Below are 144179 nucleotides of genomic sequence, written 5' to 3' on the forward strand. Positions count from 1 at the left end.
ATTGCTTCGAACTATAAAAAATGGAAAAATTTTATAGCTGGAGATTTCATCATATTCTTTTAGTAGTGATAGTTTATAGCTGGAAATACTGATAAACTACATAAAATTTGAGTTGGGGCTTTTGATCAGTGATAGAGCACTTACCAATTGCACATTATACATGAGGTCATGGGTTCCATCCCTAGCACTGAAAAAAAAAAAAAGCAGAAAATTTGAATAACACAATATCACATACAAAATAAGGAATCTATGTAGACACTTACATTTATCAACTGAAGAATAGTTATTCTCTTAAAGCTCCCGGGTATTATTTATGATAATTTATCATATTTTAAGCAACAAAAATCTTCAAACATAAAAAAATTATGTAGAAAATGTTTTGTTTCACAATTTTTATTTCATTATAATTAATTTTACCTTATTTTAAGTCAATTTAAATAATTAAGTAACTTAATCAGATCTAGAATACATTAAGTATTGAAATGGAAAACCTGTCATCATTTTAAAAGTTATAAAAACTTTCTTAAAATGTAAAAAACTTCCTTAAAATGTAAAAATTGCAGAATATATGAAAATACAAATTAATAATCCAAATATAGCAACTAACATATTGATGAGTTAGTTACAAAGAAGCAAAAGAAATGAAGATATATATCTATGTGGGGAATATAACATGTCACCAAAGAAAATACTTTGCCTTAGTTGACTTGCAATTCAGTAGTATAAATAAAATTCCAATCAAAATAAAATTTATGAATATTGGCATACTGATTCTAACATAATTATGAAAGTATTAAAGGTCATGAAAGAGCCAAAACATTTTGAGGAAAAATGTTGGATGGGATTGCCCTAATATATGTAAAATTATGACAAAACTAAACTAGAATGGTATTGTCACAGGAATATCAGTAGCAAATGCCATATAATATATTGGCAAGAGATCAAATAGAAAAAACACAAGAATGGAATGAATGGAAATTTATCAGTAAATCCATACAAACATATGAAGACTCAATATAAGACAGAGGTGAGATCAATGGGGAAAATAATCTACTCAGCAATCGTACTGAGGCAATTGTTTTTCTCATATGGAAAAATGAAATAGGATTTCTATTGCACACACTCCATGTGAAATAAACAGTTCTTTGTGAGAAGTAATATTACAAAGCTTCCAAAAGAAAGAGAAACTAGTTTTTCTTTTGAGATACAGAAGAATTTCTATAAGGAAAAAAAAAAAAAAAAACAACAACAATCAGGAGAATATACAAAAGCAAAAACATTAAGAAAACTGATCAACTAATCATATTAAAATGTCTATTTTTTTACAAACTCAAATTGTGGAAGTGGAAAACCTAGTAACTAAATTAAAGATAAAACTTGCTATATATAATGAACAATAAGCATTTACAATTTTCAAAAGTCAGTTTACAAAAGGCCAAAACAATTGAACAAGGTATGAACACAGGCAGTGCTTAGAAGCAGTTAGAGGTTAATACAAATAAAAACAAATTATCTCCCTTTTCAGAAATCATAAAAAAGCAAATTAAAACCACAGTGACCTACCAGTTAAGACATTTAATTGTCAAAAATTGAATACTAAGAAATAGTCACATCCATTTTTTATAGCAAATTTGTATTCTTTTACAATAATTTTCAAGATAATTTGAAAATTCATCTGCACATGCTGGTAATGTGCTTCATGTAACAATACATACTAGCCATTCTCCTCTTAAATACATGTTTCTTTGATAAAAAATTTATATACTTGCACCAGAAAATAGATGGATATTGATAGCAGCTTATCTTCTAACAACTAAACTAGAAACCACCCAAGTGTAAAACATCAGGGAGTAGATTGAAGTGTTACCATATCATATACTCAGTGATACTCAGTGACTGGAAAGAGTGTTCCATGGAAATGAATGAACTGTGAAGTGTACCAATGTGATTGAACTTCACATGTACAAAAAATAAAATAAAATAAAAAGATACTATAAAACGTATCACAAAAAATTAGTTTTGTATGACATGTGATATAAAAACTTGCAAGATACAAACAACGTAAATATTGGCTCATAATATGCTTATTGAAATTATTTTTATGAAGATAGAGAATGAACATTTAAATACAGTAGGGAATGTATACAAAAATGCTAAACAAAGTGAGAATGAGATAAAATTTGAAAGATAATTACTGGGCAAAACCCCAACAAGCTTGAACATTTCTCAATAGTCACAGGTAGAAAAATAGACACTCATGTTTTGGGGAAGTGTATAAGTATTTTAGATATTATTGCAATATTCTTTAGAATTAAAAAAAAATCTCTTTGATACAATTGTAATGTTAAATCTATACCCTATGGTTACAGTCACTCAAAAGAATAGAGACATGTAATCAATATGCTTATTATGGTATTTGTTAGACTATAAATTGTAAATATTTTCTGTCAATTATTAGGATATAAAATAAGAATTGTGGTGTATGTGTGGAATGAAATACTATGAAGTCATCAAAAATTGATATATTTATTTATGTTCATATCAAGGTATGACCTAGCAATAGTATTAATATTTGAAAGGATACAATATATAAAATTGCTTCAATTCTATTATTTTTAATTTATCATAGGTGCTATTCCTCTTTTATTGCTATTTTAAAAGACTTTATTTAATATATCAAGAGATTAAAAAATATGCTAAATATAATATTTTGAATAATAAAATCGAATTTGAACAATAAAATCACTGTATTAATTTAAACATTTGTTAAACAGTATATTTTAAAAGGACAACCAAATCAATAAAATATGTGAGAATTTACACAAGGGTTTTATGTTGAAGGAATTCTAAAAAAGAATATAATTTTCAATAAATTCCCAAAAAATCTGTTTCTAACATTCTGATTTAACAAAAACCAGTGTGTGTGTGTGTGGGGAGGGTGGGGGGGGGCAAATTATTCAACAATAGGAATTGATTACGTTATTTCTGGTACATATAAGCAAGCGGATAGTATGCATTAAATAAAATACACAAATAAATGCAATTTTATATATAATGTACTAGAATATCTTTATGAGAAATAGAATATGAAAACCACATTAGAAAATTTGCCATAAAGTATTGCAGGCACATTTATACCTTCTTCATGATTTTGCTTTTACAGTGAACTTGTTACTTTTATAGACAAATTAAATAAAGCAGCTTTTATTTAAAAACCCATTCACAACCACCTATGCAAAAACAATATTTAAAATACTTTAAAATAATCCTCAGGTTATAAACAAATATTGTTTTTATAGGGAAAATAACAGAATTACAAAAAATATAAAATAATTTATTCAAAATATTCTGTTTCTACTATAAATTCAGGTTTCTTGTCTCTGAGGCTACAACAAGCCATGCATGCCAGGGTGTAGCTAGGTGTTATGCTTGAAGACACGGTGGTCTGTGCTTACTACTTCTCCACAGGGACCTGATTTCACTTGATCTCCCATTTGGGAGAAGATTCCAGCAGAAATTGAAGGATCCATTTTCATAAGAACCACATGAGACAACAGGCACATTTAGAGACACCTTAGGATCCAGTTAAAAGCATAACAGAACACAGGGGAGAAGACCCTTTTCTCTTCATTGCTAAAAATACCATCTCAACCCTGTAACCTACCAGAGCCACTGTGAATGGAGGACTCCATTGCCAAGTAGATGATGAAAAGAAAAATAATGTGGGTAAGTCACCTTCCAAAGATCCATTGAGAAAGCAAGACAACAAGAGGGAAGCCGACTTTGTGGAAGAGCGTGGCAAAGGCTGCCTGCTGGTTTTTGAGCTCAGAGAGACATGTTTTGTGGCTCATGAGAAAATTTAAAGGAGAAATTGCTGTCATCAAACCCCAGCATAAGCAAATGTGAGCAAATCCAGGAAATATTTATGACTGACCCTTTAGAGCCATAGGAAGAGACTGAAGGCATTTGGATAACATGGATAAGAAGGCAAAGAAATCATGCATTTTGTATATTTTTGAGAAATAAAAATCATGAATTTTAGAGGTGTGGTCCCAAATGTTGACACTTCTGTCTTAAGCAGCTATACTTCTGGAAATGTTAGTTGGTCCTTTGTTATTTGGCTTCATTTTTAGTTCTTCCTGAGAACTGCAGTTCTAAAACTCTGATGTTTGTTACCTCCATTATTTTTAAGTTACATGAAAGGGAAATGAAACTGAGAAGTATTGATGTTTTAAAATGTCTTTTTCCTAAACAGCTTTTAGTGTTGATGAATATTTGGCTTCTCTAACAGTAATCAGGGAATCAATTGCTTACAGTTGGGATATGAATCAACACTTTCAAATGCAGTGGGATGATGTGATACATTATCATATGACATGCTTCTAAATTATATATTAGTCAGCAAATGACTTTCATCATTATAATATACTATAGTTAGGCCTTGCCATACACACGAAATTTGTCCTGTGCATAAGTACCAACCAGTGACAGAGATCATAGTCTCTTCCATGTAAAAATTGTGCTGTCCTAGATGGTAGCTACAGTTACATGTGGCAATTGAACACTATTGAATAGGGACTAGTCATAGTTTAGATGTCCTGTTAGTATAGAATCGACACCATAATGTGAAAATATGATCAAAGAAACAAAGTAGCCAAGCTAAAATATCTTATTAATGGTTTTATATAATGAATTTTTACTAAAACAATAATATATTAGATAAATTGTGCAAAGGAGCATTTTTAAATAAAGTTTACTTGTTTTGTCTTAAATTTTAATTATGACCATTAGACCATTAAAGGTTTCAATTTTTTACTTGTTTTATTTTAGTAGATACTAATATTTTAAGAGCTTGAAATTTAAACAAAGGGAGAAAAAGTTCTTGGTCCATCAAGGTAATTATTTTTCTAGGTTTTACTGTGTTCTAAAAATAGGTACAAAGGACTCTGAGATATAAGATTACCAGTTATGCAAACTGCATGACAGTACCCAGATCTTCAGAATTTTTTCATGACTTTTTAATATAATTTAGTTTAATTTAATTTTATTTTAATTCATTTCATTTTTAATTAACCAGTAATAATTGCATGCAGTTATATTGAATATATGTATACATTGTGAAGTGATAGAATCAGTAATTAGTACATTCATCTCTTCAAATATCTGTCATTTCTTTGTGGTAGGAACATTTAATTACCTCTTTTAGCTATTTTGAAATATACAATACATTATTATTAAAAGTAAACATCACTTTTGTTTGCTATATCTTATATCAATTAATCTTTCAACGTTTTCAAAAAAGTTAAATCAATTGAAGTCACATTGTCTTGAAAAACAAATCTTTTCATAACTTTGATCTTACCAATGCAGAACCATATCTTGAATAAATGTTTTCTATGATTGCTGTTATTTCAGAAAGTTTTTGGTTAAAAAAAAAAGTGAAATTTTAACCCAAGTGTTTATGTGCATTAATGTTAGTGTCTTTAAATTTGAAGCTCAAGATCATTCATCTCTTTCATCCTTTTCAGTATTTATTCAGTGTAGGAGAAAATGAACAGATGCTAAGGGTTAACATTCCTCTTTTCTGTGGATATGGTTTGGCTGGTAATCAGTGTTGAGAGACTCTGGCATGTTCTGCTATACAAGTAAGTGTTGGCTGGGGAAGTATCCTACTATTTAAAACCAGTGTTTGACAGAAGACTTGTGTTTACAGAATGATTGGTGTGGGCATCTAGAAAACTCCATGTTCAGATGTTTGAAGGGTCTACAGGGAGAGGTCTGTGCCAGTTCATCTTTTAACTGTTGGAACTGGCTTTCAGTATGTACACAGTCCATTGGGATCTATTGGCACTTCCATCATATGCTGTCACATGTTGAGACATAAACTAAATCTGCAGCCTGAACTACATGGCCAGAAGAAGCTCTGATATGGCAGCAAGTATGGGTGCCTTAATGATTCCTATCAATTCCTTATTCTGAGGTAAATGTGTGAATGCCAACTTCTATTTAAAAATTTTAACAGTGGTTGTCTTTGAAGGAACAAAATTACCTGAAATTTAAATCTCCTTTTATAATTAAGCCAAAGCACATTACTCCAGGGTTAATGTTTTTTTCTACTTGACAGAAATCTCCATGAAGGAAGGAATTTCTTCTGTTTTCTGCAGTTTCAGTCCTAGTTCTGTAGTAATGCCTAGCAGGTTCCCCATAAATATCTGTGAAATTTAACCTTTATATGATGGTCTTAGAACTGGCTTTTCCTTCCTTGTGTATATTTCTCCATATATCAACTTTATGGAACTGGCTGCCTAAATGAGACCCATATAACTTTCTCAGGTCTTCTTGATATCTCATAATTAAAGAACAATGAGTTATTTTTATTATCATATTTTATCTCAGACCTAATTTTGGCCATATCAGAAGAAATTTTTTTTAAGATTGTCAGTTTTCCATTACTATGATAAAATTCTTGTGTACAATAAGAAAGTGGAATTCATATGTTTTGCAAAAAGAATTGCTTAAAATGGGGGCCAATGTCTGTATTTCATAGATGGCTTTTTGTCTTTTTAGTCATTAGGATGCTGCTCTAAATTTCCGGTGTGCAGGTTTTAATTTGTATTATAAAAGGCAGAACTAATCTTTGGAAAAAGTACTGAAAAAGAGAAACATGTAAGTGAAGTGCTGTGGGTTTAGTTTTGCCTTGCTGTGAACACTGGGGAAGTAACAGAGCCAGAAGATAGGATGACATTTTTCCAGGGAGCCTGTTTAGGAGTCTGGTCATTCTGCATTTGATACTGGGCAGAGTGATGTCAATAATATATGAAACAGTATTTGAACTTTTTCCCTAAAGTCAGAATGACTTGAAATTTTCAATAGTTGGTTGTGGGTATTTCTTTTATACTCTAAAGAGTAATGAGTTTTTTGAAGTACTTTTAAGTATCATATAAAAATTCACAGTTTATTGAAATCAATTCACCAAGCAGTTTCTAGTCCAACAGTATAATGTAGTTGTCCCAAAACCAACAAGTCATGATCATTGTCTTTAAATACAGAGGACCTGTCTTCAGACAGTGACTTAAGGATTCTTAAGCTTTATGATGGTGAAAAGTGATCAATATTCAATAGAAAAGTTACTTTGGATTTTGAATTTTGATTTTTCTTGATATAGCCATAGATGGCATGATGCTCTCTAATGATGCTGGACAGAAGTACAAGTTACTGCTCCCAGATCGCCACTTGATTATGAAAGTAATTGACAGATATTCTACAGTGTACTGTGTGGCTAAGCTATGATGTTTGGTCAACTAGGTAGGCTATATGAATTTTCAAATTATTTCCAACTTATGGTAAATTTATTGAGATGTAGTCCTACAATAAATCAGGGAACATCTGTTATCTCATTTTCATACAAGGAAGTTTACACTCACACACAGACATACACACACACACAAAGATATAGAGGAAATGCTTATCTCCTATAAGAACAAATAGCCATGGGAGCACAGAGGAGGATGTAACAACCTCATTAAGTAGGTTTCACAGATGTGGTAATCTTTAAATTGGCAGTAAAGGTTCAACTCTTATAAAAAGGGTTTTATCTCACTAGGTAACCTGGAGGGCGGAAATGAGCAAACTGCATTGTAGGAATAATAGACACAAAGTAGCAGATAATGAAAAGAAAGATTGATAAGTCTAGTCATATTACTACTGGGTACATTTCCAGGAAGCATGTTGCCATGGAGATCATGTGAAGGACTGAGAGTTGCACAAATTCAAGGGGCACCATTGGACTGAATAAATATTTCATCTCCATTGAACTGAATATATGGTGGCACACGATTGTAATCTCAGCAACTCAGGAAGCTGAGGTAAGAGGATCACAAATTCAAAGCCACCCTCAGCAACTTAGGCCCTAAACAACTTAGTGAGACCCTATTTAAAATTAAAAAAATAAATTAAAAAGGGCTGAAGATGTGGCCCAGTGGTTAAGTGCCCCTGGACTCAATCTCCAGTACCAAACAATCAACCAACAAATAAACAAATACAGGAAATTAGTGCAAACTTTGTTACATACCCTACAGTGAGTTTGTAGAACCACTCACTGGTTCTACAATCATGTAGTGTGAAGATGGGATATTATAAAATTGATAATTTGAGATAATATGTAAACAAAATCCTGGGAAAATGCATATGGAGGAATGGGATAAAAGGAAGACATAAATATTTTAGAATATTGTGATTTAAGACAAAACAATGCCATGTAATATATTACAAAAAATTCTGATTTATTGGTTCCAATATTCCTCTTTTTATCCAAAGTCTTATTTTCTCCCATCACTCCATGTCCCGATAACTGAATTGCATATTCCCTAGCTACCATGTAATAACAGGATGACATTCATCACTTCAAGAGAATATAGCAATTTTAAAAGTGGCAAACATAATCTTGTTACAAGTGGGAACCTGAGGTGTTGCTTATGTGGTCATAGGCGGATGCTAAGTAGGCAACAGTTATCTGGTTGCTTCTCAAATGGGTTGAGTGTTTGGAGTCCTGTGTGGGTATTGGTCTGTTTGCTTTCAGATGAATCATTCTCCTAATGGACTATCAAGTACCTGGATAAATCTATCAATAATGCAGACCATGATTCTTGTACTTTACTGAAATGCCTTCAAACCAATTTGGTAAATTACACCCACTATGAGAGTCCCATGGCATGTCACAAAAGATCAAGCTTTGCGGAAAAATGTCATTTCTTTGAAAGATTTATACTTCCTGTTTAGAGATCAAGTATTTTGAAAGAGAAAGTATTTCATTAATATGTATTTTACCTGTTCAAAGAAATGTATGACATTCAGAAAGTTCAAGAATACCTATAAGAATTGGATAATAAATTGTCTTCACCCATAAGAAAAATTTTGAACATTACTATTAAAAAATGAATATGAATCTGTCATCAGCAGAAAAGTTTATACACAGCTATAGCAGAATTAGAAGGACAAGTGGCATATGTTCCAGAGTAGTAGCCTCTATTATCTGAAGAATTAAAAAAAAAAAAAAAAAAGAATATGGTTTATCTCTATCTTTGAACTATACTATGGAACATATAAAAATAAATTTAATATCAAATTCAGCATCTGTGTTTCTTGGAGATTCAATGTTTGTTTACTTTCCACAAATACACCCACTAAAGATTATTTATTAATCTTTGGTGTTTTCCCACTTCAAAAAACACTTTGAAATATTTGTGAGTTGATGCATGTTTTTAATTAGAAAAGTAATATATGTTCAGGGAAAGAAAAATTGGAGACTGCAGACAAAGAGTAATACATTGAATGTTCAATTTATAGAGGATTTTAATATAAGGCATAATTACTACTTTTAAAATTTGAATTTGAAAAATAACTTGCGTTCCTTTATTAAATCATGTAGTCAGGAATTAAGTGAAACATGGAAAAGAATAATTGGCAAAATGTTGCGTTTCCTAAACTCCTCTGGAGAGAGCCCAAAGCCCCCTCCATGTGGGAAGAGACAGGCCAGGGAATCTCCTAGCTTTGTGAGTACTGTGTCAGCATTGGAAATTTAGACTATACCCATGATACTTCCACTAAAGTTTTATTTTGTTTACTGCAAGTAAATTTTAAGGCAACATTTGTCTTGTTATCCTTATTATCTGAACAAAGATAAATATTATTGTAGGTTTTGTTAGAGATGACAGGGGTAAGTTTGGGGCTCATTTTAAAAGTTTTGACAATATATTTTTAAAAACAGGCATGCATAGCATGTGCTATCTTTTTAAACCCTCCAACTAGAGGAAAATACTGATGATCAAGAGAACTTTTTTCACAATTTCTTGCTGATTTTGGTCTAAAGCCCACATCTGCAAGGAGAGTATAGTTCAGATACAGGATTGATTTAAAATTGTTTTTTTTTATATTTGGTGGAAAAATGTGGTTGTGGAAATCACAAGAAGAAAACAACACTGACCATATGTTTGCTCTCTGATCCACTCTCTTAATTGTATTCCTTGAGAAGCTTAAAAGTTATTTTACTACTATTTTACAAATTTGTTCAACTTAGTTATTTTAACAGTATGTGGAGACAGTTTACACCAATGATTGATTTAACTAAGTTGGAAGTCAGATTAAACTAGGTTAGATAAAACTAAGTAAGATTTAAGTAAGTTAGAAGAATTTAACAAAGTTAAAAAAGTAAGCTTCTTCTCAGCTGGCATCTCATTCCTACTGTGAAACCGTACAGATGCTAACAACAATGCTAATTACTTATTCAATAACTTGTGAAAAAATAATTAATTTTAAAATTATCTATGAAACCATATGGTCTTATAAACCAATATTCTAAAGTTACATTTTCTTTTCTGGGGAGAAAGATCCTTGACACATTGTAATGAAGAGTTAAGAACACAGATTTTATAGCCAGGAATGGAAGTTCTTGAACCCTGGTTCTGCCATACACGACCTGTGTTACCTTTGTCAAGTCACTTAACATCTCAATGCTAAACACTATGTACCTTGTAGTAAATTAAAATTAAGATGCAAAATGATATGTGAAGTACTATGTTTCCATCAATCCAAAAACAATATGCATATGTGGTAGTATACATACTTAAATTTTGTTAGAATGATATACTAACATTTTCTAATGCAAATGTGTAGGAAATGGTGCTGAGGAAATGGTGTGGATGGTTTGCTTTTAGGCCTTTTAATACAGATTGATTTTTACTTATATGTTTACTTTATTTTTACATAAGTAAGTAGATTGAAAATAATGTACATGTTCAAAAATTTCTATTTGCATCATGTTCAGCTTGAGATCTGTGTCATGCTAAAACCCTATGTGTGTATTTTATGTGTAGTGGGAGTTATATTTGAGAATCCAAAACTCTTGAGGTTTTTAATTTTATTTTTTAAAATTTTTCCTTTTCTATTGATTAAAAGATTAAACCTAAAATTACAAATTATTTAGATTCTACAAAGACTGGTAATAGGGATGAACATGAAACAATGGTTTCCTTAAGATGTGGTGACTTGAGGTGAAAATTAAGGATTAGACAAAATTCACAGGGAACTATGTTATACAGAACAGAAATAAGTATTTCAAAGGAAGTAAAACAAGACTGTGATTGTCTTTTCTTAAAAAGGACAAAGGACTCAGTTACCCAGAGATGATGTCCTATGATGATTCAGCAGATATTTCAGACTCACTGTGTCTCTGTTGTATGTCCAGTGATATTATACTTGCAGCTGACAATACAATGGGAACAAGGAAACCAACGAGATCTTTTTAGTATTAGGGTTCTCCAGAGAAACAGAACCAATAGCATTGCAGGCGCGCACGCGCACACACACACCACATACACACACACACACACACACACACCCCTCTTTCTCTCTCTCTCTCCCTCACACAAACATAATGACAGCAAGAGAAAGAGAAACCAATTTGTATAATGGGGTGGAGGTTGGCAAGTCTGAAGTGGGCAGGTAAATTGATTGGAAACTCAGGGAAAAATTAAGACTGAAGTCTCAAGTCCAAAGACAGCCTAGAGGCAGAATGCCTAGTTTCTCTGGGACTTCAGTCATTTTTCATAAGGCCTTCAACTGAATGAGATCCATTCACATTATGAATGACAATTGGCTTTACTCAGAGTCCACTGATTTAAATGTTAGTCATATCTTTAAAGAAAATATACTTTCACATGAACTTCCAGGCTGGTGTTTGATCAGAAATCTGACTACTGTAGACTGGATGACTTGAGACATAAAACTAAACGACAAAAGTATAATAAAAACTAACACTAGATATCTACTTAAAATGAGTTAAAAGATGTTTTAGAAAGAAATTCTGACCCTATTTAGTCTAATTAAAGTAAAACTAGTCAAGAATAACCCTAAGTTAAGGCACCTCTCTTTGACTAACATCTCTTCCAATGTCCTTCCAAACACCCAGCATGGGGTCACCACAATTTGCCTCTCTACTTGTGTGAGATCAACATTTTTACCTTAATTTTTTTTTAATTTTTATTTTTTATTTTTTTTGCGGTACTTGGGACAGAAGCCACAGGTTTGTGCATGATAGGCAAGTACTCTGTCACTGAGGTGTATCTTTGGTTCTTTTTTTTTTTTTTTTTTTTTGAGAAAGGATGTCACTAAGTTGCCAGATTGGCCTCAAACTTGTCATTCTTGTAATTCTCTTATCCCAGCAGACTCTGGGTGGCTGAGATTAGATATGAGTACCACCATGCTTGGCAAGATCAACTTTCCTAAATTCCATATATGAGTAATACCATATGGCATCTGTCTTTCTGTGTCTGCTGAATTTCACTTAACATGATGTCCTCGAGGTTCATCCATGTTGTTACAGGATTTCCTTAAAGTTGAGTAGTATTCTAGTGTGTGTGTGTGTGTGTGTGTGTGTGTGTGTGTATAAAACACGTTCTCTTTAGGCATCATCCACTGATGAACACTTAGGATAATTTCATATTTTGGCTGTTGTGAATAATACTGAAATAAAATAGTGACTGGAGCTAATAATATTTTTTATTCCTGAAAAGTGCTGAGAGAATGGATCTAAAGTGTTCTCACTACAAAAATGCTAACTATGAGCTGGGTGTGGTGGTGCACCCTGTGATCCCAGTGGCCTGGGAAGCTGAGACAGGAGGATTGCTGATTCAACACCAGCCTCAGCAACTTAATGAGGTACTGAGCAACTTGGTGAGACACTGCCTCTAGACTTAAAAACAAACAAACAAAAAAACTAATTATTAAGGCAATGCTTTTGTTAATTAAATAGTTTTAGTCATTAAACAATGCATGTACTTCAAATAACATGTTGTATACAGTAAATGCACACAATCATATCTGTCATTAGATAGATGGACAAATAAAAAATGAATGAATTACATTTCAAAAAATACAACTTCTAGTTACTTGGTTACCTTTTACAGGTACATGATATATACACATTCTATAATCACATATTCTATTCACACTAGATAAAAATCAGAGAAGATGGTATTCATATTTTCCTTAAGAATAAGGTTAACTCAAAATGCATGATCTTAATTTTCTATGATGTCACAGAGACAATTGAAGAATAATGAATACAGATAGTGAAAGCAAATATTTAAAGCAGTTTGCCCTCTGGTCTTCTCCTCTATTGTGTCCATTATTTCCACCCATGGATTCACAGTTTTATCCTCCAGTGCAGCCATCCAGAAATAATGTCTTTCTCCCCTTTAAGAAAACTTGTCCTCAAGCCCTTATTTATACTATAAGGTCAATTGCAGAAAAAAGCTTAGAGGGTTGCATCCCTCTATCATATGAGGGATCATAGTCTCAAGCTAACAGAATGAGTCATTGAAAATAACTCAGTGTTAAAAGAATTAAATGGTGCTGCTTTCCTGTGGTTTTCTTGCAGTTTTCCCAAGAAAATATTTGCATTTTGTATCCATTTTGGCTCAACCAATGAAGCAAAGTATTACTTTCTGCCAGAAGTGAAATAGAATTGAAGTAGAATAATAAGGTAGGATTGTTTCAGTCTATCTATGTTTCTTTGATATGTAGTACTTGATTTTCACCTTTTCTTAAATGGGTCTATAAGTACATAAAATGCAGCAAGTACAATAATTAGTATATAATAAGTGTTTATTTTTTAATAGTATATTTTTATTCATCTTTTTTATTCCTCTCCTCCTCCTCCTCTTTCTTCTTCTCTCTCTCTCTCTCTCTCTCTCTCTCTCTCTCTCTCTCTCTTTATTGTGGTCAAGTGAACTGATAGTAGTCCTTAAGTTTGACTACCAAATTTTGTCACTGCTTAGAATTATTTCAAACGACCACTTAGTAACTTTATATTGGTACTACAGCAGGTCACAATACCAGGATTTAATTAGAATCACTATATTTCTCAGTCCTTCATTGTGACAACAAAATCCCTGAGCAATTTCCATTGGTACCAGAATATATGACCATGGTATCCATTAATATTTTCTAATTCTTGAATATTCAGTGCATTTCATACAACCAGGTCTTTACAGGAATTGTTTGTTTGTAGAATGATTTACCTCCTATGACAAAGCCATCTTGCATCTAATTAAATAATAGCATTAGCAAGATTTCAAAACATAGCTCATTTTATTATTAAACAATCTAATGCTAAAGCCAAAGCATGTTTTCTGTTACAATGAAATAGGACCTCTCACATAACATCTGTATGGATCCCTCTAAAGAATTAAGAACTTTGGCAGTGATAATGGTAAAACCTCTTATTGATAATGGTAATCATGTATTCTACCTTTCTTAAGAAAACTTTTAAACACATGTCTTTTTAAATTTTGAACCAAATTTGTTTCTTTACTGCTTTATTATTCTGATTATTCTCCCTCTGAATCCTAATTTTTAACATCTTCTTAAAATTTACAAAAAAATAAAATGTAAGACTAGTGAAGAAGATAGTAAAATTATAACACTACAGCCTACTCTACTATGTTGTGAAAGTCTTAGTCTTTATAGTAAATAAAACTCTTTTCTTTATTCCAGATTTCCAACTTATTAGTTGGAAATAACTTATTAATTTATGAGTATAATTTGTCAAATATAGCAGTTATTATGAAAACAAAATGCAAAAACTAATGAAAATCCATGGGTTTTATACATATAGGTAAGTACTCAATCATCATACCTATTTCTCAATTTACTTTTTTCTTCACAAAGAAGAACTTGTTTCTATACTGTGAAAACCTTATTCAAGATGATTTACATGCTGTTTTAATTTATTCAAACATTAGTTTTAACGAATTATTTTACAACAATCTAAAATTTACAAAGTAATTTTAAATATGGTAGGAGAGTGTTTTCACATGTTCCAAACTATTTTTTACCTAATGAAACTATGGACAATTTACTAAAACTAAGAAATTTACACTTATATAAACTCTATTATCTAATCTGAAAACTTTATTTAGATGTCACAATTTCCCACTAACATAATATTTCTGTTCAAGGGTATAAATATTTGGAACAGCTTAACATCTTGATTACATATTAATTTTTTTAATGCATATCACAATCTTCTGCCAAGCAAGTTTTCTTCTGCCCCCAACCTAGAATCAGGCCTTTATTTTTATTTTTATAATGTTCATCTTTAGTTTATACCCAAGATTTCTATGTTTTTGATTTGTATTCCATCTTGTGTGGTCTTAGCTAAGCAGCTTGACATTGTGTCACCACACCATTTAAAATTTTCTTTTTATGACTTTACTCACTCATTTGTAAAAAAATTGAACATAATGATACCTCAAAATAAGCCCCTAAATATCTTTTGAGAAAAAAAAAATGTCATGAGTGTCTCTTCCACATCTCTAGTCGAGATGTGAGTCAAGACACTTGCTTTAAAGTGGATTTCTTACAGAGAACATATTAGTGTACCTTACCCAGCTGTATTTTTTTTAATCTTTGCTCCATTTTGTCCTTTTTTTTTTTCAATACTTTCTAAATCCTTTTGATTAATGGAGTCTATTATGGTTTCATTTAATGTTCATTTTTGGCTTATTAACTATCCTTCTTTATTTTATTAATTTTTGATGATTGAGAATTTATACCCTATAACTTTAAAATATCATAGTCTATGTTCAAATAATATTACTTCACATGTGATATAAGTAAGATACTGTTTGTGAATTTTCTCATTCCCTTCTTTTGTGCTATTTTTATCCTAAAATTTACTTCTAACTTTGCTAAAATTTCCTCAACACTTGCCAGTTTTTATTTGAAGAGTCAACTATCCTTTAGATTAAAAATGAGCAAAGGTTCTTTTATATTTACCTCATATTGTTCATCTCTGAAACTATTCCTTTGTATAAGGTCCACATTCCTCTGGTGTCATTTTTCTTCATTCTGAAGAACTCTTTCTGAGTTTTACGTTTTCTCTCTCTTCTTGGTATGAGAAGGACATCATTTTGCTTTCATCTTTGTAAGATATTTTCATCTTTGTAAAATATTTCTGATAAAATTCTAGGTTGTATATATTTCTTTTCTTTTCATTCTATATAGTTATTATTTATTCACTATGGTTTGCAGAGTCTCTGACAAAAACTTCCTGCAGTTATTCTTATTTCCTTAAAATAATGTGCCTTTCTCTTATCTTTGCAGTCAAGTGTTTCTCTTTATTAATAGTTTTTAACATTTTTTAGGTCAAAATCTGCTCTTTTAAATTTTTTTTAATGTTTGTTTTTTGGTTATAACTAAACACAATATCTTTATTTTATTTATTTTTATGTGGTGCTGAGGATAGAACCCAGGGCCTCCCATGTGCTGGGCAAATGCTCTACCACTGAGCCACAATCCCAGGCCTAAAATCTGGTTTGTTTGGTTGTTTGCTTTGTTTCTTCACACCCCCCCCCCCAAAAAAAATGTGACACTTATATCCGTGGATTGTTTATTTTCATTTTCATCAAGTTTGGAGAAATCTGGCTATTGATTCCTTTCTCTCTCCCTAAATCGTCCCCTTTTCTTTTCTTTCTCCTTTTTTTTTTTTTTTTTGTACCGGGGATTGTACCCAGGGACATGTACATTCTAAGCATATACTCTGCTGACCCATTGTTCGTTTAAATATTTGGTTTCTGCTGCCCTTTTTCCTTCTAGGACTCCTATTATAAACATCAATAACTTGACATTTTTCAACAGCACTAAGGTTATGATCACATTTGCTTTTCAGTTTCATATCTTTCTGTACTTCATTTGGGATAGTTTCTGTTACTATATCAAGTTCACCTGATTCTTTATTCAATGTCCAATTTGTTTTTAATGCTGTCCTTTATAAAATTCATTTAAGAAATTGCATTTTAACCTCTCCAGGATCAATTTGGTTCTTTTATGAAGTGCTTTCCCTTCCTTGTCCTTTTAGGTTTTTATTTACATTTATGTCTTCCATCATGTTTTCCATGTTTATAACAGTTATTTTAACATTTTTTTTATCTATAAATTCCTTCATCAATGTTTTTTTTGGGTGTGTTTTTATTGTTTGGCTTTTTTTTTCTTTTCTAGTTTTATTCATATCTTTCTGGTTCTTTACATACCTCTTGATTTATGTTCAAATGTTAGACTATTATGAATTTTAGAATGTTCATTTGTTCCTATATTTTATAGAATTCCTCTAAAAGTTCTGAGATTTGTTCTGGTGCATAGATAAGTACTTTTGGGTAAGTCTCATCCATTCAAACCAAGCATTAAGGTTTGGACAAATTTAATACTAATTATATCCAAGTACCAAGGTGTGAAACAAGGAAGAAGACACTCAATAAAAGACTCTATCAATGAACTTACATTACAAGGTCTGTCTCTAGTGGCCAGTACAATTACAAAATATTTCCAGTCCACATAAACTCTGAGTAGTGACCAGCCTGTTGCTTCTTACTGGCTCTTTCTCTGGTCAATGAGAATCTCCTCTATACCAATATTGATCAATGATTTAAAGGTATCCCTCTTTAGTTCTTCAGTGTTCTTTGTATGTGCACATCCTCCCTTTTCTGTACTCTGTCTCATCCTCAACTCAGCTCGCAGGACTAAAGTTGAAAATGATCTATAGGCAATAAACTGGGGCATTGGGAAGCCTAGCTCCTTTGTTTTCCTTCACTTGGCATTACAGCCTTGTGATGCTTATTTTCCAATGTCTGAAAATGAGTGTTTCACATATTTAATCTTAATTTAAATTGCCAAATGTGTTGTTTATTGGGAAAGAGTAATTCTGAGAATTCTTATCCCGTGCTCATCTAATGATCTAAAAATAGCTGTACTTGCAAAGAGAAATATCATTAGTTGCCCAGATCATGATTTACTCAATGTAATATTTTTTATATGGTCCCTTTAATTTTCTTATTTTAATTCGTTCTAATTAATTATACATGACAGAAGAATGCATTTTGACACACCATACATAAATGGAGTATACTTTCTCATTCTTCTGGTTGTACATGATGTGGAATTACATTGGTCCTGTATTCATATAGGCATATGGGGTAATAATGTCTAATTACCTCTCCCTCCACTCCCCTTTGCCTAATTCAAAGTACCTTGATTCTTTCCTAGCCACCCACACACCTTATTGTGAATTAACATTCACATATCCAGAGATGAAGGGGAAAAGGTTTACTCACATTGCTGGTGGGATTGCAAATTGGTGCAACCATTATGGAAAGCAATTTGTAGATTCCTTAGAAAGAGTGGAATGAAATCACCCATTTGACCCAGCTATCCCACTCCTCGATTTATACCCAAAGGACTTAAAGTCAGCAAACTACAGTGACACAGCCACATCTATGTTTATTAGCAGCTCAATTCACAAATTGCCAATCTATGGAATCAACCTAGATGCCCTTCAACAGATGAATAGATAAAGAAAATATGGTATATATATACACAATGATATATATACACTCAGTCTTAAAGAAGAATAAAATTATGGTGTTTGTAGGTAAATAAATGGAGCTGGAGAAAATCATGCTAAGCAAAATAAGCCAATCCCAACAAATCAATGTACTAATTTAATATTTAGGTGTTTAACTTTTATGTTTACATTGCATATTTTACTGTTATGTTTAAATATAGTAAAAAAAGAACCAACTATTTTTACTATTTTGTAATAGTACTAAATTAACCTTTGCACAGTAAATTATTTTTATAGTTTTTATAATAACTTATAATTTATAAAAATGTTTTATAATATTTTACAATTTATAAAAATTGTCATATCTATTCACTTAGTTCATAAAAAAGAAACTTAAATATGGAAAATTTTGTTATAAACTTAAAGTGCCAGACTGGGATAATTTGTAATCCTAACAAGTAAAACTTTACAATGGCTTAAATGGCTCATGTAAATCTCATAATTAAATAAGTACATACTGTCAGCCTAGATCCTTAAACATCCCAGTTTCAAGCATGAACTTCACCATATGTCTTGTGGTTTTCTGGTGTCATAATCAGTAATCTGCCTCCAACAATTACGTATTTTTATTCAAATGAAAATGTTAGATTATTTAATAGCATTTATCCTGTTCATTACAAACTTCAAAATGTACTATATTGGTTCTATGATATAATTTACTTCATATTTTATTTAATTTTAAAATGTTAAGGGACTTGAAATGAAAACTTACTAATCTGAAAGAAATGTTAGAATCTTAAACACATTGAGGCTATTATAATGATAATTTGTGACTCTTAAACTTGACAGTTACAGTTTCAAAGAATTGACATTATTTATCCAAGACTGTGGACAATATAATTATACTCGGGATCTAGGGAAGGAATAGATCTACCTTGAGGCTTTTTTGTTATATACAGATATTCTAAACACTGCTTTATGGTTCTTACTGGTGCATTATAATTATACTTAAAATAGTGAGATTCATTGTGACATATTTGTATATGCACTTATGATACTTTGATCAATCTCTGGGGAGCGAAATTAACCACATGAGGATATGTGCATGTATGTGCACACCATAGTGAATTACACTGTAATATATAATTATAATACACTAATTTTAAAAAATAAAGGAAGATCAGTGAAGTAGAGAAAGCTGCTTAGGGAAGGGAGGAGGGGAGGGAGATGGGAAGTACTGGGGATGAGATTTAACTCTCTTCTACTGACAACAGGGTCTGTGAGTCTTTATATCCTTTCTCTAATCCGAGGTCCTTAAATGAAAATCTTCACAACTACTCAAGGTTAGCAAATTTTATTGATTTCTCAGTAGAGTCTGCATCTCTTTAGCTTTAGGCAATAATACTATATTCATTTTAATGATATTCCATTGACTCTTGAATGTCTCATATTTTTTCTTCCTCTGAAACTAGGACTCTAGAGTTATGCTAATGAAACTTTCATAAACATATAATCTATTCTTAAAATTTTCTCAGAATCTACCTGTCATTTCTAGCTTTTATTCTTCCCTTCATTTTGAAATCATTTACCCATCATTACTCTTATGGCATATTTTCCTTTTATTATGATTTTGTTAGGATTACTGACAGGTGTTCTGAAATTACACCTATGAATTCATTTGACATTGTAGGATAAATTTTCTGACTTTAGTGTCCTAATTTCATTTAAATGATTGCATGTACTCTTATAATTTCCTTACCCAACTTTTATTTCTTTTTTGTTCTTCTTTGTCTAGTTTTTATAACTGGAAGAAACAGAAGCAAAATTTGTTACATAGTTTTCTGTTTTTCCTCCCTGATTAGCATTACATTCTCTCTTCATCAAGTAGTAAATTTATCCTCCTTTTTTTTTCTAAAGACGGTTTATAGTTCCTTAACACTCACTGCCTTGCTTTCCATTTATTCTGTTATGGTGCCCCTGCAAATAATAACAACATGATTATACAAAATTCTTTTGCCTTAAAGAAAAAAAAATGCTTTAAGAATTCACCCATAGAAAAAAAATTTTTTCCATATAATTGTGATTAAAGACTTTTCAGATGTTTCTTGTCCTTTTGTAGTTAAAATGAGCATAGAATTACTAAGTAAAATAAATAACATCATATCACTCACTATCTTACTATCCAGGGTACTAGAATCTGCTCAGAATTACCATGCAGCCATTTGTATCACTAAACTCAATTTGTAGTTGAAAATCTCTAAGTACTATACTATTAGTGAGAGTGCCAAATTTTCTTCTTGTTCCATGCAGTAGATTTTTTTCCAATGCTGCTGAGATGTATAAAATTGTTTTAACCCTTCTGACTCTTAGGGATTAAACATTAATGTATAAAATATAAGTTGAACTCTCTGAAATGTAGATGCTAACACACAAGAAGGGGAAGGAGGGAAGAATAGAAGTTCATTGGATTAGACAAAAGAAATGAAGGGAAGGGAGTGAGGATGGGAATAGGAAAGACAGTAGGATGAATTGGACATAACTTTTCTATGTTCATATATAAATACATGACCAGTGGTAATGCCATATCATGTCTGGCCACAAGATTGGGAACTTACACTGCATGTGTGTACAATATGTCAAAATACATTCTACTGTCATGGAGAACTAAAAACAACAAATAAAAAATTAAAAAAAAAATGTTAAATTAGTAAAATGCCATTGTAGCAAACCAGCAAGGCAACAGAAATAGATGTTACTAAAAAATAAAAAAAAAAAGTTGTTAAAAATATCGCAATTTAGAAGTATTTATCATTTAAATTTAATAAAAAATTATGTTGTTATTCACATGAAATCATTAGGTATTGGCCATAGGGACATTGAATTATTAATCTGTCCCTGAAAACAGCTTTCTTTCCTATAAACAAGAATAATCTATGATATATAAGTCAAGGAGGGATGATTTTAATAATGATCTTCATAAACATGTTAATATTAGATTATGTACAAATAGTTGATTTTCTGATCTACAAGAAAAATTTCATCATGATTAGAGGCAAAAAATCACATTTTATGCTTGTCACAGAAAGCTGGAGTATCACAGATAATAGTAAACAAATTCTAAAATAAGTACAATATTTGTGAGTTAAGAAAAGAAGATCAGATATTTTATGCATCATTACCCAAATTAGTTTTAACACAAGTACATATATATATATATATATATATATATATATATATATATATTCCATCAAATGGAGATATTTTAGTCATAATTAATAGTCTAAGTATGTTCCAATATTTTTATCAAGTTAAGAACATTACTACATGAAATAAACTTTATAACATGTGTATATACATGCTGTGAGAATTGCAAATGACTCTGTTTTAGAGAACTTACTTGGAATTTTTATTGGAAAACAATACATTTGGAACACCTAGTGTTTGGCACCCTATGGTGAAGTTTTGCTGAGATCTGATAATGCTGTGCATTGACCGCCCTGTGGAGAAGAGCACAGCACAGCCTCTCAGTGTTCTCCAGGCTCACACTGTGGCTCAGAAGGCAGCTACTCCTGCTTCAGCACTTCTGCATGAGCATCGCCAAACACTGGAGAACACCAAGCATAGGACACAGTCCCTGGGTCCCCTGCTTCATTATTTCACAATCGCAAGAGCCCTTTGCTTCTGCAATATTATCTTTATAATATAATTATATATAAATGTCTTTTGTTTCTTGAAGCTTTGATTCAGGTACTGCATCTTATTTGCAGATTGCTGATTGTAATGCTAATGCAAATGGCAAAAACAAATGTGAAATACAAATGTGCTTGTCTTTTGGAGCTTTCATTTTCAAATTTAAGTATTCAATTTTCTTGCAATGTTTCTGGTGTGTCATAGTAAATATAGATTTAACTGTTTTATTTTAAAACTTTTCTCAACATTTATTAAATTCATATTTTACGGTACATATTTCAAAACTTCCATTTGGAGCACAATGTCTACGCAAGTATATACATTTTTAAAGAGAAATAATCAAACCTCTATATTAAAAATAATCATTTCAAGCCTGGTGCAGTGCCTCCCTCCTCTAATCCCAGCAGCTCAGGAGGCTGAGGCAGGAGGATTAAGAGTTCAAAGCCAGCCTCAGCAAAGGCGAGGTGCTAAGCATCTCAGTGAGACCCTGTCTCTAAATAAACTACAAAATAGGGTTTGGGATGTGGCTCAGTGCTTGAGTGCCCCTGAATTCAATCCCTGGTAAAAAAAAAAAAAAAAAAAAAAATATATATATATATATATATATATATATATATATATATATATTTCTTTCAAATGGGTTATGGAGAATTTTTTTCATGTTTATATTTTCATTATTCAACATATTTTTATAATTAATGAATTGTACTTTATTTATACTTATACATTATCTTTAAAAATGATTTCACATATTAGTCTATATTCAAGTTTTTAATATTGGGTCTCATTATCACACCAGTAAGATTTGTGTATAATAACTGTAAGAAGGCAGAAGTAAACACATTTTTAGTTGAAGTACTTTAAAAGGACCACATTAACGTGTCACAACACTATTAAATACTCTACCAGCTAAAACTGTAGATGTTCCAAAGAGCAATGACAGAACCACTAATTTGCTATAGTATTTCTTTCAATATATGAAATATTTTCAAATTTATTTTTAATTAACAAGCCAATAAGGAAAATAGCATGCTATTTCAAAACACTTGCACACTTACTTGACTAATTAGGAAATTGGATTAATGTGAGAATTTTTAGACTTTTTTTTTTGCTTTGAATATATACAATTTTGATGAAACCATTCTCAGTCAATTATCTTAGCCTGTTTATAATTGGTTAAATGTAAGGATCTTTGAATTATTTCATTTCTCAAAAGCAGATTTCTGTTTTACTAAGTGTTCAAAAATAGTTTGATTTCTTCAATAACCTGAGCCAGAGAATGTGCTGTATAAACATTTAAAAATGTCCAGACAATACATTCAGCTGGCAAAGATAGCCCACTCCTCAGAACACATTTAAACTGACATTACAATCTCCTCATTCATTGGGATTAGAATTAATAATGTTCCCTTGTATCTTGTAATTGGCAGAAACCCGTTTACTTCTACTCTGCTCACCCTTTGTTTTAAATGTTCTGTTTACTCCACCATGAACTTCAAGGTGAACCTCAGAGGTTCATTGAGAGGTTTATTCGTTTTGGCAGGAAAAAGGCTGACTCCAAACTTAGCTAGGCTTTAAACTACATTCCTGTACCTTACAAAAAAATCAACATTTTCTTCCCAACTGGCTATTTTCCATTTTTGATATGATAAAAGGCAACACAAGAGTTAGTTAAGAAAGCAGAATTCTTCACACTCTGAGAAACTGGAAAGAAAAAAAGAACTGAAGGAGAAAGTTTTGATTGTGTGTCACATATCAATCCTTCAGTCCAATTTTAAAACATAAATTGAATTTATTTTACTTGAGAATCTGTGGAATTAACTGTAAATATGTTTCAACTAATTCACTTACAATAATAAAGCCACTTTTCTATTGGCATTTGATAAAGGAAGATCAAATGTAATTTCAAATGTCACATATACATGAAGCTTTATGTCACCTTGTGATGCCAGATCTGGGGGCACAGTATGCTTGCACTCATCTTCTGCCTTTATTAGAAAAGTTAAGTGCTGTTCACATTTGAAATCATGGCTATAGATTATCATAATTGATATTATTAATGCAAAAGGACAATAAAATATGAACTTTTTTCCTGAATATTTAAAATACACTAGTTTTAACCTGTCTTGTTTATCCCTTCATTTTCTGTGTATTCTCAGGAAGCATTATGATGTGATAACTTCAGGGGAAAATTTGGAGGCATTAGAAAATACTCGTGAAATTTCCTTAATAAAAACAGAATATTCATTGTAAATTAAAGAACTCAGGTTTCTTAAATTTAGATTATTTAGTCTGTGGGGGAAAAAAAAAAAATATTGCCCTAAATCTTCTACAGCTATTTCTAGATTCTAGAATAGCATTCTGAGTTCTGAAACCATTTACATGTGAAGTATTCTATTAGGGTATTACTGTGAAAATGAAATGTAGCTGATCATTGTAATGCTTTTAAATGCTCTGCCATTCTTAATTCACATCAATCAATTGCAATCATTAATCAAGTTGAAAGCAATGGTTTGGGTGAACACTTAATATTGATTCTAGCTTAAATTTCACTGCAATTATAACTTAATGGTAAGCAGTATGTGTAATATTTAAATATAATCTAGTTTAAACTGTCAATTAAGTGATAGCAGGGGAAAAGGGCAAGACCTAAGACCTGGACAGAAGCTGTAAGGAAACCTTATCTGAAATGGACTAAAAAGGAGCCCAAAGGTCAAAAGAAGAGGAGGAAGTGGATGTTTTTGATAAATGCAAGCATGCTGATGCCACTAACTTGTACTTGAGACAAAACTGGAAAATAAATTTGCAAACAATAGTCCTCTGGTTTTAGAAGGCAGCCTTGATTTTTAACCTTCTAAGACTGTTCTGCTAAAATTCACTATTGTTATCCCAAAAGGGAAGTACAAACATTTATTGCAAAATTCTACGTTTAAAATGAAAACCAGGTCACTTCATTTATCTCATGCTCCAAATGTGTTTTCCAGGTTTTTTCTGAGTCAACCAGTAATTAGCTTTGTGCAAGTCCTTGATTTTACTGATTTTCAGTTTGTTCGTTTGAAAATGAATGTTTCAACCAAATAATCCATAAAGCAGTGTGAACTAGCTTTCCTTGCAAAGCACTATTTTCTGCTGCTCTTGCTTTACTTTACCTGCCAACCTAGAGTTTACAATGAGATGAATCAGTCTTTCCACCCCCAATCTGGAGGTTCATTTGAGCATTAGGATCCCTGATTACAGCAGTTTAATTTGAGAACATGCATCTGTCCAGATCTACTTGAAGAGCTGTGCTCAGGCGGTGGTTCTCAAAATATGGCTTTGACCAGCATCACTGGTATCACATGGAAATTAACTTTAGGTTTCTACAGCACAACAGAGGAGCTATAGCTCATCATAGCCTACTGTATATTTAGTGAAGAACTATAAGAGAGGAACTGGAAAGAAACAATTATAAAGAGATGATAAATGAAGAGAAATGATTTTATTACTCTGATTTGGTCAGCATACATTGCATTTAGACATAGAAATATCATACTGTATCCCATAAATATGTACAATCATTTCATGTTAATTGAAAATAAAAGATAAAATAAATAAAATAGTAAAACATGTAGATGCTCAGTTCTCTGATCCCACCTCTTAAATTATGTCTATCAAATCATGCCTAGAGTCTGAATTTTAATAGACCCTTCAGGCAATTTTGACACAGATTAAAGCTTGAGGATGACTGTTCTGAGGTATGTTATGTATATAGTTCTATAATTAAAGAAAAACAAAAAATATTAAATGAAAAATGGTAAATTAAACAAAGGCTTTATTCTGACCTCTCTCACACATCCCACCAAAGTGACAAAACCAAAATCAACAATAGAACAAAAAGGAAAGAAATCCCTGACAATACCAACATCCTGTGAATTTATTTATGTCTCTTGGCAGTTGCTGTAATAGAGAGTACAGATCAGATCATAATGATGGAGAAATTCAACACATATGAGGAATTAGTTACCATGTACAAGTAAAATAATAATCCTTATTATTATTATTATTTTTTTTGCCTACTCTAAAATTCATACTCCAAAATCATTGTGGTGGATTCAGGGAGAACACATTGCTGATGGGACGTTGATAAAAGACTGAGAAAAAGTTGGTCTGAACCATTACAGATATAAAGCCACAGGAGAATTTTGAAGCAGTTCAGACAATGGTATGATCAGCATACTGGAGTATTTGACAGGTGATCCAAGTAATATTAAGCATCATAGAAAAAGGAGGAAAATATTTCCATGTAGGAAAATACATTTCCAATCTGAAGTATATGTGTGAAAGGTGAAGGTGCATAGGCTACTAATACTACTTATACCTCATAAATACTGTATAATGAATATATCTATGTGTGTTTACATACCCTCAAATTCTAAATATTTAAAGAAATTCAACTGCATAAGGAAGAACTAACAGAATGGTAGAAAAACTTTGCCACCTGCACCTCAAATAGGGTGTTTCCAGGGGATACAAAGAACTCAACACCAAATACAAAAAAAAAAAAGAAAAAAAAAAAAACAACAAATAACCCAGTCCATAAATGTGCAAAGAAACTTAACAGTTTGCAAAAGCCAGTCCAAAAAAGCCAAAAGTCAAATGTGTTCACTGATATGTGGAAGCTAATCCAATTTAAGGGATGGGGGATGGAATTGCAGCAGTTTAGACAAAGGGGAATTAAGGGAAGGGATGGGGCATAGGAAAAGGAAAGACAAAATTGAAATGAATCTGACAAAATTGATGCACATCAACAAGAATGGGGTGTAAAGTAGAATAAGATATATTCTATGCTCTGTATAATTATATCAAAATGTACTGTACAGTCATGTAAAACTAAAAAAGAAACATTTTTTTTTAAAAGAGAAAGGATTAACATAATATAAAAGAAATAAATAAGAATGTATCCCTCCCCCCCCCAAAAAAATGGTTGGTCTCTCACAGAGAAAGTTAATACAGTGAACAAAATTTATAAAACTTTATTTCCTAAGACTATCAATGAACCAAATATAAACAATATGCCAAAAGGAAATAGCATGAGTAAAATAGGAAATGAGTAAGTACCAATCCAAATTTTAGATTTCATTATTAAAGCAAGTAGTCGGTTCTTTACAGGGACCCAAAGAAATATAAAACTTTTTTTTTGTTAATATTCTTTTAGTTGTAGATGTACAAAATACTTTGATCATTTACTTATTTATTTATTTATGTATCTATCTATTTATTTATTTAATTTTATGTGCTACTGAGGATCAAACCCAGTGCCTCACACAGATATAACTTTGAAGTTTCTTATATCAGACGTCAATGATTATTAGCTTGAAATCCACCCCATCATCCCAACCCCTTTCTGACATTGTTGGAAATGACAGCTCAGGTGCCTCCCTTCTTTTACAAGGCCAAATGTTTCAGAGAAAGCTGAAATCGTTATAACTCCAGAGAATAAATCACAATGAGCTTAGTCCAGTTCTTAAACCAAGTACAGTATTAAATCAGCCAGCATTTATTCACTGACTTGGAATAACAATTTTGCCATTCTTTAGGGTCACACATACATGTACATCTATCTTTGGGATCACTTTTTTGTTGTTGTTATTGTGATTTCTTGTGGTAACACAATGTTGTTGTTTTCTGTGAACATTTTTATTTCCATTTAGACAAAGCCTTGTTAGGAGGACTCCAGGGTGGTTAAAAAGCTTTCTAGTGGTTATAGAAAGAGGCTCAGCCAGAAGCTGTGATACTAGGAGATGCACAGTGGCCCCTCAGAGGCCACTGGGTTCTAGAGGTTTCTTATATCATGCTTGAGGGCCAGCTTTTTGAAGAGTTACTCTCCAGTCCCACCTAGCGGTCGGCTAGTTCTTGAAGGTTAGTCAGGTTGTCACTGTTCTTCTTGTTGCGTTTTACTCCTTCATCTAGGAAGTGACTCTCCATGAAGCCAACAGAGATTAGAGTCCCTGTGGACAGAACATGGGGCCTGGAGACACAAAGGGCTTGTTTCAAAGTCTTCCCCAGAGGCTTGGAAGCTTCCTTGGCCTCAGGGTTTATCTCATTCATCTTGAGGTGGAAGAAGATGTAGGCACTTGAGCTGGTTTGCATCTTCAGATATTTGTGTCATCCTATTAGTCATCTTCACCTGGCTCACAGCACAGGCCCCTGGCCTCCAGTGCCACAAGGATTGTTTAGGAAATAGAAGCCCAAAGAGAGGCAGAGCTGGGGGTAGCAGGCAGAGACACAAAATAAAATTCTTCAGGCATTTGATGGTGACTTTCTCCTTGGTGGAATAATTCCAATGGATTTGGGAGATCATGTTTAATCAGCAAGGATAAACTAGCTACAGAAAAATAGTGTTGACTGGCCCTAGAAGCCAGACGTGGACTAGAAGTGTTCCTGCAGATTGCAATTGCAGAGGAGATGGGAGGGACGTAGAAGAGTATAAGAGGGGGAGTCCCAGGTTTGTTTTGTCTGAAAACTGTTGCACCAAGAGACAGATCCAGGGATCTCCAGGTATGCTGCCCTGTATCCTATTCAAATTAGAAATTCAAACATGGTAAGAAGCAATAACTTTGGCCTCAGCAAATACATGTTTTATATTTTGCTTTTAAAGTTGTTGAAATGCCTCTATTATTTGAAGCTTTTAATTCTATCATTAATTTTTTGTTTATTTAATGTTTTATGCTTTTTCACCATTCAAAGACACTCCTCTACTTTTATTATACTCAAGAACTCTGAAAGAAAGTAATATTAAATTATTTTAAGTGATTTGTATGGAAGATTTCCAAATTAGTATATTTTCATTTTCACTATTATGTCCATTCATGTTAGAAAGAAAAATTTCTGCATAGAATTATCAATATTTGCATTTCCCATTTTTATTATTTACTTCTTGTAGCATAGTTTGCATATGAACTTCCTCCAAATTTTCTTGATGAAAAGACATGCTGGTCTTTGAATTTCATTCAACTTAAAAGTTCCAGTATCACACATTTGTAAAGTTATTTCTCTAATATTAGGGAGTGAAGACATCTTTGGAAATGTGTAGAACAACCTGTTACAGTCAGAAAAACACATGTAATTTAGATGAGATGACCTAGACTTGCAGAAGTTAATAGTCCATTTTAAACTGTATATTACTCTTGCCTATGTACAAATCTACTTATGGAAAGAGAGTAGGGGGTAAAGGCCCTAGCTGTTTGTTTGTTTGTTTGTTTTCTCCTCTGCAAAGCCCTTGGACATGAACTGGACATTAGAACTTTGGTTAAGCATGGGGAGAGTTGCAAAATAAAGAAGGTCCATAGCAATAGGGGAATTTGGGAGCCAAATAAGTCAACAGAATAAGAGATTCAGACAAGATAATGATGATGGTTTATTTGGCTTAGGATATGTAAAAATTGATGAAAATATGTTTGGGACATTTTCAGTATCCCCCAAAGTTTTGAACTCTATGAGTATTGCTGGGGTTTGGATATAGTTTGATCTTATCAAAAATCATGTTAAATTTGATTCTCAATTTAACATTGTTGAAATGTGGTGGCTTTCAGAGATAATTAAGTCATGGGGCTCTCTCTTATGAATTCATAAATGTTTTTCTCCAGAGATTGGGTTAGATCTCAATTGGGTCTTGAAGGGCTGGATTAATTACCATGATAACAGATTGTTATAAAGAAAGCCTCCCCTCATTGTCTCTCACATGTGCTTTTTCTTCATGTAGGTAAAACTTCATGGACTGTGACCTAAGTAAACTGTTCCTCTTTATAGGTTACCCAGTCTCAGGTATTTTGCTATAACAATACAAAATATACAAAGAAAGAAATAATGGTGAAATCTCAAAATCAAATTTGATTAAATATCAATGGAATGAACTGATTCTGAACCCTACCTTTTATACACATGTTAGGGGTAGTGTGGGAAGAAAAAGCTTTGGTATAATGCAGCTGAGATTAAGAATATTTGTTTTGGGCTTGAAAATGATTAGATCAGGTTTTGCTACTGAGAACATCAATGCTTAAATTATAGCAAAGTCAGAGAAGGCCGACTGCATACATTAGATAAAAAAGTCCAGAGAAAGATTGACCAACATCATAATATTTTGCTTTTTCAGTAAACTACTTCACAAATCATTCTTATTCAGCTGAACAGATAGTCATAATGCAACTCTGATAAGTGCAAATGTATAAAAAAATATTGATTTTAATTCAATTTTCTCCTAGGGTTAACCTGTATTATAATTTGTTTACTATGCTAATTAACTTTAAATTTCTCCTAAAGACATGACTTAAAATGCTAAAGTACATTGCTAAGAGAAGAACATCTCATTGACTTTGAATAAATTTGTATCAAGTAAGTGAGAAAAAGACAATGCTCAAATATACAAAGTAACTGCTTCAACAAGAACAAAAAGGATTAAACAGATTTAGTCCCAGTGCTTGAATCCTCCCAATTCAATCTCATTAGAATCACTGCATATAATTTGGTCTACAGGAAAGTGGTCTAACTGTGAACATAATATTTTGTTCTTGACTCTTTGTTAATCTAATTCATTTTCTCATGTGACACAATACCCCATGTTCACAAATTTGCTCTTGAATCAAGAAGAAAGAAAAATGTGAATTTTGGAACAGCATGTCTTCTTTCACATCTTGATATTATCCAGTTTCTTCGTAGAGAATCATGGAGGGGGAGCAGACTCACCAGGGAAATTAAAAATATGTGGCAGTACTTTTTAATATAAAAGTTCCATGAAGCCAGGCAAATTGGGATTGGCAGTTATCAGCTTTGGCTCACTGTGGGGCGGATCTGCTGAAATGCTCTGGGTGGTCTTTATGCACTTCCTAGTGGGAAGATTATTTGACTAAAGGCAGAGAAATGGCACTTTAAAGATCTTAAAATTATCAGGAAGATAAGAAAATTAGAGATCATGGATGGAGAAAAGTACTGTGGTTTAGGGTTTGAGGCAGAATGCCCAGGTATTTATTTGGAGAAAAGAGCATCAGAGAGGATCAGGGATGGGAGACTCCTATATTTAAATTTATTCTTGTCTCTTTCTGCAACTCTGAAATCCCCAGACTCCATGTTTATTCCCCAAGCTTATAAAGCACAGAATGCACTTTTCTCTTGCCAGATCTGACTCTTATCCCAGCCATGATGTAAGTGCAGAAATACTAAATAATGCCTCCTAAGAAGGCATATCACCAATATTCAGATTCAATGTATCAACTCGTGGTCCTCCAGAGATAACCTCAGCTGGAAAACCACCAGTCTGCTGCCTGTTGTGTTTATGAACCCATTAAATGAATGTTATTAAACACAGGGAAGACCACAACTATTTCTCCCCTCAATTTTAACCTGTGACTTCTTAATACAGAATGAAGAGAAACGTGTGTCCTGGTACCAGTAAGATAGAAAGAGGAAATAAGAATACTTTTGTTCTGTATTAACGATCAAAGTTCACATTCTCAAATAAAAACCAGAGATCCAGCATTTCAGCCAATTCTAGGCAGGGAGAAATCCACAGATGCTTAAAAATATAAGAATTAAAGAAAATGCATTTTATGGCAGTAGAATTGATTAACAATTTTTGAACAATATTGAACAATTTTGAACAATATTGATTAACTTATAATATTTTCAATCTTTCTGTACATTGGTGTTTAAACTAATATATTACAGGTTTGCATTGAATAAGATCATGACCAGAGTGATATGGTTTAAGAGATATTTTTATTCTTGAGTACCTAATATTAATGGTTTCCTTGCAGTAATACTGGCAGGGTTAAATACGCAACTTTATAACAGAAGATAAAATAGAAGAGAGATGTAAGATAAATGCTAGTAGGCAATGCAGAGACAATTAGGCTGGTGAATGGGAGTCTAAGTTCCACGAGTGAAGGAGCACTTTACAGATCTTACTAGCTTTGGGGAAGTTTTTTAACCTCAGGTCCCTGGTGGGTAAAGTAGGGATACCAAGATTTGGCCTGTCCATCACACAGTGTCATCTAACAATAAGTGGAGATACTAAACATTTAACATTTTCATAAGAAAAATAATATGTAAAGATGCAAGAGAGTGGAAGGTGGAATGTGGAAGGATGTCAGTGTGTAAGTTTTAGTCAGTTTTGCTTCCCATTCGTTAAATTTTATGAATTGATTTTGAGCGAGAAGGAATGGCAAGGCTTGTGTTTAAATGAATCATTCTATTCTTGAGTTATTAATATGTAATATATGGAGTATTGAGACAGTTTGGACAGTTGATCTAGCTACCTGATCTTTCATCCCTAAATGAACACCATCCACCTGATCTCTGAACTAACAGAAAAGGCTTTGGTGATAGCCATGCTATAAACACCCACAACTAATGTCTAAGTAACATCATAGCTGTAAAAATGCAAGGAAATACATGGGACAAATTTTTCTTTTTTTTTCCACACAAATCATCTACTTTAAAATAGTTTACTATTACTTTAAGAAAAGTAATCATTCATATAGTTAATTGAAATACAAATTTGATTATGTACTTTCCTGTATCTTTCCTCCCATTTTATTTCTTGACTTGAGAAGAATTTGCAAGATAGAAAATAGATGTTGTAATCTGAAGTATTTTAGTAAACTCTGCAAAGAAAAAATAGTTTGTTATTAAACAATTTCTATATTTTTATGGCATATTTAAAACTGTTTTCTGAAATTTTGAGATGCATACATAATATATTTAAGACAAACATTATTTGTAATCTTTATTATCTTTATCTTTGGGAATGAGGTCAGATCATATTTGCAGAGATTCCTACCAACTGAAGTGTTTTTATACAATAAAAAATATAAGTATGTCAGTATTATGTATACTTAATACCCATATGTGTATTAAAAAATAGCTAATGTTTATCAGAAATTTTCCAAAGTCAAGAAGATATCTTTGCATTTTTTACCTATTATCTAATTTAACCTTCATAACGACCTCATGAGGGAGGTTCTGTTACTATTTGTATTGTGCACATAAAATAAGTACCATAAGTTTAGGAACAGAAAGATTAAGTAGTTTGCTCAGAATTGCACAGGCTGTAATTGGTAGAGTCAGTATCAAATTCAAATGACACACTTTGAAAGATCTCCATTATCTCTTAGTTAAGAGTGACTGCAATTTTGGAGTCATGAGGATGAAGGTGAGCAGTTTACACAGACTAAAATTTCTCCCACTTCGTAGAACTCCTACAATTGGAAAATGCTTCTCCTCTCTTGATGAGCCAGTCTCTACAAATTTGCTTTCTCACCTTCCCCAAACTACTAATGCCAGAAATTTGTCAATGACAAAAATTCACTCCTGCCATGAACAATGCCACTCTTGGAACAGTGTCTCTTCCCTGAGTTGATCACAGCACTATGATGAGAAATTTACCACCAAAAGTAAAATCAGAGCATTGTATTAAAGTTGGCAAAGGTTGGCTTTTGGCAGAATTGTGAAATGGGTTAAATGTGCCTGTGGCACCTTCCCCTCTCGCAATTGGCCCTCACCTCCTGCCATTTGGCTTCTATATGTACTAGGATGAATAATCAGTTATCGATGATTATCTGTTCAGTGTGCATATCTACTAAACTATTATAATTTCTACATGTGTGGGAGCTATATTTATCTTTTCTGCTAGTATATCCCTAGCCTCCTGATTCGCACTTGATTATGAAACATGTCAGACATTTCTTTAAAAAAATAAATAAAGCATTTTTAAAAAAATATCTTGACCTTTCTCTTGGAGTTTTATCTACTGAAAATAATAAGACAATAAAGAAGAGCTGTTCAATTATCATTTGTTAACTGAATGGAGGTATAAATAAGTAAAGGAAGTGGTTAAGATATGACTCATTCTGTGATTAAGTTTCCAAGAAATTCTCCCAGATTTTTCATCAGAACAAGGGAAGACATGAGATATCTTAATACACTGATTATTTAGAAGAATTGAAAAACTTCCTATTTTGTCTTTCCATCCTTGTAGTTGGCCCCCAGATTCAACCTGCTCTCTGTATAACACCTGCCACTCTCCATCTGACCCTGAGAGGTTGCTGCCTCCATGTGACCAGTTGTGGAATGGTATTATTTCTCTTCCTTCTTCTTTCCTTGCTGTCTTTGTAGAATGAATGCAGTCCTAATCGTTTTAATCAGTTGAGAAACTTTCTGTGTGGAACAGAAAACAACATGAATGTAGAATATGCAGCTTTCATAGTCTTGGGATCTTTTTAATGTTTCTGTCCCTGAACCATATTCTAAACTTTAAATATGAAAGCAGTGATCATATTAATTGCTGATGTTTACTGAGTGTGAGTTGTATATGACATTCACTGGACATTCAACTATTTTTTGTGATTTATCCTCAAAAAGGGCCTGGATTTATCAATGAGTAAGCTGTGACTTAGTATTAATAATAAGGTATTTTGAAGGGTCACTTAGCTCATTAATGGCAAAGATGGATCTGATATCCAGATTGCTGTTATCCACAAACTTTTATTATTGTTGCTCACATGTAAATTCAAGGCAAAATATTGTGGGCTTCTAATCTCAAGTGAAAATGTATTGCTTATAAGGTTATACAGAATGCATGATTCCTAATTTGTGAAAGTTCTTCCTACACATTTTAGCAGCTTTCCCTTGTCTTTTTAATATGCACAGCTGTAGCAAAGAAAATAAATTCTCAAAGAATGAATAAATGCTTGTAGTCCCCTAAGGGCCTACAAGTATTATCTGTTTCATGCTGAGCTGGAATGCCTCTTGAGAATTATTATTTTTTATATGTCCATTCGTCTGTCTGCTCTCCTGAGAAAGACCCATGAAGAAAGAGAACAGAGAAATCCCTATTTTGGTATGACTTATGTGACCTAGACCCTTTTTTCACAGCTTTGTCAGAACCTCCAGTAGCCTCCCATGATGGATAGCCCTTCCTCAGTCCTATACGATGGTACTTTTCTATTATCGACAAAATTCATCAGATGAGGAGAGAAATGCAGGTTTCAGAATGTTTTATCATTAACAAGAAAAACGCTGACTGAGAGCTTTAAGATAAAAGAAGATAATGATAAACTGTTCTCATGCGAAATGTGACCGACACGCTAATGACAGCCCTGTCCTATAATCTCATCACCACTTCACCATCATGGGCTCTCTTTGCCAGGACAAAATATTCATCCTCCAGCCTCTGTGGGTTGCTGTTTTGTTCAAAACTTCTACTTCTCTCAGAACATTGTTCTTTTCTAAGGAGTCAGTTACCCCAGGATGCTATGCTCCTTCTCCTTCATGCTCAGGACAACCCTCAGATCACAGCTGTCTGACACAGATGGCAGATGGGCTTCAAGGTGACACTAATTCTCTGGTACTCTTTGTCCTCCACAGCTGTTCCATGGGGTCCTACGAAGCAAGTCTCTAGTGAAGTCCACTCTCTTTTTTCTTACTTATTCAGCTCCTGACTGTCCTCTTGTTCTTCTAAAAGCATTTTCTAAAACAAACAAACAAAAAAAATTTTGAAAAACAACCCCACTTTCTCTTTCTTGGAAACCAACTTGTGACATCAGAAATGACCCCAATCCTAGTTTTTTATTACTTCTTTCCTCACTTTTCTTTTGTCAAGTAGGGAAGATAAAAGGAATGGGTGAATCATAAATAAAAGAGCATTGGACCCTGGATAAAGTGCCAGGAAACACACAAGGTCCAGAAGGAAATATCTCTTTTGCTGTGTTGACCTAATTTCCACAGTAGTCCTGTTCTGCAAATGCAGCCAAGGCTTCATTCACTTATTCAGCATCAGCCTCACTATTATGTTGATATGGTGTTGATTCTTATTCCTAACTTTATCACAGGATGTCATGTAACTTGTTGCTGGTAAACTTCTCTGTCTGCTAGGCCTATGAACCTACATGACTCTGATCTTTGCCCATTTAATCAAATTCTATCAAAAACCTGCCTTTGCACAAATTGGTCCTTTATAATTGTAACACAGCAGGTCTGAAAACCTTGCAGCTAAGACTACTTTCCTTAAACATTGGCTTCCTATGTGCATATTTAGATGCCAAGTATTTAGTAGCTGCTTTGTTTTACTCATTGTGCTTGCTGCAGGTTGCATGGAGATGAATCAGATAGAATAAAACTAGATCCTTCTATTAAATACATAATTAAACTTGAGAAAAAGATGGTCTGGAAAATACATGAAAGGAAACATATAATGAGCAATCAACATTTTAGAGTTTAGGGAATGGACATTTGTTCTTCTTTAGTCAGACTGTTTGAGTTTAGATACTGACACCAACACAATAATTGTAATGTGGGCAAGTTATGCAACCTTTCTCTGCTTTCATTTATAAAATGCAGGTAATAAAACCATTAGGATTGTTGTAAGAATTGCAAAGATATTTAAAACAGTGCTTAGTACTGAATAAGCATTCAGCTATTGTTAGCCATTGGTAATATCCAGCATTTGTGAATCTCTTTAGAAATTACAACATTTAACCATGAAACAATCCTATGTGGAGGATAATGTTATCATATTTGACAATGATAAAAATCTTTGATGGAAATTGTATGATAAAATGGAAAGTTGAAATTCAAACCTATATCTGTTTGTACTATTGCCTTCAAGGGAAAAAATGAGCTTATAGAAAAATATATTCTAAAAGATAGGACATTACCTATATAGTGCCTGTGGAAAATGAGAAGGAGCTCTGAACCCTACCTGAGAAACTCCCAGAGAAAAATGATAGTTATATCATGAGTTTCAAACACGAAAGATTGGCTGTGTCTCCTCTGCTCTTTTGAATGAGAAAGTAGGGCTAGTATACATTAAAAAAGAAAGAAAGAAAGAAAACTTGAAGGATGAAAGAAAAAGGATCTTCAGGGAACACTGTAATTGGCTCATTGCTTTAGTTTGGGAAAGTATAAGGAATTGAGCTAGAATAGTAGACTTCATATGCTAGATGAAGGATGGGAAACATTCAGGGATATTTTGGCAAAGTACTGAATAATCATATTGATTATCAGAGATTAGACCAACAGCTGTTTGCCAAATGTGTTAGAAGAGGGTGAGACCAGATTGAGGGATGTAGGGCTTTTTGAACTTCAAGTAAGAGTTGATGAACACAAGGGAAGAAATCATGAGTACTTTCTAGGCCACAGTCAGAAAGAATTTTTGTTTGAATCTAGAAGATGTTGTAGAAAGAGAATAAATACCAAGGGAGTTCTGTGAAAGCTGCTGGAAATGATATTTTTGTATATATTTACTTAGAATTTCTCACATTAAAATTAGGTGAATTTTCTACTTCTGATGATTATTACAACTGTAATAAATAATAGTCTGTTAATTATGAAAATATACTTGCAAAACTCCCAAGTATGCGAAGCAAAATTAACTGACAGTGTAAGCCACTCTACTTTCAAATCTATCCCTTACCAAGCAACATCTCCAAAAAATTGAGAGTAGTCCCAGTAAACTAAAAGTTAAGGACAGTTTTGCTCAAGAACAAACAGACATTCACCTTATTGTCAGGGATTAATGGAACCCCATGACAGGAAAGCTGCTTTTATATAAGAGGAACAAGAAATCCACTTTGGTGCCTCCTGTTACTCCCTTGTCCCATTGTAATTATGAATGCCCAACAACCTTAGTTTTTGGTAGAACTATCACGTGTCCTGTTCCTTCAGATCTGCAGGTTTTTATCTATAAACATATTTATGTACAGAAGTGACTACTCTCTGCAGATGACCTGGAGGAGCACAAATTCTAAAGCAGACCCATTTATGTTTTAACTATTATGATTGATTCTTTATATAATGTAATATATAACATTAGGATTCATTTTGACATAATTATAAAAGCATGGAATATAATTTGTTCTAGTTCAGTCCCCAGTACTTCCTCTTTCCATCCCTTCCTCCCTCCCCTGTTCCCTTCCCTCAACTCTGCTGCTCTTTCTGCTTCTATTTATAGCTGTTTGCTATCTATTTATAGTTTTGTTTTTTTGTTTTCTTTAATTAGTGTTTCATAGATATACATGATAGTGAGATTCACTGTGGCATATTCATACATGTAAATAGGAAAGTTAAGCTTTAGGAGTCTTGTTAAGAAAGTCAGTTCCTGAGCTGACATGTTGGAATGTCAGGCCTCCATTTTCTTTTAGTAGGTACATGGTTTCTGATCTAATTCTTTGGCCTTTGATCTACTTGGAGTTGAGTTGTATTTAGGATGAGAGATGGATGTTAAATTTTATTCTTCTACCTATGGATTTCCAGTTTTCCCAGCATCATTTGTTTAAAAGGCTATGTTTTCTCCAGTACATGTTTTGGTGCCTTTTTCTAGTATGAGGTAACTGTATTTATGTGGGTTTGTTTCTGTGTCTTCTATCCTATTCCATTGGACCTTATGCCTATTTTGGTTCCAGTACCATGCTGGTTTTGTTACTATAGCTCTGTAGTCTTGGGAGATACCAGATTGCTCTGGTAGGCAACTTTGGCTCAAGGACTTTTTAAAATTTTTTCTGAACAATCCTTAGACTGTCTGACAAACCTGGACACTTCCATACAACCTTTCCTCATTTTCTTCTTTATTTAACATCAAATTTGCATTACAATCTGATGGTCTCTCTGAGGTTTCTGCTTTTCTCAGTATTCCTATTGAGATTTTAAGAGCAACTCTCCATTGTTCATGTGGACCTTTCTTTCTCAAAGGAAACTCTGAAGAAGCTTGGTGGAATCAACTAAAACCCCAAACTTTGCAGTTGATCTCTGGGCACTACATGTTGTCACTGTATGATCCATTCTAAATATTGAGTGCCTTCAGTTATCACCTTTGTACATAATTGTGTCTTGAGATAGAAACCATCAAACCTGAAGGAACAGAATACTTCATAGTCACAAACTTCTCAGTTTGAAGTTGCCCACACATATGCATTCCCAGTTACAATGGAAAAAAGGAGTAACAGCTGGAACCAAAGTTGGTCTTCTGGGTTGCACAAATATCACACCCTCTTACCCTCTTCCCATTGTGTAAAAGCAGTCTTACTTCCTGCTGATTGGGATCAATTACCCCATGGCAATATGGTAAAAGTCTAGATGCCCTTGGGCAAAAAGTACCTTAATTTTAGTTTATTCAGACTCTAGCTTCTCTGATAAAAGTTTGCCCCATTTGGGAGATCAGACTTTCTACTTCTGTAAAAATTAGAATTGTGAAGAAAAGGCTCATGATACACCTCAATGAGTCTTGGGAGTGATGTTCAATGGAGGTAATCCCGCTTCCATAGTCATGGACCCTGGACTTAACCTGTTTTTCTTTTGGCATAACACCATACAGAAGTCTCTGATTTAATAGATTTCATCCTAACAGATTGGACCCAATCCTTTCACGGTGTTTCCACTGAACTGGTCTTTCAGCTGCACATTTAGAAGGTTCTAAAATTTTTGAGTGGGGCTTTTATTGAATAATATAATACCTGATATGACCAGTGAACTACTTTGTTTGGTGCCTTATGCTATACCTCCTTTGCTAACAAGCGAAATTTGCAATCAGATGTTGTGCTAGGTCACATTCAATGTCTGTAGATCACACATTCTGTAAATATTGGATACCCCCCAAAATATATTTATGAGAACAAGTTCCTGGATCACTGACCAGAGTGAAAATGATCTGACATACACAACTTTCTACAAATTGACCATTTGATCTTCTCAAGACATAGAGAGGATTGAACTCAAGTGCACTTTACCACTGAGCCACGTCCCCAACCTTTTTTATTTTATTTTATTTTTTTAAATTTTGAGACAGGGTCTTGTAAGTTATTTAGATTCTCACTAAATTGCTGAGGCTACTTTTGAACCTGTTATCCTCTTGCCTCAGCCTCCTGAGCCGGGATTACAGGCATGAGCCACTATGTCTGGTGTTTTGTCCATTTTGATGAAGCTCAATATCAACTAGCTGACAGCATTTTGTCTACCTGTTTGTTCAGTGGTTCTCCCACAATGGTGGTTTCTGGTTGCACCATATGAGATATAAACACTTCACTCTTTATTCCTACTCTGATGTAGCTCTCTGCATATCCACACCCTGGACGCTTATGACAGGATGGCAGGACCAAGGCGTCAAAGGATGACAGGGTTCTTTCTAAAAACTCATTTACTTTTAGGAGGAAGCTGTTATTTATATTGTGACAAGAAAATAAGTATTTGAAAATCTGTGTCTGTGGTCAAATACCGGGGATTTTGAAAGGACATTGTAGGAATGGAATTACATTTAAGCATAAATCATATGTGATATGGGACCTTTATAAGAAAATGAATAAAAAGTAACAAATATATAATTAGATAAAAATATGATGATCATTTACTTAGACTAAGAAAAGAAATCTCAACAAACTACTAGGCCTGTGGAGATCTGAATCATTTTCTCCTCCACTGGGAATTTTTAAGGAAATTTGCCAAACTCCTTGCATAAGAAAAAATGTTGAGGGCAGAGAAATATGAGAAATCTCTGCACTCTCCACTCAATTTCTCTGTGAACTTAAAACTGCTCTAAAAATAAAGTCTACTAAAAATATATATTTTCTGATTTTTACCTGGCCGCTCTCCCAGCTAGGACACTCTATAATTCTCCTGAGTCTCCCAGGACTCACCGGCCCATGGAGGCCTGTGAAGGCACCCCAAGGCTTGGTATTCATCAGCTTCACAGCATCTAGCCCTGAGCTGGGGACACAAGCTTACTCAGCATCATTCAACAGAGTGAGCACTCTCCTGGAAAGAAGTGATTTCTCATCCATTGTCTTCTAAGTGGTATTGCCCTAGGGATTTTCCTTCATTTTTGGATATTTCTTTTCACTTTACTTTGCTTTATCCAGTCTCCAACTTTGGAAGTCGTCAAGGTTTGGGCCTAGTCCTATTTCCCTTCTTAATCTATCATATCTCATTAGACACTTACATTGACATTTACGTTTCTTTTATCTCTTATACACAGATGACTTACAAATTTATATTTCCAGACCAGATGCCTTTTCTGATTGGAATATATAAATAGCCAGTAGATATCTTTACTGGAATGACACAAAGTCACACCCAAATCAATATATTCAAACTGAATTCATAATGTTTCACACCTCAAATATAGTAACTTATAACATTGCCAATTTTAGAAAATTTAACTTCCACTTTCAGTTAATCACTTCATTTATAAATTTTGTAGTCGTCTAAAATTTTGTAGTCGTCTTTGAATTTCTCTCATTCTCATCATATTTATCTAAAATAAAGTTTTCCAGTATTATCTCTTAAACATCTCTCAAATATGTCCATTTCTATCTAACTTTCCCATCAATAGTTTAATCCAGGATGCTGCCATGTAAATTCTGGGCCCACAAAATAGCCTTCTAATTAGTGTACCTTTATCTATTCTTGCCCTGTTCTTATCAAATCAACATATAGAGGCCATAATGATCTTTTTAAAAATGCAAATCTGATTAAATCAGATCCTTGCTTAAGCCTAATCGATGTTTTCCCCTTACTCATAAGATAGAAAATAAATTATTCATCAAGGGCTTGCAAAGCTGTAGACAGTCTGGTCCTACGGCTCAAGTCTTATCTCACTATGGGCTTTCTTTAACTCAGTCTACTCATCCTCTGCAGTGGTCCTGGACACACAAGATCTGTCTTTCTGCCACATATTTTGTAAGTGCAAGAATAGTTTCTACTATTTTCAGGCAACTTCTAATCATCGTTAATATGTCAGCTCAATTGTCCTGTATGAGGAAGTTTTCCCAGACCTGCTTTTTACATGTCTTTAACTATCCTCATAACAATGACAGTTTTTTATATTTCTATGGGTGTTTTTTTTTTTCTTTTGCACTACAAGGCAGACTTTATGGTACTGAGGACAATTTTAATTTTTCTCACCATTGAGTCACCAATCTCTGGCACAGTCCTTGGTACCAAATACTCCATGCACATTTATTAATAAATGAATGACATTAGTTATGATACTGTTACCAGTGATTTTTCTGTATAAGAACGATATATTTACAAAAATTGTGAGTTACTGTCTTGGTAAATATTTTCAAAAAAATCTTACCCTAAAGTCAGTTTATCCAACTTTTAAAAGGGTCATTTTCTCTAGTAAATTGGAGTTTCTAAAATATATTTGTATTTGTAATTCAGAGAGTATCCTGCATGAGCTGTTACCTACTAATTTTCTTAATGGTAGTATTTGATCATAAATGTTGGTTGTCGCTGGGTCATCTAGTTAAGTTTCTTAATGTATTTACTATACACATATCAAGTTGATTGGAGATGATTTGCTGATCTGTTTTACTGAGGTAAATAGATGTCTAGTGTTCCAAAAAATGCAACTGAATTGATTTGGCAGACGGCTGGAAGAATACTTAACACATGTTCTCCCACCCAAGGGTATCCAATTCAAAGCCATAGCATCAGCCAAATTAAATTCTCTGTGAAAAGCACAGGGGTAGCTGGCTCCATATTGGCTATATTTGTGTAAAATGCAAGACTTATAGGTAGCTGAAAAGCAAGAAAAGAAGTCAATAATAAAAGATCATGGACTTGGTGTGTGCAACTGCAGATGTCCATAATATTCCAAGGACCTCAATTGTGATAGCTAATCATTCCTTATAATAATCCAAAGCTTTTGATTCTCCCTAATGCAACAAACAGGGAAGCTGATATTCAGGGATTAGCTGATGTTCAGAGACTGTTTCTTAAGAATGTGATATTCAGGGAATATTGGTGATACCCAACACCTACACTTTATCTTGGACTCAAATGTTACTTTATAAAATGTTTTTCATAATCTTGGGGATTGACCCCTGTGGCACTATTGTTTTTCATTTTGAGAAAATGTTTACTCAGTTGCCCAAGCTGACTACAAATATGTGATCTTCCTGTCTCAGCCCACGGAGTAGCTGTAATTGCTGTTGTGAGCCACTGAGCTTAGCTTTGAAAGACTTCTCTTGATACCAATACTTTCAGCAAGTGCTACTCTAGTGGCACATACTATCCTACAAACTTTTCATCAAAACTAGCCATTTTTCCCCATTATATCCCATTGTAATTGCTTTATTATTCGTCTGCATATCCCAGTACGTTTGAATGTAAATTCTAAATGGTCTTCGATTATGTGTTCGCTGTTTACCATTATATTCTCAACAGGAACAGATTGGCCTTAAAATGTTACTGAACATATGAATGTCCAAGATTATGTAACCTGAAAGAATTTGGTTGAAGGGAATAACAATTTTGGAACTCTAAAACATTCTATTAATTTTATTTTATATTATAACAAAATTACATATAAGAGGAAGTGAGGGGAAAGGGAAAAAAACAAGGGGGAGAAATAAATTACAGTAGATGGGGTAGAGAGAGAAGATGGGAAGGGAAGGGAGGGGAGGGGGGGAAGTAGAGGATAGGAAAGGCAACAGAATACAACAGACACTGGTATGGCAATATGTAAAACAGTGGATGTGTAACCGATGTGATTCTACAATCTGTATACGGGGTAAAAATGGGAGTTCATAACTCACTTGAATCAAATGTATGAAATATGATATGTCAAGAACTATGTAATGTTTTGAACAACCAATAATAAACATTAAAAAATAAATAAATAAAAATAAATAAAATATTTTTTAGAAAAAAAGAAAAGAAAAATGTCACTTGTCACACCAGGCACTAACATTATCTTTGTATTGAATGTAGGACCCACCACTTACATGCATCCCGACCTGAAGGGTAAAACCATCACTTTCAGTTCCTATTTTGTGAAGTTCCTATGAACTAGTTGGAATTCAGTTTTGCTGGGGCCATTACATTATCAATTATAAACACACGGGTTTTTTTTGTGATGCAAATTGGTATTTGGAAAACCACTTTATGTTATTCTGTGGTATCTATATATCAGTCTGTCTCTCTATTCTTTCAAGCAATTAGCTATTCATTGACTATAACTGAAAAAAACTAATATAAAACAATTACTTGGAGCCACACTAATAGTGAAAATTCATGGAAAAGACAAAGATAAAATTTATAAAAATAAATAAATAAAATTTATTAATTTTTAATATAGTTTTTATTTTTTTTATTATTATTCAGCTATGGTGAGGCCAAACGATTTGTCATTAAAAGAATTTTTTTCTCCTTGTTCTCAAAAGAAAGTGGCATAAGATCACCATGGTAAGTTAGAAGGTAGGAGAGGTGAGGAGGAAAGGTGGACAAGAGGCTCTATTTTATTTGTTTTGCTTTATTTATTTATTTATTTATTTTGGGGGGCAATGCAAAGCATACTAGACCAGTTTAGGATGGCTAGTTTAAGAAATTTTTGTCACAATATGGGCGTAGATATCTCTGGCTCTGTAGTATCTGGTCCTTGGATGATTAGGGCAGAAATATAGTGACCCTAGCTTTAATGTCACTGAAGTTTACCAGGAGCACTGAGTGTCCAGTACAGGTGGTGGTTAAGGTTTGTGGTGACAGTTGGCAGGTGTGCATATGAAACATGCACTTGCAGGCAAGACCTTTACTGTCTCTAGAAAATTGCTAGACCTGCCAGTGGTTGTCTCTCCAGAGTCTGTAAGTTTCCAAATGACAAAACATCAAAATCAAAAGATAGATTTAGTCTACCATGTCAAAACTTAAGAGGGAAAAAAAACATTGCTGAAATTAAGTACTGCACATGGAAAGCTCAAGTTGCCACTAATCACAAATTCAGGGATATACAGTGGTCTTAGAGATCATCCCTGTAACTGTATTTTGAGTTTCATATGTACCTTCATATGAAAACTATTTCCCCTTTTTCTCTGGATTTATAATATATTCTAATATATTGCAACACCAAGTTGCACCAGTTTATTATATTTTGGCTGAAGCTTGAATCTAGGAAACTTAAGATTAACTTGTGACAAGTAAAGAAATGATAGGCGGAGGTCAGGATTCAGAAAGCTGGTATTAGGTGCAATTCTAAGGAAGTATGGCATTTACTCTAAAAGACAAGTGCTCGTCAGATTCCTTGCCAAGACAGTTGCTGACAGAACAGTCCATAACAAAAAGATGTTTTGTATTAGAGAACAAGTTGTTAGTAAGTATTTACAGCTGACTTCGTTGGCCTTTTCTCATGACTTGTGTTCTCACTAAAAATATTATTGTCATTAAGCAAACATTTTCATAGTTCTCATGATATGAGATCTGACTGAGCTCCTGGAAAGATTTAAGCAGTTTCTCTCTTTTGTCAGGGAAAACTTCTCTCTTCTTTCCCTTTAGGTGAGATGTTGGTGTATACATGCATGCATACATTTGTGTGTATTGATGTATGAGGCAAACAATTAACCCCGTTTGTATATTTAAGCTATTGCTTGAAATTCAGAGGGAAATGTGTCAAATGATTTTTTCACCATTTCTCCTATTTTAAAATTACATTCCAGGCAGAAATTAGTAGGGAAGAATTTTAGGCTGATGCAGTATGAAATGCTTAAACATTCAACACAATGAAGTCCACAATGGAAAGTCTGACAAACCTTTTACATTAGTGGCACTGTGAGGTGCTACTGAAATTACCAAAACAGGCAGCAAATGCTATAATAAAAGCACAGTTTCTGGAAATTGTGGAGAGAAAGCCTGTCGCTGCTTTTAGAGAATTATTTTTCTAATTGTGTATTCCTAACTCGAGGGAGAACCTCATGGTTACAACTTGTTCCTCTATTGTAGTCTATCCATTTATTTTTCAAATAGCCCTGCTAGGTTAGCATTATGTTTAAGGCTTGGTTGGAGTGGGGTAGTTTTTGTTGTGAAGGAAAAAAAGTAACATAAAGAGCCCCTTTCATCAATTTAGATGGCATGTCTTTGAGTTAGATGGCAGACGATGAAGGTGTGATTTGTTTTCAGAGATAGTGGACTAAAAAGCAAATCAAAGAATGACTTCCTAGGATGAGAAAAGAGGAAAAAGAAACATGAACATTTTTGGTATTTTTGTTCTATATAAGCAAGGAAATTTCTGAAAGCAATGAAATAACAAAGGTACAATTCCATGCACAGTCAATATCTTTAAGATGAAAATAAAGGCACACATCGCCAGCCAAAACTTGCTTTCAAAAGCGTTGTTATCATATCAAAGGTCAGGAGATAGCTATTCATGATCTAATGCATTTTACATGCATTTATTCATTCATTTACTTAAGTATTTGTTGAGAGATTACTATGAGCCATGTCCTCTTGTGAGGTACACATCAGTGAACTCACATAGAACTCAGGCTCCAGTGGCAGGCATTTAAAGATATCAATCTCCTTTAATAATTACTTAATATAATGGTTAATTTGAATCACCAACTTGATTGGATTAGGATATACCAATGATTAGGAGGCTTCTGGGTGTGTTTAGGAATGATTGGCATATAGAACAGCCAACTGAAATGGAGATCTCCCTAAGCGTGAGCAGCACTGTCCAGTAGGATGATGACTTGGATGAAATAAAAATTGGAAGAATAAGCAAGCAGCAGCAGATGCAAGCTGAATCTTCTTGAAGCCGTTCTTAATGGTTGCTTCAATCATCTGAGGATATCAGACACTCACTTCTTTACTCTTCCAAAGTGGACTCTGCCAGTGTTTCTCCAGGGAGTTCCCAGAAGCCTTCAATCTTGGTCTAGGGTAGAACTGATGACCCCTCTTGTTTTGAGGCTTCAGCCTCTTGGACTGGAGCTGGCTCCTCCAGCTCTCCAGCCTGCAGATAACCACTGTGGACTATGCAGTTTTTGGTTGAGTAAGCCAATCTAATAAATCTCCTTTTTATAATTACACTTCCTGTTGATTCTGTTCCTCTAGTGAACCCTGACTAATACACTTAATAATCATCTCTAGAATTGAAATATTTTATAAAAATGTTGAGATTTACTTCTTTGCTGTGTCCCTTGATTGGACTCAGTTGGGATGTTAATTTGAGAGAAGAGCCACAGATAGGACCTGTGGATTTGCACAACTAGGAAGATGCAGGGATTTTTATTTAGTAACTTCAGACATCATAGATGCATGTAACTTAAGAATCAAAGTTGCGTTATAAGCAAAAATTGTATGTTAAGTAATGTCTGGTCCAATCAAAACTGTTTTTTTCCCCCCTCTTGGTCAGATCTGCTATTCTCTGCCTTCAGTTTTCATGAATCTCTTTCCTACAGTGTGATGGTCCTCAAACATTATTGTCCTTTGAAATCAATAGTGAAGATTTAGAAACCATAGAGTCTTGGGTTTAACAGGCCCTTATGGACAGAATTTGATTTGCTGGTCTGGGGTGTGACCTGTCCTGAGGAATTATAGGAGGAATGATAATCCTCCCCTAGCAATTCTCTTAGCCCATGTTGAAATATAACTTGAAGAAACAATACTTCTTAAAATGTGATCATTGAGGCCTCAGCATCACCTAGGAATTTATCAGAAATGCAAATCCCCAGGCCTTATCCAGAAGTATGGAATCAGAAAATATGGAGATTGGGCCTAAACTCTGTGTGTTATCAAACATTCTTAGTGATTCTGAGACATGTAAATGTTTGAGAAACACTGGGATGAGAAAGGAAATTTATTGTTTTCTGTCCAACTCTCCTGATTTCTTTACTCACTCTTCATAAAATGGTTATTCAGGCAAAAAACCATAATATTTGATAGATTTAGCTAAAGCAGATAATCAGTGTTCTGTTCTTACTGGTATTGATTTACTGGATGGGGAGGATAGATTTTCTGTAGAAATCAAATTTACGTTTTTCCGGTGATCTCCTACCAGCACAAACACGTGACTTGGACTTTCAGTTGGTTCAGTTGCTATTCCCTCACAGGCAGGAATAAATATCTGGGTGATGGAACTACAGAAAATGCACCTGACTCAGTGCCAGCTTTATGTTTGGCTTTTAGGTGATTCCAACTTTTGCCAGACACACTGACCACCTGTGAAATATTTGATCAATCTGCTGATCCAGCTGCAACTTTTTGGGGCTGTAAATTCCAGCCCTCCTACGGGATAATAGAGGGTGTTTGGCAGCATGACAGACTGATAGGGGCCAAATGAGAAGAAGGGAGTAGACTCAGGTTTGGGCAGCACATATAACTTATCTGTCTCTTTTGTCTCTACAAAGAACATGTGTTAGTACCCTGTAACATCAGTGGAATAGCCTTGGTTCATATGAAACATGTTGCTGGAGTCATCAACTCACATTCAACATCTTAGGTTAATGCACCATGATTATTTTCCATTTTGTACTTTCTAGAAACTGGAATCTGGCCATTTTGTACTTTCTAGAAACTGGAATCTGGCCATGTCTGAGGTGTTTTTTTTGTTGTTGTTGTTGTTTGTTTGTTTTTGTTTTTTAGTTTTTTAGGTTTTTTTTTTTTTTTTTTTTTTTTTGCCTGTTTTGTTTGTTTTTCCTTTACTACAGAGATTGAACCCAGTCATATCCCTAGCCTGCCCCCCGCCCTTTTTATTTTGCAATCATCCTGCCTCTGCCTCGGGAGCTGTGGGGATTATAGGCATGTGGCAATGTGCCCAGCATATCTGTGAGTATTGACAATACCTTCTTTTGTTACACAATTGGTCTTAGGCCTTCTATTTGTCTCACAGCTTGTAGGATTAAACATGGGACAAGAGGAAGCTTATGAAAATTTTCTAATATCAGTTAAGAAAATAGTCACTCCTGAAAAAAAAAAAAAAGAATTATATTGGAGTTAAGAATAACAGGTATTAACAAATCCATGAATTCTATAAGAGGTCTAATTGTCAGAAACATCAGACGATATAAAAACAGAGTTATCAGCCCGTCCAGAGATTTTTCACAGGATCCAGTGATTCTGTTAATTTTGTCCCAACCCTCAACTCTCTCCTATCTCACTATCACTTCAAGATCCAGTGGCTTAGACCAGCTCTCTCTGAGGCCAAGTTATCTTTACCTTGTCATAAATGCTTTTATCTATCACCTTAAAACAGTATCTAAAACTGTAACAATTCTGAATAAAGTCAGAATTCTGAGCTGAAAATTGAAATCTTGTCCTATCTTAGCCACTAACATGAGTTGAGTTATAAAACTTTGTTTAAGACATAATATTTTTATAACTCAGATCCCTTCGTGGTAAAATAGAAGCAGTAAATTCAGAGAACCACTATAAGGATAAAATTAGATCTAGATAATTAAAATATTTAAAAAGTAATAAAACATCTTTAAGATGTTGCTTGTAACAGTTTTAAATAATATTTACTAAGCTTGAAAGATAAAGTCCTCATTACTTAAATGCTGAGAGATGGTAAAAGAAATAGATTTTTTAAAATTTTGGTTTAGGATAGTGTCCAAAGAAATTCACATGAAACAAAAAGTGAACAAGAAAAAATATATTTGGATAACAAGAGGTAGTACTTAAATACTATACGATTATTTATTAATTCAATAAAAATTTGTATGTTGAGTTCCTACTTTGTGCCAGGCATCTGTAGAAATTGCCAATCCATGGCAAAACAGGTTTTTCACATTTTTTCATCCATTACTGAAGACACAACTGAAAAAATCTAACTATAGATTTCTTAGCACAGCATATGAGGATTTTTTCAATCCTGGGCCTACCTTTTTTTTTTTTTTTTTTTTTTCCAGATGTCATGCACAGCAGGAGGGTACCACACTCAAGTCATAGTAAACTGATTCTTTACTTTCTATTTAGAAGGCTGAATCCCTTCAGGGTTTTTGATAATTAGCATAAGAACTAGCCATACTTTCCCTCCAAAGAGATGTCAGTCTCAGTTTTAAGCTCTAGGAAAAAAAAAAAAAAAAAAAAAAAAAAAAAAAAAATATATATATATATATATATATATATATATATATATATATATATATATATATATATTTGTCTGAGATGCAGGCTAAGCTTGAGGATCCTCAGAGCAACTCTGTGAACCCTGCAAATCAACAAGAGAAGCAATCACAGGCCATGCTCACACACCTCAAATGCAACCTTCCCCTTCCAGCTTTTTTAGGCAGAGTTGGCCCTTCTATTAGTCCCTAATGGGTTATCACTTTGACAGCAAATGTGACGTTGTTTAGTATTAACTGTATTACTCTCCTCTTTTCACCATAAACTCAAAGGCAGTGTTCTCATGCAAACAATCTCTATCCTAAAGGCTTATTGCTATCTTTAGTACAGATTAGGTCTGAAAAAAATCTGTGAGAAATCAAAGAAAACAGAATGGAAGGGAAAAAATGAATAAACAAAAAAAAAAAAAAAAAAAGAAGACTGAATTTATAACCAAATACTCCCTTATAGTTCATGTTATGAATTTTCTAACAGTCATCCAGGTGTTCCAAATGATGGGGCCACAAAAATAAAATGTGTTTAGATAAACAAATCTTTCTTCAGATAAATAAAGAAAACACATTGAAGTGGCACACTAAGTTTGAGGTCAGCACTGTGAGCGCTTTGGGCTTTTAGCCAGAGAAGAACAAGGGACTTGGGAGCAGTTCTTTTGGCCTCCAGGTGTGTTTATGCCCATTAAGATTATTGCATTGACACTACCCAGGAGAGATCACTAAACCAAGAGCTATTTTCAAATCTGGTGCTAAGAATACCTAAGAGAAAACTGTGGGCACTGATCCTGAAAGATGACGGATGGAAAAATGCCTGTAGATACTTCAAGTTTCCTGATTCAGAACAAAAGAGAGCCTGTTTAGGGACCCAAGTATCACTTGGAGGTTGCCCCTCCAAAAGGGTTTGTTTATATCAAAGAATTTGAGTTGCTGAGATATTTGAGGCTCTTTCCTAGCATGATTATCATCCTAGTATCACATTGAGATAAAACTGAAAACTGAGTTGTCTTTAGAAAACCCGCATTGTAATTTCTGTCTTGTGGTCTTGATTTTGTTGTTGTCTTCAAAAGAACTTTAGTCCAAAGCTTTCTGTTGGTCTGTTGGAATTTGTGCTAACGTACACCTACTGAAAAGGGCAAAGATTTATTGTTCTTAAGAAGATCTCTTACTACTAAGAAAAACTTGCCAATAGCATGTGGATATAAAAGCAAATTATTTATATTGTAGATTTAAACATAGTCATTTTTAAAACAAATTTTATTGAGAAATTGCTTTATCATAGTCACTGTTTTGTACTTTTCGTCTGTGGATGTAAAAAGATAGACATGGGACCTGTTGCTATGAAATTTATATACTAGTGGGGAGAATAAATAGATAATTATAAAACAAAATGTCAGGTGACTTATTAGGCAGCTTTTGATAGGAGAGGCAGAAAAAGCTCTGGAAAAAATTAAAAGGCAAAGGGAGCTTTTCAACTGAATAAACTAAATTGAATAATGAGAGCATGCTAAATATGCAAAAACCTGGGAGTGTGTGCTTCAAGTAGAGAGTATTGAGTACAAAGTTCCTGAGGCAGGAGTAAGTTCTGCCTGTTTACATAAAAAAAAAAGTAACCAGGGAGGAATGTAAAGAAAAGCATAGCAGAAGTCAACCAACTAGGGCCTTTCCAGATGGAGATAGCAATTCAGAATCTATTTTATATCAATGCAGAGGTTTTGGAGGCTTTTTAGCTAACACTGGTATGAAATACTGGGGGACAATAAGTTTGACTTTTACTGAAATTAAGAGTGAAAATAAAATGAAAATTAAGTGTTGCTAAGAAAAAATGGTGTAAAGGGATTTTGGATTATGACTTGAAAAAAGTGTGAGGGTTTAGTAGGTGAATTGAAAGGAGAAATGAGGAAGCAAAGCCATAAAGTGGCAATGTGATTGTCAAGATGTCTAATATGAGTGCGAGATATCGTCCAGAAATACCTGAAAAAACATGGGTTTAGGTAATAATAAAACTACTTACAAATATTGAGTCCTTGAAAGGCACCAGGCATTGGGTACATTGACTTTTAACTTAGATTGATTGCTAACCCACTGTATTTCCTGAGTACTTTCATGTTCTCCTTCCCTAATGATTTTAAATCTCCTTGAGCACATCACATTTTTATCACATCCTTCCCCCCTCCTCATAACTGCATGTGATATTAATAAGATGGAAGCAACCAGATGTAAAATTCCACTTCCTTCCGCCATCATGTCTCCTGACCTCCCTGCACCTGCCTGTGCATGTTCTAATTGAAGGCTAACTTCCCAGTTCTACTCTACATCCCACCTTCTTTTATTTCTCAAGGACTTTTTCCAGGAATTATCCCTTTTCAAAACTCAGTGTCAATGATTGCTTCCATATTATATTGCGTCCTTCATTTCAAAGGCATAAAGTAATCTTTTTAATAAAACAAATACAAAACCATAAAACTACCTACACCACTTATTGCCTTCTGGGTGACATTTCATTTCTCTGCTTTCTTTATTGGGAAAATTTAGGGACATTGTCTTCAGTATCTAAAATTCTATTTGCTCTTGGAACCATACCAATCAAACTTTGCTTACTACTCTTTGGAAACAATGCAGGGTCTCTCATGAGTTCTTTATGACAACAAAAGAGCCAATAATCAATTCTCTTATTCAACCATTTGGTAACATTGAACAATCAGTATCCTCTCCTTTGAATCTTTTGCCCAATTTGCTTAGAAAACTACACCCTTGCCTAGCTTTCCTCCAACTTCATTACTGCTTTTAACTCTGAAGTTGGATCTTCATCATTTCCCAAGCTTTCAGGATGTTCTAATAACACCTGTACCTCTTGTCCAAATCTATACTCATTTTCTATGTAATATTTTTAATCTGTGATTTAATACACACACACACACACACACACACACACACACACACACACACACACACTTTCCAAATACTTATATTAAGCCCTCTTTCCTATCCTGAAATCCACCTGCCTTCTCAACATTTCAGGAATCCTAAGAGATTGTCACCATTTCTTTTGGTTATAAAAAAGGTATCCCAAGTATATTCCTATTTTTTACTTGTTCTTTTTAGTTATACATGACTGTACAATACATTTTTTAACATAATTTTACTAGCATAGATATATCTTCTCCTAATTTGGACTCCAGTACCACTGTTTCCCCCTCCCTTTCCCCACCCCCTTGCTCCCTTCTCTCTATTGCTCTTTCTGCCATTTACCCATACATTTGTTTAAATTGATTTTTTCAAAATCTACATATTAGTGAGATTCACTGTGGTATATTCATTTATATGTACATAGGAAAGTTTTATCCGATTCATTCCACTGTCATTACTTTTCCATCCCTGCTCACTTCCCTTTATTCCCCTTTGTCTAATCTACTGAAATTCTATCTTCCCCCCTTATTGTGGGTTAGCTTCCACATAACAGAGAAAATATTCGAACTTTTTTTTTTTTGTGGGGGAGAATCAGCTGATTTCACTTAGCATCATAATATGCAGATTCATCCATTTACTAGCAAGTATGATAGCATCATTCTTCTTTATAGCTGAGCAATACTACCTTTTTTTTTTTAAAATCAATTCATCTGTTGAAGGGTACCCAGATTGACTCCATTGCTTAGCTTTTGTGAATTGTGCTGCTATAAACATTGATGTTGCTGCATCATTTTAGTAAGCTGATATTAAATATTTTGGTTATGTACCAAGGAATTAACTGGGTCAAATGGTAGTTCCATTTCAGTTTTTTGAGGAATCACCCATACTGCAATTCAGAGTGATTGCACCAATTTGAAGTTTCAACAACAATATATAAGTGTACCCTTATCCCCAAAGTCTCACAAACATTTATTGTTGCTTGCATTCTTGAAAATTGCCATTCTGACCACAGTGAGATGAAATCTCAGTGTAATTTTAATTTGCATTTCTCTAATTGATAGAGATATTGAACATTTTTCATATATTTGTTGACCATTTGTATTTCTTCTTTTTTGAAATATTTATACCTTTAATCCAATCCTATCTCATGCCCAAGATTCCACATGTAAGAAAATTACCATAACCTTTATGTATTACTTTGCTAAATGTACTTAGATGTCATTTGCTTTAATCATGCTCTTTCACAGTTGTGTAGTACAGTTTTCCAGAGGCAGTATGGAAAATATAACAACATTACATTTTAGAGTTAATAGAATTTGTGTTTATATGTTGTATTTTTTAAATGTTTCAACTTTGATAGAAAATGGAAGTTTGACATTTTCTCAAAGGTAAAACAGAGTTACCATATGACAAAGCAATTCTCTTTTCAGTTTTATATCCAAGAGAAATGATAACATATGCAACCACAAAAACATGTTCACATATGTTCATAGCAGCTTATTCTTGATAGACAAAATGTTAAAACAATCCAAATGTTCATCAACTGATGAAAGAAAACACAAAATATGATAGATCCTTATAATGAAATATTATTCTGTATCAAAAACAATTAAACTAAACATGAATGAATGAACCTTGAAACAACTTATAGAAGTCCATGACAAAAGACTACAGACTGTAAGATTTAATTGTATAAAATATTCAGTTATCCAGTGTAGTTAAACCTGTAGGAAGGAAAGTAGATTAGTTACTGCCTGAGGTTGGGTGGGAGGCAGAAAGGCTGACTGGTAGTACCCATAGGTTTGTTTTTGGGGGTGATAAAAATATAGGTTGACACCAAATTAAAAAATACAAAATCTGAAAGTTTTTGAATGATTACTTGATACCACAAGTGGGAAATCCCACAGCTAACATTATGTGATTCAAAATGCAGTCTCAGTGAAAATATTATATGATAGTATCATCAGAATATGTATATAAGATGAATATGAAATAAATGAATTTTGTGTTTAGACTTGGATCCCATCTATAAGGTATCTTATTTTGTACATGCAAATATTCCCAAACCTTAAAATATTTGAAGTCTCAATTATTTCTGTTCCCAAGAACTTTAGATAAATAATCCTCACTGGGATTTTAAAATTAGGCATAACAATTGCACTAATCTGAATATTTAAAAGTCACTAATTACCATTCAATAAATAGGTAACTTTTATGAAAAATGAACTAAATCTTAGTAAATGTTCTATTTTTACCCAGTTTTAGTTTCTAATATGATAGATATTTACATAAACAAATATCTTTGGAGCTCCTGATAATTTTTAAGAGTTTTATTTTTAAACATTCAAAATCCCCTGCCTTAATATAAACAAGACAGTCTTAATTGGTCTTGATATTCTTATTCTCCAATGGTCTCCTCCCTCAATACATTATTAAAAGGAACAATCTTTAAAAATCTAGCACAGATTATCATTCCAGTTAAAAATCTGTTGGAAACCATTAGTTGTAGATCTCACAGTACTGATCATGGCCTATAAAGTTCTACATCATGTTGTTCCTTCTACTTTCTGAAACTTATTTTTAGCCTTAGTTATGTTCTCCCATGCATTTTTAGTGTCATGAATACATCAAATCTCACAATAAGATCAGAGAGTCCTGAGTCTGCTCTGTTTGTAGACAAAGCAGTTAAAAATTATCAATTAAATTATTTCAACCTACTCAGCATTCCCTAAAAAATGACTGATAGAAGCTGATATAAGAGTTGTGTAAGAAATACTCCAGTTCATATGAACCCAACATGGGATTATTTTGAGAGCTGATGTTCTTGAATGACACTCAGAGTTGCCTGGAAGGATTAAGCTGTGGTTGCCTACAGTGGTAACTTACCTGATAGCATACCCTCTGTTGGTTTATTTCTTACTGTGATCTCATTTCCCTCTCTTGCTTAAAATTTTTTCCTGGTACTGCTTCATAAATGTACTCTTTACATTCAAATTTTTGTCTCTTATACCTACCAGACTTAAAAATTGTGTTGATTGTATTAATTTATATTAATGGCTAGATTTTCTCTTTCACACACAAAACCATGAAAGCTACAAAGATAAGGAACTAGTTCATCTCCCTGTGCTCACAGTAACTAGACAGAAACCTTGAATAAAATTGGCACGCAACGAATATTTGTAAGAACAAGTGCTTGTCAGTTTTATTCCTTATAATAATCCGGTGATTATCTATCACAGATGATGAAAGCAAGATTTCAAAAAGTTAATTAAATTGCCCATAATATGTACAAGCTTCTACAACATATGCCTGACATAGAAGTCCATACTTTTTATAAAATTCAAAGCTTATATCTAAGATCTAAGATAATGGTCAGTATACAAGTATCAGCTTCAAGGGATCTTACAGTGAACATCTCAGTATTAGATTCCTCCTTATTAAATTAGGGGTTAATTAAGGTAAAGGTTCTAAGATTAGACAAATGTAGAGACAAAATAAGAACATTTAGTGCAGATTCTTCTGAATACCTGAGATACTCACTTTAAAATTGGGTTTTTATATTTGTTTAACTGGTTCTCATTCACATGAATGATTAACAGGATCACTTATATCAGAAATGAACCTTTACACATTTTGATTTCCTGCTTTTCCTGGTTAAAAGTCAAATCAGCTTTTGTTGATTCAAGCTACCTGCCTGCTCTAGGCAACAGCACTCAAAATTCAGAGTAAATTGATATCTCCTAGATCTTACCATTCTTTCTTCAAAATCCAGGAAAGGTACCTAGAAACTTGCACAGAACAGTGAGTACCATTCTTGAAATTAGGCCAGTTAATGAAATTACCCAAATATAGCAGTCTTTGATCTTTTTGCTATTCAGTAATCAAACACACCTCAACAGCCTTCTAAAATATAAGAAGAACAAAAGAAAAAAAAATATGGGTGCCTAATATTTTTTTTTGTTTAGTTTATGTTCAATGTTTCCTCTTTAGTTTCCTTTTAATATCTCCTCTTTAGTTTCTTCAATTATTATTTTGTTTTATTATTCTGTACATAATTCTTTAACTTATATACTGGTTTGGCAGATGGAACAAAATTGAGGCATTAGAAACATTTCAAAGTAAATTATTTTATTAATTGTAACTATGCCTATAGATGAGGAAATAGCCAATTGATGCCAGCTTTCCTAGTGCTTAACTTAATTAATAAATTTTTGTGCTCTTTAACAAATTTTTCTAAAATAGGCCAAAGCTACAGTTTTCCTGTCACAGGTTTGTGGGGGATGACAGTGTATAGGGGGTGGGGGAACTTATCACCGAACTTTAAAATAAGGCAGGGTTCTGCTGTTCAACAAGATAACACTAGGAACTAGCAGAGGAGGGATAGAGGGTGAATTGGATGAAGAGACAGCAAACAAAGCACTTACATGATTCCAAACTTTTGCCAGATGACTGCTGTTGCAATGTTTATAGATTCCAGAACTTTGCCAAAATTATCAAAGACTGACTAAAAGAACACTTTTACAGAAAATCAAAAGCAAAGGAATTTGTTATAAAAATTGATATGACTTCTGCTCTACTAATAAAGCTTGAGAATATATATATATATATATATATATATATATATATATATACATGTCTCACACTGATATATCCATATTTATTTTGAAACAGAAAATCCTTGAATTTACCAAAGGAATCTACAAACTCGGACACTTATCCAGTTGTTACTTTATACTATGCAAATTTATATTTCCCCTATAATTGTGAATGTATGGCAGGAAAAAAAAAAGATAAGCAGGTCGGATAGCATCTGATTCTACATGGGCACATAAGACTAGCAATGATCATGTTAGATTGCAGGAAATGTTTCCAAGTCTCTCCTTATATGAAAATGCCCTGGGTTTCATGGAAGAATGCAAGTGTGGGACAAAGGAGGGGTTTGTTACCTCTTTTCTTCCCCCAAAGAGCTTCCTGACTGGAAAGGACTTGGCTGATGCTACAAATGTTGAATTTTATGTAGAATAAACTTATGGCCTGAGGAGGTTATCACAGATTCAGTCTTTTGTCTCTATTTCACTTCCTTGGAGAGAAAATGGGTATCATTTTGTCACTTTTGATAGTTGGCCTCCTCACTGGTAGTGACATCATGCTGCATATCCCAGCCAAAACCTCAATTGTGAACTCAGCAGAAACATCTAGTTTGAGCTAAAACCAAGGCTACTATGGACAAAAGAACATAAAAGCAAAGTATATGTATCTCAGAGCACCACCTGGTAGTAAATTTGCTTTTGTATGTAATTTCACCAATGACATTGGTTGTGAGAGAAAATGTTCTTTTTCTATCCCTGTCTTTCTTTCTCCTTATGTTATTGCTCTAGTGTGTTTTAAAACGAAAAGAATATTGAAAAATGTAGCAATGAACTGTTTATTTACAAGTTGGTGAATTTATTGTCTGGTACCCTTACATAAATTCAATAAAAAACTTTGGACATGAAATATTACTAGTAGTAATGATGTTTCTACTTTGAATTCCAAATTCTTATAACCAAAAGCAATAGTATGAATAAGATCTGCACTATTAATTCAGTCTAACCAGTGCATACCTAGGCTTACAGCTTACTGTCTTTGATTACAGCCCAGTAAAAACAAGATTGGGAGGAAAGAGATGCTTCCTTTCCTTTTTCTTTTCCTCTAAAAGAATTATTGTACTAAAACAAGCTCGGAGAGAATGTCCACTTTTTAGCTTGAGGGTTTTGGCTTGAAAACCTTTCATTAGTTGGGACAAATAAGATTTTATTGAGCCACTAGGGAGGAAGAGGAACTCGAAGCCAGACGAGAATGTCAGATGGTAAGAGGCTATGCATTATAATTTAGCAACACAAATGAGCATGATCTGACTGGCTCAGAAAGGAAAAGAAAGGTGAAACTAGGTAATTACAATTACAACCACAGTCTCTAGTATTGAGAATTTTCTTCTTTTTAATACCATAAATGACCCTTTTTATCTCATCTCATATTTTCATATATTTGGAAAAATAGATAATTTTTTTTGTTCTTTTGAGTGCAAGTAAGGCTCATCAATACTTACCATTATAACAATCTCATTCTGATGATAACTTATCATGTTGAAATACAGTAAAATAATACATGCAGGAGGTATGTAATCAGAATTGTATTTTCCTGCTATGAACAAGTAAAGAGCTATGTTTGACAAAGTTAAGTCATTGGACCTGAAGGTTTTTTTTTTTTTTTTTTTTTTTTTTTTTTAAATAAGTTAAATAAAAGCACAGAAAAGTGCAGAAAATTCTGGTTTTATTTTTGTGAATAGTCAAATATATGACAGGTGTTGTTGTTGTGTGTGTTTATTTACATCTTTGTTCATCCACTTCTCTTCTTCCATTTTCTCTGTGGAGCTTTCTCTACCTTCCCAGACTTCTACATTTCTTCAGCTCAATAATTAAACTTTTATTATGAAAATTCACTTTTGTCATGAATAATCAGTAGATACAGAATTGCTCTTCAATTAATTGGGTAAATTTCTATTTCTAAGGAATTTCTTAGTGGTCCTGATATGATAATCTGTTTCTTAAACTGATGAGAAGAAATGATTAACTTGGTTTTCTTTGACATTCAAAGATACACAGAGCTACCTTTCTTTTGGAAATATAAAATAGTGTTTACAAACTATTTCCTGTCAAAGAAGACCTGTTACTATCAAAATGATCTCATGAACCTGAAATGACCAAATAATGAATAGAAAAGTTTTCTGTGCCTGGAAATTAGTGAAAGTCTTGCCTCTAATGTGAAGAATGCATTGTACCTCCAGCCCAAAGGTCATTTGTGAACCATGATTTTCAATGGAGGCTGCGTGATGCAGATGAATTTCATAACAAGCAACAGCAGTAATTATAGCTCTCAATTCACTTAATATGATATATAAACACAAGAGCTGACACCATCTGAAAAGTTCCTGGGACTCTCTCTTCTCTAGATGAAAGGTGTTGTCTAAACCCTTTAGAGTGCTTGGTTATAATTACTGAGGTTGTGTGCTGGGGAGATAATTGCATGCCTTCTTGCCTGATCTGCGCATAACAAGAAAACGCTATCCTGAAATCCAGCTAAGCCACTCATCTGCTCAAATCAGAGTATGACCAAAGGTAAGGACTTGAAGACAAAAGACAAAAACCTTGACATGGTGCCACCACCCTGGCAGCATATTTTTACTGAAGACAAGACCTAAAAACATATTTCAGTTTCTGTAACGGTTGAATTTGCCTGAAGCTGCTATCCAGTTGAATTCAGAACACTTGTCAAAAGCTTGAGAATTTTTATAAGATGAGATCACCAGAAGGAAGAAATGTAGAAAGAAAAGTGTACTGATCAACTCTGTCCAGGGGCTGCAAGAGTAAATCCTACTACTATTGATCTGTTTGGGATTGGAAAATGAGCTACATAATGGGTTGGACATCTGTTCTCTGTGAAACTGTACAGAATGTCCTTGAGATCATGCATTAAATGCAGAATTAAGGAGTTTCACTTATAGAAATACATTTTTTATTATCACTTTTATTCTTAATACCTTATAGCGTCTCTTCTCTAACATCTAATCATGTGCCATGGGAAAACTTCTTGCCAGAAGAGACTAAAAACAGAATGTACTCAGCAGGATAGGGGAATGATTCAGGGTGGTAGACAGTGTGGGTTCTTAAGCTGTGATTTGTTCTCTTCATTCCACCTTCTTTACCTTTTGGGTTGTGCCCATTAAAGGACTGGCTTTTCTCACTGGCAGTTAAATGTGGAAAAAAGATTCTTTGTTTGTTGTTCTGCTTTGTTTGAACTGCAGCAGTGTGTACGTCTAGACCCTGCCAAGTCTCTATGCGAGGGTTGGGTGTATACTGAAAACAGGTTGAAAGTGGGTGTGTGCAGGAGGGGGTGGAAGCTGATAGGTGAGCCTGCGTGTGTTCCAGGCCAACATCGGGTTTCGCAAGCTCCCACACTGGTAATGAGTTTGTTCTCTGAGAGAAGTCTGGGCCTCTGTGTGGATAAAACAAACATTTTAAATTGAAACTCGTAAAAGAATAAAAGAGTGAAAACATTTTTTGCTTACTCTTTCTCAAGGGTAGAAGGAAGGCTTTGGTGTCTGGCAGGTGCAGCTTATGAGTAATCTGGACAGCAGCCAGAAGTCTTTGTAGAAACACCAAGAAGTCCACACCTGTTGATCGAAAACACTGCCCTCTAACATGACAAATGAAGATTGTGTAAAATGCCATCTCTATTTTCCCATTTCCTGGGATTTTCATTCAATGAAGATTAATACTAAGTATGTAGACTGTAGTTTGGATGTACCCCAAAGTTCACACACTGGAAACTTAATCCCTGATGCAGCAGTGCTGAGAGATCATAACTCTCAGGGGTGGTTAGGTCATTAGGACTCTCTGCCCACTTGCATGGATTCATGTCATTACTGCAGTAGTAGCTTTACTCCAAAAATTGACATCGATCCTCATTCTCACTCTTGGTCTCTTGTGCCATTGCTTTAATGCCTTCTGCCATGGCAGGCTGCTCACTGAGGCAACCCCTAGATCTTGGATCTAGCCTTCAGAAGCATGAACCAAATAGATTTCTATTCATTATAAACCACTCAGTTTATAGTATTCTATGATAGTCACACAAAAAGGACTAAGAAAACACAATTCCAAATACTGAAATCTTCCAGTTTTGTAGAGTATCCCAAATTTCATTTCACTAAAATTATATATTTTTTTTCTGGAATGGAAAGACTCACTTTAAATTACTTTATTCCTACTGTTGTTTAAGAATGCCTCTAAATGTTCTTTAGTGTGGTGTTGAAGGCTTGAACTTGGAGCCTTAGTGCATGGTAGGCAAGCACTCTACCACTGACCCACATCCCCAGCCCCATTAGGTGAATTTTAATCATTTGCTTCCTAGACATAAATCAGTTTGCTGAGTATAACTTTCTGCAGATAAAAGTTTTATAAAATTTAATAAAAGTGGAAGCCATCTAATATCTCATGTTCCTAGAAGGTGAATGAAATAAGGATTCAGAGGAGACTTTCTGGAAGAATTTCTCACTACTCAATCAATGGAATAAAATAAGAAGCCCTAGGGAATAGTTGCCTGGATAAAAATGTAGAAACTTTCTGATAGAAGGTAGCAAGAATAAAAGAGGGAAAAATCTGTACCCTGAAGATTCAGAATAGTCTGCTGATAACAACCTTTGTTGGTAACTTGTTTAAGTTCTATTCAAACTATTGCTCTATATGAAAATGAATCTCATATTCCCATTAAATTATATTTATTATTTCTTTAACTGAATTGCTATAAATATAAAACTCTTATGTATGAAGGTTACCTATGTACAAAGGTTGAGATGAAAAAGAACACAATCAAATAATCTCTCACATCTTTTAAAATATTGGTATGTGAATTTTGTTCCCTTCCCTGACCCATGGAAAATATTCTAGGTCTTAGAGCTTATGTGGTTTTTCTGGGTAAGAACACTATGGCTGGGGGCATCTTTGCCCTTTCTTTTTGTCTCCAGGCTGTTATGGCCCTGACCCTTATATCTGTCTACATCACAAATTTTCTTCATATTAACACCAAAACATGAACTCCTAATTTAACCAAAGTGAGAGACCTCTGGCTTCCTTACTATATAAATAAAATTCCTAAAGAATGAATGATGCAGAAATGATGAACCTTGACTACATATTTCTACTTATGAATACGAAAATAGAAGAATGTGAAAAAATTCTTTCTGTACTGAAGTATTAATTATCCTCTTCCTTCTTGTTGCCCTTATATCCCACACATAACTCCTGGCTCTAAACACTTGAAAATAAGATTCAGAATAAATGCAAGTGATTTAATGTGCCCAACAGGAGGATGATACATGAACTTTGTTTCCTCCATCCCCAGTGGGAAAAAAATGGAATAAGCCATTATTTTATATAAAACATTTCTAAGAAAGCAACTATAGGCATTAAAACCAAGATTATCTATCTTCTATAATTAAATCAATCTCTCTCTCTCTCTCTTTGTTTTTCCCTAGATCTTCCCCAGATGATTCTTTAGGTCCCATGAGCACATTTTACATATCATCCTGCACAATAGCTTCAAGGTGAGGAGAGGTGATAAATTAGAAGCCTTTAATGCATGAGGTTTTGTTGCATGTGTGTGTGTGTATATATACATATGATTTATATATATTTATATATATATATATATATATATATATATATATATATATATATATTAATTTAGAGATGTTGTTTTACCCAAAACATGTTTATATCATTTGACCTATGACCTTAACCAGATACCTATATGATATTTACTTTGTAGTGCACAGAGTTTCTACCAGGGTTTTTTGTTTTGTTTTGTTTTTTTCTGTCTTCAAGTATCTAATCCCCAGTCATCCATTTCACATGTACATACCCCTCTATCCCAACTGAGCATGTACCTCTTACTTAAATGGCATTTTCAGTGATTTGTCCTACTAATTCTAGGATACTTTGGGCTTCACATGGAAGAAATGGATTGTTTAGTGCCAAGAACAGATTCTAGTTTGAATTTGTTTTTGTCTTGTGAGATTCTGTGACTCCATTTACACGCATGTATCCTTGGATCTATGGTAACACTTTTTTTATAAACATATATAAAATGGATGTTCCAGGAAAAAAAAAAGGGGGGGGGAGGGGAAGAACTTAGGATTTAAAGACACCAAAAATCACCCCCCCCACTTTAAAAAAAAAATTCTTTGTTTTCTTTGCTCTGAGAGTAGACAAATAAAGGCTGATTTCGGGAGCCACCGAAAGAATAATTTTCTGCTAATAACCAAAATTATAATTGATTTTCAGTAGTACAAGGGGAAAAGGAAAGATTTAAACTTTCCTAATAAAGGAGCATTGCCATCTCTCTGCACAGGCCAGGTTGCTCCACTTTCAGTATCCTCTCGGCATTTTCTTTGTGACTTGATGGAGATTAGGTGACCTAACTCCACCTGCTGGATGACTAAAAATTCATTGCTTTGACTTAGAAAGGCAAGCTGACATCATGAAATTGACAGTGAATAAAAACCAGGATAATCTGAGCTTTGACACTTTCTGCCTTCACAGTCAGTTTTTAAAGAATGACATTTAGGATTTTTGGACTGAAGCCACATTGATTGCAAAAGGAGAATATATTAAACTAATGATTTCTAATGACCTCACATTTTTAATTCCTTATGACACTGATTTAATTTGAATTAAAAAACTAGGCCTTGGGCTCTTTATTCATATTTACCAGAGTAGTGCATTTAACACTATATTCTTATTGGGTTTATTGCTGAAGAATATTCACAAACTGCCATCATTTCTGTTAGGTCTCATCCTGGTTTTGCCACTTATTCGAAAGTGATCTTTCCTTAATATCCATTGGCCCAAAGAAAGAAGTTAATGCTTCCCCTCAGGGGATTTATACAATTTAAAAGAAGTTTTTAGCAATACCAGGACCTCTTTTTTTGGTGATTAAGGATATTTGGGGTTTTAGGTACTGAAGGATTGACAGTCCTTCTCACTGATTCAGACTTTTTAAAAAATATTAATTAATGTCAGCAATATGAGAGTAATGTTGGGAACAATCACAACTCAGGAAAAAGGAGATATTTTCAGCAAGAGACAAAAAAGTAGTAAAGAAAAAAGCCTGTTTGTTATTTCAAGATGTTATAATTCCTTCCTTGTGAAAATCCTGTGAAATCTCCTGCCTCACTGTGGTAACTCAAGTCACACAAATCTAGGTGTGCATGCGAGTGTGTGTGCGTACACACACACACACACTCACATACACAGAGCATCCTTCAATTTTATATTAGATCTTTAGGCTTCTATTTAAGTTTAATTTGAATGCTCTTCTTCTCAGTGTGCACAGTACTCTCATGTGAACACTGAAAACTTAGCAGACAGAGTTAGGTATAACTTCTTATCTTGGTATCAGTAATATTGTTTGTATCCTTTACCCTGTCTAAGATCAGATGAAGACCAAAATCACATAGATCTTATTTACTAAGTAAAGAAAATGTGAAAGACTAATGATCAAAGATAAGAAAGAATACTTGTTTATACAGGTTCATCCTGTTTGATAGATGAGAGACCAAAGAATAAAATTATTAACTTGAAGTTGATTCCTTCTTATGGCCCCAGTTCTTATGAATTGAGTCCAAGAGGCTTCTTTAATTCAGTTCAATTAGCATTATGACCTCTCATGATCTTATTATTTCTTGTTCCTCCGATCTATCTCTTAATTTGTCTTAATGATCTACTCTTTTTTGCTCTACTTCTGATTCAACTTACTCTTCTCTTAATGCATTATTTAATTTCTAATATTTTCAATTTCCTGTAGACCCCATTTTCTGAGGGCAATATAACCTGGGATCAATTATGTTAAGTGACAAACATTAAATATTTGTTTTCATTCACTTAAATGAAAAAAGTCACAGTATTATTTGCATACATAGGAAAAGCAAGTTATTATTAAAAAACAGGGAAACTGTGGATAATGCTTTTGTCATGTACCATTCATGGCTTTACAAATAGTCTGTACCCTCTTATAACTGGGGGAAATAGTTCCCATTTTTGAAAAGGGAAATGAAAAGTTATAAGACCCTCAAGATTAGAGTAAATCATTTCATAATTCAAAATAAATTATTTTATAAGTGCTCAAGGAACCCTCCTTTTCTTTGCCTGTAACTTCAAGTAAGTGAACATCCTTAACTCTAAAGTTTGAATAAGAAAGAATGTGACAGAAAGGATTTCAAAGGTCATTGGCAAGTTAAAAAGTTCCTGAATGAAAGTTACATTCACACACACAGACACATATAGATATGCACATATCTATAACTAGATACTAAAATTGTTAATTATTTAATTTTAAAAGTTAGTTATATTATCATTTAAAAAAGTTAATAATGAAAATAGTGGTTAGAACATGGGCTAACAAAGGATGACGGACATTGTAACCTAAAAGTAAATATCTCAACAGTTTGGGAATCTGATAATATATTCAACCTCTACTAACATCTGGAATAGGTTTTCAAGATTTGCATTAGTGAAACCACTAATAGATCCTGACAGAGTTTTCCTGGCTTTATTTCTAAGCATTTATTGAAACACAGTTAAAATAGAATCCATGTGCTCCCAGTTTATCATTGTTACATTCTATAAAACATGGGTTTATGTAAGTCATAAAGATACAGTCTCATTGCTGCTTTCAGAATGTGTTCTCTAATCCAATTCTTACCCTTTCTTATAAAGGCAAAAGCATATCAACCCTACAGTTCCATTTTGATATCTGTCTAAAATATCCTGTGTCCATATTCAAATCACATTTTTCTGTGGAAACAAACCAAGATATCATGGTTTTTTTCATATTTGAAAAGATGCCTACAATTTTTCTGATTATGAAAGTAAAAAGTATTCCATTTTAAAAGATCAAAAATACTTTAAAGTGTATTGGTATGAGCATGTTGTCATCCAGACTTTTTCTTTACATAGATGTAATATATAATTCCTTTCAACACAAAAATTAGATTATTTTTATATAAATGCATAGTATGAATTTTTTTCTGAATATGGTATCTAGACATAACCCTATGGTATTTGCTTTGCTTAAATTCAGTCATTTTGAAAGGTTACATACTATTCCCCATACAAATAGATAATGAATTTTTTTAACCTGTTCATTTTTGGTTGATTTCATTATATTTCCAATATAAACTGGCCTGTGGTAAAAATTACTTATGCACATCTTTGTACCATTAATTGATTATTTTATGCATAAAATCTTCATAGGGAAATTGTTGAAATAGGTGATTTAAGCATTTCTAAAGATTTTGATTAATACTGTTGTCTTCCAGAATATTTGTTTCAACATTTTTTTCAACCAGCAACTGTGTAATGTCTATTTTCCTACTCTCTTACCAATAAAATATTAATCTCCAAAAATACCCTACCTAATTCTTCTTCCTGATGTTAATATATGTGCTTATCTAATAGTGGGGGTTAACTACTAAAGAATAAGTATTCCCAGGCACAGTGATGCACACCTGTAATCCTAGTTACTTGGTAGGCTGAGGCAGCAGGATCACAAATTTGAGGTCAGCCTCAGCAAATTAGTGAGACCCTTTCTCAAAATCAGAATCAAATTCAAAAGGGCTGGGGCTATAGCTCAGTGTTAAAGCACCGCTGGATTTAATCCTCAGTGCCTATATATATATATATATATATATATATATATATATATATTGTACTGGGGTTTGAAGTCATAGGCACTTAACCACTGAGCAACATCACCATTCCTTTCTTGTATTTTATTTAGGGAGAGGTCTCACTGAGTTTCTTACAGCCTTGCTAAGTTGCTAAGGCTGGCTTTGAATTCCCAATCATGCTGCCTGAGTCTCCCAAGCCAGTGGGATTACAAAAGTGTGCCACCATCCCTGGCCTCAGTGCCCAAATAAATAAATAAATGTATAAGTGTTTGCCTTTTAGATTTTTCACTCTATCCAGAATATTACTTGTCATAAGGAGAAAGTGACATTCATTCTGTATTGAAAAGGCTCAAATAAAAAAGCTTCATCTCATACTTTTCTAAACACTTCATGTTTGAACACATATGAAGAAAACCGTGATAATAGGAATGGAGTCGTAATTTTAGCCTTGTTGTATAATTGATGGATAATTGCATTTTTTTTTCCATAGCACTAAACTTGCTGGAGGAGTTGGAATGGTCTGCCAAGTTTAAGGTCCTACAGTGTGTTAGAGTCTGTAAACAAGTCTGGATGGCGCCTGGCAAAATGCCAGAGGGAGTGGTTTGTGAAGTAACAAAAGGGAGCCATTAAGTGTGGAGATTCCTTATTGGTTGACTGCTGTATCTAGTTTATGTTAATTAGATAAGCTGTGTGGAATGTATAAATACCCCTCCTGTCCTACAATAAAGGGCTTCCACTCCTGCTGTATCAATGTACACAAGTTGTTGGTCATCCCCCAGTTATTTTGCTGCAGCTGGACTGCGGCAGATGGTGGCCCGTAAGGGGAGCCCCGGGACACTTGGGGGTAAGTGACGGAAAAAAAGCTGCCCATCCCTAGATAGGATGGGAGCAAATCTGCTCGTCCCTAGACAGATAGGGCAAGAGGAAAAATGGCCATTTCGAGAAAATGGAGAGGATTGATGCAGTATGTTTGTGTCTTGTTTTGTCTTGAAATGTTGTATTGTCTTTGTGATGAACATATGGAAGGGGTGAGAAGCAAATTACTAAGGAAAGAAGGCACCCCAGTGGAACCAAGAACAGTTAGGGCATGTGTTAATAGAAGCCCAGGAACTCTAGTCAGAAAGAAGAAAAAAGTTCAGAGGAGGAAGGATTATCAGGAAAAAAGTTGCAACAAAAGGCTATTATTGAATACTTTTCATTACCGGAGGGTGCGTGAATTGGAATTGGGGCAGCGGCTGCCATGTGCGCAAGCCGATCATGGCGCAGCAAGGTTTTTCCAAGTAGTGGCAGCGGGCTCTTTCCCGCCCCCCGCCCGGGAGCGGGAGGCCACTGCGAGAGCCCAAATCCAGGCATAGTCTCACAGGCTCTTACTCCCTGTGCCCGGAAGCAGTTTGAGTCTGGGACTCTCCCCAGGGCCATCTGGGGCTGCCGGGATGCTACAGCTGGCAAAAGATGCTACAGGTGTCCCTGAAGTTTGATCATTTCCAATGTCAATAACTACAATGGTTCTCCCACACCTGGAAGCTATTGAGTAATGAGCACTATTAATGCTTATTTCAAATGTAAAAAACCTTGAGATAATGTACTAAATTGTTCAGAAGGTTGTTTTCTTAGTAGAATGCTACAGGATTTTCTTTAGCCATCCGGAGTTCCTGCCTTCATCCCAATGCCAGTAAAGATCAAGGTGGAAGAATTTCCCGTGTTGCTGAGAACCGGGCAAGACTTCAGATCAAGCTAGCTGCCTGCAGAACTTACCTGGACTGTGATTTAAGCTAGCTGCCTGCAGAACTTACCTGGACTGTGATTTACCTGGACTGTGAGTTAATCTATTGAGACACTGCTTTACCTGGACTGAGACAACAAACTGTAATCTACAACAAAGTGTAACTCCGTATCTTTGCTAACAGTGTCATTGCTGGTATAATTTTTCCAAGGGCTTCTTGCATGGAGCCATCAATTGGCTTGGTATTGTGGCATTTTGTATCCTCCTCTTCTGCTTGTAGCAGATTATTCATGATGTTTGTGTAAAAACCACTATGATCGTTATGTTATTTAAATTAAACAAAAGGGGGAAATGTTAGAGTCTGTAAACAAGTCTGGATGGCGCCTGGCAAAATGCCAGAGGGAGTGGTTTGTGAAGTAACAAAAGGGAGCCATTAAGTGTGGAGATTCCTTATTGGTTGACTGCTGTATCTAGTTTATGTTAATTAGATAAGCTGTGTGGAATGTATACATACCCCTCCTGTCCTACAATAAAGGGCTTCCACTCCTGCTGTATCAATCTACACAAGTTGTTCATCACCCCCCCACCCCCCCCACCCCCTGGACTGTGGCAACAGTGTAACTTGATTTGATTATGATGAGAAAGAGAATGGCTAATTGTTCTAGTCAGGTTTTCTGCTGTTGTGACTAAAAAACCTGACCCGAACAATTGTAGAGGAGGAAAAGTTTATTTGGGGGCTTCCAGTTTCAGGTCTCTGTTGATAGACAGCAGGGCCCATTCTTTGGGGCTTGAGGTGAGGCAAGACATCATGGTGAATGAGTATGGCAGAGGGAAGCAGCTCATATAATTATCAGGGAGCAGAGTGAGGGTCTCTACTTTCCAGATTAAAAATAAGATACACCATAGCCATGCCCCCAATGAACCACTTCCTTCATCTACTCCAAAACTACCTCCACCACTCAGTCAATACCATAAGGGATTAATTCACTGATTAGATTAAGGCTATAACTCAATAATTTCTCTGAACCTTCTTGCACTGTATCACACATGAGTTTTGGAGGGATACCACATCTAAACTCTGACACTAATTGTCTGCCTGAGCTAGGTAACCAGTAATAATTCAAGTCAAAATGCAGTTTAAATGGAATGGTAAATTATCCCTGTGTATGTGTGTGCATGTGTGTGTGTGTGTTTGTGTGTATGTGTGTGTGTGTGTGTGTGTGGGTGTGTGTGTGTGAGAGAGAGATTAGAAAGACTGATTCATTCAGATATTTTTCTTTGTATTTCTTTTGATAAAAGCTTCCAATATCAACAATTTCCTTAAGCTCCTTTTGACTCAATCTCCCTGCCCATTTTTCTTATCACTTCTCACAGAGTTTTTCTTGCACCCAGCAGTGTTCTTCCTCTTCTCTGCCTGTGGACTGGCCTTGCCTTTCCATGTTTTATACAGCTTCCCTGTGCTTAAGGGACCCACCATCTGCACTGTTTGGTGCTCCACTTGTCAGTCCCCATGGAGGCTTCCCTCTCCTTTGTCAGGCTAGTGCTTCTAGTTCCCTGTTAGAATTCTTTTATTTTTTGGAAACTGGCTTAATTGAATGCAAATTCCAATGCAACCTCATCTCTCCTCACTCTAGCCTTTCCAGTGGTTTCTGAACATGGTCCAGTCACTTGAGGTGAAATGCATTTACCTTTTGTGCACATTCTCCCCTTGTGATGAATTCTTTTCTTTTCGATGCTAATTCCTTTTCACTCTTTTCTTTTATAAAAATGTTTTCTTTAATCTCATCCTTTTGTCTTTGATAACATTTTTTTTGGTAGGTTGGGGGGGCTTTTCCCTCTCATCCTACTTTCATATTCTTAGTCTTTTTAGTTTGCTTTCATGGTCTTTTCCATTGAAGTTCTTCTGTTCTATCTTGGTCTATAGTTTCCTGAGATAATCTGTCATGGTTTTAATGATAACATAAATATGGCATAGTCCTCAATTAAACTACCACTTATGGGACTAAAATGTTTCCCATTATCAACATATTTACCAAAGCAGAATCATATACAACTAAGGACCTGAAAACCTTTTGAGGAATTGGTAATTTCTTGTAATATCTATTCATGCCACAGTAAATGTTGGAAAATATAAAATACTCAAAGAGTGCTAAGAGATAAGATCAAGGCAAAGATCAGTTTGAAGCCTAGTTAAATGATCGCAGAATCCTTAAGTCAGGGCTCAGAATTATATTTAATGTTATTTAGTGCATTTTATGATCAGTGTTGGAAATTTCTATACCAGCCCAAATAATAATAATTTAAAGTATGATTAAGCAACAAGGATGACAAAATCATATTATCCTACTAGGTTTTCATCATATCCTATATAGAGTGAAATCTATCTCAATGTGCATTTGCATTTTGGCCCTAGTCCTACTCACTGATATCATACTTCCCTTTATTTTTATTTATTTATTTATTTTGGTACTGGGGATTGAACTCAGGAAGACTCAATCACTGAGCCACATTTCCAGCCCAGTTTTGTATTTTATTAGAGACAGGGTCTCACAGAGTTGCTTAGTGCATCACTATTGCTGGGGCTGGCTTCAAACTCACAATTCTCCTGTCTCAGCCTCCTGAGCCACTGGGATTACAGGCGGGTACTACCATGCCTGGCTCATACTTCCTTTTAATAGATTTTGTTTAAGCAGTTTTTGAAAGCATGTTTAGGCTCCTCACAAAGTTGGGCAGCTGTTATCAATCCCTAAACTTGCATGGAATCCCCCATAATCAACTTTTCTTACCATAGTTAAGCATTTATCATAATTTATGAGCTTATGTTCAAACACAATTTTTACCCAGAGTCTGTAGCTTACATTATGAAGCTTCACTCTTAATGTTGTATAGTTTATGGGCTTGCACAAATTTATCTCCACCATTTCAGTTTCATACAAAGTAGCTTCACTGCCCTAAATATCTTCTGTTCCAACAAATCATACCTTTTCTTCCCCTTAACCTGATGATGATCATTGATCTTTTTACTACCCCATAATTTACCTTCTCCAGAAGGTCATTTAGTTGGACTCATGCAGTATGTATTTTTTTTTTTATATTGACTTCTTCCTATTAGTAACAGATATCTCAATTTCATCTATGTCTTTTCCTGAATCAATCTTTTCCTCTTAGCAATAATTAGCAATCAATTTTCTGGATGGACTACAGTATATTTATCTACTCACCTACTGGTGGAAATATTGGTTGATTCCAAGTTTTGGCAATTGACAATTATAAAAACTGTTTTAAATATCTGTGTGCAGGTTTTTGTGAAGACATAAGTTTCCAATTTCCTTGGGTAAGTGCCGTAGGGCATGATTACTGGATTGCATGAAAACAGTACATTAATTTGTGTGAGAAACTACTAAACTATCTTTCAAAGTATATGTATAGTTTATCATTTCCACCAGCAATGAATGATAGCTCTTGTTGTTCCCTATTAGTCTCAGCTTTTGGTGTTGTCAGTGGTCTGGATAATGACCATTCAAACAAGTATGTAGTAGTATCTTCTGGTTTTAATTTACAATTATCTGATGATGTGCTGTAAAGCGTCTTTTCATACACTTATTTGCTTATTTCGCTTATTGTCCAAAGCATCTAGCAAATGCTTTTCCTGTATCCATTGATAGGATCGTGTCATTTTTTTTTTAGTCTATTAATTTGATGGATTAAATTAAATAATTTTATTTCCTTACTTACTGAGGGGTCTTTCAGGTTCTTTGGTCTATTTTTAATCGCATTGTTTTTCTTTTATTGTCGGGTTTATCAGTTCTTTCTTGTTTGCTTTGGACAACATTTTTTTTTTTTTAAATCATATGTATTTTACAAATATTTTCTCCCAGACTCTGGTTTATTTTTTCATCCTCTTTTCAGTGTCTTTCACAAGACAGAAATTTTTGTTTATTTACTGGCATTGGGGATTAGGCCCAGGGGTGTTTACCACTGATCTATATCCTCAGATGTGTTTTTATTTTTGTATTTTGAGACAGGGTCTCATTAAGCTGCTTTGGGTCTTGCTAAGTTACTATAGCTGCCCTTGATCTGGTTATCCTCCAGTCTTGGCCTCCTGCGTTACTGGAATTACAGGCATGTGCCTTGGTGAGAAATTTGTATTTTTATTCAAGTCCAGCTTATCAGTACTTTCTGTCTTCAGTCTTTCATAGTGTTGTATCTAAAAAGCCATTCCCTAATTCAAGTTCATGTAGAAATTCTGTTGTGTTATATTATAGAAATTTAAGGCCACCATTCCCCTTTGTATTGCTTTTGTTCCTTTGTCAATGATGGTTGACTCTATTTATGTGAATCTGAATGTAATCACATTGGCTTTGTAGTAAGTCTTAAAGTGGGGTAGTTTCAATACTCTAATTTTAGCTTTCTTTAATATTGTGTAGATTATTTTAGGTCTTTTATCTCAGTATATAAACTTTAGAAACTGTTTGTTGATATCCACAGAGTAACTTGCTGGAGATGTTTTTAGGATTGCCTTGAAATTACAGATTTGGGACTAACTGACCTCTTGATAGTATTGAGTCTTTCTTTCTACCCATGAGCAGAGAATATATTTCATGTATTTATTTATTCTCTAATTTCTTTCATTAGAGTTTTATAGTTTTCTTCATAATAATTCTATACATGTTTTCCTAGGTTTATGTCTAAGTATTTCATCTTGGGGTTACTAATACATGTGGTATTCATTGTATTTTAATTTCATATTATTTTTTATTGCATATATATGAAAGCAATTGACTATCAAATATTAGTCAATTTTATCAATTAATTAAAATAACCTTATTATAATCATTTAGTTCCAAGAATCTTTGCATCAATTATTTTGGATTTTCTACAAAGATAATAATGGCATTTTCAGACAAAGTCAGCTACATTTTTTTCCTATCAATCTGTATACTTTTCATTTTTCTTTCTTTTCTTATTGCATTAGCCAGGTCTATCAGTACAAAATTGAAGAACAGTGATAAGAGAGAATGTTCTTGCCTTTCTACTGACCTCAGTGGAAAAATTCAAGATTTTATCACAATTAAGTATCATGTCAGTTGTAAATTTTTGTATATGTTCTCTGTCAAATTGAATAAATCCTCCTCTATTCCTAGGTTATTATGAGTTGATAACTAATTATGAGTGTTGGTTTTTTTCAGATGCTCTGTGTCTGTTTACTTGATTATGTGAGTTTTCTTCTTTGGCTTATTAGTTTGTTGATTCTAAATAATTGATTTTTCAAATATTTGATAAGCCTTGGATACCTGGGGCATGTTCCCACTTGTTTATGATATATAATTCTCTTACATTTTTTCAGGCTTTCTTTTATTTATTTTATCAATGTTTTGTAAATTTCATCATATAGATATTGTGCATGTTTTGTTAGACTTATATTTTAGGAGTACATATACATGGCATTGCAATTTTGAAGTAGGTTTGACTTTTAGAAATGCAGTTAGTATTTATGTTCATTTTTTAAAAATTTTAATCGGTTAACATTTTATTCAGTATTCTTTGCATCATTGTATATGAGTGTAAGTTTGTAGTTTTATTGTCTTGAAATACCTTAGTCTGTTTTTGTATTGGTGTAAAGCCAACGTCATAGAATGAGTTAGGAAGTATTCCTTCTGTTTCTCACTTCTGAAATAGATTGCAGAGAATTGGAGTGATTTCTTAGATGTCAGGTGGAGTTAATCCACAATGTGATCTTAGCAATGTGCTTTGTGTTTTGAAAGCTTGTTTATTGTTGCTTCAATTTCTTTAATAGAATGAGACTATTAAGTCTGTAATAATTCTTGCTTGAATTTTCATAGATTATGCATTTCAAGAAGTTGTTCCATTTTATTTAGACTCTAAAATTTGTGAGCACAATTGTTCATAGTATTTCTTGATGTGTTTTTAATGTTCTTAGGATCTGTGGTGATGATTTTATTCCATTATTGATATTAATGATCTGTGTCCTTTTATTTCAGCTTGTCAATTTTATCATTTTTTTTCAAGGAAGCAGTTATTGAATACATTGATTTTCTCTACTTCTTAAAGTTCAGTGATTTCTCCTCTAATATTATTATGTATTATTTTCTTCTTCCTTTAGATTAGTTTGCTGTCTTTCATCTAACATCCTAAACTTAGAAGATTAACTTTATATCTTTCTCTTTTGTTTTTTTTAAAGAGAGAGAGAGAGAGAGAGAGAGAGAGAGAGAGAGAGAGAGAGAGAGGGAGAGAGAGAGAATTTTTAATACTTATTTTTTAGTTTTTGGCAGACACAACATCTTTGTTTGTATGTGGTGCTGAGGATCGAACCCAGGCTGCACGCATGCCAGACGAGCACGCCACCACTTGAGCCACATCCCCAGCCCTATATCTTTCTCTTTTTCTAGTGCCTACATTAAATGCCCTAAATTTCTCTTCAAATAATGATTTTATTGCATCCAACAAATATTTTTGCTATGTTTTTTCTTATTTAATTAAAAGTATTTCAATTTTGCCTGAGATTTCTTCTTTAGCCTATATATTATTTTGAAGTGTATTGTTTAATATGCATTTGGGATTTTTCATATATATATATATTTCATATATATATATATATATATATTTCTATTATTGATTTCTGAATAAATTATGTTTTGGTCTGAGAACTGTCATTATATGATTACTACTTTTTTTAAAAGTTTTTTGTTTCTTAGGTGCTGAAACAAGTTTTTCCTTGTAATCTTCCATGTGCACTTGATAAGAATATATATTCTGCTCTTTTATGAAGTAGTCTATGGAAGTCTATTATATCTAGTTAATGAATGGTGTGGTTAAATTCAACTATGTCCTTACTGATTTTCTGTCTAGTGGAACTGTCTATTTCTGATAGAGTGATATTAGCATGTCTATACAGGAATGGACTAATGTATTTCTCTTTTCAATTCTATGCATTCTTGGTTCCTGTAATTGATGTGGTGCTTTTAGGCACATACATATTAATATCTTCTTGGAGAGTTGATCTCTTTATTATTATGTTATCTCCCACTTTAACCTGGACAGATTTCCTAGGTCAGAGGTCTACTTTGTTTGAAATTAGTATAGCTATTTCAACTTTTTATGATTAATGTTAGTATGGTATATATTTTTCTACCAATTTACTTGTTATCTAAGTGTATCTTTATTTAAGGTTATCTCGCAAACAATAGTTCCTTAGGTCTGGCTTTTTATTCACTCTAATATTCTTTGTCTTAATTGGTGTATTTAGGCTATTGATATTCAAGTGTATTATTGATGTAGTTGAATTAACATCCATCATATTTGTTCCATTTCTTTGTTCTTTTTTCTTATTTTTGTCTTCTACTCTTCTTATTTTTGTAGTTTTACTTAACCAATTATTATGAATCTTTTTTCCTCCTTTCTTAGTGTATCAATTTTATAATTTTTTAAACATTTGTAGTACTTGCCATAGAATGTGTTACGGTTCAGATCTGGACTGTCCCCCAGAGTCTCATGTATGCAGAGAGAGGGCTTTTCAAGAGTGATTCCATTATGAGAGCTCTGACCTCACCAGATGTCAAATGGATTAATCCACTGATAGCTAGATGTAGTACTGGGAGGTAGGGCCTAGTTGAAGAATGTTTTTCACTGTAGTTGGGGAAGGGAATCTCCCCACTCTGTCTTCTTCCTGGCTTATATGAGCTAAGCAACTTTCATCTACCAAGGACTTTTGCCATAGTGTTTCTACAAAGAAATTGGCTGCCCATGTACTGAGAAACTGTGAAGCCAAATAAATCTTTTCTCTTCTAAGTTGTTCTTGTGAGTTATTTTGGTCATAATGATGAATATCTGACTAACACAGTTTACAATATATACTTACAAATAATCCATATTCAATTTAATAACACTATAAATTTCACAGATATCTGTATCTTATAACAAAATAATCTTAATATCTCTCTTCCATCACTTATATAATTCCTGTCAATCATTTCATATGTATGCATAATCAAATATATTGTTGCTGTTACTATTTTGATCATTCTTATTTGGAATTCAGCTTTATCATACTATATATACAAGTATCCTTCCCTTGATTATTGTTGTTTTCTATTCATATTAATAAGTTGAGAATAAGAAAAATAAAAGTTTTTGTAATAAACTTCACTATTCCTTCTCAATGTTCCTCCTTTATTTATATAGATCAAAGTTTTAGACCTACATCATTTTCCCTCTTCAAAGTAACTTACTTTAACATTTTATCCAAGAAAGAAGTGCTTGCAGCAAATTCTTCCAACTTTTAATTTTTTTTCTGAGAAAGGCTTTATTTCTTTTTTGTTTTGAAAGATTATTTCATAGATTATAGAATTGTAGGTTAGTGATTTATTTTCTCAATATGTTACATAAATCATTTCACCCTTACTTGAATGGTTTATGAGAAAGTAGACTTAATTCTTATCTTTTTATCTTAATACATAGTGTTAGTTTTGAAGAGGCACTGTTGACATTTTTCAGGATTTTTTCCTGTAAGCATTTAAAAATTTATTTACTTATTTAACTAATGTGTAAAAACATTAAAAATATACATATTTGTACGATATCATGTGATATTTGATACTTATATACCATGTATAATGTTTAAATCAGATTAAACACCTTTCTTTTCATTTATTATTTTTATATTGAAAACTTTCAAAATTTTTTTTGCTCACTTTCAAAACTGTTTGTTGCTATTATTTATAGTCATCATACTGTGAAAAGCACATGAGAATTATTGCTTCTAACAAACTTAGTATACATTGATCACCCTTTCCTTATCCATCCTCACTCAAATTCTACCTTGTCTCATGTAACTGACATTTTTTTCAGACTCTATAAGATCAATGATTTTAAATTGTACATAGGTGTGCAATTATGTGCTACTTATATTTCTTTGCTGCTTTATTTCACTTAGCATAATGACCTCCAGTTTAATTCATTTCATTGTGAATGTCAGGATTCCATTCTTTTTATGACTGAATAGTATTCTATTTTGTATATTTACCATATATTCTTTATCCATTCATCAATTGATGGGCATTTAGATTGTTTCCATTTCTTGGCTTTTGTGAGTAACAACGTTCTGTTATCTACCAGTTTAGTAATTCTTTAAAATTATATATTTTTAAATATTTCTTATTAGGGTTGAATCAATGAGGAATGCTGATTTTAATCTTTCTAATGCAGGGTTTTGGTTTAGGTAAATTTTGTGTCTTCAAGTGGTTTACATGATATTGGTTTTCTGCATTACAAAAATAGAGACATAATTTAGTCCCCTTGATTAGTTGGTATTCAAGTTGTATAACAAATGTAGTATTAATACTTTTAAGCTGATTTTCTTTCATTCCTTTGGAGACAAGACATGTGAGTCTTAGAGAATATTATTAGAATGACTGAACAAATGTATTTGTAAAATCATAGTAAAAGATTTCACAGAAAGATATAGTTACCAATACCTTATTATATCACTCAATACCATAATTTCCAAGCACATAAACAAGTACATGAACACACTTAAAAATATGTTTTAATATATAAAAAGTATTGACATATTTTCCATTTCATTAGGTTTAGCAAAGTCATATTGAGGCTTATAGGTCATCCTATTTTTTTATAATTTCTACTATAGTTTGCATTTTTATTTGTATTATTGTTTTATAAAGATAAAATTTTGTAACAGATGAAGTTGTAATATTTATGAAAGTTTGAAGTATTCATATACTGTGGAATGACTAAGACTAGGTAATTAGCATGCAATTTACTTCACACATTTATCACATTTGTGAAGAGAACACTACATCACTCTCTTAATGATTTTCTAGAATATATATTATTACATGTAGTCATTATGTTATACAATAAATCTCTTGAATTTATTCCTTCTCTCTGAGATTTTGTAACCTTTGACAAATATTTCCCTGAAGTGTCTCCCTCCGACACACAATATCCCTTGCCCATCACCATTCTACTCTCTGCCTGTATGAGATATATATGTATATCTAGCATTCAAATGTGACGAAATCATATGGTATTTATCTTTCTGTGCCTTATATATGTCACTCAACAAAAACTTCCCAAGGTGGTTATATATTGTTGCAAATGACTATTTCCTTTATAATGGCTGAATAGTTCTGAATAGTAATCTTTTGTGTATATATACCCATTATCTTTATTCATTCATCCACTGATAGATACTAAGACTGATTCAATATCTTGACTGTAGTGAATAATGTTGCAATGACCATGGGGGTGCAAAAAGTTCTTCAACCTACTGATCTCATTTCCATTGAACATATACCCAGAAGTGGGATTGCTGTATTATATGGTCATAAAAGAAATAATCAAGATAGTAAATATATAATCTATGGAGTGGGAGAAATATTTGCAAACTATAAATATATTGAAGAGTTAATAATATAAAATATATAAGGAAGTTAAGCAACTTAATTGCAGGAGAACAAACACTAATTAAAAATGGTAAAATGGCCAAAATAAGCATTTCTCAAGAGAAGGTACAGAAATGGTCATTAAATATATGCAAAATACAATTAACAGACCTTTTACATTATCTGAGAAATGTAAAATAAAAATCACAATAAGCTATGATTCACACTTATTTAAATGGTTATTATCAAAGAGACTAAAGATAATTAGCACTGCCAAGGATTTAGAGATAAACAAACTATTGCACACTGTTGGTGAGAATGCCTATTTGTACAGTCACTGTGGGAAACATCATGGAGGTTCCCCAAAATTAAAATGAGAAATTTTTTATGGACCAGCTATCAGAATACTGGGTTATCCTACTTATCCTTATAAAATTCCACCTATTTATGTGAATGTACAATTACAGGCAAGACTGCACCAAAAAAGGTAGTAAGGACAAAGATTTATCAGGAGGATATAAATATAAATAGGTAAAAGTTTCAGAAATCAATATACAGGTTTGAATTAGTATGCAATCACAAAATTGGTTCTGTAAAATTGAAACCAGAATTTCACAGAACAATATCTTGTCCTATGGGCCTGTATTTTCTTTGTTATTAACTCTCCTCAACTTGATATGGTTTATTATAATTCATTGTTTTTATATATTGGTTTCAGGACACTGGGAATAAATAAAATATTCCACAAGAGAGTATATCACTCCTATATGTACAGAAAGTAATATTAAAATAGTATATCCTTCAACTTATAAAATTATTTTATGTATTCAATTCATTATGTATAAGAAGGATACTCTAAGAAACAAGCCTAAAAACTTGGAAAAACAATGTAAATCTTGGTAAGAAACAATTTCTTGCAGTCTTGTAATTGATATTAGCTGAAGCTACTCAGTGAATCTTGTTATTAATAATTATTAGTTCTTCACCAATTGAACATTCCCTTAAACTTGGGCCCCACATTGAGCTTGGGTTTTATTAACTCAGGGTTCAATTATGTATGAGTACTCCCAGAGGAATGCCATGCAAAATGCTTCAGTGTTTCTATTTACATGAGAGATTGCTGGTAAAGAATTATGCAGAGGAGAAAGATGTCTGCATATGCTTTTGGTTCACAGAAAGTCAGAAAGCACTGCCATACAAAATATACTCTTGGCAATACTTATTTTTTTCTGGCCTGCCTGAATTATAAACAAAACATAGCAAAGACTGAAAGACCAAGGATGATGCGAGTGTGAACCATCAACAGAATTCAACTAAGCAGCTTCTTTAAAGATAACTTCAATTGTGAAAGTAAAGTTCATGACTAGTGTCGCCAGACTATCAGATAAAATTATAGAATGCCCAGTTAAATTTTAATTTCAGATAAGCAAATATATATGTTATATATATTTTATGGAGATATAAGTATATACTTTCATATATACACACATATATGTATGTATATAGTATGTTATATAGTATACACACATCTTTTTTTTCAGATGTTTATTAATGCAATAATTAATGCACCAAAAAGAAAATCTATAGGGAAGAAAAGAAACTATAATGAAAACATAATAATCCAAGTACAATAATACAAAAAAATTCCTTAACCTATTATCCAACATACAAACAACTACTATACTATTATACCATTCTTAGGGTTCCAGGGATTGAAACAAGGGGTACTTGCCATGGAGCCATATCCCCAGGCCTTTTTATTTTCTTACTTTGAGACATTGTTTTGCCAAGTTGCTTAGGGCTTTATTAAGTTGCTGAGGCTGTCCTTAAACCTGAAATTCTCCTGCCTCAGCTACCTGTGTCATTGGGATTACAGGTATGTGCCACTGTGCTTGACCCACTCTAAATTTTTTATAAGTTTATTCCTTTTTAATGTAGTTTTTGAATATGTAGTTATTCTTAAACAATATGTGGTTGAGTTTAGGATCATAAATGTTATTATATATGCATATGTTCTCTAGCTTACTTTATTTTCTAAGCTCTTTCCATGGTGTGGTCTACTTGTCTAATTCACATATCTACAATAAAATAATATATTCTTATAGGTAAATAAACTATAAAGTGTTTAATCATATGCTGTTGATAAATATTATATTAACCCTTGTTTTTATTGTTGTTATAAATAATGCTGTCCTGAAATTTCCTTTGTATGTCTCTAGTTGTACATTCGAAAAATTCTCTCTTTGAATACTGTGTTTAGATTTATACAACATGGGATTACTCAAAATAATACAAAATTTTTTATAAACCTATTATACCAGTGTAGTTCCCTTGAGCTGTGTCTTAATTCCTCCTCTTCTCAATATTCATATTAACAATTAATATTTACAAATTAATTTTTGCCAATCCTAATGGGTATAAAATGCTATAATATTGTGTATTATTTGAATTTTTTATTTTATTAAAATATTTTTAGTTATAGTTGGACACATACTTTTATTTTATTTATTTATTTTTTGTGGTGCTGAGGATCAAACCCAGTGCTCACACATGACAGGCAGGTACTCTACCACTGAACCACAACCCCAGCACCTGCATTTCTCTTAATACTAATAAACTAGAATAACTTTTTCTATGCTAAATGACTATTGAAATTTCTCTCCTTTGAGTTTTTTTTCTGTTGGAGTATTCATATTTCATGCATTGATTTACAAATCTCATTTTAAATTTGGACAAAAGAGTCTTTCACATTTATTTTTATTGCCAAGATTTTTCAACTTTATAAAATGTCTTTATAGTGATAAAAATGTCTTCTTTTTTTGTCTGCTTCCATCTATTTTGAATGTATTCATTTATACTTTTGCTTACATCTTAAGTTGAATACTTAGCCCATTCGTGTTTTGTTTTACTATTTTTTAAATATTTTTTGTGATTATCACTTTTGATATTTAATCTGCTTTAATATTTGTGGATTCATATCCTTCATTTGGCTTTAACAAAGTATTGCATGAATGTTACTTCTCTTTTATTTTCTTTATTATCACCTTATGGTAAATTACTTAAATACATATTATCCCTTTTCTCATTCTATCATTCATAATCACATGTGCACATATACACTTTTTATTTGTAAATATTCTTAGTCCTCTCTTCTGTTGTTTGGGAATTCTATTTCTTTCAGATGGAATGTAATCCTTAATAGTAGAAAAAATTGTGCTAAACCTTATATAATCCCAGATGCATTTTTTCAATTTCAATGGTTATATAATTTCTGATAATTGAATTTGTTACTATCTAGTGCTTGTCTGGTTGTTGTTTCCAGATATGGATATTAATCATTGACTTTAGGGAAAAACCTCTTTTCTGATATCAACCAAATGTTAATTATTTATTTATTTTTGGAACTTGGAAAATTTTCTTTCTTGTATGCCCAATAACCTTTAAAAAGTAGTTGTTTTGTGGCTCATCTATGTTATTCTAACACAAAATATTTATTTACCTGCACCTTTAAAGTAGAAATATATTGTTACTTATTATTCTTGTACCTGACTCCTGTGACTCCCATGATTATGTTACCTTCTTTAGTTGAGTTTTCATGGAATTAATGCAGCATATTGACGGCCGTTTTTTTCTAATGTTAACAGTGAAAAGCAGCATATCATGTTAAACCAAATGAAGGAAGTTGAAAATGTCTTTATGACATACTTTAACTAGGAGTCTTAGAGTCTATCTGACAGGATAACACAATGGATATTCCTTGATATTTCAGGAGAATTTGGAAAGAAACTGAAGTTCCTGAAACAGGAAAACCTTATGTAGAGAAATAGTGATTTCAAGGTCTTGCTACCTATCGGCCTATATATGCTAGAAAACATAGGTAACATCATTATTCAGATCTAAAAGAATTTGAGAATTTTTTTCTTCACTAAACTAATAAATACACTATTTCTACATGCTCACAAAACACTGTTGCCTCACATTTTACAATTTTAAGATACTCAGTTTATGACCTTAAAGCTATTTGTTTTCTATTGTAAACAGTCTAAAAAGAACATGATTAAAATTATGGCTACAACTCTAGTATCCACTTCTAGAACTGGATTTTTAAAAGGGGGACATAGAAAGTCCTTACAGTTTTTTTTTTTTTTTTGTATGTATGTATAGATTTTTCTTCTTATCCAAAAAGGGTAAATCTGAATAAGCCACTTTCTACATTAACTGCTGTCTTATCTTGTCTGTAGAATGTAGAGTCTTTTACATTTCTTTCTTTGCTTACCAGATTCTGTTGTATTTTCTTCTTAGAGTTTTATTCTACTGATATGAATTGTTTTTTGCACTTTCCTCAATGTAAAATTTTCCTATTATAACAGTTTGATTTGAATTTCCAGGTCTTTTATGATTCTCGTAATATAAAACTTTAGGAACAGTTTCTTTAGCCCAAAAAGTTGTGCTTCACAGCCTAGAATTTCTACTCATACAAGGACATGAGGGGAAGAATGAGTCTATGCTAGTGGAAATAGCATACTGGCAGTCAAAGCTTGGCCACTACACTGCAGTTTAGTCCTAGTAGATGAAGTTATCCTTTTTCCACTTCATAGGACTACCATAATTGTCTTTCCTTTTAACTATGTATAACTGAGAGAATTATGTTAGAATAAGACAAATTGTGATGAGAGTGCTGGTGATACTGACAATGAACAAGATGCAAGCAATTACAGAGAATTACTTTGTGTAGAAGTGACATGGAGATGGTATCCCCTTACCCAGATACAGATAAGTCAGTCTGGCAAGGAGATACTTGGTTGGGGCACTGATAACATTGGTAATGATAGCAACTTTTTCCATAGATCATATTTTATAAAACTCCAAACCATTATATAAAGACCCACTAAGAGGATGTGAGGCAAGACTTATGAGGAAAAGACAATAGCTGTTTAATAAATGCTATTCCCCTTATATAGATATATAAATTTTTATCTCTTTCGCACATTCCTAACATCTTGAACCATCAATGCCTTCAATATTGGAGTTAAATTTGAAAATATCTCTGTTTAAAAATAGTAGTTACAGTAAACTAGTTAATATAGTTTATAACTTATTTTATTTGTCTGTATTTGTAAAATAGAATTGTGTCAGTGAATAATGTTTCAATAACATAAATTTAAAAATATAAATTCACTCAAATTTAGATGAAGGATAACTATAAAACCTACAAAATTTTATTGGAAATGAAAATAAGCTCATTTATACTCACAGGATCAATATAAATGTGATAGAATAGCACACATATGTTGAAAAAGCTGTGGAGTCTTCATTGCCTCTGTAGTTGTTGTTGCAGTAAGAATTTTTTAAAGTTACTATCCTGAGATAAAAAGTACCAAAATATATATAAGCTTAAATTGGATAATTATATAAAATTATTAACAACTACTTATCATTCATAGCTCTGGGATCTGCATTACAAAATTAGGACCTATATAAAAACTAACTAGGTACCTCTTCAATGTGAAGATATTATACTGATGATATCACTTAATGTTTGGATTAGTGACTGAATAAATGCCAGATACATCACCTCCAGTGTCATTCTAAGCTCCTGTGGAACAGGAGTCTGTGCTCTAAATAAACATTTCTTCTTGCTCCTTTAAAATCTTAACATTTTAAAAAAGTGATATTTTTTGAAGTTTATTAAGCTAAATAATAGCTTTTCAAATAGTGGTTTTCTATGTCATTCTAAAAATAGAACTAAGCACCTTCCAATTTTATTTCTTCATTTGTAAATGTCTAACAAAATTAATTGGGGCACATTTTCTTTTTGTGGACATGATAAAAAGCATTGCAAAATGTCTAAATTTCACCAACTTTTTTTTTTAAAGTGTCAGATTCAAATATTAATTTCTAGATTTAAAGTATATTAAAAATCTCTGTGTTTGCATCTTGTGTATTTCCAATGGATACAAATATACTTATTATCAATGTTAATGGTGTAATGGATATATACATACACATATGTATACACACACACACACACACACACACACACACACACTTCGCTGACTTTCATGTATTTAATTTTAAGTTAGTTCTGAAATTGGTAAAACAGAGAAAAGACTCTAAGGGCTTGTAGCATCATCAATGGTCTAAAATTAGAAAACACCTAATTACAGGTTTAGTCAGCATCACATCTTATGAATTGTGAACTATATTTCAAACATATGCATATCCCATGACAGATGAATCTTTATATATTATCTGGAGAAATCAGGTTCCATATTAGATGCTAAAATTAGGGATACTTTGGTAATAATACTATTTTTCATATATACAGTACTTTCTGCTACATTGTTCATTTCACATAGCTATCCTGTACCTTGTTTCAAACTTGAGGTGTGTGCAAGAGCTTTGAAGAAGACAGAAGAGAAGAATAAATCTCAGATAAAACACATTATTTGCCCAAGTGGTTGATAATAATCTAGATATTCTTTGTTTCTATGTCTTTGTCATCATCCAGATATTACCTGGTAAACAGATTGATCAGAATACTTCTGCAAATTTCCAATTTATTTTGCCTCTGTAAACTTTAAATATCGAACAAAAAAAATTAAAGATGCAACCCAATTTTTAAATAAGGTGAAAACAAAACCCTGATATAAAATATCAATTTGACTCACCTCTGAAGAGCTGTTTTATTATCACAGATATTTATCTCCTCCACCACTGACACACATATTCCTTTCCATTTACTTATTCTACTTTAATTAAAGAAGAAACTCATTGTTTCAAGCTCAAAATGGGCGATTCACTCATCATCTCCTTGCCTCTTCTCTCTCATTTTAGTGTTGTAGTATACATGCTCATGTGTTCAATATGTATGTTTTCCATCACAATAGATTCCATTCCTTATCTTGCATAAGCACCTATTGCTGGATTCTAATTCCAGTGTTACTTCTATCTGGCTTCAAATCGAGTCCACTTTTCCTTCTATCCTTCCATGTCTTCTCTGAACTGAGCTTATTTGTTTATTGCAAAAACATACTGAGACTAATTACAGAACACTTAATGTCATATCAAACTTAGCACGAATGTTTTTGGAACATAACAAAGAAAAATTCATTTGTAAGCATCATTATCTTTCTTTCCCTGTTTTTTGGAAATCTATAAAGATGCTGATTCTTGTGAAGACTACAGAGAATATGCTTGGTCTCTTTCAGAGACTGGCAGAGGCGTGGTTCAACCATTCATTCTCTACAGTTTTGCCTTTTGTTATCCTTTGCTAACCAGTACAATTATTTTGATTGCTAAGTGAATATGTTTTTTCTAAATGCCTAATGATCTCTGCTTAAATTTAACTAAGACGTGTATGTTACTACTTTACTTTTTTGCTTGACCAGGTTTGGGGATTCAATAAGGGAAAAGTGAGTAAATGATCAAATGACCTTTAAGTGGAAAAGTACCTTAAAAAACAACTGTGTCACTTCTCTAGATCTCTCTGTGACTCTTATTTTTTTTTCCCCTTCTCTTTGTAGAGTAAGAAAATTTATAATACAAACTAAGAACAGCTCACATATGAAAATAATAACTGGCAAAAGTCATAAGGATAGTTTGGTCCTTCATTTTTACACATGCAATCACTAATGACTATCGTGGGTACACACACATCCTAGACATTATGAACTGGGAAGAAAAATCAGGTCCTTTGTTTGAAAGATGTCAAAATTTTTCTCACTATGCCACATATATTATTATGTTCTATAGTTTGGTTGTGAATTTTTCCCTGAAAGCTCCTTTATTAATGAAGAAATATTCAGGGTTGCAATGATTAGGTTAGGAGAGCTATAAACTAATTAGTTCACCCTAGTTTGAATGGGCTAATTTTGTGGTAACTTTAAACAAATGGGGCATGGCTGGAGAAGGTGGGTCACTGGGGGCATGCCCTGGAAAGGGTGACTTTCTCTAGGGCCATTCTTCTCTCTCTCTCCTTCCTGGTCAGCCACAAAAAAGCAATTATCCTCCACCATGCCTTCGGCCATGATGTTTTGCCTGACTCTGGGCCCATAGCAATGGACTCAGCTTACCATGGACGAAAGCTCTAAAACCAAGAGGTCAAAATAATCTTTTCCTCCTCTAAGTTATACTTTTCATCTATTTTGGTCATAGACACAAAGTGGTGACTAACACAGATATATATCTTGTGTTAGAGAAATATATGCATATAATCAAGAGAGGTAAAAGACAAAGTATTATTGATAACATTCTGTATCTTTCACTTAACATATACTATTTATAGATGTTTGTTGTGCACTTTCTACAGATAAAGCATACACTTAGAATGTAATATTTTTATTTAGGTAAACAACTTTCTCAAGGATAGTAAAGCTAATTTCATGATAATTTCGTACACTCCTGACAGATACACAATTGATGTTGGAATTTGGATGATTTAGAAAATAATCAATTTTATTATTGCATTAGGTTGGGTATCCAGTGTACATAAGTAATAGAAGAAAAACTTGCAGAAGTAAAAAAGATATAAAGGATGATGAGATAGAGTTCATGTGAAATATAAGTGCCCATACCTCATTCTTTAAATTACAAAGCTGGTATCACTTTTTATTCCAATGAATGGTTAAATACTCAAAACATAGTTGAGAATTCAGAAAAAAAGAAAAATGAAGAATATTTCTAGGCAAAATATATGGCCTAAAAATCTGGGGGCTATAATTCATGTCTTTATTTATAGAAAACTATATACAGTTATTCAATGATAAATTCCTTTATAAGGTAAACTTTAATGAGTTGATAAAACTTTGGTTGCTTAGATTATAAATTAGTCAAGAAGAGGTTGGTAGAGGTATTCACAGTGGGAAAGTGATACCCAAATTCTTGACAGGAAATTTAAAATCAAACAAATAAATATTGTAAAATAAACATAACTAGATATCCAGAACAAATTCAATTTTGTTTTTCTTAATACAATGATGAAGAGCTTATACACATCTTCTTAGAACCCAAATGCTGCATATCATTTAGATAGGTAATATAACTTTCTGTCACTTTAAACATGCCACTTTTTAGTTGATACATTCATGCTTCATCTTAGAGTTTGTGACACTCCCTCTAAGACAGTATTCCAGTCATTAAAATGTTACAGTGTGGTGGAAGCAGTGTGTCCAGAGTCAGGTCTGATTTTGTCCCTTTAGTAGCAGTGTCAACATTAATACTTTTCAGTAATTATTGTGCCAGTATTCCTCATCCACAAAGTACAGTTTTAAAATTATGTACCAAATAGGCATGTTTTGTTAATCAGATTGTACGATGAGACAATAAACATTCTGCTTGCTGTGTAACAAATGGGAGTCCTTTTCTGATTGTAATTTTGTTGTTGTTGTTGTTTCAGGGATTGAACTCAAGAGCACTTAACCACTGAGTAATACCCCCAGCCCTATTTTGTATTTTATTTAGAGACAGAATCTCACTGAGTTGCTTAGGGCCTCACTTCAGCCAAGGGGGGCTTTGAACTCTCGATCCTCCTGCCTTAGCCTCCTGAGCTGCTAGGATGACAGGTATGAGTCACTGTGCCCATCTAATTTAAAGTTCTAGTTCAGTCAATTTAAATTGAAAACATTATTTTCCAAATTCATGACAATTTTTAAAAATAATATACTCCATAAAATTTTATTCATTATCATTATCATAAATGGAACTTATAGCGGATTTTAATACATTTATGTCAAAAGAAATCATGAAATGTGTAGCATTATTTAATATTGTACTAAATTACCCCAGATTAATAAGAACGTTTAAAATTTGTGTGTGTATCCGTGTATATGTGGGTGCATTTGTAGAGAAAATCTGTGTATGTATCTTATTTATTTATTTTTTAAGGTTCTTTATTCTCTTCCCTAGATGTCAGTAGTCACTATTTGGTTAGTAGTGTCTTTAATAGTTTTTTTCACATTTCTACTTTGTTTCTCCTAATATTTTTAGAGTTAAAATACTAAATTGATTGAAAGTGCAAAGTTTTCTTGTGTGTGCACTTGCATGTAGGAAATGAGGCAATGTGTTCATTGTTATTTTTCTTTTTCTTTGAACTTTTAACAAGTATTTTGGCTCTTCAGATACTTTTACTTTTTAATCTTGGTTTCTGTTCTCTATGCTAGATACAATAATTAGATAAGTTATTTTTATGTAGGTGAGGATTAAGTATCAGTATAATTTAAAAAGGAATCCAATCTTCATCTCTGGTTAATTCTATTCAAATTCCAGTTGAATTCACTAATTGCATTATAAAAATTAACAAATTAATTTGATTTGACTGATGTTATCAATTAAATATATCTGACTTGGTACATTCAATTAGTTTTCAGAACTTTCTATTTTCTTCAGATTTTCGTCCACTACATCCAAGTGAAAAATACTTTTAGAAGAAAACAAAATTTTATTCTTAGGAAAATCTTCAAACAAAAAATAGATTCATTTTTGCTTTGAGTCTTGAGAGATCAAAAAGTTAATTACATTTCTTTTAGGAATGTTTTCTGACAGCTTTCTCTAAATGTCTTTGGAAGTCTTGTTGCCACCTACTGGCAGCCTCCAATATAGCAGTCATGTTTTGCATCTCTACTCTGGATAAGCCTAACACAAACGTGGTTGTCAGTATTTTTGAAAATATACTCTAATTCTTTATTCAATATTTATGGAATGGTGATACTGAGGAGGGTTTGGTTTTACTTTTTTTAAAACGTGTAAAATGGAGCCTCTGACCACTTCCCATTCATTTTGGCTTTGTAGAAATAGCCTTTATTTTTCATCTTTCTGCGAAGAACTTCTCTTAATGCTATATCACAAAACAACCTTGTTTATTGATAAGAAAGTCCCTTTTATTTATGCATTGATGAAGTGAAAGTTAGATGACCAAAATTATAATAACCTGACCATTTTAGATTTAGAATATTAGAAAGTATCCTGAAATAGGGTTTAGTAGAGTTTAGTTCTATTTATAACTTGAAAGCATCTACAATGGGTAAAATAAAACAAACAATCAAATGCTAAAAGAACTTTTAGACCAAAGAAAGCACTTACCTCCAAAATGAAGAGTCATAGTGTCTAGTCTTTGGAGTCATAAAATAAGTCCTTGGCCTACTTTTAACATAATGGCTGTAAAACTTAGATCATTCTGAAAATATCTAAATTCAGTGGGGTTGCAAGAGGAGTTTGATGTAAATTTTCATTTTCTAGTTGGAAAACAAATATATTTACTGGCAACCTTAATGATTATGGACTATGAAACATTGTTCATTTCCAAGGTATCTTATTAAATGTAATTAATGGTTTTAAAAGTTTTCTTCCTTTTCCCAAAAATCTCAACTTAGAATGAGCAAAATTAAGTTACAAAATTGCACTTAGGAAATCAATGAAAGCATTGGAGGACAACCCTCAGAGAGGTAAACTTAACCTTTTTTTTTTTTTCTCCCCAGAGCTACTTGAAATAAAATAAATAAAAGAAAAATGCATATAACATTCAGCTTTCACCTACAGGTATTAAGAGAGATGACTTTTGTAAAGTAATTTAAACATATTTTTTCTTATTATTTGCTTATATGTTAATACAGTGGCTACTTTATTAAAACAGGTTGCTCTAGTATTCCCTTCTAATGAAATAATTCTATTTCTGAAGGTAAGTTAAGGTATGTTAAATATTGCCTAAAAACAATTTCTGATTTTTTAGATTGGATATGTTAGTGACTTCTTTTTTGAAGCATTTTTTGCCTTTTACTTAGCTACCATGACTCTTCCCTTACTAACTCATCTCAATCTTAATTTCTGGCTCTTCTTCTTCCCATTTTCCAAATTTGCAGCTCCCTGGAATTTTCTTAAAACGTTATCACTTTTTCTTTGTTTGCTACCTCTATGAATGTATTATTTCTCATGGACATGAGTACCTCACACATACTAATAACTTCTCAATTTTTTTCCCCCAAAACTGTTCCCTGGAGCTCAAGCCTATTTATTAACATGATCGATTAAACATCCTACAGATTTATTTATTTATTTATTTGCTTTTACAACATGTGTTCTATTATATTAGATTGGTATTGTTATTCATTTTTTCTAATTAAAAAAAACAAATATTTTCTTATATGAATTTCCTGGACATGTAAGTTAGATTTTTCTCTAGGGTAATAACCCAGCATTAATATCATTGTGACAAAATGACAGATTTATCAAACTTCAATATGACCAATAACAAACTTGATTTTTCTCTTCAAGTTGATTTTCCACTGATCTCCGTTTTATTAGGAAACATCACCAGTACTTATCTTCTCATGCGAAATACATTTAAATCAACCTTGGTTTCTGCCTTTTTCATGTAACTAATAACAGTGGTTTATTTAAGTATAGTTCTAACTTAAAATCTATCTCCAGTCCAACCACTGTTACTGTCTTCTTCAATCTCATCTTTTCCTTTTTCTAGCAAATTCTTCACTCAGTATCCAGAAAAAATCCTCTCAAAAAATCAAACAAACAAACAAACAAACAAAAAACAGGTTAGATCATGTTACTGCCCTCCTCATTTACTTTCAATGGCCACGTCTGATAATGCACAGAAAATCCATAATCTTTGCCACCACTTCCATGACTCCCTATGAAATGGTCCTTGGTTATACCTCCAATTTCATCTCCTACTTTTATTACCATTCTGTTGCACACAGAGCAAGAATATTTCTAGCTTAAAGCCTTTCCTTGCACTTGTTGCCCTTGTGCCTTGAAAGTTTCTTTCCCAAATATTTGAATGACTTTCTCAGTTTATTCCAGTGTCTGCTCCAGAGACTCCCTCTTAGACCACCACACATAACATGACACCTTCATTTACTCTCTATTCTCTTTACCATGACTAACTCTGTCAGATTCCGTATTATTTGTTTCCTTCTTTCTATCTTCCTAAATATGAATGTGCTGAGGTCTCTATCTATAGTGCTTATTATCATTGCCCTAAACATGAACCTAGAACCCATTAGGTAATCAATAGATATTAGCTGAAAGAATGAATCAATGACTGAATAAATCCTAAGTATAAATGCATTTCTAGGTAGAAGCTTACTAAAGATTAAGTGATCCTAAACACACACACACACACACACACACACATATATATATATATATACATATATATATATATATATATATGTATATATATAATCAATTTGTCTCTAAAACTTAATTGTAACATTTCTCTGAGGTTTCACTAATATAATTATCATTACTTTATAATTCTATGAAATTTTATATGAATAAGCAAACATTAGTCTCTTGGTTTTTCCCAGCTTTTATAATTATTATATTCCGTAAAAGTATAATCATCTCACTTTTCTTGTTCTGACACTGTGGAATTTAAAATCATGATGCATTGATGACTACTTTTAAGGTTCAAATAATATCCAGAGTAATATCCAGAGTATACAAAGAACTCAAAAAATTAAACAATAAGAAAACAAATAACCCAATCAACAAATGGGCCAAGGGCCTGAACAGACACTTCTCAGAGGAGGACATACAATCAATCAACAAGTACATGAAAAAATGCTCACCATCTCTAGCAGTCAGAGAAATGCAAATCAAAACCACCCTAAGATATCATCTCACTCCAGTAAGATTGGCAGTCATTATGAAGTCAAACAACAACAAGTGCTGGCTAGGATGTGGGGAAAAGGGTACTCTTATACATTGCTGGTGGGACTGCAAATTGGTGTGGCCAATTTGGAAAGCAGTATGGAGATTCATGGGAAAGCTGGGAATGGAACCACCATTTGATCCAGCTATTGCCCTTCTCGGACTATTCCCTGAAGACCTTAAAAGAGCATACTACAGGGATACTGCCACATCGATGTTCATAGCAGCACAATTCACAATAGCTAGAGTGTGGAACCAACCTAGATGACCTTCAATAGATGAATGGATAAAAAAAAAATGTGGCATTTATACACATTGGAGTGTTATGCAGCACTAAAAAATGACAAAATCATGGAATTTGCAGGGAAATGTATGGTATTAGAGCAGATTATGCTAAGTGAAGCTAGCCAATCCCTAAAAAACAAATGCCAAGTGTCTTCTTTGATATAATGAGAGCAACTAAGAACAGAGCAGGGAGGAAGAGCAGGAGGAAAAGACTAACATTAAACAGAGACATGAGGTGGGAGGGAAACGGAGAAAAAAGGGAAATTACATGGAAATGGAAGGAGACCCTCATTGTTATACAAAATTACATATAAGAGGTTGTGAGGGGAATGGGAAAAAAAACAAGGAGAGAAATGAATTGTAGTAGATGGGGTAGAGAGAGAAGATGGAGGGGAGGGGAGTAGGGATAATAGAGGATAGGAAAGGTAGCAGAATACAACAGTCACTAATATGACATCATGTAAAAATGTGGATGTGTAACCGATGTGATTCTGCAACCTGTAATTGGGGTAAAATGGGAGTTCAAAACCCACTTGAATCTAATGTATGAAATATGATATGTCAAGAGTTTTGTAATGTTTTGAACAACCAATAAAAAAAATAAATAAAATATACAAAGAACTTTTTTACAACTCAACAATAAGAAAATGAACAACCCAGTCAAAAAATGGACAGAATAGCTGAATAGCCACCTTGCCAAGGAAGATATATGTATTGCAAATAAATATATGAAAAGATGCTCCACATCAAATGTCATTACAGAATTGAAAATTTAAATAATAATAAGATACTACTATATACCTATTAGATGCCAGAACCCAGAACCCTGACAACACCAAACACTGGCTAGACTGTGGAGCAATAGAAACTCTCACTCATTGCAGCTACAAATGCAAAAATGGTACAGTCATTTTGGAATCCAGTTTGAAAGACTCTTAGAAAATTAAGCATATTCTTTCCACATGGTCCAACAATCACAGGTCTTGGGTATTTGCCCAAACTGAAAACTTAATATCCACACAAAAATCTATACAAGGACATTTGTAGGAACTTTATTCATCATTGCCAAAACCTGGAAGCCATCAAAATAGTCTTCAGTATGGGAAGGGATGAATAAACTGGTACATCCACACCATGGATACTATTCAACACTAAAAAATGATCTATCAAGTCATCAAAAGGCATAGAACCAGATTTACATGCATATTATTAAGTGAAGGAAGCTGATCAGAAAGACTACATATTGTACAATTCCATCTATATGACATCTTGAAAAAGCAAAAATTATGGAGATGACAAAAAGTTCAGTGGCACCATGGGTTCAAAAGGGGGATGGATGAATATATAAAGCCCAAAGGACTATTCTGTATGAATACTCTAATGGTAGATACACATCATTATGTACTTGTCACAATGTATAAAATGTACAATACAAGAGTGAACCCCAATGGACTTTGGGTGATAAGGAAGTGTCAATGTAAGTTCATCAATCTTTAACAAACGTTCCACTCTGGTGTTGATATGGATAGTGGGGAAGAGAAGGGAGATATGTGGAGGGGGACAAGGGAGATACGGGAATTCTCTGTACTTTCTGCTCAATTTTGGTGTGAGGCTAAGATTGCTCTAAATAAAATAAAGTCTATGTTAAAAAAATTCTCTTTTTTACAAAGATCTCATTGTGGTAAGATTTTCTGATTAATTTTTACCTTTGATCATTCTTGAGGTGTCTGTTTTTAACATTTATGTATTAATTTGCTAGGGCTCCATAAGAAAAATACAACAAATTGAGTGACTTAAACAATAGAAATTTACCTTTTTACAATTCTGGATGTGACAAGTGCAAGATCAAGATGTCAGCTGTTTTGCTTCTTCTGAGGCCTCTCTCCACAGCTTGCAGAAGGCTGCCTTCATGCTGTGTCCTAGTATGGTCTTTCCTCTATGTGCAACTGTTCCTGTTGTCTTGCCATGTGTCCAAATTCCCTCTTAGAAGGACACCAATCCGATTGGATTAGGGTCCACCCTAGAGTTTCAGCTTCATTTACTTACATCTTTATCTATCTGCAATCACAGATTCTGAGGTACTTACATCAGCATATAATTTTGTGGGAATACAATCATCTCATAATGCTGTATAACACAAATTCCATTAGTACCATGTATGATTTTGTTTTTGTACCAGAGTTTCTTCTGTGTTCTAGAATGCAAAGATTCTTATCAGAGAAATTGTCCTGGGTTAAATTTATACTGAGTGGTAAATACTTGCAGAGTTCATGGATTCATAAATAGATGAGACTACCTTAGACATAGAAAATGGCAGTTGGTCTCAGTGGGTCATAGGAAGGAGGACAGAGGTGACATACTTGGAGCTCTGAAATAGCCTTTTCCTAAATTTTTATTTTTATCATGGGTAAGTTTATGCACTTGATAAAGATAATCCCTGGAAGATTAAGGAATATGTGTCTAATTTCCAAATTTAGTATTCAATGTTTCAAAAAAGTGAACGAATAAATAGATAACTTTAGTATATGCAACATTTTTTTAGATCTCTTTCATATTTGAAATATCTATCTATATGCAGATATAAATTAATATTAAAAATAGCATAATAGACATAAGTGTCTGTATTTTTTAGATTTAAAAAATTTGAAATTTATCCAGGTAAAATGAATTGACCCTAATTGTATAACCAAAAACATTCCAGGGTCCTGATTACAATTCAGTTCTCTCATGATACTTAAGGTTGTATTTCATCCAAATCATTTCTTTGCTTTCTATAGCTTAAGTTTTCTGCTGTTGAGTATCAGTGATAGACATAATTTTGAACTGACCTTGACCCCCTGGTGCCATGTTATGTTTTAATTGTGTTACTTGGCAAAAAAAAAAAAAAATTACAGAGGGAATTAAGTTTAACAATGAATAGATTCTGAAATTCTTAAAGTATCCTGGATTATTCAGGTGGACCCAATGTAATTATGAGCTGAAAATCAAAGATTCTTGCTAAGGACAGGAGAGGATGCTAGAGAAGGATGGGCATGAGAAGAGGTGGATGCACTGTGGCTTGAAATCAGAGGAGGATTGTGAGAAGCAGTGTGGGAAGTTTGGAAGGCAACTTCTGGACACAGGAAAGTCAAAGGGAGATCTTAGGCCTTCAACCACAGTCATTGGATTCTAACAACTGCATCATTCGGGCTAGAAGCAGATTCTTTACCAGATTCTACACAGTTCCCTCAACAGATGCATTGATTTCTGCTTTGTGGGAAGCTGAGGAGAGAATCAAATTAAGCCATGAGCTAACAAATCTGTGTGTACTAATTTGCTGTTTGTGACCTTGTATTACAGCAGCAATAGAAAATTGACAACCTGAATTCCATGTCCAGTGTAATTACTCTATAACTTTTAAGTAAATACATTTTCAAAGTGGGCAAGGAATCAAGTACCTCTATTTGTCTCTGAAACTTCATCCAGATAGGTAAATGTTCATGAAATCTGTTAGTTATTTTTTGATTAATCATCCACTCATTCATTGATTTATTCAATGAATATTTATTGATGTTTAGAACATGTAAAGACTATTAGCTGCTGGCGATATGGCACAAGTTGAGAAATACATTGCTTCTGCCCATATATTTTAGTGTTTTTTCACAAGAGGAATATAGAAATTAAATTTAAAAATTTACATAATATGGATAGAGAGTTATAAATGGTACCCAATGTCTCATTTCTCTTTGTATATATGTCCCTAAGCAATGTGATGTTTCTGCTGCTTCCAACAAATGTAGAGTCTGTCTACTAACAGTAGTAGAGTCTGAGCTGGTCTTATAGATTGCTTTGTCTAATAGAATGAGACAGGAGTTTAGTGAGTACATTCTGGGTCTCTATTAGGGTTCTCTAGTGGACCAGAATCAACACAAGTATGGTTATAAAAAGTGGACTTATTAGGTTGGCTCATGGGACCCAAAGCTGGGTAGTCCAAATTGGCTGTCTGCAGGCTGAAGAGAGGGAAGAACCAGTAGCTGCACACTAAGAGGCAGAAGCCCCAGAACAAGAGTGATCAATGGTGCTATCTTAGTCTGAGACTGAAAGCTTCTAGAGAATGACTTTCAGAGTCCACTTTGGAAGAGTGAAGAAGCAAGAGTCTGATATCCTCATACAATCACATCAGCAATCAAGAACCTGTTCAAGAAGAATCAAGCTTGCATCTGCTGCTGCTTCCTTGTTCTTCCAGCTTTTATTCCATCCAAGCCATCATCCTGTTGGACAGTTCTGCCCACACTTAGGGAGGGTCTCCATTTCAGTTGGCCCACATGTCAATCATTCCTAGACACACCTACATTGACACACTCATAAGCCTATCAATCATCCGCATCTGTTAATCCAATCAAGTCCACAATTCAAATTAACCACTACAGGGTCCTAATTTGAAAACGTTTCAGTTTCTGTCTTCGTCACTTGTAATACACTACTGAGTTTTGTCATCATGTATGAAAGTTCATCTGATGAATGAGAAGTTACAAGTCAGCACCAACTTCCAGATATGTGATTAAAACCATTTTCATTGTTATAGTTAAGTGATACAAGGAGAGACCAGCACAGGAAATACCTGGCTGACTCACAGGATGTGAGCACTGATGAGTTGTTTAATTGTTCGAAGCCAATGAATCTGGGAAGAATTTATGCACATCATGGGTAAATGATATTACAATCAGAAAATTACAACAAGGTTATTTGTTGCAAAGAAGTACTAAACCTTATTTAAGATGATCTAAGAGATAGTAAAGTTAAACTCTAAAGAATGAGCAAGGATTTGCAAGGTGAAGGGTGTATATGTTGAAGAGGAATTATAAGATTGTATATCATTCAAATTAGAATAAATAGCATGATCTGGGGATGGATGTTGCACATTTATTTAAGAAACTAAGAAAAGTTGAACAAGGCCTTTATGACTGAGGATCAAGAGCCAAGGAGGACTATGGTGAGCAATAAAACCAATGAAGATCTCATGCCTCAAACATTTACTTGTGATGGGAGTCTTATTTACTACTATGAGAAAGATATAAGTTAAATGATATTAAATTATTTCCCTAAAGAAGTGTTATAGCAACATAGTCAGGGAGAAGGATAGATATGTTTTAACATAAAGTTGTACAAACCTGGGTAAAACAAATAATTTACCATAACTTCTAAGGGCTTTAATATTATAAAATAAAGAAATAATTTCTCACACTGCTCATAGACCATCCTGTCTGTCTTTAATCCAGTTCACCACGGGCTAGCTACAGATGAAAATTCTCTTATGGTAGAAACAGTCCTCAGAAAAGCAAAAGAAGCAAATATTTTTACTGTGTGTGTGTGTGTGTATACATACTACCTATATTATAATAGTCATATATATTATATATATATAATTTTATATATAAATACATTTAAAATATTCATATTTTTATATATACATATATGTGCCTATATGTGAATATGTATTTTTTGTTTGTATTATTTGGTGTAGCCAAAAAGTTGTTAACCAGGCAGAAACAACAGAGGTTTATGGAAGTGCTGTATTTTAGAGTCACTTAGTTCTAAGAATCTGATTCATTACTTAGTTGAAATCTTCTATTTTGTGGGTGAGGAAGCATCTCTTGGAAGGGCAGCTGCATAGGGTTTCCATGCCACAAAATGATGACACTCACAGTGAATTCCAGATCTCTCAAGTTCTAACTCTGTGCCTTTCAGGTGCTTTTGTTAGTTATATGGCTGCCTCAAACCTGAGGTGCTTTTCATCTGGGAATTTTCACTATCTTAAAATCAGACTTATTTTTATTAGCCTTGCATCCAACAGTACCATTAGGACAAAAGTCACTCTTATGCCCAATTTTTGGCATGTAGTTAACAGTAAATAGGATGGTGAACAATGAATTTTATCCTTATGTTCCTGTCTCTTTTCAAGTCTCCTCCCCAGCCTAATTAAGGAGGATTTTGGAAATCCCATGATTCCACGATATATGAATTCAATTGCTAAAGATTTCTTTGCTAATGTTCAATGTAATGAAACACCTTTCTTAAGTGTTGTAAATACTAAAGGAAAATTTTATAATTAGCTGAAAGAAAAAAGATACACATACATTTTCAAGGAATAAATTTTTCACAGTGGCCTCTGGAGAATACTGAAATAAAAAATGTAGTTGTCAACATGACATGGAGTAGGTACCCCTTAACTACCACTGTGGACATCTAGTCATTTTCCTGGCCTGTTTTCTTTAATGGAAGACCTGACTAGGGAAGTGTGAATGCTACATTGCAACTATGATAACTATGTTGGCATCAGAATCACTTTCTTTTTTCTTGCTCTAAAAATGGGCATTTATTGCCCTCTTCAATTCTTGCATTTTAGAGAGATTTTACTTCCTAAAGGGATCATTTGAAGGAAAATGCTTTTTTTTTTTTTTTTTGTCTATTTCAGACAAAGCTGTTAAAAGTGGGTTTTTTTTTTTTCAGATTCTGTTCATGCAAAACTTAATGCATGAAAAGATAAGGGAATCAAGATAAGGAAGAATGTCAGCAGAAAATGATCTCTTTCTACATTTACCTGTGCTTGCTGACTGCCAGTAAGGATCTCTATTGTACCTTTCTTTTGTCTACCTTGTTATGCCTAACATTCCAATGCAAAGGAAATGGGATGAAGGATAGCCTAGCTTGATGCCTTTTCAAAATTGCAAAGTCCTGAAAGTCATTCCATTTAGACAGATAAATGTAGACAATACCCAGCTTTCAGGGAAATTGATGCACATGGCTCCGAATGCAAAAATGTACATTGAGCAACCAAGAAAAGAATGTGGTATTTCACACTTGAAGCTTTCATGTGGCCTTGGAGCTCTGTGTAAGGTTCTGAATTTATTATCAAATATATCCCTTCAAAATCAACTCAAAGAGCTGCTGAAGGATAATTTAGGGAGGGGAGGGAAAAAAAGTGAAAACACAGTTGTTTAGAGTTAAAACAATACTTCATTTTCAAATAAAATACTTTATAGCAAATTACAGATTGAGAAGGAAAATGATTATATTGTGTGATTGAGCTTCTGAATCCACAGTGCTTTTGTGATGAGATGGGGCATCTGCATAAAATGTAAATGAAGGCTGGAGGTGTATGTAATCACATGGTTTTCTATTTGGGGGTATTTTATGTATAACTGTGCCAGTGTGTGATGTGCCCATATATGTGTATTTCAGAGAGCATCGCGTTATTGTCTCTATAACGTCTTATCAACCTATGTGAGTCCAATTGTACTAACATTTTGCTCACCTTTCAACTTCTTTAATGCTGCTCCCTGGTTTAAAACAACATAAATTTGGCTTCCTCATCAAGAAGCTCATTTAGCTGCAGCTTGATTGCAAGTAATTTGCCCTAAGTAGCTCCATCTTTTAATTGTCTATGCCTTTTTCCAATCTATAAACTGTAACTTCAGGCAGCCCATTTTTGTCTTACTATTTCCTCTGTAGAAAAGCATATCTAATAATTCCCATATCCCGTGGCTTTAGGCATACTTCACTACATGAACAGAAGGAATAGGATTTTCATGCAGCTTTAATTGATTTAAAAAATAAATCCAAAAAATTTTGGTATCTGGAAAGAGGTAAATCAAATATGATACACAGAAGTTAATGCATCTTTTGTTATTGTAAGAAGAAGAGATAAGAAAAATGGAAAATATTTCTATAGCTATTAATGACAATTGTAAAAAGTTCTGGTTGATATCAAAGTGGTCATACAAGTGATGATTCCCCCCCACCACCACCAGGTTTTTTTTTTTCTCCCATACCCCTTTGGATATTCTTTAAATTCTTTTTTTTTTTTTTACAACTAAGAAAAGTTATTCTGGTCCTTCTGAACTGACATCATTTACTCTACTAGAGATGTAAAACGTAACAACATTATATCAAGATTTGCTCAAGTCTATAGATAAAACATTCTTTTTACAAAAATCTCATTGAAATATACGATACTCTTTCCAAATATTTTATTCCTTGAAACTAATCTCTTTGAACTAATGTATACTATAAATATGTTAGTTAGAAGAGCAGTATATTTAGATATAACATATTCCAAACAAGTAAACTATGTGTCTTTGTGATCTATAGTTTTAATTATTCCAAAGTTAACTGATAAAATGTATACTATCCTTTCTATTTGCCCCAAAATATGAAGAGGAGTTGGTGCCTTTTAGTATCCTTTCTGTGTTTGTGGCAAGTAACATAGACTTCATTCATCTCCTTTTATTACTGAAACAAGTGGGGATTTTTAAACTGATTCTTGCTTTAGAGTACAGTAATGGAAATTTTAAAGGCCTGAAACTACAAAATTTTGAAAAAAGTATAATGAACAGGAGATCTGTCACTAGTATGAATCTGATTCTGAAAGATAAAGAATTCAGTGGTTAACACTGTAACATTTTATTATAAATCTAAAGTTAGGTAGTTGAATAACCATTAAATTAACTATTTCCTACCACATTATGAAAATAAAAAATGTGATATGGAAAGAAATATCTCCAGAACGTCTGTTTCACAACTCAGAACAATCCTTAAAGATTAGCCACATTCCAGTAAGGCACACTACACTTTACATTAAACCTTTTTTTTTTCCTGACAAGTAGGCCAAATATCTTGGGATTTTCATTTTCCTAAGAACCTTTCAGAACTATTTTCTTAACTGTTTTAGACTTCCAAGAAACGGCATTCCTTGTTAAATCAGTCTTATTGTTGTTAGAGTTTGAAGAAAAAAAGAAGTAAACAATTTTTTTTTCTCAATTAATTGAAGTGATTACTGATTTCTAAACTATTTTAATTCAACATCAGATTCTGAGATATTATCCTTCAATGTAAAAAAGGTCTTTTTCTATAAACACATGGTTAGTCTACCTTATAAAAGCTTTATTCTTTCTTCATAAAGTTGAGCATCCTAAATACAAAATACTATGGAAGGATATGGGATCTATAAAGGTATTCCACTTAATATATTCAAGGTTGTGTTAATCCATTGAATGACAGTTATTCAGGAGATCTAGAACTCTCTTATGTAATGATATTAAATAACAATCTGAGAGCCCTTTCTCACAGTGATAGGAATGTTTCCTTCTGTCTTAGGAGATTTGGGGTCTTGGAGTCCCAGTGGCTAAAAATAAATATTGTTTTCTAACATGCTCCACAGCATAAAATGGAAAATCATAATAATCCTATTAAGGTTTCATGGAGATACCATCTTTTAAAAACTAATACTAGAATTCTAATTCATTAATTTCTCATTCAACAAACATTTGCTGAGCACCTACTATCTACCAGGCACAAGGGAAACAGAGATAAGCACAACATGTAGGATTTGAAGATTCATGAAACAAATATTTTTAAGGGAAAACTGAAACCAATTAGTGATGGTGTAATTGGAGTTTTGGGTAGTTGCAATCAAATCCCTATCAAAAATTCAGTAGAAACCCATCTTCTTAAGAGAACATTTATGTTAAGATCTGAAGTAGAAGGAAGACTCAGATAAATAAGATTGTTTCAGGCAAAGATAGAAAGTACACACACTGCAGTTTTATGCTGTTCTAACATTTATAGAATCAGAGAAGCCATTATCCAGGCCACCATGCTTCATTTATATGCTGTGAACCCTTTCATTTTTCTTTGTTAACTTTTAAATTTTCCCATTAATTACCTCTGTTCTTTTTTTTTTTCTTTTTGTTCTTCTCTTATCCCGTTATATGCATTCAGGAGTACACCTATCACAAAATAAAACCCACAAAACTTATGTTCAGTGGATAAATGTGTAAATGAGAAATAAACAGATTTACTAGACACTGTAATCAAGAAATCATGCAGCTAATTTGTTACCAGCGTACAAGAATCACCACCACTTTAAAAAATACAAGCTATTTTAATTAAATGATTCCATGTATAGAATAGAAATTTGCAACTGATCTCAAATTTTCACTGTTACTCATGTAGATCATCTTTCAAATGTACTACACAGGTGGAAATGCTTGTAAAATCAATTCATGGGAGTGCTGAAGCATTTTACTGGTATAGCTCACTATACAGTTATTTTTGGATAGACATCAGATTTGGGGAAATATTGTCTGTCTATTCAAACAACTTAGATAATAGGTGGTGAACATTGTAGATCTTGTTTCTTATCAACTCTGCCCCAAATTAAAATACCAAGAATTCAATAATATTTTCCTCTGAGTCATGTATTTTTCCATTAATTTAAGAGGCTTTTCAATTTTATTTTATTTATTTTACTTCTGCAGCTCAAGGTATGCAGTGAAAAAAATTCTTTAAATCTGCACTTGATTATTAGTCTCACTTACTCTGTGCAACAGCAAGGATCCTGTTTTCTTGGAAATATTTGAGACAGTCTCATGGTGAGCCATAAAGTTATTAATGTTGCTTGATATTTGCTTTGACAGCTGCTCTGTACTCTCTTTAATCATCTTCATCATGGTCTGTAGCTCTTTTTTCCCTCCATTTCACTTTTGCCTCTGCTGCTTAGAGAGGATGATGCCCACAGAAAACCTGATAGATCCCCGTCCCTCATATTGGCCTTGATTTTTTTTTCTGAAATATAAGCTTAACTTTGTGTCTCCTTTCATTTATTCATTAATTATATATTCAACATCTAGCATATGCAAAGCCCTGGAAGTAGGACTCAGGGTATTACGTTAAGTAACAAACACATTTTTTGCTTTTGATAAATGCATATTAAAATAAGCCTAGAGAGACTCATGAAAGGACTGCAGACTAATAGCACAGAAGTACAGAGTGTGTGATTTTGGAGACACAGAAGTGTGGATTTCAATCTCGATATCAATACTTTACCAGCTATGGGATTCTGTATGTGCTGATAAGCTACTTGGTCACTATCCCCAACTATACACAAACTCCATTTTTTCTCATTTGCAAAGTGGAAATAAAAGTATACTTTCTTTATGGGAATCAATAAATATAAGGTATAGATCATAGTGATGCTCTATTAAAAGGTAGTGGTGATTATGATAAAATGAGTGTTAATAATAATAATGGCTCTAATAAAATTACTTACAATAATAAGGGAAGGCACAAGCTAAATGAAGATTTAGTAATCAGAAAAAGAAATTGGTGGAACCACGGAAAATGTGCCTTGAGAAAAAAATGACACGAATTTTCAAAGATGGATAATTTGAATATCAATATGCTGACATGCTTGCATGGAACATATATGTGGGTAAGATTTGTGGTTCTGTTGAAGGCAATGTGGATATTCTTTATGACGAAATTGCAAGGAGGGTGTAGGAGATTGTTAAGCTTTGGATCTGATGTGCCCCAAAATCTTGTGTGTTGAAGGCTTGGTCTCCAATGCATCAATGTTTAGAGGTGGGACTTTTGGGAAGTGTTTCAGTCAGCTTTGCACCATAATGACCAAAACACCCAACAAAAACAACTTAGAGAAAATAAAGTTTATTTTGGTATACCACTTCAGAGGTTCAGTCCATGGTCAGCTGATTCCATAGCTCTGAGCTTATGTTGGGGCAGAACATCATAGTGAAAGGCCATAGTGGAGGGAAACTGTTCAGTTTCTGATAGCCAGGAAGCAGAGGGATGACCTATTCTTCCAGCCCAACCCTAGCTGCCTATAGTCATTACCCCTTACACTAAGCCGTACTTTCAAATTATTAATCCATCTAATGAATTAATCCACAGATTAGGTTTCACCTCTCATAAACTGATCATTTCACCTCTAGATATTCCTGCATTGACTCACACATGAGTTTCTGGGGGACACCCAATATTTAAACCATAACAGAAAGTGACTGTATCATGAGGGCTTTGACCTTATCAAAGGATTAATCCATTGATAGCTGAATGAACTACTGGCATGTGGTGAAAGTTGTAGGTGGTGGGGCATAGCAGGAGAAAGTAGTTTAGTGCGGGTAGGCCCTGAAAGGGTATTTCTTGTCCTCAGCCCTTGTCTCTCTGTCCCTCTACATTCTAGATGCCACAAACAGAGTTTTTCCTTCCACCATGCCCTTCTACCTTGCTATTTATTCTCGCCTCAGGACCAAAAACAATGGAGTTAGCCAACTATGGATTGAAATCTCTGAGACTGTTATCCAAAATAAATATTTCCTCCTTTAAGTTATTTTTCTGAGCCATTTGTTAAAGCCAGAAATAACTGACTAACACAGACATTGTGGGAAGTAACTCTGGTTTGTAACTAACTGGACAGGCTGGAAAGAAACTGCTTACTTTCATGAATAACTTCCAAATAAATGCCACAGATGATCAAAATAACATACATTGCCTCACTTAATCCTTATATCAGTTCTATTAGGTAGAAAGCCCCACCCCTTCATCATTTTATAGATTAGAAAACTGAGACTCAGAGAGGTTGTCTCTTATCCAGTTACTAGTTAGAAATGAGTGGAACAAGAATATAAATAGATTTGCTTCCAACAGACTATGTATTTCATAAGAAGAAGAACCACTTTTGCTTATCTCACATTATATTCTGGTTCACAATGCAGTCCCTGGCACCTACCAGGTTAGAGAATGAATTTCTTTACTTTCATGCTTGTTCAACAATCCATGCTGGTTTGCTGATTTTGGTAGGGATGTAAACTTTATGACAAGTTAAAGTCTCTGTGCTTTGTATGTTAAGTAGTATAATCTTTGAGTGGGGAACTAGGAACCCAACTGTGTTGTTCAGAATAGATTTGAAAGGAGAGAAGCCGGCTGGGAAAAGTAAAATAGAAGATTTCTTTGTATGTGTAGAAAATAGAAAATGAAACTTTGCAGTACGCAGATATTAAGAGATGAGAAGAGTTGAGTAGATCAGGCCTATAGGTGAGAGATATTTCTTTAAACTTTGATCACTGAGAGTGTAATGTAACAGCATTGTTAAAATAGGATCTACTATTGATTACAAGAACAACAACAAAAAACAATGCAGGCAGAAAATGAAGGGAAGAGTTATTGTGGGATTGAATGAACATAATTTGGTATTTTAATCTATTGACTTTGAAAAAGCTGGAAAAATATCCATATATTCAGGAAAAAGTTGGAAATGGAGCCTTGGCACACAAGAGTATGGTAAGGATAAAAACTGAAGTTGCATTAAGAAGTGATGTTTGTATAATAAAAATTATAACATTTCTAAGGGAATTTGCTTCTTTACTCTTCAGGCTAATTATTTGTTTCTTTAGATTTTTTATATCTCAAAAAATGTGTAATTATATGAAAAAAAATTGGCTGAAATTTACTTTTTGGTTAAAAATAAGATGTAAAATTCAAGTATGCTTATGAATTGCAAAAGGATTTCATTTACTCACAAGCACTAAAAATCAAAAGACTGAATCTCTTATTTAAGCAAATATTTAGCTCTGGAAATAATAGTTGAAACAAGCTAATAAATGAACTTTTCAATTGCCCTTGCCTGCTGTGAACCCTAGATTGATTCAGTCTTAAGACTTGACACACAAACAAGGGTGGGGATGTTGAATGCACTTTGATTTTGCATTATGAAAATGAAGCTAGTCTTTATCCTAGATTAGAATAGAAGGCTTCACCTTTTTTGTCATTACTGGAATTTTCTTTTTCAATTAAAAATTTGCAAGTTTTAAAAGAAGGATTCCTCCTTGCCAGCTAGAGACCTTGCTCCTTCACAGTGTTGCTGGTAAAGGGAATAAACATCTCAACTGAGAAACAGAATTTGCCTCTCAGGGAACAGATGTGTTGCTGTTTGCATAGCTTCCAGGGGTTCTGCCAACCAGTGGGCCTTATTATGGAAAATAACACTGGAAGCTCTTTACAACCCTGTTCCTGGGGGCAGGCTCAGAGCCACTGCACCACTTACAACGGGATTTTACTGTGGGTAGTTATATTTTAGGAACCATAATTATCCTGGAAACTTAATAGAATCTTCTAAACTGAGCAGTGTTCAAACAGAATTAAGGGAGAACTTTAGATCTAATTGAGATTTCTAGAGATAATTTTCAGGTATTGAAATGAATAATTACAAACCAAACATATCATTGCTCTCTCTGTTATAATACTGGCAGACACATAAAGAAATTTTTATGATATTATATGTTTCAGAAATGGATATGGAGAAACATTATTATTTTTTCATAGAAGATTAATGTGGAAGGATAATATTTTTTAGTGATTATAACCCCAACTCCTATGTTTTTACCATTAAGTGCTTATTTAGGAATCATGGGGTTTTTAATATTTTTTCTTGTTTTTAATGAATTACATAAGGATCAAATAGGAAAAAAAAAAACCTGATATCTAATATGAAGTTCCTGGAGACAGTTTAGAAAACACAACTAAAAATTATTCACAGGAAATCAGAGATCACCAGGACTTAATCAGTCTCTTCAATGTAATGCCTTTGGCAAATAACTTCAAAGCACAAACATAGGGTAATCCTGAACAGGTTCTGCTTTATTGGTCCAACATGTGTGAGACTTTGCAGTTCTCAGTGATAACATTATGCATTATCTTGCCTAGTGTTTTCTTAATTAATTTTCATTGTGCTGCTCAGTAGCTAATTAATCTGAATAAAAGGTAAGCTGCCCAGGGTTTATTTTAACTTTGACAGGTGACTGACAAGGCTTGGCATACAAGTCAGCTATCTCACTTTGTTGAGCAAGTCGGAATGACTTTGGTTCCTGCACATTGTCCAGAGCTCCTTATTCTCTTTTAGAGATACCTCATCATAAGGGAATAATGGTGGATCTGCCCTGATGGCTTATTCATTTTTCAGCCTTTTGAATACTGGTGCTCTTCATGTCCATTAGGGATTGACATTGAAAAATTGTTCAGTGATTAATAGTTTCATGTCTATAAATGGTATATAAGAACATGGAAACACTCCTTTTTTTCATTATTCTCTGCTTCCAATGCATTCTAGTAAATTAACTAAATTTTATGGTCTGGATTTATTCACTGATAAAAATGCATGGAAAAACACTTTGTGCACTCTAATCAATACACAATTTGTTAGTACAAATAGTAAAATCACTTCTACTGCTGTGGGCCAAGAATATGACCACTCTTTGCCCTTAAAATCCCCCTAGTATTCACTGGGTGAAAGATAGTGAATCTGTACTTAATTAGAGCCCTCTGTTTTCTTTACTCAGTCCTCTCCCCTACAGTTGTCCCCATAAAGGAGATAATCCACAGGTAGAGCTGCTTGGTGTTTCAGATTTGGTTAGCATTCTGTCAGTGCAGTCACTAGAAAAGCAATTATAGGGCAAGCATGACAACTGCTGCCCACCTAGAATTTTCAACTAAAGAGGACAAATTTATGCCATGCTCATTTGTTAGATTAATATCATCAGAAAGAGGGAAAAAATGAGAAAGAAAATAAATCAAAAATAGTTTTAGAAAAAAACATAAAGGATACCTGAAAGAAGTATTGAAAAAAGGGACAACTCCCCACTTAGATTTTATTATTATTTTTAAGAAATATTTTTAAGAAATATTGTTTTTTCTCTTCCATCTAACTTTGAGAACTCTAGACAGAATCATAGTTCACATGAGAGATTCTAGAAGTAAAGACATAGATCAAACTTATCTCTACAAGAGTTAAGCTTTTGCATAATTTTCATTTGTGATAAGAAACAAGCTCCAACTCAAGTACTTTTTACTAAATACAAGTGTTTGGAGTGATGTGATAGCACCATTCTGTTTTATTAGTTGCTAAGAAATACTATGCCCTGCAAACACAATTTTTCCACAATCCCCTTTCTGAAATTATCTTTCAACAGTGCTATTTGTCCATTCCCAACAATTCATTGCAGTTTATAAAATGATAAGTAATATACTAAAGGGTCTGTACAATTATCAACACCTTCAACATGATATGATTTATACAACACATCCCACTGGATTTCTCATTATCTCTAAATGTCACTTTAATGCCAGAGCTGTATCCTTTTTTCTCACCCTGAAACCTAAAATAGTAGGAAATGTAAAAAACAGAATAATAATGTTGTGCATGGTTAACAATTCACCATTAAATTGGGTTGTGGCCTGTGAAAGCCAACCTATAGTTTCCTACATGGTTTGATTCAATGATTTTATTAGTTTAGTTAAATTTTCATGAATCCAGCTTGTTACATCTTCAAATTTAGAATCCTAATTGATTCAGCACACTGAGAACATGCTAATTTCAGAATTAAACTTATATTCCCTAAAGTCACAGAGAAAGATGTACAAATTGCCAAGATCTCATTGTACAATGAAAACTCAGACCATAGATTATAGTACTTTACCAGTGTGACAATGCCTTTCCCTGATAGCAGATCTCTTAAGAAAGCAAATTACATTCAGAAATTTGAATGATGAGCACAGTGGAAATCCACAGACCTTTAATATCTTTAGGTATGAATTTTGGTCTTGAAGAAACATTGTTTAAGACACACCCTGCCTCCAGGACCAGGAAAGCATAATGCCTTATTTTCTTGATATGTGAATATATTCAATCAAGTTACAGTGTGTTTTGCAGATTTGGAAACATTTTTAAATAATTTTTAAGAAATTTTACTAGTCTTTATTACACAGCATTGTATATTAAATAAATGTTTGTTTTAGAGGTGTGTCTTAATATGCTTATTTCCTAGTTTATTATAGATATACATCTATATGGTGAATCATACACAAAATGCAAATCATAAATCATATTTTCAATAAGCATATAAATGTATCTCTATCTTTTTTTGTAAAAACTATGAAAAAAAAAGTCTGTGAGACTCAAAAACCAGAGATAGACCTAGTTTTGTTAATGACCATGGTTTCAAAGTAATTTTCAATAGTTGGCTCCCAGAAGGTGCTGAATTGAAATTTATTGAATAAATAATTATCAATGTTGATTTTATTAGTTGGATACTAAAGACACAATGTTCTTCATTGCTCATTAATACATAAAGTACAATCATGTTCAAATAAATAAAGAGAAGCAGACCCTTTCATAATAGTAGTCTGATGTGAATGTCATGCTCGTTTTTACATGTGTCATAATTGCTTCAAAGTATTTGACATCTGTTATTGAAAAAGATAATTATCCTAAATAGTAGAGAATAGAAACAGTACCAGATTTGGTATTGATTTTAATTCACTCCTCTGAAATTATTCTCTGTGGTAGTTACATCTTTATTAATGTAAATTCATTACATTTATTTGGACCATCTAAATTTAAGCCTTTTGAATGTAGGAATGATGCTTTTGTTTTTAATTTTTGAGTTTGTCACAGTTGCAAATGTATTACTAGGGTACAAGCTATTTGCAAATGTAGCTTCTTATTTGACTGAATTTGTTCTTTTTAGATGGCAATTTGTTTATGGGTTGTAAAATACATTTATTTTGTGATATTAAAGTGGCCCAATGAACCTATTTCTGTATCCTATTTTAGGGAAACTTACCTTCAGTAGTAATATGGATTAGAAAATTGGACTTCTTGTACATACAGGGAAGAAAACTTATGTTTAAAGGACTTTTAGGAAGTTTTAATATAATTTTATATAAAGATTGTCTAACATTTCATTTGTGATATGTAGTCAGAAATATAACTAGTAATCTAAAAAATTATAAGTAAATTTCTTAGACTTCTTTCAACATATTATTCTCTAAAGGCAAGAAACTATGTGCATTATATTTGTTGTTCTAAATTTATTGTATAATTTTTCTATGATGGTTGCATGTACAATTATAGACAATTGATTTGCCCATTATTTTCATAACCTGCTTGTTTCAGGTTAGTCCTCAGACAAATATGTCGTGACCATTATTAGCTTAATCTTCCTTCTGATTTGAGTCAAAGTATCTGTGAAAATCTTCAGAAATGAATACTTTAATGAAGAAGTAAACAAATCATAAAAGTATACCTATATGTATTTCACATTATAATTAATGCTTGGGATAAAACCATCTAAAAATTTAACAAGTTCTGATTATGGTTTGTCTCAAGAGAATAATTCTCTATCAGTTCACATAAAAGAACATTAAAGGATTAGATCATAACCCTAAATAATAATGATCAATTTTAGAAGAATACATTAAATTAATGTGGAAATTACTGATTAAGAAGTAGATAGTAATATTTTAACTGCTTTTGATTCTTGTATATAGAGATGTTATAGTTTCAATCTTTTCTTTCTCCTTCTTTCTCTTCCTTCTCCTTTTTGTCATTCCTTTTTATCTTTCTTTTTCCAAATTCTATATCAATACTACACAGGCATGAAATTGCACAATTAAAAGACTGCATGATGAAGTTATACATGAACTAATGATATTTCTTCTAAATCTGTGTAGTAGATTGTATATTTTTATTTTGAAGTAAATAAAATATGTGTGCTAGAAAAATAATGGTCACTATACATTAGGCAAGTTTTTACAAATTCCACTAATAATGTCAATGTCATAACTTCAGCTTTATGTTAATGAGCTAACTTCACTCTTTCAGGGTCTATACAAATAATTTGCTTCCATATCTCAAAAATATACATAATTTTTTTTTTGTAGTATGAGCAACTGAACTATTGTGATATTAATGGAAAAAGGAAACCTAAGTTCAATGAGGATACCAAGCATTGCCTTTGTTTATAATGATATTAGTAAATATTTAGGACTTATATGTGCATTGTACATATAGTATCATATTAACTTTCAGAGAACTCTGTGCTGTAATTTCTACTTTATATAATGTCATTTTTATAGAACACTAATAAAAGTGCCTCACAGTTATTAAATTCCCTGGAGTATATTAAGTAATGGATATGTTTGCTATTAATTTTTATAATAAAAATATTAACCTATTATTAAGAATAGTAGCATTACCTTGTGAATTTGGCTGATAAGGAAGATTAATAGGTTGATAATTGAAGTCCTTTGATTTAAGACATTAAGAGGAAATACTATTTGCCGCAGTCTGGCTGCAGCAAAATAACCCGGGGGGGGGGGGGTGACGAACAACTTGTATAGATTGATACAGCAGGAGTAGGAACTGTTTATTGTAGGACAACAGAGGTATTTATACATTCTACACAGCTTATCTTAATTAACATAAACTAGATACAGCAGTCAACCAATAAGAATTCTCCACACTTAATGGCTCTCTGGCTCCACCTCATAAACCACTCCCTCTGGCATTTTGCCAGGCGTCATCCAGACTTGTTTACAGACTCTAACATTTTTCAGGTGCCATCCTGACTTGTTTACAGACTCTAACAACTATTGATCAGTCTCTGTAAAGATAATTTTCCACTTGTTAGATATACCAATCTTGAAGTGAATGAACTTTTTAAGAAATACATACAAACTTAAGAAACAAGTAATGTGAATATTAAGCTACTTTCTTATGAAGAATATTTAGAAGTAAGCACATAGGATTTGGTTTCAATTAATACAGAAAAACAGGCCTGGGATAAGACTTTTGTCAAGAATGCATAGATTTTCTCTGCTTATTTAAATTTACAAGAAATAACACAAGGATTTTGAGTAGGAGTAATTTTCCAAAATTCTGAGTTCTACAAATTTCTTTCATAGATATGCATATTCTTAGTCTCCAAATGGGATAAGTAATAGCCATTCATCTTAAAATTTTGCTATTTTTTTAAACTTTCATTTAAGCACTTTCAAAAAGCAGAAAAGATGTCTGTCACTTTATTACATATAATTCTTAGAAAATGATGGTAGAATTTCTATCTATTCCTTTAGCATGTATGTTTTATATAAACTTTATTAGTATAATATCAGAGGACCAAAATAAATTCATAATAAGTACAATGATCATTTCTAATTGACAATCCCTACTTATTAAAGCAATTCAGTTACATTAGATTAATCAAGCATTCAATGAGCATTTCTTTTATGTGTGCGTTTATAAAAACAATGAACACATACATTTTTCCCTAAGTCTCAGCCTAATTGATAGTCTTTGGGATGAAGGAGGGTTTATGGTAAAAAGGAAGAACAACAACAGAACAATATACTGACCCTCCCATCATGTAACCCTTGGGAAAACATATGGACCAACTGTCCCCTGTAAAAGTTGCTGGCTTTCCTATAAGATTAGACATAATTGGCTACCTTATTTGCATAGTTCAGTTCAATATATAAATGGGGTTCTTTTGTCAAAAGACTCTGGGAAATTTCATTATGGCAGCTACCAACTAGAGGCTTCCAAGTGTGGTGCCTTGGAAAACTTCCCCAGCAGATGTTCCGGGAGCCAAGCCTAAGGTTAGATATGCTCTTGCTAACCCACTACCTCCTTATAGGATGGTTTCATTGTCTTTTGTCTTAGTTTGATAAAAGCATAGATCACACCAGCCGTTTTTTGTTGTTGTTGTTTTTTTGGGGTTTTTTGGCTTTTTGTTTATCTGTGGCACTACCTATAAAAATTTTGATATAAAAATTTAAAAAAAACTGTCAGTGGCCTTCTATTTTACTTTTTTAAAATAAGTACTCACTATAAATAGAGATCTAAGAATAACTGAAGTATTTATTTTTACTTTAGCATTCTTTCATCTCATAAGTAGTAAAGCATAGTATGCTCTCCTGAGTACAGGAAATAAATTTGGGATGCAAAAAAGAATTTCAGGTACACTTCACACAGCTTACTTTCTGTCTTGTTAGTAGAAACACTAATGGATAAAATAAAATTAAAAAAATATTTTCCAATTTTTCTTACACTTAAAAATGTGTATGACTTCCTTAACACATCATTCATTATAATCACCTGATTACATCATAACAGTAAAATGTTGATTTTTTTATAAATGCTGGCAGCCAACATTTTTCATAGCTATTAAGGAGACTGAGAAAAGATCAATTCCTTACCTAGTAATTGTGATTGCATATTTGTACCTCTGCATACATAGTTAGAGACATTCCAGTTACCTACATTCAGCTGGAGGTAAGCTGAAATGTTTACTCAGGAATGGCCACAATATTCATAGGAAGTAAATCCACTTAATAATAAATATAATTGAGTTGCTATTGATCATCTGTAATACACTAAATAAGGAAACCTCCGGGTTTGGCTAAGTAAAAGAAATCAGCATTTAGTTACTGTTCTGTTTTCTAATTTCACCTAGAATTTACAATAGAAAGCTTAATGGCTTGTGAAGTTATAAAGTATACTTCATAAATTTATATATGAGAATTTAAGTCAATATAACTGTATCTGGATGATATGCACATAAATTTATAATTAATAAATATATTATTTATTGTAAATTAAGGCTATGGATCTCATTTCATTTCTGAAGCAAATTATGTTTCTATTAAAGTGTTAAAAAATGTCTTGAAAAGCACTAATAAACTGCAGATAAATTCTTCCATATTAAAAGCTTTTAAGATTATTGTGACCAATCATCCCAAGATCTATTTGAAGTTGTATAATATAAATATATAATTTCTGGCTAGGAGAAACAAATATGAATAAAAAATTCTATTATCAATGTGATTTGATACATGATACCAGCTGACACTTGATCAAACAGAAAGACTCCTGTATTTAAATCTAGTATGTGTTGTCAGTGGTGTTCAGACACTATGAGGAATAAATTTTCTGTAAACAACGTTTCCCTTTCTGGTTCTGGGAATATGCATGTTGCATGGTTGTGCACACACACACACACACAAAAAACAAAAACAAAAACAAAAACAAAACTTATACAATAGTGGAATCCTATAAACTCTAAGCTATTTTCTAGCCTCTTGTTTCACAAACTGAGTGTAAACTCTCTCTTCACCCATTATAAGAACAATAAGATTTTTGTAAAGTAGTTTCCTTAAGTATCTGACCCTTTCCTTTTATCTTCATCAGGTTCTGAGCTATGGACAGTTTATATTGTAATTTCTATTACTAATGAAACATTGTAATGGAAATGAAAGAAGAAAATGACTACCCCTTTCAGATGGATTTTCTGAATCTTGAGGAAGAGGATAGGATGAGGATGACCTGCAAAAGAACTTACTTGGATAAGGTGACACTGTCCTGGAGAATACAATTAAATATAATGTCAATGAAGAATGACTATGGAAATACTGTGCTGCTGAAATCAATAATCGCATAAATAACCACATCCACAAACACAGCAAAAGCTTCCCCCATTTTGAGCCTAAACATTTATGATCTATTGCATTTATGATATATTTTGAGATGTAATTACTTTTCACTTTAAAAATATTGTTTTTCAAAATAGAAAACAAATGTCTTCTTGTTTAGAAAACATTATAGGAATGAATTATGAAAATAACTCACTGTGCTTTAAAATGAATATATTTATTCTATGTTAGTATTAAATTTCCTTGCCTATCTGTTAACATTTTTACATCTCACAGGCAGAGCACTTTATGTTTTGTAGCTGTTTTCTCCAATTATTTGCAATGTTAACTATTTACAAAATAAAGATATGACTACTTTTATGTTTGGGTTTATGGTTTAGTCAGATGTACTAAAATGTATTTATTTTTTAAAAGTACTTTGATTTATGGATTTAAAAATTCTAGTAGAATTTAAAATGTATCCATAATTTTATATATTTTTAATGTTTTGAAAAATAAAAAATGATATACACAGAAAAACGTATACATAGGCACCCATGATTTCCTTTCAAAAACATTCTGACTATAAGGATTATATAGAGGGTTAATAATTCTTTTAAAGAATCAGAATCTGAAGAGGAGAATTATGTAGAAGTTATTGTGGCATCCTGCAGTTTTCTCTGCTGTTCCACAAGTGAATGTACTTCAGTTGTTGAGATACTCTCTCATGAAGCAATCTCCCATTAAGACAATAAAAATGGAAGCTTCTGAAGTCTTTTGTTATTCTAGGAAATGAGTATGTATCCTAGGTTTTTCAATCATATATTGCACCCCAAAGCTGAATCCAGAGACCAAAGAGTTCCCTTTAAGTCACAGGTAACAGTAATGCTTCATATATAATCAGTTTCACCTTACAGGTGACAAGTGTCTAGGGGCAGCTTCATTTGCCAATGGGAGTGACAGTAGCAGGGTGAGCTGCAGTAACTCTCCCCAGGTGCACCAGTAATGATTCCTCAGCAAATAATTCTATGTAATTTGGGAACAGCTCCTAGCTGCATAGCTCCAAAGCCTACTTTTGTAGTCTTTTAAGAAATTTAGTGGATTTCTCACTACCATTTTATTAAAGAGCATATTTTTTGCAACTGGATTGCTTTTATTTGCTTTCAAATGAAAACATCTATTTAAAAATTGCTTCTAGAAGTGATTAAAAACAAGAAAATATATTAAGAGCAGAAGGATCAAAGTCAAAAAGATGGGCCCTCTGAGGTGTGGTGTCTCAAAACTGCACAACAAATAAATAGAAACAAAATCTATTGAATCTGAAGTGGGATTGTGCTTAATTTGGAGCAAAAATCTGAAAAGGGACCAAACTGATCAAAGCAAAATCACTATAGGTAACAGAGAAAACAGGCTCATATTTTAAGTTATTATGAGCCCAGGAGAGTGAAAGCCCAGAATCAGTATAAACATCTAAAAATGTAAGAATTGGTTTTAAAAACACAACATTAATGGCACTAGGAAACAAAGCTGAGGATAGTGAAGCACTTTCCCAAATTTCTCGCCTATCAGAGAGAAAGAAGAGATCATAAACCGATGATTATGTTCACATTCCTTGCTGGAATAAACTTGGACAAAATCTAAAGCTGAAATTTTATGTAAAGCTTTCTTATAAAAGCTCATAAGATTGGTTTTTACCTCTTGTAGTGGAACACTGTCTCACTAAGAGAAAAGAACGCATGAGATCCAATGAAAATATAAAATAGGATAAAAACATTGAATACAACAAAGCTTTATAAAAATTTTCATGATACTTACAGTTGTAATCCGTAAAGGAATGTGAACATTTTTATATTGGTGTGTTGAGAGCCACAGCCGAAGGGGCCCCAGCAAACTTCCAGCTGCCAGCAAACTTCCAGCTGCCAGCTAATGATTGGCTCACAGTGGCCCCAGCAAACTTCTAGCTGCCAACTGATTGGCTCCTCTGCGGTGATGCTCATTGGGCTGTTTCCCCGCCCTTTCAGACCACGGAGCTGCTCATTGGGGGACTTTTTTTGGCTCTGCCCATGCGACCCAGCCAATCAGCCTCAAGAGCAGGAGGAGTGGGGGAGGTTGAGAGGCTTGTGGGAAGCAGGTGGTGGCAGTTGGGCTCTGAAGGTTTTTCCTGAGGAGCTGTGTTTTGGTGTGTGTGTTCTAAAAATAAAGTTTGTTTCTTTTGACAAGTGGCTCCTGAATTGTGCCCAACCAGACTGCAGCATTAGTGTACCAAACATATTAGTGGTATATTTTAAAAGGAAGTGTACAAAGAAAATATCAATTAAAAAAAAAAAAAAACCAACAACAGGAATTTGAAAAACAACTTTCTCTAACTACAGTGCAGCTGACATGAGACTAATATGGGTGGGATCTCAGGCTCTTTTCCTTTCCACTTTTGGTGACCTAGCAGAGAGCTATCAGCTGCAGCAAGGATACTTATTTGGAAAAAAGTCTTTCTCTGATATCTGTCTTTCTGGCATGCTGGGTTGCTACCCTTACTCCAGAGCCTTTGTAAGAAGACTTTGATCCTTGAGACACAAAGTCACCAGCAGCATTTCTTGGCCTTAGAACTCTTGATTTATTCTTTGTTACTTAAGAGACGTACATATCCCAAAGTCTTTTTTAGGCTAAGTCACAAATGTATTGTTTGTGGGGCTATAATTTGATATTGGAGGCCTCTAATCAGATATCTAGGAGAATAGAAACTTACTTAATAGTGTATTCAACATAGTTTTGCTTAGCTTATACTATAAAATAAGTTTACAGGACTGTGTGGTATGCTGCTTCTGGGTCTGTATGATTTTTTTTCTCCAAAATATGGTATATTGTGTGTGTCACAAGTGTCAAATATTTAGGATTGCCTTCTTTATGACAGTAGCAAAAGTAGAAGACACTAAACTAGAAAGAAGGATGGAAGGAGGGAAGAAGGAAGGAAAGAAAAAAAGATCAAAGTCCTTCTTTTGGGGTAGTGGGGAGTCAAAATATAAAATTACTAAGAAAGAGATTTTGGAGAATCAAAAGAGAAAATTATTGCAGAAATGTAATTTTACATGAGTTTCTACAAAATGAAACATCAAGCTTGTATGGTTTCAGAGCTAAATTTTACTACACTTTAGAGAAGAGCTAAAGTAGGTATTCTTAAAAATATCCAGAGCATAGAGAAAATGAGAAAACAATAACATTAATTTTTTATGAGACAACTGTATTTTGATATGAAAAATTAATAAGTTTTCTTAAAAAACTATGACTTTTAGTTTATCCACTTCTTTAAAAGTCCCATATTTCTGCTAATGGGCAGAATCACAGTCTTTGGGACAGGCATCCCCTGTGTTTCTCCTTTGCTAGCAGAGCAATTAAACATTTTTCCTTTAAAAAAACAATGAATATCATTATAGAGTCTAAAATAATACATTAAAACCATAAACAAATATACATTTAAAAATAATTCATCATGATCATCTGAGATTCATTCAGAAAAACATGGGTGGTTTGATATTAAGAAATTTGTCTAGATTAAATGTATTAATCAAGTGAAAGAAAAAAGGATATGCTTTATGTAGGGATGCTGAAAAGTTGTGGAGAAATTTCACCTAAATTAGTTATGAGGAAAGTTGAAAAAACAATAGAATCAATGGACAATTATTAATATCAACAATGTGCATAGATTCTATAAAGCCAAGAATGTACTTGGTGGGTAAAATATAGAGGTTTTCTAGCTACACTCATTAACAAAGTAAGGATGTCCACTCTTACCATGCCTACATCATTCAGTCATGTGCCACATAAAGCCACTTCAGTCAATGACATACGACTGAGCACATACAATGGTGGTTCCTTTAGGGGGCATCAAATAGTCACATAGTCATCTTCATTTATGTAAGCATGCCATGATGTTTGGAAAAGGATAAAATTGCCTGATGATGCATTTCTTGGAACATATTTCATTGTTAAGTGAAGCATGATTCACTTGTTAGTGCTAAAAGGTAACATAAATAAGCAAGAGCCACCTAAAAGAAGAACAAGAACTAGACAAGAGGGTTAACCGTCTCTTTTGTAATTGTATAAATATAAAATACCAAAAGTTTAAACTCTACCTGAAGACAATTAACATAATATAGAGTTAATATAAAAATATAACAGCATTTTATATATTTTATGTAATAATAACTAAATTCACATAATTATATATTAAACCTAAATTCTCTAAGTATCCATATAATTAAAAAATAAAAAAGATGCCCTCTGTATTACAGAGCCTAATTAATATCCATACGCATGTGTGCATATTATATAGAGACAGAAAGAGAGGTAGAGAGAGAGTCATAAACATAAAAATGTATATAACCTATCTATGCAATAGTTTAAACACTTTTGAATGACAAAAAGTAGAGTTTAATAAATTTCTGGGCTTACATCTTCGTGGATAGAAAGGCTCAATGTCACTCCTCCCTAAGTTAATTTGCAAAATAACCATGTGCTTAATAAAATTACTGAGAAAATACAACCTTGATGATAAAGACCTACCATATAAAATAATAAAAGCTTGCAATTAAAATAGTGTGGTTTTACTTGAAGAATATACATATAAAATGGACAGAATAGATCCATATCATTTTAGAAATGTAATATGCAAAATTAAGGCAAGCATCATAGAAAAAGAAGTCCAATCAGGTTAAATCAAGTAGAAAATTCAGCAAAGAGATACATATCAGCTACACACACAGAAAAATAAGAGTTTTATACAGAATTCAGCCCTGCAAAATTAAAAAAAAAACAGATAACATTACATTCATAAAGGTTAAAATTTCATGTACTTTAAAAACTAAATTTCTTAAGGACCTAGGACTTATACAAAGATATATCTATCTATCTACATATATATATATATATATATATATATATATATATATATATATATATATACATTTTTTTTTTTTTTTTTTTTGACAGATGAAATTCATGTAAGAAGTAAAAAGTGCCATAGTGGTCTCCCCTTTTCTGCAGGGCAAGGCTTCTATATGAGTCCCCAGTGGCAGCATGAAGCAATAAAATTGCAGATAATACTGAAAAGTATCTATATCTATGTCTGTATCTATTTCGTCTATATCCATAAACTATGCTTTTTCCTACCCAAGCACACACATGATAAGCTTATAAATTTAAGTACAATATGAGATCAACAATAATTAGAATAAAACAGAATCATTATAACAACATATTGTAACATAAACAGTTAGGTAAAAGAGTAAAGATAAATAACACCATTTGGGGGCCAAAGTTTACCCTCAGTAACTGAAATCATACATAGTAAATCCACAGCTGAGGTGGAGTTACTGTATTAGGCTTACAATTTTCTTAGCTGGGAAAACAGTATCATTGCTACAATCAAATGTGATATTCTATATAAATCTAAAACAACACTAATTAAAATCCTTATTTTAAACCAACATTCTTCTTTAAGATCATATGGAAGGAAAAATGGTGGCAAACCATAAAATCTATGTGAAGAAATAGAGTGGTAAATGGTTATTGTCCTTCTCAGCTAACAGAACATAGATCTAAGACCAGTGAACTGTGCAAATGACTGAACAATCCAGAAAGAGATCTCCTAAGATAAGATTTTAATATACAGCAATTGTGATATTTCTATTTGGTGGAAAAAAATATAGTTTATTTAGAAGTAAAATAATACAGGCTATTCATTTGAAAGACTGTAAAATTGGAGCATCATTTAAACCATTTGCAAAATCAGTTCCAGATGCATTACAATAGAAAACAAAAATCAGTGATGCATTCTTTATGGGAAAGAATGAAAAAAAAAACACAAAAGACTTAAAAGAGCAAGAATATATTGGACCATGTAGACCAAAAAGCCTTTGTGTTGCAAACCATGCCATACAAAATCAATAAAAGTCAAGATTAAAAAAATAAACTTTTCAAACAAAATAATAGATAATAATGCTTTATCTGTAATATAAAATTATGACTTGTACTCTATAAATGCATAAGTCAATGTAAAATCAGTTAAAACATATTAACATTGAATACAGAAGAGCATATGGCCAAAAGCATAAAAGATGCATAAATAAACCAGGATTAAGGAAATGGAATTGAAAGCAATAATCAATTACACTTAATTTTTCCTTATAGTTTAGAAAAAGTTTAAAATGCAAGTCATTGATGTAGGTGAAAGTTTACTATCATATACATTTGATGGAAACTAAAATTTTACATCATTTTTGAAAGCCATTCTCACCATACCAAAAAGCAGTGCTTATTCCAACACAAGAATTGCACTCCTGAAAATCTATCTTTAGAAATAAATATCCCAGTTGGAACTGATATATGTTGAAGGATAGTCCCCTCTGATGGTAAATTCCCAAGACAATAACTGAAATAAAATTAATGATATACAATAGAGAAATGGTTAAATCTGTTGGATTATGTGCTCAACATGGAAAAATACACATCTATTAACAAGAAGAAGTTAAAAGTATGCAAATTATATGAAGACTGTATGGGGGTCATATTTTGTAAGACCTTATAAAGTTAAATGCAGAAAGATTGTGCAACTTCATTTTGAAAAATAAAGCAACTATTACTAAAATCTATGTATTATAGTGTTTTTATTTCTAAATATTATGAACATAGAGAAATCTAAAGAAAGATATCTATTAATTTGTTAACTTGGGCTATACTGGGAAATTGAAAGTGGGATCAGACAGGTGAAATTGTTAAATTATTCATAATGTAATATAGTAATTTTGAGGGTAATGCTAAAATTTAGATGGAGTGCCAATCAAAAATTTTATGTTAATCAAAAATTTAAATAATTGAAGTTGTTTCCATGAAATAAAATGTTAAATGGTCTATTTTATTTTACTACCATTTTAAATGTGAAGTTTTACACTATTCTGTGATAGTTAGATATTGGTTAATATATGATAATGTATATTACATGAAACAAAAATGATTAAGCAAAATATCTAATCAGTAGATTTTGAAGAATCCATTTTTCATAAGAAAATGGAAGTCTAGTGAATGCAAAACAGAAATAAAAAATGATTACAATAAAATCTTCATAATTGCTTGTAGTACCCTGGGAAATCTTTTTATCTAAGTAAAATGATTTAACAAAATGTGTTATAACCCATGAAAGTATTTTGAAGACAATTTTTTTATTGTTTTTTGTTTGAATAAAATAATTTCGCCAAGATTTTCCTATTCATTATATAACTATGATATTCATTAAAAGTATAATTATTCTGAAAGATGTGTGAAGTATAATTTACAGATCTAGATTTTGCTCAGTTTCATATGTTTCTGGTTTTGCATAATGCCTCCTGTATCTTTCCCTTTTTTTTTTTAATTTCTTCATTATATAAAGGAATTTCTTACTTAGAATCTAGAAACAATGACATGTTTTAATATTACTTACTTTGAAATATACTGGCACAACAAACTTGGTTCCTATTTTTTTTGTCTCAGTATAGAATCTGTTATTACTATCATAAAATCAAATTATATATTCATTTTCTGAGATAAAATCTTCAATTTCTTCCACTCAGGTAAATAACTAAGAATCACATCAATATCATAAAACCATATTTCGTCTTACAGCAATTTTTCTTACTTCATAATATTGGAGATTTTAAAGCTATACATGTTGTAGAATTTGTAGGTTAAAATTGTAAAGGTATTCAGCTAAAATGCAAAGAATCCTCACATTCTTTAAGGTGATGTCAATAGGAACAGACCTGAATATTATCTTAATTGATTTCAGTGCTTTGTGTGTTAATTGAACATCTAAGAAACAAAAGCCCAGGCTCATTTTCTCACCAACTACATTTCCCAAGGTTCCAGAAACTTTAAGGAAAAAGGTTTATCAGGAAGTTGTATTATGCTACTATAAAGCCATGTAGCTAAACAACAGACGCTGAAGACAGCCATGGGAGTTTTGTTCACATTTTGTAGGTGACAGGAAAAAACAACAACAACAACAACAAAAACCCACTTCTTTTTCTTTCCTTTTTTTTTTTTTTTTTTTTGTACTAGGGATTAAACCCCTATGCTTTACCACTAAGTTACATCCTCAGTCATTTTTATTTTTCGTTTTGAAACAGGCTTTCCTTAAGTTGCTGAGATGGCCTCAAAGTACTAATCTTACTGTCTCATCCTCCTAAGTCATTGGGATTACAGGTGTGTATCTCTGTGCTGGGAAAATACTGTTATTTTAATAACTGTGTTAGAATTTCTCAAAGGCAGGGAACCATTTTGTATTCTAAATCAATTTATGTACACCAACAAGTTTAGACTGTGATATATGGAAATTGAAGGAAAACCAAAGAGAGAGCTTCTCTATATAATTAGTCAATAGAAATCAATTTACAATAGCTAAACTGTGGAACCAAACTAGATATCCTTCAATAGATGAAAGGATAAAAAAAATATGACATATATACACAATGGAATATTACTCAACAATAAAAGAGAATAAAATCATGGCATTTGCAGGTAAATGCATAAAGTTAGAGAAGATAATACTAGGTGAAGTTAGCCAATCCATAAAAACCAAATGCTGAATGTTTTCTTTCATATAAAGGGACTGATTCATAGTGGGATAGGGAGAGGGAGCACAGGAGAAATAGACGAACTCTAGATAGGGCAGAGGGGTTGGAGGGGAAAGAAGGGGGCATGGGGTAATTAATGATGGTGGAATGTGATGATCATTATCCAAAGTACAGGTATGAAGACACAAATTGGTCTGAATATACTATGTATACAACCAGAGATATGAAAAAATTGTGATCTATGTATGTAATAAGAATTGTAATGGATTCTGCTGTCATATATAAATAAAAAATTACATAAAAATAAATGTAAGATTTCATGTAATAGCTTCAACTTTTTGCATAAATTAATTTTTAAAATACCAGAAAATAAAAAAGAAAGAAATGTGTGGAAATATGGAGAACAGAAAATAGAGAAGTGAATGGAGAATAATAGAATTGCTAGGAAATCACACATAGCAGGAGGCCACTGCTTTGGAAAAAGTCAACCAGTGGAAAATTCCAAGTGGTGGAAAAATCAAGAGACATGTTTAAAGATATGTTAATAAAAATAACATTTTACATTCAAGCATCACAATTGTTAGCTGTATGAAATCTGCTTTAACATTTTGTGTTTCAGTTTATCCATGTGGGGAAAAAAATGGAGAATTTTTATCTGACTCATGGGTTTGTTGTGATAATTTAATGAACTAAAATATATAATAAGGCCAATGTCTAGGGAATGATGTACACACAGGTTTTTGCTTGTTTCTTTCAGTCTTTTGGTGTTGCTACATGTGAAATCCTTGCATTGCACTCAAACTTTCAGTAAAATTTGTCATGGATATAAAAGAATAGTGTTTTTAGCTGGAGTCGGGTGACAATCCAGGAAAAAGAGCTGCATAACTGGGATATTTGGCTTTATGCCAGAGATAACTGTGGAACTGCAAAATGAACAGTAACATTCATCATTCAGAAAAATTCAGGGATGGAGCTGATCTTGTGACTACAAGCTCCTTTTAATTCAACCATATTGGAGGAAGTCTTTTGATTAACCTCCATATGCAAAATGGGAATACATGCCAATTTGTGTGAAATCTCAAAGGGTGTTTAAAAGTAACATTTACACAATTTCTTTAAAATTATTAATTCATTTAATTCAATAAAAATTAAAAATTCACTGTGTTCAGGTCCTAGTTAGAAACTGGGCATCGAAATCTTTAATTTTTATCTTCATTGCTTTCGAAATTATTGAGAAAGAAATGTAGGAAAAATTATAATATTTGCTAAAAAATTACAATAACCTATGATATATTTTTAAGATAAAGGAATTTAATAAGCAACATAATTCCATCTATCACATGGGATATCAGAAATAAAACATCCACATATTTACATTAAATCAACTATATTGTATGATTTTTAATCATGTTTTACTGAAAAATATTTAGCATAAATTAAAAATAGAAAAAATACTAGTCATGATAAATAGAACTAAAAGCTGTTTATTTGATAATTTTTAAAATGTAAACATCCAAAAACACTAGTTAATATTCACATCCAATAAAACAGAGAGTGGGATTTTGTGATTTTTAAAATAGGAATGTAGTGGTAGATATACTACTGATTTAGAAAATAATTAAATTCTGTAAACAAATTATAACAAAAATAAGAAAGCAAAAATTTTGAAATTTTCAAATCACCTGAACAGCAAATACTTCAATATATTAAAATTGTTCAAAGAAATTAAATTGATATTATAAAATATTTTCTTGCTAGATTAATAATAGGGCAATTTTAAAGTTTATGTTTCACTGAACCATCAAGGGGAAGATCAATTTCATGTTAAAAATTTGTCACCAAGAGTTAATAAGGGGGTCTTGATTCATTTTATATGGCCTATATGTTCTCAGTATCTAAACTAGATAGTTTATGAAATAAAAATAAAGCCATTCCTGCTTACAACCATAAATAAAAAATTCATGAAAAAATATCATCAAATCATATACACCAATATGGCCAAAATAATAAAAATTTAAAAATATCTTGGATTTATTCAAGAATTTGTGTGTGTTCATGTATTAAATGATGTATAGGGATTATGTTTTTAATTTTGGAGTAAGGAAATACATATTTAACTAAGATACAAAAAAGAAAAGGCATTCATGTTTTCATAAAATTAAGCTTTTAGCTAAAAATTTAAAATGTCTCAAGTCACATTAATAGATTAGAAGAAAAAAATCAGTCTTGGGAAAAATACTTTTAAAAGATATAACAGAAAGAAAAATTTCTAGATGTTTAACAAATTGCATATGCTGGAAGATAATAGAACATCGGACAGAAATCACAAATAGTGAGTTTAAAAATAGTCAATAGAAATTTTAAATAGTTAAAACAAATATTTAATCAATGATAATTAAATAATGGAAATGAGATAACCCACTATTTAGACACACATTCAATTTTATTTTTGATTAAAAATACTGGTTACTGGAGTAGGAACCTATGACTCTAGCACAGTTAAAACTAAAGTGGCTCAGCATCCTTGGAGAAATATTTGTCAATATAACTAACACTAAAAATGAATACATACTAAGAATAACAATTGTAATTTTCAGAATGTTTCCTAAAGAATTTCATGCACATGACCTTGTGTGAGCATATATTCATTAATGTAGTTGTTTGCAATGTTATATTATTGGAGATGCCATCAATGTGCATCTGCATTAGAGAAAGATTAACATAAACAGTGGCATGTGTATTACGTGTGGATTTTTTAAAATTAGGTAAATATTATGTTATCAACGATGGACCTCTAAGACACTGGGTTGAGGGCATTAAGAAAGGAGCAGTCAATATAAATACAATGAAACATTTAGTGTAACACTACTCTCCCCAAAATCTTTTAAAAAAAATTGTATACATGATATATTGTCAGCAATATACAATGTATTTTGGGCTTGTCAAAATTTCTAAATGCAGGAAAAAATCCTAGAATAATGACCAAAAAAGTGTGATCTGTGACAACTACTCCTAAAGTATAGCGGTCATACTTAGGTACAAAGTATTTCAGCTTTTGCAGAAGAATATGTCTTTCATATTTCATTTGTATAATTAAAACAAAAACTTTAGATCCACTTTGCACTCCTGTGTGGATACATGCACATGGGTGCTTGTGCACACCTTCATCATTTCTATGCATTTTCATGCTCATTAAATCATCATGGTATAGCATATGTACCAAACTAATATACATATTTATTTAACAAATGTTTATAGAATGCATACTGCATGCCAGACACTATGCTTGGCACTGGAGATGTATCAAACTATTTATAAAAAAAGAACATTTGCCCTCATGTACCTTAATATTTCATATAAATGTGTGTGTGTGAAGGGAACCTGGAATAGGTTGAATGTACTAATTGAAACTTTAGTCAGAGGTCAAATTTGGTCTATTGCTAATGAGCAAAATATTAAAGCCAGTATTTTCACTCCCTTCAGTTTCAGATTGTTATTTGAATGTGAAATGAACAGGACTTGTTATACCTGGGTCTGGAAGTTTGGCTTGTATCACTGTTTCCACTCAAGACCACTCATTTTTGCGACTGCAATATTACAAAATAACAGGGAATTGTTCTTCAGAGATCTTCCACCTCTTGAAGACATAAATTATCTCAGCTCATCTGTTTTCTACTTAAAGGCAGATATATAACATACACATCTGTGTATGTAGAAAAATGGATACATATACATACACTCTCACATTTATGTATGTTTAGAAAATAAACAGACTGATAGGAATGTTTTCTGATTATTATTTTTAAGCCTTTCAAATTTTCAAAATAAGCTAGAAGAAATGAGAGAAAATATTGTAATAATAAAGATATCTTCATTAAGTTACGGAATGTTTTAATGCAGCATATCTTTTCAACTGTGAATTTTAGAGATTCTAATATACCCATTTGTGGACTAAGATTCCCTGGAACAGTCATTGATTTGAATATTCTGCTTCAGAATGTAGCCAATGTACAAGATACTCAGAATTCTTGCACATTCTGAGTTCCCCATTTATTATTTTCTCAAATAATTCTGGTTATAGGGTACAATTGAAAACCTAAACACCGATTAGAACACAAAGACATAAAATTAATAGGTAAAACTGTGAGGTTTTAAAAAAATAGAAATTCTAAATACAAATGTAGTGATCCAGGGGGAAAAGAAGTAGAAGGGGTCAGAACTGCTGTGTGAGAGGTGTTGAAGGATTGCCTATGCTTTCTGCCCATTCAGAATTATCCCATGGTCAAATGTGGTGCAGTCTGACACACACCATTGTAATACGCTTCACAGAAATACTACAGGTTTATAGTGCTCTTGTAACAATAGTTCCAAGATCACTACTTTGTGGGGAAGGACAATGTTAACAGTTCCCAATATCAACAATACATCGCCTATGAGCGAATTTTTGTTGTTATTAAGACATTTATAGTTAGTCTCTATGTCTAGAAATGTTGGATTCAATTATTGTTTAAAATATAGTCAGTAGTTTCATAAAAGGCATACAGTTTCTGGTGTCAGATAGAGAACTGGGGGTTGGGCATAGGATGTTCTGTTAAGGGGAAAGATGTGAAGGTATGGGGCTAATATACCTTAGAAACTTTGGAGGAGAACTCTAATGAAGATTGGGGCCGACATACCATTTATAAAAACAGAGATATGAAAAATTGTGGTATATATATGTCTTAAGAATTGCAATGCATAAAAAAAGAGTAAATGTATAATGGCATACGTTGGCATGAACATACTGTATGTACAGAGATACAAAATATAGTGCTCTTTTTGTGTAATAAGGATTGTAATGCAAAAAATAAGATAAAATATGATAAAAAATAAATAGAATAATAAAAAAATGAAATGCTGCAGGTTTAGAAAATGGAGCAGCAGTATGCCTCTTGTCCCCAAAGTATGGTGTGAAACTATTATAGGTTTTATTCCCTGGCTTAAGCATGGCCTAGTATAAGGTGAAAGAAACAGGTTCAGGTATGACTTTTATTGGCATATCCTGATAATCCTATGCCAGTGCCACCTTCAAATAATCAGTTGTGACTATATGCCTTTCCCGGAATCTTGCTACATTAGTGATAGAGGTAGGTGTGTGGGACTGGACTGGAAAGTCTGAAGTCAATGTTTCCTGGCCACATTATATTTTGAGGTTTGAAATTTCACAACTAAGTCTGTGAAGGAGGGAACACACTGGTATCAGAAATTCCATTTATTTTAGGTAGTGTAAATAGCAGTCAATCATTCTTAATTTTACTAAGTGGGATTAAAATAAATTTTACCAAGACTTTAAATGCTTCAGGTTATGTCCCAGACTTTTTAAAAAATTTATGGTATTTCAATAACAGCCTTATTCAATTAGGTATCAATTGAAATATTAAAATATAACTTCTTCCTATATGCATTAGAATTTGGGAACTTGAAAGATGTTAGTAATGTACACATCATGATAATAAAAAAGAACCTTATTGAAGTATTCATAGTAAGACCCTGCATATCTGAAGTACCATCACATTCTCCCTCAAGACCCTACTCAAAAACTACTAACGTTAATTGTAAACAAATCTAATAAACTTCATTATTAGCATTACCTTCCCAGAGCAGATATAACCACTTTGATGGAAACTGTAAGTAATTAGCAAAGAACATAAAAACACAACTAATTGAGTCTGTTTGGTGTGAGGCAGTACATTCTCTCCATTCAGCTGCAGCTTTGCTTTGAAACCACACAGGGCAGAACTATTTTTTTTTTTAAATAATGAATTCAATTATTTCAACACACTGTGGACATAGGAACCAAGGAAACACTAAAATAATCAGTACGAAGCAACAGTTTTTCCAAGTTGATTCATATCATATATTTTCTAGTCCCAATTTTGTCTGTTTAGATTTCTACAAGAAACAATGGTTGGTTCTGAAACAATAAGGCTTTACATGCTACTAATATAGTCTTCTTATATCTTTTTCTTTTTGCAGATATCATTGATTAAATTATAATTCACTGGGACTTGAGATGATTTAAAACATTAAGACTTCTGCTATTGCAATTAAGCTGATTTCAAGATTTGTTCATTTATTTTACTTGGTCATTTCATCTGGAATGTTTTCACATTTGTTATTACTTTTGTCCCCTTTTTGATATATATATATATATATATATATATATATATATATATATATATATATATATATATATTTACAGAGTACATAATATGTGCTTGGTTCAGAATTCAGGAAAATATTAGAAATAGCACAGGCATTGTCTTGTTTTCGTAATTTTACTACAACTAAATACAGGTAAATTATCCAGAAATTACAGATATTACAATACAGAAATTACAATATGGTAGGATGGGGAAATTACCAAAGTGTTTTCAGCAAGTATTTTACATGACTTGATTTGTGTTCTATAAAGATCAACTTGGATTGCTATGTGAAAAATAGTCTAGAAGAGAGTCAAGGTGAAACCAGTTTAAAAAATATATATATAAGAAAGCAGGAAAAGAGATAGGCTTGCTCATGGGGTAAATAGTGTCATTTGGAATAGGGATAGATTGGATGTGAGATGCAAGAAACACTCCTGGATTATTTGGTGTGTCATTCATGATACAAGAAACTTGGAACTAGGAACAAGAGGACACACATGAATAAAATTTAAGAAATTCTGAGTTTGAGGTACCAATGGAACCATATCTTGTTCTGGATACTTAAGGTAGATGTACAGGTTTAAATCACAGAAATTGGTGCCGAGCTGAGAAACTTGTATATGAAGGAATTTTGGTGGAGATTTATTTTATATGTAGGCATTAACTCAAGACAGAAGAAAAGCAAATTTAAAGTAGATAAGTTTTTATTTTCAAAGTTTTTAATACTTTTGAATTATTTACTTAATATGATAATGTAAAACATTTTCTCTCTGTTCACAGGTTATAATTATACTAATTAGTTTTCCATACTCTTCTGGATATTATAATAGGTACAACTGTATGTAAACATTTTGTAATTATTTTGGTTTGAAAAATGCTGGAAACAATATGATTTTGTTATATCATATTTCACACTTACATTATATTTCATGAATTTCAAACTGATGGATAATATTTTCCTTTTTAGTTTCCAAAGTCATAGTGTACTTAACATTTTCAATTATCAACCCTCCAATGCAGTTTTCTTTCCCCTTCGTTACAGTAATTTTTCCACTTTCTATCAACAGTTTCCAGGCAATCTTTGTTCAAAATTTGGAATTGTTCTCATTCATCCCAATCTTGATTTTTCCTCCTTCTCTATAATAAATTATTATGGTCTGTAGAGAATATTGGGGGAATGCTTCCAAATTTTAGGGTCTCTGCTGTCTTGTGGCTTTGACTCTTTATATCCAGCCACTATTTTATTGAATCAACTCCAGAGCTGCTCACTCAGATTACAGCTACTAGTTAATTGCTCCTGTACTCTGCTATCATGTTATCCTGCATGCATACCCTCTATCACATGGGTTCTCCTTCCAATGGGTTCTTTATTTATTTCCTCATGTTCAAAGTCATCCATGTGGCATTTGGTGATCAACATAGTTGAACTGTACTCTGCCACATGATTTTATTTTCTACCTCTCTGATAAGACATGAAAACTCATCACATCTTGTCTAATTTTGCACATGACTTCTTCTGACCTCGTGGTTCCCATTTTCCCTGAGATATATCTGTCATATCTCGGTTTTAATTCAATCTTTTCCTCAAGATTTGCCTCATAGTTAAAGTTTTCTGCACTGTTCTTTGCTCATTGTACCACATCACTCATCTCTTCCCACTATGAATTTCTACACAACTAATAATTTTATTAAACATGTTACACTTACTTTGAAAGTATTTTGTTTTAATATAAAAGACTATAAATTCCCTGAGGCAGGGACATGCCTTATAGACATGCCTTATATGAATATGATAATAATAATAATATCAATCATGTAACATTTATTGACTTCTTAACCACATTTGTTTGGAATGCCTGTTATCTTTTTTATGTCTTACAAAATTCAGTAAGGTAGATATTATAATCGTGTCCATTTTGTAGAAGAAGAAATGAGACAAAGGTTTTACTGTTTAAAAGGGAATACAAACATTGAATGAGGAAACCTACATTTAATATTTGGTACCTGAACTTTGTTCTTGTGCTCTTAACTATAATTCCATGATGTACTCTTTTCATTTTCTCTGTTTAGAATACAGAGCTCGATGTATAAGGGACACACTCAAAGTATTTTTTATAAAACAAAAAAAAAAATTAAATAATCAATAGTCAGTGGTATTTTCTTTTATACAGTTTAAATAATCCCACCCAATGAAACACCCTATAATCTCTTGTGTTTGCAACTAACTTTATTTTTCTACATTCTTACTGTTCCCATCAGTTGCATGAATAATTTTCCAATAGCCCAAACGCTTTTCTTGCTCCAGGTTTAATGAAACCAGCAAAGCTAAAACATCCTGAGTGCTCAGCAGTGACAGCATCAGTAAGCAATTAATCTCCAACAGTTCACCTACCATGTATGAACCTCAGAGCTCAATTCAGCAGCTCATATGACTCTATGTCCTAATTCTCTCCTGGAGGGGACAGTGCTCACACCAAAAACAGAACGTCAGGAAAATGGTAAGAAATAAATGATGCAGATAAAAATAGAATATTTTATCTGTGAAAAAAAGGGAACATAGCTTTTATGGAGAAAAAACAATTCTGATCTGGAAACATTTTTGATTGGTTGTTTTCCACAGCCTCTGTAAAATTGGTTTAATAATATTTGTGCCTTGTAGAAGGACACTGTAGAACTTAATTAAAGTGTATAAAACATAGAGGTCTTTCATAATTACCTTGCCACTCAACTTTGTCATTTATCTCTCCTTAAGGGGGCTATGCCTTTTGTCAGTTGTAATAGGGAAGAAAAATACAGAAAACTATGCGGTGCTATTGTGGAAAACGATTTCATGCAGTGGTAAACAAGTACCAACATAAGGCAGTGTTTAGCAAGACAGTTAAATTCCAAGCCTGGAAATACTGCAGAAAGGTAACACTAGACTTTGTCACTGTGCCAGCATCTACATTCTACTCTTACGAGATCATTGGCAGAGTGATTCTTTGAGAATGGAAGTCCAGTATTGTCACTCTTCTCACATCTTTCAGTTTTCCATTTTGTTCAGAGAGCAAGTGAAAAAACTTCACAAGATGTCCCCTGCAGGAATGTGCACTTTTTGGATCTTGCCTTTCTCTGACCACACACCCCATTCTGTGCCACATTATGCTGGCTTCCTAGTCAGAAAAACATTCACTACATGGATACTGCACTGGATTTTTCCTGATAAAACACTCTGGAGTCAAATCTCTGCAAGACTCAATTTCTTTACCTCTCCCTCGAGCGATTACATAAATGTCATCTTGATAGTGAGGTCTTATTTGAACACCCTAATAACAATTATACTTTGATCTTTGCATTCTTTGATGACCTCACTGGTCAGTTTTGTTTGTTTGTTTTTGTAGTTTTCTGTCACCACACAACAGACTATAGATTTTAATTGTTTGCTTACTGCCTGTTTCTGTCTACTAGGTTGTAAGATCCATAACTGTAGGAAGATTGTTTTCTTTAGTAATTTATTCCCTGTACCTAGAAAATGGCCTGCTACAAAGTTGATTTCCAGCGGTAAATATTTACTGAGGAAATGAATGTGATGGAAAAAACTCAAATCTCATAGCTGAGGTGAGGTGGTACGAAACATTCAACCAAAGGTTTTCTATAGGGAGAAAATTGACCTAATAGATTTATAGATAATAGTTTCACTTTATATATGACTTCCTACCATAGAAAATTAACATAATTAATTAGGCTATTAAATCATTTGATACTTAATTAAAGTATTCAAATATGAAGGGGAAATAATATAAAAAACTGTGGTGTCATATGTCAAAACATAGCCAAATACTCTGATAATTAAATGTTTTAATGGAATATCTCACACCAAATTACCAGTCTGTATCCTATTCTCTGACTTTTTCAATCATGCTTCCAAGAAACAGAGGGGAAAGAGGGAAAAGAGAGTTAGAGAGAAAGAGAGGAATAAAATATGCACAGAAAAAAAACCCCACCAAAATACTAAGAATTTTAAAAAAATGTTAAAAGGGAAGACTTTATTTGAAATAAATTTAGTTTTATTTAATAATTAGATTTTAATAAATTTATCCATTTTTAACAGTTTTTACTTATTTTAGTAAAACATTTTCTTTTTTAAGTTTTTATTGTAACTTATAATTAGATGTGCAGACCAATAACATATTTTGAATATTCAAAGAGTTCCTAGAATATCGGTTTTATGCCTAAGAGCCCTATCATAAAAGAAAAAAATCAGGATGTGAGGAAAAAAAATTACAAGGCCCTGGTAGTATTTAAAAATCATGTCATGTGAAGGTAAGTAAGCCAAAACAAAAGAGAGAAACCAAAACCCAATAAAAGGTTTTCTCTATCATTAAGAAAATAATTTAAATTTATTTTGTTTTTAATCTAAAGCAACAGAAAAGGCTCAGACAAAGGACACTAACAAAGCAAAAAAGGATTTGGTGAAATCTGAATGACATGTCAGCAAGGTTATACATTTATGTTCTTGTACATATTTGTTGAGTACCAGGTGGATAAAATTAAAATGAAATTTCAAGTATTAAAACAATGTGCAATAATTCTATTAGTTAATTGATTTCAATGTCTTTAAATACAATATATTTACACAAACTTTTCAATATTCAAATGTAAAAAACCATAGAAAGAACATTTTGCTATGGCCAATGTTTTGGCCAACAGAATGCAGTGCTGCGTAAGGCCAAATTTACAATTCTAATGCTAATTTTATTAATTTGAAGATGATAAAATTTAAGATATCTATGGAATTTTATGAACTGAATGACCTTTCAATTCAACTTTTGGAAATGTATTCATATTTTTAGGATGTTTACTGCAGGATTATTTTAAATAATAGAAATCTGTAAATCATTTGCATTACTAAAAATGTTTGACAGGTTAAATAGCTAAAGACACCTAAATATTTGAATAATACATAACTACTAATGTGATATTTAGGAGAAAATATAGCTGGTTGTGGTGGTACACCTCTCTAATATGAGTTACTTGGGAGGCTAAATGAAGAGGCTAGCAAATTCTGGGTCAGCTAGGGTCATTTAGTGAGACCCTGTATCAAATTACAATTGAAAAGGACTGGAGGTATAGCTCAGTTGTAGAGCACTGCTGGGTTCAATCCCCAATCCCCAGTACTTACACACACACACACAAAAAAAAAAAAAAAAAGAAAGAAAGAAACATGATGGTATACAAAGATGTGCACTTTATATACTGACAGAATTTTAAAGGCATATAAAGTTCTTTCTATATCTAAAATATTATTTTAAAAATAGCTTACATGTTAATTCATTAATTAATGCTATCTAAACTAGGCTACCCATCGCCCAAACTTCATCAGATTAAACACACATGATTTCCACCAAAAATATCAGAGAACATAATTCCCTTTTCATTGTCTTTTTCTCATATTTTCTTTACTTGTGAAAAAAGTTGTGAAACTATCACTTAGAAGATGCATCTGGTCCAGAAAATGTGTTTGAAAATAAGGCAGGGAGATTGGAAAAATTAACAAGGATTCTGTATATAATACATACTTTCAGTTTCTGAAGAAAATACTCTTCATTAATTTTTGTTGTAATATTTATTGGGATAGCCTTTTTTTCATCTTTAAACATTTGTCTAGAAAATAGTGCTTCCCTAATTGTTGCTCACAAATTAACATCTGCAGAATTGGCATTTAAATCATTTTTTAAGAGAATACACTGAAGCCATTGCAATGCCATATACCTGACTGAATCTGTTGGTATCTAATAAGTTATTCAGTCTCAAATATGATAACTGTTCATATCTCCTCAATGGAACTTTATTATTCTCAGTCAAGTGAGGTTGTCATCAGGACTGAAAAATGTTGATAATAAGCATACTGATGGGTTATTTGGTTTGGACATGTCACAGCTTCACTGATCTCATAATGACCATAACATGAATGTCACTGAATGTGAAACAAGTTATTTCTCTTTTCAAATGGAAATTGCCTTTTTTATATACATAAATAAAACTGAAGACTTGGAGTTCTTAATTAATTTTACTAGTGAAATTTTATTAATGGTAATAAAATGCAAACAATATAAATAATCTGCTCCTAACTCTTTTTAGTAATGAATTCCTTTTGCAAGTCTGTTTCATTTCTACACATTTCACAAATTCAAGCTTTAAATTAAGACACATATGGTTTCTGAATCCATCACAGACCTACTTAAAATATACTTAAGACTAAGCCACTTGCTGCGTTTTTGCAAGGTCTGTTATGAGTTATCTAGGCATTGAATATTACTATCAGTATCAACACAGAGAATGCAAAGATGGACCATGAATGCCATCTACACACAAATATCACATGGATATCACACACACGCATGCATGCATGTAAACAAACAAATAGCAAACTATACACTAGATACAAAAACACACATACACATGGAGACCAACTATTTCACTGATCAATGGTCTCCTACAAAGCCTTTGGTTCACCTGTCTCCAGATATTGATTTTTGGCTATTTCATTTAGACCAGAGGGAAATAGGCAGCAATTCAATTTCCTATTACCTCATTTAGAAGTAAGGAATTAGTGTCACAGTGCATAAAAAAGAAAGCCTATGTTGTGTGTGAATATGAAATATGGTATATTTTGTGAAGGAAGATGAAGAAAAGAGTCTGTTAACAGGAACAGGGGAGATCAAGAAAAAAGGTAAAAAGCTTGATGAAAGAGGTAATGAAATGACTAAGAAATATGACAAAGTAGACAGACGAGAGATGGGACTGAACAAAGGAAAGAGATTCTGCAAGCACATTCTTCATTTTTTCTGCTAGAATGGCTTTCTATTCTCAGAAAGGAGAGAATATTTGCAAAAGGAATGAAGACACATCCATTTCCCACTGGCATTTTTAAAGATTGACTCTTCCTCTATTGTGTTAAATTCTTAAACCTACCTAGTGAAAAGAAAGAAAGAAAGCTGACGAGGCTGAAGAAAGGTTAAAAAAGAGAGTTCAACGATTTGACATGTTTTTTTTATGGTTTGGTAAAATTTCTCTTTCACTATCATTTCTAGCCAACCTCCAGTACCAACAGGTTGCTTGGAATTTCATTGACTTAAATTCTTTGATACTAGGAATGACATCTTTGTGTGGAATTTCTTTACTTTACTTTATATAAAAAAAATCCACATATTACTGTTATTTAAAACTTTTTTTTTTAAATCAAATTTTTCTTAAGCTAACATACTAGCTGGTAAATAGTCTATTAATTATCAGAACAAATCTGCTGTCTATTGTTTTTATTGGATATATGCGGCCAGGGAGCAGAAGGATAAGGGTATTTTATTTCCCCTTTTATTTGTTTTTCAATTTACAACCATCTGGCACAAACCTGAAACTTGTGGCAGGAGTCCCATTAAAAGGAGGAATATAAAAACATGGGCAAGGGTTATTTTCATAACTGAGGATTGAGACTATGTTCACATATTTATGGAACCTTGGTTAAAAAATCTAGTGTCATTACACATTTCAAAAATCTGTACTGTAGGCTCTGCCATGACTTATAAAAAGAAGCACAAATCTGTGACTTGTCTATATAAAAATAATAGATCATTAAATGGGAACACATATTTACTTAGTGATTAAGCATATATAGGTCAAAATCAAATAACTTGAATTCTTTTTATCATACTGTAGCTGTGTGCCTGTGTGTATTTTATGATTTTCTTATATAAATGAGGATTGTAAAGTAACTACCTCAAAGTGTTGGTTTGCTGATTAAATGAGAATAATGAATATAACACAATATTCTTCTCAGCTTTTCTTTATTTTTAAAAATAAATGTGTGTTATTGCTTGGGAATAAAAATGTTTTTTCTTTTACAGTGAGACTGTAGAACTGTGCCATAACTTTGATTATCATTATCATTCTATGTATGTCAAACCAAGTCTCAACATTGAAAGAAACTTTAAGCAATAGTCAAGTTGCATTTCCACTTAAACTGAAAAAAAATTCTGTTAATATATATCACATACTAAAAAATTTAAAAAGCTAAGTAAATTACAGAATGATCATTTTTGGACCTGAGAGGTATGGTTGCAAGATAACCTGAAAAGCTGAATTTTAGAGGATATCAACCACTCATGAAGAAAGATAGAGGCACACTAAATATTTCAGTTTTCTCAGAGAATGGGAGAGAGAGAAAGACATTCTAAAGGACAAATGGCCTGGCCTGTGTGACATCAGGATCATTCTGCTCTCCATTCAGAGGCTTTTAGGAGAACCTAATATTGACAGGATTTTGAACTCACATGCTTCTGAGCTCTGGGAAAACTGCACAGCTTTTAAGAAGCTGCAAGAAAACTAAAACAAAACAAACAAACAAACAAAAAACCTGCAAGAAAACTATTCAAAGTATGTCTAGAGCCAAGAGCCCTGACCAGGGCTGACAAGCCTCTGATTTCTGTATAAGACTCTGCATGTTGAACTGAGGTATTATTTTTGCTTTGTATACATCTATTAAATTAAGTCTAGTTGAGCCCCTTCAATGTACATTAAATAAGTATATTTTTATTGTTTTTTTTAAAAATAAAGAAGTGTAAGGTCTGAAATTCAGACAGAGATTTTTTTTTAACCTGAAATTTTACCCAATTCCTAAAATCTAAATGTAGGTTACTGTTAGAGTTTAAAATTCCTGGGAGATCTGGACAGAAAAGAATACCTAATCTCAGGAAAGTGCCTTTCCATGGACTTCTATCCATGCCTGCTAGAAATATAATTGTAAGACTCTGCCTCAATGACACTGGCTTCCAGGACATAAACATGCAAATGACTGAGGGTGTCTCAAGAGCATCTGGAGAATCATATTCACACACTAGATCTTGCTTGAGTTCAAGATAAATGACAGCCGTTGGATAAGAGGTACAAACCTCAATCATGCACCAGATTCTGATCTAATACAAAGCAAAATATGTCTTTACTGGAGAAGGGAAGAAAACCCTCACATTCTTGCTCAAAGCAATGGTCAACTGCTGTTGAGGGAAGAATAGTAAATATAGCCCCCATCCCTACTTTTCACATCATTAACACTTAGCAAAAATGATCTCCCAATGAGGGATGTCCAGACATCTGATGGCAGCAAAAGCACAAGTCTGCTATCCTTAATGGAAGGACAAGACTACAGACTACTTTCATTAGGAGGAAAATTTGTCTGTTTTTGTCAATGTAAAGGCATTGCACCTCACTTACCACTGAGGCTGACAAACACAAGACTTAACTAAATCTGAGGTTGGAGTGGAACTGAGAGGTCCTGATCCCTATACAACTGCTACTATAAAACTTTCAGTGGGTAAAATGACTCTTCTCTACTGTTAGGGATGGGGTAAGAAATCAGATGAAGACCTTTTTTTCTAGGTGTTTAAAATTATTGAAACATTTTCCATCAATTCAGAAAGTGTAAGGAAATAGAAGCAGTGCAACCCTGCAAGGGTTTGAAGGCTGATGATACACTTAAGGTAAGTACAGCAAGACCAAAATTAATCCTAAATAAAATACATTGACTTAGCTCACCAACCAAAGGCCCAAGAAGAGAAGAAAAGAAACCACTGCTGGACATGAATACTGTTTGGTCCTAGACTACTTCTTTTCTTTTGTAAAAAAAATGTCTAGCAAATAATGGATTGCCAAAGGAAAATAATAAAGATTATTAAATTTAGAGATGGTCCACATTATAACACTATCAGGAAGGGGCTTTAAAATAACTATGACTAATATGTTAAATAATTTAATGAAAAGTCAAATGTGCAAGAATACATAAGGAATTTAAACAGAGCTACATATACTACAAAAAATAAAAAGTTGAAAAGAGTACTCATGAAAATTTTGATAAAAGACACAAAGAATCATTTGGTGGGTTATTTTTATACTTGGCATTGCACCAATAATAACCAGTTGTCTAGTATATAAGCCAGTAGAAATAATTCAAACAAAACACAAAGACAAAAGCGTGGAAAAAGTCCAACAAAATTACAGTTAGAAGACAATGTCAAGCAGTCTAATAATTTCTGTTTGCAATTTCTGTTCTTAAAAAAGGGTAATAAAGGGCTGGGGTTATAACTCAGTGGTAGAATGCTTTCCTATCATATGTGAGGCACTGGGTTCAATCCTCAACACTACATAACGATAAATAAATAAAATAAAGGTATTGTGTCCATCCACAACTAAAAGAAAATATTTTTAAAAGGGTAATAAGAAAATCATAGACACTTAGGAATAGGTATCAAACAATAATGGAGGATGAATTCAACAAAACACATTAAAGAAGTTCAGAGAACCATAGGTAGAAAAGGTAATAAGAATAAAAAGACCAGTCACATCATCAATAAAACAAAATACATAACTATATCGTTTTCAAACTGTGGTAAAGGAAACCTAAAGAGAAAATCTTGAATGAAGTCAAAGAAAAAAGAAACATTGCATATAGTAAACTGCACTTTTTTATCAAAAGCTATAATTCAGATTTCAGTGAAAAGACAAATTTAGAATATTAAAAAGGAACAAAATTTCAGAATTCTTTAGTATAAAAGAGTATCTTTCGAAATAAAAACTAAATTAACGCATTAAAAAGTGGAATAATAACCTATTTCTAGCATTGTTACCTCAAAATAAGTGTTAATGGAAATTGTATAAAGAATAGAAAGGCCAGTGAAAAAATAAATTTATTGAACAAATGAAGAGCATAAAAATGATAAAAATTTTTATAAAAAATGTTTTTCTTCATTTATAATTTCTTAACAAGGTAACTGATTTTCTAATCAGAAACAGAAATAATGTATTGTGGGTCCATAGAATATATAAGATAAAATATGTGACAAAGTAGCATAATTTATGGGAGTGAGATAACCATACACTGCTATAGACTTACACATTATATTTGAAGAGGTATAATAATAGTTGGAGGCAGACTGTGACATTACAAATGTATGTTACAGCCCTAAATAATCCTAAACTGAAATTAGATATACAGACAATTAATCTATAGTGGAGATAAAATAAAATTATAAAATTAAAATGTGGGAAAAATAATTTACTTTTTTTTTTTTTTATCATGGTTTCACGGATTGATCCCAGGATCACTTAGCCATGGAGCCACATCCCTAGTCCTTTTTATATTTTTATTTTGAGATGGGGTTCACTGTGTTGCTTAGGGTTCCACTAAGTTGCTGAGGCTGGCTTTGAACTTGTGATCCTCCTGTCTCAGACTCCTCAGCCACTGGTATTATAGATGTTCACAACCCTGCCTGGATACTTATTCTTTTTATTATGGGACAAAAATCACACATGAATAATTTTCACCTAATTCACCTTTTTATTATCTTCATCAGATATTTGAAGGTACAGACCATCCTAGAACCACAAAAATCCCCCAAATATTGAGCAATAGGGAAATGCCAAATTTGCAAAATGACAACTGTGAATTAACGCCTAAGTCAACCATCTCTAGACTTCTATTTATAGGGAGAAACAGTCCTCTCTTTCAGCTACTCTTTCAGTTTTCTGTTGCTTGCATGTGACAATAATCCTAAACTCTTCATCCAGAGTTCAATAAAGTAGGGTTTCCCTGGCTCAGGTGCCTTAGGATATTGATGACTTAGATAGACTGATTTTATTTTGTCAGTTTTTTAAGTTGTATATTCAAAGTCATGTTTTTCTTTCTTAATCTTCATAGAATTCTGAATGTAGGGGAGCAATTATGATAATTCAGTTATCAAAGTTGTCCTAAGTAACCAAGAATCAATTATGGAATTTTGGAGTTTCAGTCTGCCTTATTTTTTTTTTTTTTGTGGGGGGGAGACTATGTTTCTTTATTATCTTAATTTTAACCAGCACCACCAAAGTATGTACTATGAGTAATTTTGATTTAAGAAAGATTAGTATTGGTTAGGATTATAATAGCTTCTTCCAATTAAGTATTAGATATTGTTTAAATTATTTCTATGAGGTTTTTGCAATATATAACATTTATATGCCCTGATACAAGACAAAAGAGTGGATAGTTATATAATTTATATTTCTAATAAGGATAGAACAAGATATATAAATATGAATATATCCATTATATGTGATATATGTGTGTATATATATATCATATATATATGATATATTCATTATTTATACCAATATTTTGAGGTCCAAAAAAGGTTACATGTGGAAGGATGATGGAATATTTTCTATTCTTCTTTGTAGTTTTTATAATTTTCAGATTTTCCAAGAGGAAGAATTATTACTTATAAGTAAAAATTGGGTTAAAATAAATTATTGCTATGGCAAATCCACTGACACACACACACACACACACACACACACACACACACACACGCACACACCAGCAGCATTCAACAATGTATTAGTTTCCCAAGAAACTAATAAAGGAACAGTAGAGTTTGCATTAAAAAGGACAGCAAATTTGGTTGTTTAAATAACAGAAATTTATTGTCCCAAAGTTCTTTAGTCTAGAAGACTTTGACCAAGGTAGAATGGGTTCTGAGGTCTGTGGCAGACAGTCTCTTTGGTGTCTTTACACAGTTTCTGATGATTTGCTGGCAATCTGTGTATTGTAGATGCTTCACCATGATCCCCCCCTTTGTCCTCACATAATGTCCTTTCTGTGTTGATCTTTGTGTCCAAATTTCTCTCTTTTATAAGGATACAATCATTAAATTAGGATCCATCTTAATGATAACTTCACTTGATTATATGCAAAGACTTTATTTCTAATTAAAATTGTATTTACATGTACTGGAAACTAAGACTTTAGTGTCTTTTTTAGGGAACCCAATTCACGGAAAAAGAAGCAACTTATGAGAGCTGTGGTTGTCAGGACCAACTGTGCTTTGGTGCGTTTACACCATGATTTTTGAAGTGTCTATTCTCTCTGCAGATCTGAGGTTTGATAAAACTGACAATGCCCCATAGAAGAGCATTCTTGGGCCCAGATTGAAGACATGATTGTTAACTGAAAGAAGCTCTTTGTTAAGTTTTAAGCACAAGAAGAAATGTGCAATGCTCAAGGACATCTTAAGCCCCTGATTATGTCATATCAACTAATATCCTATTCACCAAAGCAAATCTCATGACTAAACCCATGCTCAAGGTGGAGGGCAGTGTGCTTTGACCCTATGGGAGGAACAGCATTGTTTCATGGAAAGAGGATTGCCACAGGGAAGGATGGGGAGCTGGAGACCGCTGTTCAGTCTACTACATGAAGTGTTGATGCAATCAATACTTTTGCTTTTCATTTATTATGTTTAACTTTTTTATTGGCATGAAGGATAAAAATTTAGCTATATTTTAAAATGCAGGAAAAAGAAGAAAGGAAAATAATGTTCCATGTATTAATTTTATATTGTGCACTGGTAAGTAAACTTCAATTCTTTTCAAATTCTTATTACATTCATGGCCACATAATGACCTAGTGGTCAAAGACAGATTGAATATGCAATAACAGTCTCATAAAATTATGGAGCTGAAAAATTCCTATCATCTAATGAAGCAACAGCCATTAGAACAATGCAGTGCATTGCAGTACTCATGTTTGTGGTGATTGTTATGAAAACATACTGCTCTGTTAGTCATATAATATTATGGAGCACATATAATTGTGTATAGTTCATAATATTAAAATAATAAGTAATTGGTCTATGTATTTCATATACTATATGTTTGAATAGTTATTTCAGAATATACACTATCTACTTATAATAGAAATTTTACTTTGAAACAGTGTGTCTTCATACTGGCAACAGCTTCATACATGTATTGCTTACCACATCTCTTGACAGCATCTAGAGACCACTTCAAGTAATTGACCCATATTATCTGGGCTTGTATTAGTGTATTCTGTGATTTTCACATAATCATGAAATTGTCTAAGGACACCTTTCTCATAACACAAGTATCCTCATTGTATGAGTGACTGCAATCTGTTGATGAGTATCTAGAACTCTACTCATGAAGATTATATCAAACACTGTCACTTTTCTGCACTTTTTATTTATATAGAAAGATTAACCACTGGACTTTATATAGACTTTTTATAGG

This window comes from Callospermophilus lateralis, chromosome 10, assembly GCF_048772815.1.
Source record: "Callospermophilus lateralis isolate mCalLat2 chromosome 10, mCalLat2.hap1, whole genome shotgun sequence".
NCBI lineage: Eukaryota > Metazoa > Chordata > Mammalia > Rodentia > Sciuridae > Callospermophilus > Callospermophilus lateralis.